Source organism: Chiloscyllium plagiosum, unplaced genomic scaffold, assembly GCF_037043375.1.
Source record: "Chiloscyllium plagiosum isolate Xiang-an unplaced genomic scaffold, Cpla_swu_hap1 HiC_scaffold_40, whole genome shotgun sequence".
NCBI lineage: Eukaryota > Metazoa > Chordata > Chondrichthyes > Orectolobiformes > Hemiscylliidae > Chiloscyllium > Chiloscyllium plagiosum.
In genome coordinates this window covers 46122305-46239637 of record NW_028270178.1, presented here as the reverse complement: position 1 = coordinate 46239637, position 117333 = coordinate 46122305, and the positions used below count along the sequence as shown (strand labels likewise).

General features: G+C 44.9%; 1 protein-coding gene across 1 annotated transcript; it reads left to right on the top strand.

Annotated features, from left to right (window-relative positions):
• The first annotated feature begins 24686 nt into the window (after positions 1-24686).
• On the top strand, positions 24687-109353 carry LOC148138497 (putative G protein-coupled receptor 139). The gene is made up of 2 exons (XM_087981730.1): positions 24687-24908; positions 108446-109353. Exons 1-2 carry the CDS (start codon positions 24776-24778, stop codon positions 109351-109353), a joined length of 1041 nt encoding a protein of 346 aa, XP_087837856.1. The 5' UTR covers positions 24687-24775.
• The last annotated feature ends 7980 nt before the right edge of the window (positions 109354-117333 follow it).

The following is a 117333-nucleotide window of genomic DNA, read 5'->3' as shown; positions in this document are numbered from 1 at the left end:
AAGAAGGAGACCATCTGGGATTTGCGTCTTTGGAACTGGTCCTCCTGGGAGCAGATGCGGCGGAATCGAAGGAATTGGGAGAATGGGATGGCGTTTTTACAGGGGGCAGGATGGGAGGAGGTGTAGTCCAGGTCGCTGTGGGAGTCGGTTGGTTTGTAGTAGATGTCCGTGTTGATTCGGTCGCCTGAGATAGAAATAGAAAGGTCGAGGAACAGGAGGGAGGAATCTGAGACTGTCCAGGTGAATTTGAGGTCGGGGTGGAAGGTGTTGGTGAAGTGGATGAACTGTTCAACCTCCTCGTGGGAGCACGAGGCGGTGCCGATACAGTCATCGATGTAGCGGAGGAAAAGGTGGGGGGTGGGGCCAGTGTAGTTGCGGAAGATGGATTGTTCCACATATCCGTCGGAACCTTTCGTATTCATGTACTTATCTAAATGTCTTTTAAACGATGTAACGACAAGAAAGAAGTATTGATTACCCTACAAATTTCTTTAAACTCTGGGATTTCTCGTTCCTGCAGACTGGAAAGTAGTTATTGTTATCCTAAATATTTAAAACCGGCGTGGGAGGTAAAACAAAAAAGAGTACCTTGATGTTAGGTCTGAGAAAAATATTAGAACCTTATATGAGGGAAATTTTATAACTCGACACTTGGGAAATCATGATGTGACTTGGTACAGTCAACTTAGACTTAGAAACCGGAAAGCATCTTTGAGAAACCTGTGGAGTTTGTGTTAGTTGATGCATCCACAAAAGAGAAAGAGTGGGAGTGGTGTATTTGAATTTGCAGAATACTTGTTACATTATTGCTAACATGTGAGCAAAGGAACTTAGAGCACATTGATAAGTTGCAGACGGGGCGTTATGAATATACCACATGGATCGAGAATTGGCCAGTGGAAGCAATGCTGAGCTGCTTGCACTTTATGGACTGAAGGCACTTACTCATGGGATATCACAAGTTTCAGTGTTTGAACCACAACAATTTGCAAGGCATAGCAATGATTTGGATGTGAGAAGTACACAGCATGCATCTCATTTTGTATTATTAAACAGTACAAGGTTGAGAAGTGTTGTTTTTCAAAAGGACCTGAATGTCCTTGATCATGAGTCACCAAAAATAGCACACCCAAGGCCGGAAGTATTAGCATTTTATATAGTCTGCTGCCCTGCATTGTAATATGATTCAAGTGCATAAGTAAAGCCGTCTTCCCGTATTTGTAGGGCCTTGATGAGAGAGTATTTGGGGCACTGTGAAGAGGTATGACTCCTTTGTAAGGCTCGATCTAATTAACACAGACAAAACTCAAGCAGGTATGAGCAGTCCAGTCCATGACATGATGACTCCATGAGGAGACAGTGATGGAACTGAGTATTTAATATGTCGTGCTAGGATACGAAGAGGGATGATTGCGCTGAAACGTGAGGGTTAGCGACTATCACATATTTCTAAAAGAGACACTTGTTAGGGCGAGAAATAATTAATTTATTAGATTTATTGTCACATTTGCCTACGTACAGTGAAAGCTTTATTTGTGAGCAGTACAGGCAGACGACAGTAAGCAAGGACACACAGATCATAGTGTGAAAAATAAACTTGGACAGAGTAAGGCGTGCAGGTTACAATGCACATGACATTCAAAAAAACATGATCAACATGAACAAGATCATCATTATTTGGAGTTACCGAGTCCATTCATCAGTCTAACAAAGCATACTTTATGTGCCTGAATGATCTATCCCCACATTAATGTGCCCTCGGCATGAGGTCCTACAAGAAAAAATTAGGGAGTTAGGAACCAACTTAACAAAGTAGGACCACAGAAGTATTAATCTCAGGATTGCTACCAGTGTCAAGTGCTAGTCAGCGTAGGAATGATCGAATAATCAGGAAGAATGTGTGGCTTAAGAGATGGTGCAGGAGGAAGGGGTTCCGATTTTTGGGATATTGGGACCGGTTCTGGGGGAGGTGGGACTGTTACAAATTGGACGGTCTACATCTGGTAGACAGTCTATATCTATATTGTGGAGCCAATGTTCGATGGAGTGCATTTGCTAACGCTGTTGGGAAGGGTTTAAACTAATGTGGCAGGGATCGGGAAGCAAATCTGTTTGGTGACCAGAAGGGAGGTAGTAACTAAAGACTAAGTAACTAGATAATGAAGTCAGCATGACTGAGGGGAAGAGGAGGCAGGAAGCGGAGGATGAACACAGAGGGACTTGTAGTTTTAATGCAAGAAGTATAATAGGTAAGGCAGATGAACTTAGGGCTTGGAATAGTACCTGGGAATATAATGTTATTGATGTTACTGACACTTGGTTGAGGGAATGGCGTGATTGGCAACTAAACATCCCAGGACATTAATGCTTCAGGCAGGGTAGAGAGGAAGGTACAGGTGGTGGAGGAGAAGCGTTATTGGTCAAAGAAGGTATCACGGCTGTGCTGAAGGAGTGCACCATGGAAGATTCGAGCAGTGAGACAATATGTGCAGAGCTCAGAAAGAGAAAGGCTGCAGTAACAATGCTGGGATTGTATTACAGGCTTCCCAACACTGATCGAGGTACAAATATGTAGATGGACCACAGAAAGATGTGGGAGCAACAGGATGGTGGTGATAGGAGATTTTAATTTTCCCAACATTGACTGGGATTCACTTAGAGTTAGAGGTCGAGATGGAGCAGAATTTGTATGGAACATCCAGGAGCATTTTCTAGAGCAGTGTAGAAATAGTTCAACTCGGGAAGCGGCCATGCCAGACCTGGTGTTGGGAACTGAGCCCACCCAGGTAGTGGAAGTTACAGTGGGGGATTACTTTGGAAATAATGATCACAATTCCATTAGTTTTATAATAGTCATGAAGAAAGATGAGAGTGGTCCGAAAGGACGAGTGCTAAACAGGTGGAAGGCCAACTATAGCAAAATTCGGCAAGAGCTGGGGAATGAGGATTGGGAACAGATGTTTGAAGGGAAATTCGCATTTTATATGTGGAAGGCTTTTGAAGAGAGGTTAATTAGTGTTCAAGAGAGAAATGTTACTGTGAAGATTATGGATAGAAATGGCAAGGTTAGGAAACCATGGATGACAAGTGATATTGTGAGACTAGCTAAAAGGAAATAGAATGTGTACATAATATCTAAGTGAATGAAGATATAGGAAGCCTTGGATGAATATTGTGAATGTAGGACCAATCTGAAGTGAGAAATTAAGAGGGCGAAAAGGGGTCATGAGATATCCTTAGCCAGCAGGATTATGGAAAACCTTAAAGCTTTTTGGTCATATATAACGAGCAAGAGGGTAGCTCGAGAAAGGGCCCACTCAAGGACAAAGTAGGAAAGACATGCTTGGAGGCAGAGCAATCGGGAGAGATTCTTAATGAGTACTTTGCATCAGTATTCACCAAGGAGAGGGGCTTCGTAAATGTTGAGGTTCGGGATAGATCTTTGATTACTCTTGGTCAAGTCTGCCTAAGGAGGGAGGAAGTGTTGTGATTTCCAAAAGACATCAAGAAGGATAAGTCCCCAGGTCTGGATGGAATCTACCCAACGTTTCTGTGGGAAGCGAGAGAGGAAATAGCTGAGGCTTTAACAGATGTTGTTGCAGCTTTCTTGAACATGGGGGGAGGTCCCTGGGGAATGGGGAATTGCTAACGGTGTCTCCTTGTTTAAGGAATAATCCAGGAAATTACAGACCTGTGAGCCTGACGTCAGTGGTAGGGAAGCTACTGGAGATGATACTGAGGGGTAGGATATATACCCATTTTGGAATAAAATGACTTATCAGTGCTAGGTATCATGGCTTTCTGCAGGTAAGGTAATGGCTTACAAACTTAATAAAACTGTTTGAAGAGGTGACAAAGTTGATTGATGAGGGAAGGGATATAGATGTCATACAGATGGACTTTCGTAAGGTGTTCGATAAATTTCCCCATGGTAAGCTGATGAAGAAGGTAAAGTTGCATGGGTATTCTCGCTAGATGGATAGAGAACTGGCTAGGCAACAGGAGACAGAGTAATCTTACAAGGGAGTTTCTCAAAATGGAGATCTGTGATCTGTGGTGTCCCACAGGGACCCTTGCTGGGACATTGTTTTTTGTGATATGCATAAATGATTTGGAGGAAAGTGTAACTTGTTTCATTAGCAAGTTTGCAGGTGACACTAAGATTAGTGGAGAAGCAGATCGTGAAGGGGACTGTCCGAGAATACAGCAGAATATAGATAGATTGGGGAGATGGGCAGAGAATTGACAGATGGAGTTCAATCTGGACAAATGTGAGGAGATGCATTTTGTATGATCCAATCCAAGAGCGAACTATACAGTAAATAGAAAAGTATTGGGGAAAATTGATGTACAGAGACATCTAGGTCCATTGTTCCCTGAAGGTGGCAAGGCAGATCAGTAGAGTGGTGAAGAAGGTGTATGGCATGGTTTCCTTCATTGGACCGGGTATTGAATATAAGAGTTTGTATGAGACTTTAGTTCAGCCACTTTTGGAATACTGCATACAGTCTGGTCGCCACACTAGCAAAACGATGTCGATCCTTTGGAGACAATGCAGAGGAGGTTAAGCAGGATGTTGCCTGGTATGTAGAGTGCCAGCCATGAAGAGAGATTGAACAAATTAGGATTATTTTCATTAGATAGACGGTGGTTAAGGGGGAACCTGATCTTTGGATGGCGAGGGATATTGAGGATCTGGTAAGGACATTAAAGAAGGCATACATTGGGTTTAAGATATCGGGCTTAAGTCAATCTTTATATGACTACACAAAGTGTAGAAGCACCATTAAGGGGGAATCAGAAGCCCAAAAAGAAGGACATGACATGGATCTCTCAGAAAATGTGAAAGATAATCCCAAGAGGTTCTCTAGCCATATTAAGAGTAGAAGCGTGACTCAGGACAGAATAGGTCCCCTTACTGGTGAGCATGGCTGTCCTTGTGTGGAAACACCAGGAGGTGGGTGGAATTGTTCAATGAATATTTCTCCTCGATGTTTACTCAGGAGCAAATGATGCATACTAAGGAAATAAGGAAAACAAGTGGGAATGTTTTGGCCCACATACATATTACCAGAGTGGAGGTATTTGCTACCTTAAAGCACAATAAGGTGAATAAATCCCCTGGGCAAGAACATGTCCATCCTTGGATGTTAAGGGAGGCTAGGGAAGAAGTTGCAGAGGCCCTTGCACAAATTGTTGCTTCATCGTTTGCCACTGGAGTGGTTCCATTGTTTAAGAAAGGTAGCAAAGACAAGCCAGGGAGCTCCTAGTCAGTGAGCGTAACATCGGTGTTAGGCAAGTTGTTGGAGATGATAATGAGAGGCAAGATGAACCAACGTTTGGAAATTCAAGATCTGATTATAAATCGTCAGCATGGATTTGTGTGCGGGAAATCATGTCTGACAAATCTTTTAAATTGTTTCAAAGAGATAACCGCGAGAATAGATAAGGGTAGGACAATGGATGATCTGTTTATGGACTTTAGTAAGACTATTGACAAGGTCCCATACGTGCAGGGTAGTCAGTGAGTTTAGGTGACATGGGATCCAGAAAGAGCTAGCTAATTGGATTCAAAATTAGCTCGATGGTAAGAAGCAGAGGATGATGGTTGAAGATTGTTTCTCAGACTGGAGGTTTATAACTCATGGTGTCCCACAGGTGCTGAGACCTTTGTTATTTGATAGTTACACAGATGTTCTGAATGTGAATATGCAAGGCATGACGAGGGCCATGAGACATAGGAGCAGAAATTGAAAGATTCAGCCCATCGAGTCTGCTCCACCATTCAATCATGGCTAGTAAGTTTCTTAACCCCATTCTTCTGCTTTCTCGCCATAACCCTTGATCCCCTTGACAATCAAGAACCTGTCCATTTCAGTCTTATATATACTCATTAACCTGGCCTCCACAGCCTTCTGTGGCATTGAATTCCTTTTATTCACCGCTCTCTGGCTGAAGAGGTTTCTCTTTATCTCCGTTCTAAAAGCTGTTCCATTTACTCTAAGGCTATGCCCTCGGGTCCTAGTCTATTCTACCAATGGTAACATCTTCACAACATCTATTCTGTCCAGACTATTCAGTATTCGGTATATTTCAATTAGATCTCCTCTCATCCTTCTAAAATCCATTGAGTAAAGATCCAGAGTCCTCAAAGTTTCCTCATCTGTCCAGCTTTTCATTCGTGGGACCATTCTCGTGAAACCCCTCTGCACACGTTCCAAATCTAGTGCATCTGCTCTGTGATATGGGGCCCAAAACTGCACAACATACTCCAAGCACTCCCAAGAAGGTTACTACATTTATGGATGATACAAAATTAGGAGGTATCGTTGATAGCGATGAACATTATCAGAAATAATAGAGGGATCTTGATCTGATGGGGAAGTGAGCTGAGGATTGGCAACTGCAATTAAATACAGATAAGTCGGAGGTGTAAAACAAAGATAGGGCTAATACAGTAAATGGTTAGGTTCTGAGGAGTGTTGTGGAAAAGAGGGACCTCGGACCACAAGTCCATATTCCACTGGAAGAGGCATCACGGGTAGACAGGGCGATAATGAAGGCATTTAGCATGCTGGCCTTCATCGTTAAAAGCATTGAATATCGGAGTTGGGACATTATGCTACCATTCTGTAAGTCGTTGGTGAGGCCACACTTGGAGTATTGTGTACAGTTCTGGTCAACGTATTAACCTGAAAAGAGTGCAAAGAAGTTTGCCAAGGATGTTGTCAGGACGAATAGGCCAGCGTTATAAGGAGGGGTGGGCCAGGTTCGGATATCATCCCTTGGAATGTAGGAGAATGAGGGGTGTTTTTATGGAGATGCATAATATCATGCGGGCCATAGATAGGATGAATGCGTAGAGTCATTTTCCCAGAGATGAGGGACTGAAAACTACAGGGCATAGTTTTAAGATGAGAGGGGGAAGATTTAAGAAGGACCTGAGGGGCAACTTCATTATGCAGAGAATGTTTTTGAAATGGAATGGGTTGCCAGAAAAGTGGTTGAGGCTGGTACAATAGCAACATGTAAAAATGAATTAATACATTGATGGGAAGGGTTGAGAGCGATATGGTTCAAATGTGGGCAATTGGAATTAGTTGAGTGGGCAGCACAGACCAGTTTGGGCCAAAGAGCCAGTTCCCAATCTCGATCACTCTATGACTCAATGATACTCCATTTAAGTCAGTGACACAGTGACACTCCGGCTTACACCAGCCCACACCACGTCACTGTCAGGGGGGCACTCTGGGCTATGTCAGCTCACACCATGTCACTGTCTGGTGGACACTCCGGGCTACAACAGCCCACACCATGTCACGGTCAAGGGAACACTCTGGGCTATACCATCCCACACCATATTGCTCTCGGGGGACATCGTGGATAGAGCAGCCCACATCATCTCGCCATGCAGTGGCTTCTATCATTTGATTGTCGAAGGTGAAGATGTTATCTACCTGCTTGGTAATGTCCTCTATGAGGTCAGTAATCCCCATCATACGCTTGCCCTTTACTATGGAACAAGCCCGACCCTCTTTGCCGTGCAGGTAGTCGAGGGCATACCGGTTTTGCTGAGGAGATAGACGTAATTCTAAGAGCATGTCCTTACCTCCTGCTAAGTTCAAGCGGTCTCCTTGCCCAACCGGGTTAGACCACAAATAAGATAGTTTAGTTTTGATGCCGAATAATTCCTGCAGATCCTCCTCAGGAAAAGGTACTGAGAAATGTGTAAGCCACAAACTGGGCTTTACTGTTACCCAAAGCCTTACCACCTCTCTAATGCGCGCAGAATATAGGTCAAAGTGAACGTTTAGTTGGGAAACCCCAGCCCCATTCCCAGGTAGTTGGGCAGGGAACAGTCGTTATGAAAACTGCCCCTACAGCGACAGCAGAGGGATTAACTATTTCAATAAGAATAATGAAGACAGTCGCTTTGTCTTGGCTGACAAAAATAATATCCGGGTTTAGTTTAGATGATGGAGGGGGCTTCCCAATATGAAGCAGGCCTGTCTTTGTGACTACCCTGAAAATAAGGGTAGTCCATAGCTCCACAATATGGTCACACTGGGCTCTTAGGGTGAAAGCTGTTCAATAAAAAGTGGTGGGTCTTTCAGTAAGAGATGTGATTATTGTCCCAGACTGGTTCCTTCCATCCCACAATTGAGAAGATGGAGATGTTATTAGGGGTGTTATAGTAAGGTATGTGACATTAAACATCACAAAGAGCCCGAATATCCACAATAACAGAGACACACTCCTCCAGTAGGCAAATGTATGAGATGTGAGGCGCCACAGGGACACAGGGAAGCAGTAGCAGTTGGTACATTGGACCAAAGCACATGGAATAAACATAGTCACCTTCACCTAAGTGCATCCCCATCCTGTGCAGTTGTAACAAATTGGATAGGCTTCCCCGGACTTATTATAGGAATTCCACAGGCTAGCATATGGGGATAAATAATAATCAAAGGAAAGATGATACCCAATAAATGCCTAACAGGTATTCCATACTTCCATAGTTGGGGTTCAGGAGGGGGAAAGTGGTGAAAGAGTCCTTTGTTGTTGTGAGGGCATAACAGACCACTTCATTCTGGCTGAATATTTTATGATACTTTGCAAAAGCAAATTGTTAGTGAAGGACGACATCTGCCCCTTTCTCTTCTGCGACGTGCAGATTTAGACCTCCTTGAGTCGAAGCAACACTGACCAGGAACACCGAAAGGACAACTGAAATCAAACTGGCACAAAACACCTTGACAAGGTAAAGACCACTGAGACTTGTTCTGTAAATGAACTGTCCGATCTTCTTGGTGCAGTTGACCATTGCGGCAGTCATTCTTGGTAACATTCCATGCATCAAAGGAATCAGTTTCTCGGGCACATAAGGACATCTTTTCAGCTTAAAAGGGACAAAGTTTCTGATTGCTCAGGATCACACGGGCAAACAGCCCCATCTTCAGCACTAATGCCGGCGACAACAAGTCCACATAACAGACTAAGTTCGATTTTCATCACAATGGTCGTTTTGACTTAAGGATTAGGGTATGTCAAACAGAAGAAGAATTATGATTCGGAACATGCAGCTTTGGTTGCATTCGTGGTTTGTTTCCAACTGATTCCGGTTCGTCTTCCACTTCCCCATCGTCTCCATCTCCATCATCACCATCACCACAATCTCCACCCCTCCCCCCCACCCCCCGGACCCCAGAAGGGGCTCATCTAATGACCTTGGAATGATGAAGATGAACCCAGGCGGAATGCCCGGCGACCTTTACAGCAGTCAAGCTGGTGTGGAAACCCTGGAAGGGCCCTTGCCATTGAGATTGGTCGGTGATAGGGTGTGGTGCAGGGTTCTGTGTGTTTTCTGTATATATCTGCTTAATGACAGGAGACAGACTGGGATGGTCGAAGGTTGTGTGTATATTTCTGTGTATATGTGCTCAATGGAAGGAGAACAGGGTGGTGGTGGAGGGTTGTGTGTGTGTTTCTGTGTATATCTGTTTAATGGCAGGAGATAGGGTTGTTGTAGAGGAGTGTGTCTGATTCTGTGTATATCTATTTAAGGGCTGGAGACAGGCTGGTGGTAGAGGCTTGTGTGTGTGTGTTTCTGTGTAAATGTGCTTAATGGCACGAGAACAGGGTGGTGTTGGAGGATTGTGTGTCTATTTCTGTATATATCTGTTTGATGGCAGGAGACAGGGTTGTTGTGGAGGTTTGTGCGTGTGTTTCTCTGTATATGTGCTTAATGGCAGGAGACAGGGTGGTGGTGTGTGTGTTCCTGCATATATCTGCTTAATGGCAGGAGGCACGTTGTTCATGGGATGTTGTGCGTGTGTGTGTGTTTCTGTGTATATCTATTTAATGGCCAGAGACAGGGTGGTGGTGGAGGGTTTTGTATGTATGTGCGTTTTTGTGTATACCTGCTTAAGGGCAGTAGGCAGGGTGTTCGTGGAATTTTGTGTGTGTATTTCCGTGTATAACTGTTTGATGACAGGAGACAGGGTGATGAAGGAGGTTTGAGTGAGTATATGTGTGTGTTTCTGTGTGTATGTGCTGAATGGCACGAGACAGTTTGGTGTGTGTATGTTATTGTGTATATCTGTCCAATGGCAGGAGCAGTGTATTCATGGAGTGTTGTGTGTGTGGGTGTTTCTGTGTATATCCTTTTAATGGCAGGAGAAAGGGTGGTGGTGGAGGGTAGATGTCTGTGTGTCTAAGTGCTTACTGGTAGGAGACAGGGTGGTGGTGGAGGGTCGTGTGTGTGTGTTTCTGTGTATATCTGTTAAATAGCAGGAGACAGAGTGTTGGTGGAGGGTTGTCTGTGTGTGGTTTTTTGTGTTTGTCTGTTTAATGTTGGTGTTAGCGTGGTGGTGAAAGCATGTGTATGTTTTTCTGTATGTATCTGCTTAATGGCAGGAGACAGACTGGTGGTGGTGGAGGGTTTTGCGTGTGTGTTTCTGTGTATGTCTGATTAATTGCAGGAAACAGGCTCGCTGTGGAGCGTTCTATATGTATGTGTGTTTCTGTGTATATCTGTTTAAGGACAAGAGACAGGGTGGTGGCAGAAGGTTGTGTGCATGTTTCTGTGTATATCTGTTTTAAAGTCTGGAGACAGTGTGCTGGCGGAGGGTTGTGCGTGTGTGTTTCTGTGTATATCTGATTAACGGTAGAAAACAGGGTGGTGGTCGAGGGATGTGTGTGTTTGTGTATATATCTGCTTAATGGCAGGTGACAGGGTGGTGATGGAGGGTGTAGTGTCTGTGTTTCTGTGCCTATGTGCTTACTGGTAGGAGACAGGATGGTGGTGGAAGGTTGTGCATGCATGTGCGTTTCTGCGTATATCTGTATAAGGTCAGTAGGCAGGATGTTCATAGAACATAGAACATAGATCATTACAGCGCTGTACAGGCCCTTCAGCCCTCGATGTTGCGCCGACCTGTCATACCAATCTGAACCCCATCTAACCTATACTATTCCATGTACATCCATATGCTTGTCCAATGACGATTTAAATGTATTTAAAGTTGGCGAAGCTACTACTGTTACAGGCAAAGCATTCCATACCCTTACTATTCTCTGAGTAAAGAAACTACCTCTGACACCTGTCCTATATCTGTCAACCCTCAATTTAAAGCTATGCCCCCTTGTGCTAGCCGTCACCATACTTGGAAAAAGGGTTTCCCTGTCCATCCTATCTAACCCTCTGATTACCTTATATGTCTCTCTAATTCACCACTCAACCTTCTTTTCTCCAACGAAAACAGCCTCAAGTCCCTCAGACTTTCCTCGGAAGACCCTCCCTCCATACCAGGCAACATCCTAGTAAATCTCCTCTGCACCCTTTCCAAAGCTTCTACATCCTTCTTTTCATGCGGTGACCAGAACTGTACACAATACTCCAAGTGCGGCCGCACCAGAGTTTTGTACAACTGTAGCATAACCTAATGATTCCTGAACTCTGTCCCTATATTTAAAAAAAAGCTAAATCACTGTATGCCTACTTAACAATACAGTCAAGCTGGGTGGCAACTTTCAAGGATCTGTGTACCTGCACACCGAGATCTCTCTGCTCATCTACACTACCAAGAATCGTACCATTACCCCAATACTTTGCATTCCGGTTACTCCGACCAAAGTGAATCACCTGACACTTGTCTGCATTAAACTCCATTTGCCACCTCTCAGCCCAGCTCTGCAGCTTATCTATGCCTCTCTGTAACCTACAACATCTTTCGCCACTATCCACAACTGTACTGACCTTAGTGTCCTCTGCAAATTTACTAGCCCACCCTTCTACTCAATGGTCCAGGTCGTTTATACAACACTGACCCTTGCGGCACACCACGTGTACCTGGACTCCAGGATGAACATTTCCCATCAACCACCACTCTGTTTCCTTTCAGCAAGCCAATTACTGATCCAAACTGCTATAACTTCCACAGTCCCATTCCTCCGCATTTTGTACAATAGCCTACTGTGGGGAACCTTATCAAACGCGTTGCTGAAATCCATATACACCACATCAACCGGTTTACTGTCATCGACCTGTTTGGTCACCTTCTCAAATAACTCAACATGGTTTGTGAGGCACAACCTAACCTTCACAAAACTGTGCGGACGATCCGTAATCAAATTATTATTTTCCAGGTGATTATAAATCCTATCTCTTATAACCTTTTCCAACACTTTACAAACTACTGAAGAAAGGCTCCCTGGTCTACAAATACCAGGGCTGTCTCTACTCCCATTCTTGAACGGGGAACCACATTTGCTATCCTGCAGTCTCCTAGCACTATTCCTGTAGACAATAACGATTTAAAGATCAATGCCAAAGCTCGCAATCTCCTCCTTGGCTTCCCAGAGATTCCTAGGATAAACCTCATCCGGTCCAGGGGACTTATCTACTTTCACACTCTGCAGGATTTCTACCACCTATTCTTTGTGAACCTCAGTCCCACCTAGTCTAGTTGCCTGGATCTCAGTATTCTCCTCGGTAACCCTGTCGTTTTCTAGAGTGAATACTGTCGAAAAATATTCATTTAGTGCTTTCCCTATTTCCTCTGACTTCTCACACAACTTCCCATTAATATCATTGATTGGACCTAATCTTACTCTTGTCATTCTTTTATTCCTTAAATACCTATAGAAAGCCTTAGGGTTTACCCTGATCCTATCCGCCAACAACTTCTCATTTCTTCTCCTGGCTCTTCTGAGCGCTCTCTTTCGGTCTTTTCTGGCGACCTTATAACGATCAAGCGCCCTAACTGAGTCTTCACATCTCATCCTAACATAAGCCTCCCTCTTCCGCTTGACCAGAGATTCCACATTCTTCGTAAACCACGGCTCCCGCGCTCTACAGGGTCCTGCTGCTGACAGGTACATACTTTTCTCGGACACTCAGGAGGTTTTCCTTGAATAAGCTCCACATTCCTAATATGTCCATCCCCTGTAGGTTCCTTCCCCATCCTACGCTTCCGAAATCTTGCCTAATTGCATCGTGACTGCCGTTCCCCAGCTGTAAATTTCGTGGAAGGTTGTATGTGTATTTCCGTGTACAGCTGTTTGATGACAGGAGACAGGGTGGTCACGGAGATTTGACTGAGTGAGTGTGTGTGTGAGTGTGTTTCTGTGCATATGTGGCTTATGGCACGAGACAGTGTGGTGTGTGTGTGTGTTTGTGCATATCTGACCAATGACAGGAGGCAGGGTATTCATGGAGTTTTGCGTGTGTTTGTGTGTGTCGGGGGGGGGGGGGGGGGTCTGCGTATATTTGTTTCACGGCAGGGGACAGGGTGGTGGTGGAGAGTAGGTTGTCTGAGTTTCTGTGTCTATGTGCTTACTCGTAGCAGACGGTGGTGGTGGAGGGTAGTGTCTGTGTTTCCGTGTCTATGTGCCTACTGGTAGGAGACAGGGCGGTGATGGAGGGTTTTTGTGTGTGTGTGTGTGTTTCTGTGCATATCTGTTTAATGCGAGGAGACAGAGTGTTGGTAGGTGGGGTGTCTGTGTGTGTGTTTTAGTTTCTGTGTAAGTCTGTTTAATGGTAGGTGACAGGGTGGTAGTGCAGGGTTGTGTGTGTTTTTCTGTATATATATCTGTTTAATGACAGAAGACAGACTGATGGCGGTGGAGGGTTGTGCGCGTGTGTGTTTCTGTGTATATTCGATTAATTTCAGGAAACAGGGCAGTGGTGGAGGGTTGTGCATGTGTTTCTCTGTATACCTGTTTAATGGCAGGAGGCAGGGTGGTCGTGTAGGGTTGTGTGTGTGTGTGTTTCTGTGTATATCTGTTTAAGGGCTGGAGACAGAGTGGTTGTGGAGGGTTGTACGTGTGTGGTTCTGTGTATATTTGATTAACGGCAGGAAACAGAGTCGTGGTCGAGGGATGCGTGTGTTGGTTTCTGTGTCTATCTGTTTAATGTCAGGAGGCAGCGTGGTTGTGGTGGGTTGTGTGCGTGTGTGTTTCTGTGTCTATCTATTTAAGGGCTAGAGACAGAGTGGTGGTGGAGGGTGCTGTGTGTGTTTATGAGTATAACTGTTTACAGGCAGATGGCAAGTTGGTGGTGGAGGGTTGTTTCTGTGTATTTGTGCTTAGTGGCAGGAGACATGGTAGTGTGTGTGTGTTTCTGTGTATATCTATTCAATGGCAGGAGACAGAGTGGTGTTGGATGGTAGAGTGTATTTGTTTCTGTGACTATGCTTACTGGCAGGAGTCAGGGTGGCGGTGGAGGGTTGTGTATGTATGTGTTTTCTGTGTATATCTGTTTAAGGTCAGTAGGCAGGGTGTTCGTGGAAGGTTGTATGTGTGTTTCTGTGTATATCTGTTTACTGGCAGGAGACAGGGTGGTGCTCGAGGGTGGTGTGTGCGTGTTTCTATGTATACCTGTTTAATTGCAGGAGACAGGGTAGTGGTGGAGGGTAGTATGCATTTGTTTCTGATTATATCTGTTTCATGGCAGGAGACATGGTGGCGGTTGAGGGTTGTGCTTGTGTTTCTGTGTATATCTGCTTAATGGCAGGCAACAAGATGTTGGTCAGGGGGTATTGTGTCTGTGTGTGCATTTCTGTGTCCATCTGTTTAATGGCAGAAAATAATTTGATGGTTAACAGTTGTGTGTTTGTGTATTTCTACGTATATCTGTTTAATGGCAGGAGACAGGGTTGTGGTGGAGGGTTGTGTGTGTGTGTGTTTCTGTGCATGTCTGTTTAATGGCAGGAGACAGGGTGATGGTGTTGAGATGTGTTTGTGTTTCTGTTTATATCTGTTTAATCGCCGGAAAGTATGTGGTGGTGGAGGGTTGTGTGTGTGTTTATATGTATATTTGATTAATGGCAGCAAACAGGGTGGGGGTGGAGGGTTCTGTTTGTGAGTGTATTTCTGTGTATATCTGTTTAGTGGCAGGAGACAGGGTGGTGATGGAGTGTAGAATGCGTGTTTGTGTGTATATCTACTTAATGGCAGGAAATAAGGTGGTGGTGGATGGTTGTGTGTGTGTGTGTTTCTGCATACATCGTTTTAATGGCGGGTGATAGGGTGGAAGTGGAGGGTTGAGTGTGTGTGTGTTTATGTACATAACTGTTGAATTGTAGGAGACAGGGTGGTAGTTGAGGGTTGTGTGTGCGTATTTCTTTATATATCTATTGAATCACAGGAGACAGGGAGGCAGTGGAGGGTTGTGTGTTTGTGTTTCTGTATATATCTATTGAATTGCAGGCGACAGGGTGGTAGTGGAGCGTTGTGTGTGTGTTTCTGTGTACATCTGATCGATGGCAGAAAACAACTTGGTGGTGTAATGTCGTGTGAGTGTGTTTCTGTGTATATTTGTTTAATTGCAGGAGACAGGATGGTAGTGGAAAGTTGTGTCTGTGTCTTTCTGTGTATAATTGATTTATGGAAGCAAACAGGGTGGTGGTGGAGGGTTGTATATATGTTTCTGTAAATATCTGTTTAACTGCATAATAACAGGAAACAAATTGCTGTTGAAGGTGTGTGTGTGTGTGCGCACGCACGTGTGAGTGTGTGTGTTTCTGTGTATATCTGTTTAATGACAGGAGACAGTGTGTGAAGGATTGCCTGGATGTTTCTCTAAATATCCGTTTAATTGCAAGAGACAGCGTGGTTTTGGAGGTTGGTGAGTGTGTGTTTCTGTATATAACTGTGTAATGAATGTAGACAGGATGGTCGTGGAGGGTTGTATGTGTGTTTCTGTGTATATCTGCTTCATGACATGAAACAAATTGGTGGTCAATGGTTGTGTGTGCGCGTGTGTGCGTGTGTGTTTCTGTGCATGTATGTTTAATGGCAGGAGACAGGGTGGTGCTGAAGATATGCGTTTATGTTTCTGTATATATCTGTTTAATTGTAGGAGACAGGGTGGTGGAGGAGGGTGGTGGGTCTGTGCGTTTGTGTGTATTTATGTTTAAATGAAGGAGACAGAGTGGTGTTGGAGGAATGTGTGTGCGTGTTTTTGTGTATATCTGTTTAATGACAGGAGACCGGGTGGTGGTGGAGGGTTGTATATATGTTTCTGTAAATATCTGTTTAACAGCATAATCACAGGAAACAGATTGCTGTTGAAGGTGTGTGTGTGTGTGTGTGTGTGTGTGTGTGTGTGTGTGTGTGTGTGTGTGTGTGTGTGTGTGTGTGTGTGTGTGTGTGTGTGTGTGTGTGTGTGTGTGTGTGTGTGTGTGTGTGTGTGTGTGTGTGTCTGTTTAATGGCAGAAAATAATGTGGTGGTGGAGGGTTGCGTCTGTATTTCTGCGTATGTCTGTTTAATGGCAGGAGACAGGGTGTTGGTATCGAGAAGTGTGTGTTTCTGTTTATATCTGTTTAATCACCGTAGAGTGTGTGATTTGGGAGCTGTGTGCGAGTGTGTGTGTATATATATGATTAATGGCAGCAAACAGGATGGCTCTGTGTGTGTGTGTGTTTCTGTGTCTGTCTGTTTAATGGGAGGAGACAGGGGGATGGTGTCGAGATGCGTGTGCGTTTCTGTTTATACCTGTTTAATTGCAGTAGAGTGTTGATGGTGGACTATTGTGTGTGTGAGTGTGTGTGTGTTTCTGTGTAGATCTGTGTAATGGCAGGAGACAGGGTGGTCGTGAGGGTTGTATGTGTGTGTTTCTGTTTATATCTGTTTAATGGCAGGAGACAGTGTGGTCGTGGATGATTGTGTGTGAGTGTTTCTGTGTATGTCTGTTTAATCACAGGAGACAAGGTGGTCATGGAGTGTTTTGTGTGTGTGTTTATGTTATATTTGTTTCATAGCAGGAGACAGGAAGGTGGTTTCGAGTTTTTTGTGTGCTTGTGTGTATGTCTGTTTATTGACCGTACGGTGTGTGTGTGTGTGTGTGTTTCTGTGTGTATCTGCTTAATAGCGGGAGACAACGTGGTGGTGGAGGGTTGTGTTATATGTTTCAGTGTATATCTGATTACTGGCAGGAAACAGGGTTTTGGTGGAGTGTTGTGTGTGTGTTTCTGTGTATATCTATTTAATTGAAGGAGACAGCGTGATGATGGAGGGTTGTGTGTGTGTGTGTATTTCTGTGTATATATGTTTAATGGCAGGAGACAGGCTGGTGGTCGACGGTTTTGTGTGTGTATTTCTGTGTATATCTACTCATTGGCACGAGAACAGGGTGGTGGTGGAGGGTTGGGTGTGTGTGTTTCTGTGTATATCTGTGTAATGGCGGGAGACAGAGTGTTAGTGGAGGGTTGTCTGTGTGTTTTCTTTTCTCTGTGCCAGTCTGTTTAATGGTAGGTGATAGGGTGGTGATGCAGGGTTGTGTGCGTTTTCTGTATATATATCTGCCTAATGACAGGAAACAGACTGGTGTTCGTGGAGGGTTGTGTGTGTGTTTCTGTGTATATCTGTTTAATGGCAGGAGACAGGGTGGTGGTGGAGGGTTCTGTTATGTGTCTGTGTTTCGGTGTATATCTGTTTAAGGGCAGTAGACAGGGTAGAGGTCGAGGGTTGTGTGCACGTATTTCTGTTTATATCTGCTCAACGGCAGGAGAACAGGATGGTGTTGGAGGGTTGTGTGCGTTTCTGTGTGTAACTGATTAATGACTTGAGACAGGGTGCTGAAGATATGCGTGTATGTTTCTGTCTATATCTGTTTATTTGTAGGAGACAGGGTGGTGGAGGAGGATGGTGTGTGTGTGTTTCTGTGTATACATATTTAATTGCAGGAGAACAGAGTGGTGGTGGAGGAATTCGTGTGTGTGTTGTTGTGTATATCTATTTATGGGTAGGAGACAGGGTGGTCGTGGAGGTTTGTGTGTGTGTGTTTCTGGTAGATCTGTTTAAGGGCTGGAAACAGGGTAGTGGTGGAGGGTTGTGTGTGTGTGTGTATTTCTGTATATCTCTGCTCAATGGCAAGAGAACAAGGTGGTGTTGGAGAATTGCGTGTGTGTTTCTGTGTATATCTGTATAATAGCAGGAGAAAGGCTGGTGGCCGATGGTTGTGTGTGTGTATTTCTGCATATACCTGCTCAATGGCAAGAGGACAAGGTGGTGTTGGAGGTTTGTGCGTAGGCAGGATGTTCGTGGAAGGTTGTATGTGTGTTTCTGTGTATATCTGTTTAATGGCAGGAGACAGGGTGGTGGTCGAGGGTAATGTGTGTGTGCATTTCTGTGTATATCTGCTCAATGGCAAGAGACAGGGTGGTCTTGGAGGGTTGTGTGAGTGTGTCTTTCTGTTAATATCTATTTAAGGGCGGCGACAGATTGGTGGTGGTGTAGCGTCTTGAGTGTGTGTTCCTGAGTATATCTGATTAAAGGCAGGAAACACGGTGATGGTGGAGGGATGTGTGTGTGTGTGTTTCAGTGCATTTTTGTTTAATGACAGGAGACAGGGTGGTGTTGGAGGAATGGGTGTGCGAGTTTCTGTGTATACCTGTTTAATGACAGGATACCGGGTGGTGGTGGAGGGTTGTATATATGTTTCTGTAAATATCTGTTTATTTGCTTAATGACAGGAAACAAATTCCTGTTGAAGGTGTGTGTGTGTGTGTGTGTGTGTGTGTGTGTGTGTGTGTGTGTGTGTGTGTGTGTGTGTGTGTGTGTGTGTGTGTGTGTGTGTGTGTGTGTGTGTGTGTGTGTGTGTGTGTGTGTGTGTGTGTTGGTGGAGGGTTGTGTGTGTGTTTCTGTGTATGTCTGTTTAATGGCAGGAGTCAGGGTGTTGGTGTCGAGATGTGTGTGTTTCTGTTTATATCTGTTTAATCACCGGAGACTGTGTGATTGAGGAGGTGTGAGTGTGTGTGTGTTTATGTGTATATCTGATTCATGGCAGGAGAGACTGGTGATTGAGGATTACTGTATGTACCTGTTTAATGGCAGGAGGCAGGGTGGTGATGGAGGGTTGTGTGCGTATTTCTCTGTGTACTTGTTTAATAGCAGGAGACAGGGTGTTCGTGGATTGTTGTGTGCGTCTGTTTCTGTATACATCTACTTAAGGGCTGGAGACAGGGTGGTGGTGAAGGATAGTGTGTGCGTGTTTCTGTGTCTAACTGCTTAAAGACAGGCGATAGTGTGGTGGAGGAGAGATGTGTGTGTGTTTCTGTCTATAACTGTTTAATGACAGGAGACAGGGTGGTACTGTAAATATGTGTGCGTGTGTTTCTGTATATATCAGTTTAATTGTAGGACACGGTGGTTGAGGAGGCTGGTGTGTGTGTGTTTTGGCGTAAATCAATTTAATGGCAAGGGACAGTGTGGTAGTGGAATGTAGAGTGTCTGTGTTTCTGTGTCTGTGTACTTACTGGCAGGAAACAGGGTGGTAGTGGAGGGTTGTGTATGTATGAGCGTTTCTGTGTATATCTGTTTAAGGGCAGTAGGCAGGGTGTTCGTGGAAGGTTGTACGGTGTTTCTGCGTATATCTGTTTAATGGTAGGAGACAGCGTGGTGATGGATGGTTGTGTGTGTGTTTCTGTGTATGTCTGTTTAATGGAAGGTGACAGCGTGATGGTGGAAGGTTGTGTCTGTGTGTGTTTCTGCATATATTTGTTTAATGGCAGGAGACATGTTGGTGGTGGAGGGAATATGTGCGTGTTTCTGTGTCTATCTGTTTAATTGCAGGAGACAGGTTGGTGATGGAGGGTTGGGTATGTGTGTGCGTGAGTTTCATTGCATATCTGTTTAAAGACAGGGAACAGTGTGGGGATTATGGGTTGTATGTGTTTGTGTTCCTGTCTATATCTGTTTAATGACAGGAGACAGAGTGGTGGTGGTGGGTTGTCTGTATCTTTCTGTAAATTTCTGTTTAATAGCAGGAGACAGCGTGTTGGTAGAGAATGGCGAGTGTGTGTTTCTTTGTATAACTGTCTAATGGCCGGAGACAGGGTGGTGCTGGTGTTTTGTGTGCGTATTTCTTTTGTATCTGCTTAATTGCAGGAGACAGGGTGGTCGTGGAGGGTTGTGTGTGTGAGTTTCTGTGTATATCTGCTTAATGACAGGAAACAAATTAGGTGTCGGGGCTTGTGTGTGTATGTGTGAGTGTGTGTGTATCTCTTTAATCGCAGAAAACAATGTGGTGCTGGAGGGTTGTGTGTGTGTGTGTGCGTGTGTGTGTATGTCTATTTAATGGCAGGGGATAGGGTGATGGTGTCAAGATGTGTGTGTGTTTCTACTTATAACTGCTTAATCGCTGGAGTGTGTGTGTGTGTGTGGGGGGGGGGGTTCTGTGTATATCTGTGTTATGGCAGCAGGCAGTTCATGGAGGCTTGTGTGTGCGTGTTTCTGTGTATATATGTTTAATGGACGGAGACGGAGGTGGTTTAGTTTTGTGTGTGTTTCTGTGTATATATGTTTATTGACAGGTGGTAGGGTGTTAGTGGAGGGTTGTGTGTGTGTGTTTCTGTGTATATCTGCTTAATGGCAGAAAACAATGTGGTGGTGGAGGGTTGTGTTGTGTGTTTCTGTGTATGTCAGTTTAATGGAAGGTGACAGCGTGATGGTGGAGGATTGTGTGTGTGTGTTTCTGCATATATTTGTTTAATGGCAGGAGACAGCGTGATGGTGTAGGGTTGTGTGTGTGTGTTTCTGCATATATCTGCTTAATGGCAGGAGACAGGGTGGTAGTGGAAGGGTGTGTGCTTGTGTTTCTGTCTATATCTGTTTAATAACAGGAGACAGGTATTGGTGCAGGTTGGTGTGTATGTGTTTCTGCATATCCCTGTTTAATGGTGGGAGTCAGGGCAGTGATGGAGGGTTGTGTGTGTGTGTTTCTGTGTATGTCTGTTTCATGGCAGGTAACAAGTTGGGTGTCAAGGGTTGTGTGTGCGTGTGTGTGTGTTTCCGTGTATATCTGTTTAATGGCAGAAAACAATGTGGTGGTGAAGGGTTGTGTGTGTGTGTTTCTGTGTATGTCAGTTTAATGGCAGGAGACGGGGGATGATGTCGAGATGTGTGTGTGTTTCTGTTTATACCTGTTTAATTGCTGGAGAGTGTGTGATGGTGGACCATTTGTGTGTAAGTGTGTTTGTGTGTTTCTGTGAAGATCTGTATTATGGCAGGAGACAGGATGGTCGTAGAGGATTGTATGTGTGTGTTTCTATTTATATCTATTTAATGGCAGGAGACAGTGTGGTCGTGGATGATTGTGTGTGAGTGTTTCTGTGTATGTCTGTTTAATCACAGGAGACAAGGTGGACATGGAGTGTTTTGTGTGTGTGTTTCTGTTATATTTGTTTCATGACAGGTGGTTTAGAGTTTTGTGTGTGTTTCTGTGTATATCTGTTTATTGACCGTAGTTAGGGTGTTAGTGGAGGGTTGTGTGTGTGTGTGTGCGCGCGTGTGTGCCTCTGTGTAAATCTGCTTAGTAGCGGGACACAACGTGGTGGAGGAGGGTTGTGTTGTGTGTTTCATTGTAAATCTGATTATTGGCAGGAAACAGGGTTTTGGTGAGGGCTGTGTGTGTGTGTTTCTGTGTATATCTATTTAATTGAAGGAGACAGCGTGATGATGGAGGGTTGTGTGTGTGTGTTTCTGCATATATCTGTTTAATGGCAGGAGACAGGGTAGTGGTGGAACGTTGTGTGCTTGTGTTTCTGTCTATAACTGTTTAATAACAGGAAACAGGTATTGGTGCAAGTTGGTGTGCATGTGTTTCTGCATATTCCTGTTTAATGGCGGAAGACAGGGCAGAGGTGGAGGGTTGTATGTGTGTTTTTGCATATATCTCTTTAATGGCAGGAGACAGGGTGGTGGTGGAAGGTTGTGTGCTTGTGTTTCTGTCTATAACTGTTTAATAACAGGAGACAGGTATTGGAGCAGGTTTGTGTGTATGTGTTTCTGTGTATCCCTGTTTAATGGGAGAGGCAGGACGGTGGTGGATGGTTGTGTGCATGTGTGTTTTATTTATATATCAGTTGAATTGCAGGGGACAACGTGTTTTTAGAGGGTTGTGTGTGTCCATTGCTGTGTATTTCTGTTTATTGGCAGGAGACAGAGTGCTTGAGGGGGATTGTGTGTGCGTGTTTCTGTATATATCTGATCAATAGCAGGAAACAACTTGGTGGTGTAGGGTTGTGTGTGTGTGTTTCTGTGTACAACTGCTTATTGGCAGGAGACTACGTGGTGGTGGAGGGTGGTCTGTCTGTGCTTCTGTTGTGGTTCTGTTCACCGAGCTGGGAGTTTATGTTGCAGACGTGTCGTCTCCTCTCTAGGTGACATCCTCAGTGCTTGGGAGCCTCCTGTGAAGCCCTTCTGTCATGTTTCCTCCAGCATTTATAGTAGTTTGTCTCTGCAGCTTCCGGTTGTCAGTTCCAGCTGTCCGCTGCAGTGGCCGGTATATTGGGTCCAAATCGATGTGTTTGTTGATAGAAGCTGTGGATGAGTGCCATGCCTTTAGGATTTCCCTGGCTTTTCTCTGTTTGGCTTGTCCTATAATAGTAGTGTTGTTCCAGTCGAACTCATGCTGCTTGCCATCTGCGTGTGTGGCTACTAAGGATAGCTGGTTGTGTCGTTTCGTGGTTAGTTGGTGTTCATGGATACAGATCGTTATCTGTCTCCCTGTTTGTGCTATGTAGTGTTTTGTGCAGTCCTTACATTGACTCCATCAAGTCACATTTCAAAAATCATTTTAATCCACGTGCTCAGACATATAATGAAACATCTCTGCGTGATGTGAACATTTTGGCTCAGAGGTTGGGGCACTACCACCACTCAACATTAGCCCCTAAAGCTGCAACGTGCTTCTCCTGTGTGTTTGTTCAACAGCTTTTTTTGAACATACTGTGACACACCCCACAACAGAATCGAGATCATCTGTTCCAGAGAAAGTGACACTACCACAAGTTCATGGAAGTGAATCGAATCCAGAGCTCTGCCCCAGGGGCAGGGGCGCTATCCACCACACAAGACTTATACCATGCCCAGAATTTTAAGTGTCAGTTTTGAGCTCTATATCGATTTATTACATTCTGATTAACATGACTGAAAAACACAGGCAACAGTTATCATTGTTAAACAAATAAAAGCTATTAGCCTCAACTATTGGATGATGAGTGCACGTGCTCTGCCAAGCAACTTCTTTAATTGCTTGGCTATGATTTCCAGCTTAAATGGCTATTATCTGTAATCTGCAATATTAGGGCAAGAAATCTTGCAGAAACACTCTGCAATGTGAGGGATCTCGAATAGATATCAACACTGAACACCAGAGATGAGGAAAGAGCACAATTTCTGGCCAAAAACACTGGCCACTATTTCCAACCTCTGACATGTGGCTTCCCTCTTCCTGAAATTATTAAGTGATTCAAGGCATCGGTTTACTTTCCAGCCTCTCCTTACCCTCTCCTCCCTCAGCTTGCACAAAGCAAATCAAGCTCTTGGTCTTTGGTGAACTCAAGGCTTGTGATGTAGGCCTTCTGGAGAGGGGAGGGCCTTTTAAACCTGAAGCAGGAGTGTGAGGGGGCAGTAATATCACTCACTGGGCTGAGGTGTGGCAGTTCGAGTTTAACTTGGATAAATGTGAGGTATTGCATTTTGGTAAAATAAAAAGCGGGGGGGGGGGGGATATACAATTATATTACTGCGTTGGTAGTGTTGTAGAAAAGAGGGACCCACCGGTGCCGATTGAATTCACAGAAGTTTGTGGCACTTATAGACAAGCTGTTTAAGGCTACTTCATTGCTCAGACATTTGGGGTTAGAAATTGAGAACTCATGCTGAGATTGTGCAGGACATTTATGAAGCCTCTTCTGCAGGACTGTGTGAAGTTCTGTTATTGGAAGGAGATTATTAAGCTGAAGAGGGTTCAGAAGAGATGTCGCCATGAACACCTCATCTTCTGCCTCGGGATCCGACAAACACACGGCATGAACATTGTACTCACTAATTAGCAAATCTCTCCTCACCGACCCAGATCCCAGATCCAACACTCCGACTCCGATCCGCCCTCTCGTGGGAACCTACCTGTCCATCTTCCTTCTCTCCGATCGACTCTAACTCCCCACCGACCTATCACTATCACCTTCTAGTTTCGCCCACCTATCACCAACCTTTCCCCTAGCCTTATCACCACCACTCATTTATCTCTCAGCCCCTTTACTCCTTCGCAGTTCTGAAGAAGGGCCCTGCCTGAAACGTTTACTCTCTTGCTCCTCGGATGCTGCCTGACCTATTGTGTCTTCTCCACTATCATCCTTTATCTACACTGAATTCTCCAACATCTGGAATCCCCATTGTCTCTTACGTACAATTCTCTGTTAACATATCAATGCTGTCTGTCTGTTATAACCCACACTGCCTTAGGTACATATTCTCTCCAGATCATGGCCTATAAAAGTTCTCTCAATCTCTTACTGATATTGTCATGCCTCAGCAGTAGTTACAGGGTCTATGTTTCCATTTATAAGCAGAGAAAAATGTTGGTGTTACGATATACCTTTGGCATTACTTTCATATCCAATGCAGACTGAATGGTTACATACAATTAATCTACCAGACTCAACATTCGTTCCCTCAGTCACCCTCGCATATCCAATCCAGACTGAGCAAATGTTAATCATTATTTTGAATTTTAATAAAACAATATTGAATTGAAAGGCGCTGGCTACAGATATTTGTTCAGTGGCTGTGATTAATGTCGGTCTCCGTGGATCCTAAATGTGTCACTGGAGGGCTTGCCTCTTTTATTAATTAAGGATTCAGTTCAATGTGTTATCCCATAGTATGAATGGGAGCATCGCCGACAGTACTTACAGGGATCAGCAGCTCCAGAGAGACAGGGAGGAGATATCAGAATCTGAGAACATTAGACTGGAATGATCCAACATGGACAGGAGTTTTTCCAATAGTCTTTACTCGCTTTCCCAACCTGGGGTGTCAATAGTATGGAGGATCTATGATGTACTGATTGTTATTCAAGGTGGTTACTATCCCATCCTCGCTATAGTTGGTGTTCCTGGTAAGTCATTCTAACTGTCTATTAAAGCAGGTTAAACTGAATTATTGTTCATGTTATTAACATTAGGAAAGATGGAAGTCATCGTTTTCAGCTTCAATGAAAAATCCCATTCCTTAGAAATTATAATGAGCAAATTACTACTTTCAAATGACTCATCAATATGCGAGGAGAAACTCTACAACTCCATAATCCTTCTAGCCCTGCACAGATCAATATCTTCACATCCTCCCCACTCGCTAATTCTGTCCAATATCACCATCGTGATATCCCCGTCTCATCGTCAGCCACAGTGCACCTTCTGAGTAAACCATCATTTGAGCCTCTGTTAAATCCGGAATCAACTGTTTCATGCCACTTCTAACCACATGTCCATCACAAAATAATTGCACTTGAAATGTTTTACTTGTTCTCTGCACAGAAACTGTCTGACGGGAAGATAATGCATGGTGCTCAAGTCATTGACTCATGATCTAGAGCCACAGAATAATAATCTGTTAATATGAAGGAAATTGGTAGCATTGAAGTGAAACCATCATCATTAAGTGTACAAAGCTGTGGTGAAAGGGTTAAAATTGTGTCCTAAATGGGGAATATGCTGTCTCCAGAATCCGAATAACCCAATAAATTGCTGCACGTCCTTCTGGGTGTGAGGGACGGCAAAGACCTGAATCTTATTTTTAGCTTTCGCAGTGATTTCCCTTTCCCCCTTGTTCCACACGATTCCTAAGAATTTTACCGTTTGTGAGGGACCCTGGATTTTGGCTGGGTTGATCTCCCACCCATATCCTCGCATATGTTGAACCAGTTGGTCCAGCAATTCCTGAACCTGCTTCTGACTTGTCCCCTGTATCATCATATCGTCAATATAGTGCGAGATCATCACTTCGTCAGGCACTTTAAAGGCAGCCAAGTGTTCTGCAACTATCCGGTGGCAGATAGTAGGGCTATGCAGATATCCTTGGGGCAGTCGTGTGAACGTGAATTGTCTACCCTCCCAAGTGAATGCGAACTGTTCCTGCCTATCTTCGGGAATAGGAATTGTGAAGAAGGCATTAGCCAAATCAATTACTCCGTACCACACCCCTGGATGATGTTGGATTCGTCCTATAATAGTGACGGCATCCGGGACCGCTGCCGTCAAGGCCGGAGTGTGACGGTTTAGTTGCCGATAATCTACCGTCATCCGCCATGACCCATCGGCTTTATGTACGGGCCATAAGGGGTTATTCCACGCCGTGGTGCATGTCCTAAGCACTCCCGCTTCCAAATAATCCTTAATTGTGGCGGATATTTCTTTATGTCCGCCGGGAATCCTATACTGTCTAAGACTTATTACGCGATCGGCGATCGGGATGGGGAAGGGGTCCATCTTAACCTTTCCCACTAACACCGTCCTACAGCGCAAAGCCATTTTCGTGATTCCAAATTCAAACTTCCCTTGTTGGAGGTGAAGTGTTAAACCGGCCAGAATGTCCATTCCCAGGATCCATTCTCTAACCGGTGTAATGATAATTGAATAAGTTTTAATGGGCATTGTACCTATCTTTAGGGGCAATTGTACTGTTCTTCCTTCAATCAGATTACCTCCCAGCCCAACCAGCGTGACTGGGGTTCCTTTAAACTTATGGGGCGTCCCATAGATTAAGGTGGCCTCCGCCCCTGTGTCCACTAGAGCCATAACGGTTTGGACGGATTTGCGCCAATAGATAGTCAATGATACATGAGGTCGAATGTCGTCTGCTGACCATTGGCTCGTTCGTGGGCAAACCCTTGGGGCTTGGCCCGATTCCTATTGTTCCTCCCATTCATCTTCCCCAGACAGCACTGGGTAAAGACGTTTGCCTCGCCCTTCTTTGTTCTTGCCTTTCTTACTAGGTTTCCGGCCATGCCTATCCACTTTATAACACTCTCGGAGGGGAGGCCGTACCTCCTCCTCCTCCTCGTCCTCCGAGGATTCCCACCGCTGGGAAGTGGAAGTTCTACCCCTTCGAGGCTCATTAACAACCGGACCCCGTGTCTGACATTTTTGTGTTAGTAATTCCACTAGGTCTTCCATAGTGGGTCGGGACTCCGTCTCTACCCGGGACACCTTCAGTCCCTTTCGTCTGCATAAGTCTTTTAATTCCGGTGTAGGTAGGCCATCAATCTCCGATGCTGGGACCTGTGCCCGTATCAAAGCTTGCCACAAAGCACGCCGTGAGGGGCCTTGGTTACTTCCTTGATTAGGGTTTACTTTTCCCCCTGCTCGAGCCTCAGGGCGACGCCCCTCCGTGCCCCCCTGAGAAGCACGGGTTGTGGGTCCCCAATCCCCCAAACCACCCATCTCCCTCATCATACTACGGGCATCTCCTAGGGTTTCTCCCCGTCCACTCAACATTATGGTTAATAACAGTGGTTTATAATGGGGGGGGGCAGTCTTCACTAGATGGTCTCTAGTCTGTCTACTAACATTTGTGTTATCTACCTCGTCCAGCACTCCCAGCAACAGGGCATCCCGCACACACAAACGGGTTAGCCTCTGAACCCCTTCCTTAATCGTTGTCCAAGTTCCTTCCAAGGGGGGCCAATCGGACGGGAAGGGATACTGTTCGGCCACTGCCCTGGCATACATCCCAAATAGGGTCCCCATACTGCGATCTATTACCATATCCTTGGCTTGGTTGCGGTACCCCAGGTCTATGGCAGCATCCTTTGCTAATCCACCAAACTTGGGAGCATCCTGATAGTCTACCTGCACTTGTTGCCCCCCTTCCTCGAGGAGCCGAATTAGCCATAGCTCTAACGGCTCCCCAGGATTACGTCGGGTTTTCTGGGTGATAAACAGCACCTCATCGGTAGTGAAGTCTTCCGTTAATTCAGAGAATTCTGCGGGAGGCTGAGCCCGCGGTAATTCATGCATAATTGCCTCCCCTTGTTCATTCCGTATAGGGTTTCCTTTCTCATCTAACATTACCTCCCGTTGCACTGGGAGACGTCTCTGAACCTGCTTTCTCCTAACCACTGGTTTAGCTTGGAGTACGGGTGGGTCCTCTTCGTACTGATCATCTAAATCTCCCCAAATGTTCCCATCCCAATGATCGATATCCCACCGATCCCCGTTATTTAACTGGGCTACAAACGCCCGTACTTGTACCGGGTCCGGGGTTCGAGGGACCTTCCTTTTCTCTTTCCGTTTCTTAGCAGACAAATACATAATAGTTCGTCCTGCTAGTTCAGTTAATGCTGTCAATTCAGCTTTTAACTTCATAATTTCCTGCCTCAACATAGAGGCATCTCCCGAACTGAGTCCCTGCTCATGTTTCAGGAGGGCTAATTCTGCTTCAGCTTTTTGGCGCTTGTCTGACTGTTGTCTACAAGCCGCCGCACAGGCCCACATCCTCCGCTGTACCCCAGGCAATGGGTTCTTCGGCAGGACTGGGATCCTCTCAAGGGTGGACAGCAGCGACCCTGGGGTTCCTACGCCCTCGGCCTCCCAGTCCTCCGGTCGCCCCCCACCATTTCTCAAACAAACTGCCACGCCATGCCACGGCCCATGCCATCCCGGGACGGTCAGGACCTCCACAGCTTGTTCCTCTGGTTTCTTAGCCTTTTTCCAAAACATTGTTCTGTATCAAAATCTTTCCTCAATTGCGATTGATCCTGCCGGCTACGCCAAAATGTTTTAAAAAATTCTCAAGGTCAAGGACCAGGCTCGCAGGAAAGTAGTCTGACACAGAACAAACAGCCAAGAGGCGAGTCTGCTAGAATATAAGTGTTTTATTCCCCGCAGTGTCCCCACAACCAGTCTCGTACTTACAACGGGTCTGGCTTATACTCACTCTACATGTTACCAAAACTGGGAGCCGTCAGTTCTTGTAGAGCGGTTGCCAACAACCCACGCTCGGCGGTTAAACGTAACCCCGGAGCAGACTCACCGAACTGGAGACTTCTCCAGCTGATATACCCTTTTCCAGATATAAACATTCATGTGAACAGCAGAGCAAGGCTAAAAAACACATTCCATTCTGGTTACATACAGATAAGAAGATTCACACGGGAAGGTGTATAACAAGATTCACACGGGACTAAGCGACACCTTCCATTTTCGGTTAGATTCACACATGTATTGGGACACAATTTTAACCCTTTCACCACATTCCACTGCTTGGCCCAATACATGTGTTGCATAATGATTCACACATGTATTGGGACATAATTTTACACCACAAAAGCCCATCGGCTTGCCTCATGTCCTTTACTGAAGGCAATGGGTTATCCTTCCCTGATCAGGTCTCTGTGTGACTGCAAACCCACAGCAATGTGTTTTACTCTTTTCTGTCCTGTGGAACAGCTGAACCAGCCACTCAGTTCAAGCACAGCATAATATGCTGGCCTGACCCATGAGGGAATAACAAAAGAAAAGATAGCTCCCTACTCTGACTGTTTCCCATATTCCTACAGCTCATTTCGATTCAGGTGGGTGACCATTCCTTATTTCAAGTGCATTCTTTCTTCGTCTTTCCCTGAGTGCGATGTTCATTTCCCGTGGCACCTCTATATGTGTTGATGGCCACATATAGATGTCAGAAGCTTTTAAATTCTACGTCAGTCGCAGTGTAGCGAGAAGGAAAGGCTTTTTACTCCATAGGAAAAAAAAGGAGATGTCTCAGTGAGGAAAAGGAATTATTGTGATCAAACTTGAGAGTGTTGTTGAGGCAGTCTTGGGAAATTGTGGACAGATTTTCTTTCCTTTACAAGAAATAATCGCCCTGCCACAGAGATAGTGCACAGGTATTTCACCAGACTAATCCCTGGGATGGTGGTAAAATGAGGAGTGAATGAAGATTTATCTTTAGCGCTATGAGAGAATAAAAGATGATTGCATTGAAACTTAAGGGCAATGGACAGTCTCTCATGATGTTCTAAACAGACATTGATACGGTGATAGAATCCATGGCTTGTTGTTACTCGGGTTACAAGAGCCTCTGAGGACGTTCCCCTCATCCCACCCCCACTCCCTATATCGATACAGGGTGTGTGTGTGTGTGTGTGTGTGTGAGACAGACAGACAGACATTGAATATAGTGCATTTACTGTGTGATCCTACACTAAACATCACGTTATCCAAAATCCTGACAGCAGCCACAATGTCTTCATTCTAAAACAGTTAACTATTCCCATCATCTTCTGACCTCCATGGAGAACATGGGTCTGTCTACTCAGAGATGGAAGATGCCTCTTTGAGACGTGATACAAAACATTTGGCTTCCCTCCTCACTGCCAGCAAACCACGTTAAAGTAGCAGAAGTTCCAACGGCAAGTGACCCACGAGGAACCTCGTACAGCCATCCATGAGTGCAGTCTCTGCTTCATTGGTTTGTTGTATTGGAGCATCAGTGACACTCTCCTGTTCATGTATAACTATCTTGTGGGATTGAATGGCCTCCTCCAGGTCCCATGGAACAGGTTCAAGCGTCTGATTAGACTCTACCTGATCCTGTTTAACAGCTCGATGTACTGACCAGACCCATTCTCTTCCTGTGGAACAAGCAGGACTATTGAATGGGCTGTCGCTCTTCTTGTTCAGTAGTTTCGATGGGTTGAATGGCTTCCACATTTCTGTATGTAACCAGCTTGAGATGTTGAATGAGCTCCTCTTTTAACTGTGTCTGACAGCACTGTTACATGAATGTTACCGACACTTTAACAGCACAAGCCTGAATGCTGTCTGGGTCTTACTGAACACGGACACAGACTGTATCAGGAGATAATGGGAGACAAAATGTTCTGAACATTGTGTAACCCTCAGTGACCATCCCCACTTCCGGTCTTATGATGGGGAAAGACATTGATGACGCAGCTGAAGATGTTTGTGCTGAGGAAGCTACCCTGAGGATCTACTGAAGGGATGTCGTGGGATTGAGATTTTCGGCCCCCAAACAGACATCTTCCTTTGTGCTCGAAAAGACCCCAGCCAGTGGCGAGGGGACACCTGATTCCCATTAAGCTCAAATAAGATGGCGCTTCCGATGACATTCTCAGTCAAATACTGCCTTGATATCAAGGCTATTCACTCTTTGCTGAGCCCCTGTGTTCCCCTCTTGTTCATATCAATAGGTGACGGTGGGGAGTGTTTTCCTCACACAGAGGGTAGTGAATGTCAGGAATTATCTTGTATCGAGAGCTAGGGGAGCGACATCACTGAAAATATTTAAAAAGGTGGTCGATGGATTTTTGATCTGCCAGAGAGCTGAGAGGTTGTGAAGAATTGGACATAAAAGATGAGTTAATATGAACCGAACATTGGCCATGATCGTATACAATGTCTTGATCCTGTTCCTTATTTCTTATATTCTGAAATTACAAAGCTAATGGTTGTAATTTTCCTGCACGTTCTGTTATTGAACGTTCCAATCAGAGAGAACAAAGTACTTTATGAATGATCACTAAATATTCGTCTGGGGGTTGAATTCACAGTGAATCTGGGTCTATACCATGACCAACAAATGAAACACAAGTTACAGAGAGGAGACACTCTGTAAAGAGACCAGAGTTGTCTTTCGAACCCAGCCTGGGTTTTGAAGTAACATTTTCCAACCCACACCAAACTGTGTGACAACCTGGAGGGAATGAATGAGATCCTGTGTTACTTGGACCAAGTGTTTGGAGCAAGATTCCCCCGTCAGCACCAGTGCAGGAGGTTTGCGGAGCTGAATTGAACATAGGAACATTGGACTGAGGAGCAGGGGTGGGTCATTCGACACGTTGTCACTGCTCCACAAGGCACTAAGATCGTAGATGATCTGATTGTGGCTTCAGCAGCACTTTTCTGTCTGTATACCATTTTCCTACATGCACCTGTCTGTCAAATGTTTGAATACAGCACAACTTGAACAAATGCAAACATCCAGGCACCACAAACGTTCGGTAAAGGGAATTCCCACTTGAACAGTCCAATAAGAATTTTTCATTCGTGTTCCGACAAAGGTTGGAGGGTAACTGTGTCATTTTCCAGTCTCACTCCTCCACTGGTTACAACAAATTTTAAATGTAGCTAGTTTAGTGATATTACCAATTGTTTAACACTCAGACAGGGTAATTTTTGAGAAAAATGTGAGATGCAGGGAGTTGAACTCACAAAAAATGGTAAAAAGATAGTGTGTCCCAAATGTTATTCTGCCTTTGAGATTATTATACTCACACAAGCTGTTGGTAATGGGATTTATTTGTGGAACAGTTGGATTTGGCTGAACACCCTTTGCTTCCGGCAGTGGAGAGATTCCAATGAGTCCTCACCAGGAATCCTTCATGAGTGGTGAAGATAACTCAGGGATTTTATGGTCTCACATTTTGCTATTGGGGGGTTGGGGGGACAAAGTAAGAGAGAAAATCAATCAGCTGCTGCTTCTCAGGAAGGGAACATGTTTCTCCCTCTCTGTGTTGAAATGTACAATAATGTCAACTGAACATCAAACTGGGCCATGTGTGCTCTCCTGGAGCATTCTCTGGATCGGATGTTAATGGACGATATGAAGGTGCATCATCGCTGTTGTACACAGCGCCTTTCATTAGAAAAAAAAGTCCCTGCTTTATCCTCTGATGACATGTTTATATGCGTCTGTGTAATTTGTAACTATCGGTCAAAGTCTATATAATACGTGTGTTGATATCAATGCATCTTATTCTTAAATTTATTCTCTAGCTTTAAACTCCTTAACAAGAGGAAACATGCATCCAGCTGAAACACCTTTCAGAAAGTCATGTATGGTTCAAGAAGATTTTTAATCTCAGATAAAAAACAGATAATCCCCCATAATCAAAGACCTACCTTCCAGGAATGAGCGAAGAGAAACATCTATGAAAATCTTCTGAAAGAACTATATCTTTTTTTAAGTTTAGGTGAACCAAACTGCACACAGTGTATCTGATGTGGTCTCAGCAATTCCCCGTTCAAATGCAGTAAAACATTCCTCTTTAAACGTGATAACCTTTGCCAGAAACAGTATCATTCCACTAACCTTCCACTTACCTTCTGCTGCATCTGCAGACTGACTTCATATGATTCATGTCCCAGGAACACAGAAACGGTCTGTATCACAGAGTTCTGCAATCTCTCTCCATTTAAATTGTTCGCCATTGTTTTATCCTTCCTGCCACAATAGACAACTCACCTTATGTTCTTTCTGTTGAAGGTTTGCTCACTAACCTTCCCTGTCTGTATCACATTGCAGACTCAGTATCTCCATTTGACGACATCTTGAACGATCATCTTGGTGATGCGCTAATTGAGCTTCACGCCATTCAGTTCCCTTCCTCAAGATCTTTGATACAGATTATTTGTCATTGATGATCCCGCCGTGATGTCTACAGCACTATAATAGTTATAGTTTTGCAACCTGAAAATAAACATTGATCACTACTATCTATTTCCTGTTACCGATAGCTTCCCCGTTCGTGTGTAGCACTTAAGGTGGGTTGAATGTTTTTTTTCCTGGGCTGTGTAATGTACTCAACGAGCTGAATTACTTCATTCTCTATTCCTGTGTAACTTCTTCGAGGGGCAGAATGGTGTTCTCCCGTCTCATTGGAATGATCCCGCCTGACTGAAAGGGGTGGTCCCCTACCTTGTAACAGTATCGAGGGGTGGATTGAGGGAACAACACAAGGGGTAGGGGCAGCAGTATATCTCTGTGATAACCTCGGGGTGATTGAGAGAACAGCACATGGGGTAGGTGCAGCAGTATATCTCTGTGATAACCTCGGGGTGATTTAGAGAACAGCACATGGGGTAGGGGGAGTAGTACATCTCCGTAACAACCTCGTGGGTGGATTGAGGGCACAGCGCATGTGGTAGGGGCAGCAGTTGGTCATTCAGCTGCACCATTCAGAATGCTCATGGCTGATACGATTGTGTCTGACCATCCGTCTCCTGTCTGTTCCCAATAAACATTGACTCTCCTGTCCAGCAAAGATCAGTCACTAGCTCAGAGTTGAATATCTTCAATAACCAGTCTTCACTGCTCCCTGAGCATGAGGACACCACAGATAGCACAACACTAAAGTGAAATGAACATCCTTATTTCATTGTGGGACCCGTTATTTTAAACCGTGTTAACCTCACACCAAATCACCACTTCTTTTCAGACGTAAGGACACAATAATTAGGAATAAAGATAAAGCATTCTGGACTTCAAACCTGTCCCACATTCCCACTGACACTTCCCAATCAAATATGTATCAAACCCAGCCTCTGCTGCTGTCTCAGAAAGAGAATACCTGATAGCATAACACCACAAGAACATTAAAGCAAGGAGCAGAATGTGGCCATTCGGCCCATCGAGTCAAAAATTCCATTCAATAATGTCTTATATGTACCTCAAACTCATTCTTCTGCCTTCTCCTTAGAATCCTTGATCTCCTTACTAATCCAAAGCATATCGATTTGCGTCTTAATGCCACTAGTTTCTGTTCCTCTGTGACTGCATGTGTTTGTGTGTGCATCTGTGTGTGTGTGTGTATGTGTGTGTGCATATATATGCGTGTGTGTCCATGTGCTTGTTATTCGTGTGCGTGCGTGTCTATGTCTGTCTGTCTGTGTATCAGTCTGTGTGTTTCTTAACTGTGTTTGTGTCTATTCGTATGTGACTGCATATGTCTCTGTGTGTTTCTACATGTGTGTATGCCTATCTCCTTGTAAGTATTGTGCGTGTTCGCATATTGGGATGTTTACCAATACTTCTGTGTATTTCTGTATCTGCGTCTCTGTGCAGTGAGGTATCTGTGTCTTTCTTGGAAGTGAAAGTACTGTCGTTGGAACTGCCAGTGGATTTAAAGTGAGATTTGTCTTTCACTGGACATTGCTCCTTAATCGGTCCGTGGGACATGGATGTTTCAGAATCTCCACACGAGGCGTCCCAGTCCTCTCCGGCTCATACCAGTGTCCTACTCACATGGCGGGGGGAGAGGGTGAGCGAATGGATATCGGGCACTCCACCACCTGCCTTTGCCTTTCTGTCCTATTCCAGGCTCTTCCTCCTGGAATGGGAGAACGGGAGGGTGGGAGGGAGAGTGGGAATGGGTGACCCTGCTGTTAGTGCTGGTGTAGTTGGGGGGAATTGTGAGGTGTCTGGAATGAGTCACTCGACAGTTTTGTATCCATATAGTATTATTAGTGTGGGTGTATTGCGTAGGTGACAGAGAAAGTGACGAAGAAAGTTACTGAATTAAATAGTGAGAGTTGTTGTGCCTGAGACTTATTTGGAGATAGAGCATGAACCTTGTTCGGGGGTCGGTGCTATAACAGATGTAAAGTGAGGGTGAGGGAGCATGAGCCTTGTTCGGGGGGTGTGGGGGTCGGTGCTATAACAGATGTACATTGAGTGTGAGGGAGCATGAGCCTTGTTCGGGGGTTGATGCTATAACATATATACAGTGAGTGTGAGGGAGCATGAACCTTGTTCGGGGGGGGGGGGGGGTGGGGGTCGGTGCTATAACAGATGTACATTAAGTGTGAGGGAGCATGAGCCTTGTTCGGGGGTTGATGCTATAACAGATATACAGTGAGTGTGAGGGAGCATGAACCTTGTTCGGGGGGGGGGGGGGTCGGTGCTATAACAGATGTACATTGAGTGTGAGGGAGCATGAGCCTTGTTCGGGGGTTGATGCTATAACAGATATACAGTGAGTGTGAGGGAGCATGAACCTTGTTCGGGGGGGGGGGGGGGGGTGGAGGTCGGTGCTATAACAGATGTACATGAAGTGTGAGGGAGCATGAGCATTGTTCGGGGGTTGATGCTATAACAGATATACAGTGAGTGTGAGAGAGCATGAGCCTTGTTCGGGGGGGGGGGGGATCGGTGCTATAACAGATGTACATTGAGTGTGAGGGAGCATGAGCCTTGTTCGGGGGGAGGGGGGGGGGTCGGTGCTATAACAGATGTACATTGAGTGTGAGGGAGCATGAGCCTTGTTCGGGGGTTGATGCTAAAACAGATATACAGTGAGTGTGAGGGAGCATGAACCTTGTTCGGGGGGGGGGGGGGGGGGGTCGGTGCTATAACAGATGTACATTGAGTGTGAGGGAGCATGAGCCTTGTTCGGGGGTTGATGCTATAACAGATATACAGTGAGTGTGAGAGAGCATGAACCTTGTTCGGGGGGGGGGGGGGTCGGTGCTATAACAGATGTACATTGAGTGTGAGGGAGCATGAACCTTGTTCGGGGGTCGGTGCTATAACAGATGTAAAGTGAGGGTGAGGGAGCATGAACCTTGTTCGGGGGGGTGGAGGTCGGTGCTATAACAGATGTACATTGAGTGTGAGGGAGCATGAGCCTTGTTCGGGGGTTGATGCTATAACAGATATACAGTGAGTGTGAGGGAGCATGAGCCTTGTTCGGGGGGGGGGGGGGGGTGGAGGTCGGTGCTATAACAGATGTACATTGAGTGTGAGGGAGCATGAGCCTTGTTCGGGGGTTGATGCTATAACAGATATACAGTGAGTGTGAGAGAGCATGAACCTTGTTCGGGGGGGGTGTGGGGGTCGGTGCTATAACAGATGTACATTGAGTGTGAGGGAGCATGAGCCTTGTTCGGGGGTTGATGCTATAACAGATATACAGTGAGTGTGAGGGAGCATGAACCTTGTTCGGTGGGTGGGGCGGGGGGTGGATCGGTGCTATAACAGATATACAATGAGTGTGAGGGAGCATGAACCTTGTTCGGGGGTCGGTGCTATAACAGATGTAAAGTGAGGGTGAGGGAGCATGAGCCTTGTTCGGGGGTCTGTGCTATAACAGATATACAATGAGTGTGAGGGATCATGAACCTTGTTCAGGGGGGTCGGTGCTATAACAGATGTACTTTGAGTGTGAGGGAGCATGAGCCTTGTTCGGGGGTTGATGCTATAACAGATATACAGTGAGTGTGAGAGAGCATGAACCTTGTTCGGTGGGGGGGGGGGTGGGGGGTCGGTACTTTTACAGATGTACAGTGAGTGTGAGCGAGCAGAGAGTATATGGTCACTCTTATCCTGAAAGAGCGGGGAGGAAATTGATACTTATCCTGTATTGCAGGATATTTCTTCAGATCATCTCAGTGTCGAGGTGAGCCCCCATGAATATCTTGTCCAGGTCTATCACTAATAACGACACAGACCTGTCCCTCAGCTTCCACAGGATCAGTTTAGGTAGAGCTTACAGATAGCAAGGAGAAGCAAATATTGGTGTGTTATATATCAAAACCAAAATGCTAGCAGAAAATCTCAGCATCATGTGCTCTGGAAATTAGATATGCACGTATTGTGGATACCGCAGTCTTATTGGATGGTCTCAAGTTGCATCTAAACTGCGTTAACTAAGTGAATGCTCATGTTGTGAAAAATAAATTCCGTAAATGTATATAAGGTTGTAGAATATGTTGTGAAGAGAACTGGAGAGCAGGTTATTTTGTATTTGGTATTGTGTGGTCAGAAGGAAGAATTAATAACCTTGTACTGAAGCAGCTTTTAAGGAATAATAACATTAATAAGTTGCATTTTACACGGCGTCTGCATACAATGTAGAATGCTTGAACTTTCCAGTTTAACATCATGGAAGACTGAAGGTTAGAGGGTCAAGATAGCTCCAGTGAATTGGAAAAGTACAATATAACATTCAGTGGGAAACAAGCAATGGTTGTTAAGAGTCATAAAGTTCGACAGCACGGAGACAGGCCCTTCAGCCCAAACTGGTCCATTCCGACCAAAATGTCCATCCACGCTATCCCCATTGCCTCGTATTCTTCTAATCCTTTCCTGTCCGTGTATTTGGCCAAATGCCTTTTAAAGGTTGTTAATGTATCCGCCTCAATCACTTCCCCTGGCAGCTCATTCCATATGCGAACCAGCCCCTGTGTATAAAAAGATTGTTCCTCAGGTTTCCTTTTATTCTTTCTCCTCTGACCTGACACTGATTCTCTCTTGTTTGTGACTCCCCAACCCGGGGAAAAAAGACTGGGTACATTCACTCTTTCCATGCCTGTCATGATCTTACAGACTTCAATATGATCCTCCCTCAGTCTCATACACACAATACTAAAAAGTTCTAGCTTGTTCAACCTCTCCTTATAACTCAGTCCATTGAGTCCTTTGCAACATCCTTATAAATGTTTTCTGCAATCTTTCCAGTTTAATAACATCCTTCGTGTAGCAAAGTGAACAAAACTGAACATAACGGTACCAATATGGCCTCAGCAGCATCCCGTACAACTGCAATGTAACTCCCTAATTTCGATACTCAGTGATATACACTGATTAAGGCCAGTGAGCCAAAAGCTTTCTTCACTGCATTGTCTACCTGTGAATCAACTTCCAGAGAACCATGCACCTGAATTCCAAGGTCCCTCTATTCCACTACACCCCAACCATTCACTATGAAAGTCCAACCCTGATTTGACTTTTTAAAATACAAAACTTACACTGATCAATATTAAAATCCATTTGACATTTCTCAGCCCACTTCCCCAGCTGATGAAAGTACTGCTGTAATTTCTGAAATTTATGATAACCTTCCTCACTCTCTATGATGCCACCTATTTTAGTGTCGTCTTCAAACTTACAAATCATGCCTGTACATTCTCATCTAAATTATAGTTTATATGTAATATGCAGTGGTCCCGGCATCAACCCCAGATGCATTCCACTAGTCACAGGCCTCCAGTCCGACAAACATTCTGCCATTACCCTCAGCTTCCTACCATCAAGCCAATTTTGTACCTAATTTGCCAGCTCCCCTTCAATTCCATGTGATCTAACCTTCCAGAGCAGCGCACTATGTGGAACCTTACTGAAGGCCTTCCTGCAATCCATATGGACGATGTATACCGCCCTTCCCTCCTCAACGTTGCTGGTCACTTCATCACAGAACTCCAACACATTTACGATTCAAGATCTCCCATGCACAAAGCCGTGCTGAATTTGATGAAGGGATTTTGCCCGAAACATCGGTTTTCCTGCTCCTCGGATGGTGCCTGACCTGCTCTGCTTTTCCAGCACCATTCTAATCTGACTTCGAATTACACCCTGTCTTTCCAAATGCAGGTATATCCAATCTCTCCGAAACTTCTCAAGGAACCTACCCGCTAGATTTGAGTTTTACTGATCTTTAGTTCCCAGGTTTATCTTTGTAGCCTTTCTTGAATATGGGCTCAGCATATGCTACCCTCCAGTCGTCCAGGACTTCACGTGTTGGCCAGCAATGATGGAAAAGAACCAACCAGGGCTCCCGCAATTTCTTCTCTGTCCTCCGTTACTCCTGCAATGCTCTTGAATGTATCTGGTCAGGACCAGGGGTTCTTAGAAATACTGCAAAGTCTGAAAAATACGTCTATTTATTTCAGTTATAAACACGAAAGAGTGAGAAAGTGACTCAATGATGTTTAACATAACAAATTAGAAAATATATTAATCATAGGAAGTGGCTTCAGAAGAATTCCAGCTATTGTGGAAACCTGAGAATTCTCAGAAATGGACGATCCAGAAAAGGAGGGCCATGAAACTGATAAGGAAATCAAAAAGGAACAGACATGCTAACAAACAGGAACACAAAGACTGCATCAGTCTACCATCTATATTTCAAAGGAAACAAAATAAAAGCAAGGTCAAATATGGAAATTTGTAATCGGGAGAGGAGAGGTCATTGTGGAGAACAGGGCAATGGCCAAGAAAACACCCAGTTACGTTGCATCTGTCTTCATGGAGGAAGATCCAGAAAATCCCCCAGTAATACCAAGTGATCATATCGGCCTTCTGGAGCTAAAGACATAAAGTCAATTCATATCAGTAACAAGGTAGTGCTTGAACATGGAGCTGGATTGAGCATTACTAAGTCTGACGAAACAGATGATATCAAAATGTCAGAAATAAATCACCAATAGAAGTATTAATTGCATAGTCGATGACTGTGTTTTAGTTTCCTGCACATTCTGCAGAGACCGGAAACTATTGGGGATAAACGTGATCCAAGCTCTATCGATGAATGGAAGGGATCCAAACAGCTACAAAGGGAATAAAATACATAGTGTGGAGAACTGCAGATCAATTAACTTGACATCTGGAGGGAAACTTAGAATCTATTGCACAGGTTGACATTTTTGATATTTAAAAATTAACAGCAACAATTGAGAGAATCAGCATGCATTTCTGACAGAGAAATCATACTTGATAAACTTCGGAATTGTTTGAAGTTGTTTCTTACAGCATAGTTAATGGGGAACCAGTAGAAGTGGATTATATTGGATTTTCGGAAGGGTTTCTATAAGATCTCAGTGAGTTCGTAAATGCAATGAATGTGAACGGTATTTGGAAGAATATATGTAAGTGGAAACTTAAAGTGTGGTTCACCTTCATTTAAGAGAGTCAGAACATTGATGTATAGACATGTTGAAGCAGTTTCACTGCGTGTTGGTGGGAATGTACCTGGAGTATTGTGTATAGGTTTGGTGACCAAATCTCAGAAAGAATATACTGACCACAGAGGAAGTGCAATGGACATTCTCCAGATTAATCCCTCAGATGGTGAGATTGCCTGATGAGGAAACTCGGCCTGTGTTCTCTGGAGATTCAAAGAATGAGAGATGGGTCACAGTGAAATTTAGAAAATTCAGAAAACATCTGACAAGTTGGAAATTAACAGGACGCTTCCCTCGCTGTCTATTCCACAGTCAAGGCAAATAATGACAGGATCTGGGACAGGCCAGATAAGACTGCAATAAGGAGGAAATTCATCAGTTGGAGGGGGCTGACTAACACAGGGGCATGGAAACCTACTGGTAGGCAAGATTCGGGAGAATCTCTAGATATTCTACAAGTGTCTCCAGCTCAACAGCATAACCAGGGAACAGGTAGGACGCATTATTGACTTGCCAAGTTGCATCCAAATCAACTTTAGTGGTAGGAGACAGAGGGTGGTGGTAGAAGGCTGTTTGTGTGATTGGAGGCTAGTGTCCAGTGGTGTACCACAGGGATCAGTGCTGTGTCTCTTATTATTTCTGATTCGGAGATGTTGGTGTTGGACTGGGGTGGACAAAGCTAAAAATTGTATAACACCAGGTTATAGTCCAAAAGGTTTATTCAGTGGCACTAGCTTTCGAAGTGCTTCATTTCAGCGCACAACCACCTGATGAAGAAGCAGCGTTTCGAAAGCTCGTGCCTCCGAATAAACCTGTTGGACTATAAGGTGATGTTTTCTGATTTTTAACCTTATCATAAAGGATGCAGCTGTGAATATGGACGAGGGGTGGGGGGTGCCATATGTTAGTTTGTGATTGATACGAAGATTGGCCGGGTGGTTGACAGTGAAGATGAAGGCCTTATGTTTCAGGAAGATACAGACGGAATAATCAGATGGTCACATCAATACAGAGAAAATGGTCAGATGGGCGGATCAATGGCAGATGGAATGTAACCATGATAAATATGTGGTGATGCACTTTGCAAGAAGGAACCAGGCAGGGGAAGACTCAATGAATGACAGCACACTAGGAAGCTCAGAGGGTGCTTCTCCACACATCCCTGAATGTGACTGCACAGGTTATTGCACAACTTGGGAACGCATAGGGGAGCGTAAACATAGCCTTTATACATCGAAGTATAGATTATAAGAGCTATGCGGAACTTTGATTACGCCAAGATGGAATACTGTGTATAATTATGGGAGCCACGTTACAGGAAGGATGTGATTGTACTGGAGGGAGTGCAGAGGAGATTCACCAGCATGTTCCCTGGGATGGAGTAATATCAGCTATGGAGAGAGGTTAGATAAGCTCGGGTTGTTTACCTTCGAGCAGAGAAGGCTGAGGGGGATGTGAATCAGAAGGATAAGATTACGAGGGACATGGACAGGTTGGATAGACCGCAGCTGTTCCTTTTAGTCAAAGGCCACATTTTTAAAGTGAAGGGTTTGAGGTTTAGTGAGGATTTGAGGACTGTTTTTCACCCAGAGTTTGTGGGGTCTGGAATGCACTGCTTGAGAGTGGAGTTGTCATGGTAACCTCAAAATCTTTAGAAAATACATGGTTGTGCAGTTGAAATGCCATAAGACTTCGGAAAGTGGGCCGAATGTAGACCATACTGAATTTCTGATGGAACAGAGACTGTGCTTCTGTTATTGAATGGATGTGGGAGGTCAATCATTGAGTAGCTTAAGATAAGAATTGATGGGTTTCTGAAGAATATCTTACCAAAGAATGTAAGAGGGAACTTGTAATATTTTCTGAAAATATGTCAATGGCAAAATTAAGAGAAAAAGTTGCAGCTTTCTTACAGTCTGCTACCAGAGAATTGACGACAGTGAAATAGCAGAACTATGGAATAAATTATGCCTTCACAGAAGATAAAAAAAAAACAAAAAAAATCTTCCTAGAAATAATAGAGAACTTTCGTCTGGTGAGAAAAAGGGAATAGCAACTAAATTAGCAACAAAACAGTTTAGAGAAAGTATCGGACTGACATTAATGGGCATAGACAAAGTCAACAGCGATTTATGAAATGAGAATCATATTTGAGAAAGTGGCTTTTAACAAAATTATGAGAAGGTATCAATGCAATACGATTGGAATCACAGAAAGATTTTTTTTTATAAAGCCCCAAGCCTATTGTGCAAATTCGAATCCTGTGGGACTCGGCTAATATATGGTCATGGTTTTAGAATGGGAGAGCTGGCAGGAAACAGTGAGTAAAAATAAAACCATGTTTTTTTTTAATGGGACACTTCGAGGATATAACAAGGATATATCGAGATTGGACATCTAGCTATTCCCAATACACATCATATCTTTGGTTGAGGGGCTCATATGCTATATTCCCCAGTCTGCTGACAGTACTAAACGATGTCAGCTTGTGAGTGGATGAGGAGGATGTATAAAAGACTCCACGGTGATTCAGACATGTGGAGAGACTGGGAAAATACGTGGTAGATTGAGAGCAATGGGAGAGGTGAGATGTTGTGCACTTTGATGGGAACAATAGAACGGCAGCCTATCATTTGCAAAGGGAATGTTTGAAAAATGTTGATATATAAATGAACTTAAGCTGCATTATCATTTTATTTCTGCGCAGCCCTCCATGTCCATGTAAGGCAGTGAGTTCTGAATCCAGAAGTCAATACTAGGAATAGCATTGGCACGCTAACCAGTGTATATAGACCCAAGAAGTGGGGAGCTGTAACATTGAAAACGATCTGTATGTCCCTGTACACCAATCAATGAAAGTAACATTGTAGGAGCAGAAAGCAGGTAGGCAGATAAATGGCGAATTCATATTCATTTCAGGGAGATTTGAATACAGGAGTAGGGGGGTTTACTGCAGCTGTATAGGGCCTTAGTGGGGCCCCATCTCTTTGTGCAATATTCTTTGCAGTTTTTGTGTCCTTGCCTAGTAAAGGGCATCGAGGGAAAGCAGTGGAGGGTGACCAAACTGATCTCTGGGATGACAGGCTTGTTGAGGGACCAGCGATTTGGGGTGACTGGGCCTGTATTTCATGGGGTTTAGGAAAATGAGTGGAGCTATCATTAGACAATAGACAATAGGAGCAGGAGTAGGCCATTCTGCCTTTCGAGCCTGCACTACCATTCATTATGATCATGGCCGAACATCCTTAATCAGTATCCTATTTCTGCCTTATCTCCAGAACCCTTGATTCCACTATCCTTGAGAGCTCTATCCAACTCTTTCTTAAATGAATCCAGAGACTGGGCCTCCACTGCTCTCTGGGGTAGAGCATTCCACACAGTCACCACTCTCTGGGTGAAGACGTTTCTCCTCATTTCTGTCCTAAATGGTCTACCCGGTATTTTTAAGCTGTGTCCTCTGGTTCGGAACTCACCCATCAGTGGAAATATGTTTCCTGCCTCCAGAATGTCCAATCCTTTAATAATCTTATATGTCTCAATCAGATCCCCTCTCAGTCTTCTCAACTCAAGGGCATACAAGCCCAGTCGCTCCAGTCTTTCAGTGGAAGGTAATCCCGCCATTCCAGGAATTGACCTCGTGAATCTACGCTGCACTCCCTCAATAGCCAGAATGACTTTGCTCAAATTTGAAGACCAGAACTGCACACAATACTCCAGGTGTGGTCTCATCAGGACCCTGTACAGCTGCAGAAGAGCCTCTTTGCTTCTATACCAAATCCCTCTTGTTATGGGGGCCACCATGCTATTAACTTTCTTCACTACCTGCTGTACCTGCATGCTTGGCTTCATTGACTGGTGTACAAGAACACCCAGATCTCTCTGTACTGCCCCTTTACCTAAATTGATTCCATTTAGGTAGTAATCTGCCTTCCTGCTCTTGCCACCAAAGTGGATAACCATACATTTTTCCACATTAAACTGCATCTGCCATGCATCTGACCACTCACCTAACCTGTCCAGGTCAGCCTGGAATCTCCTAACATCGTCCTCACATATCACCCTGCTACCCGGCTTAGTATCATCAGCAAATATGCTACTGTCATTACTCATACCATCTTCTATTTCATTGATATATATTGAAAAAGGCTGCAGTCCCAGCACTGATCCCTGCAGTACCCCACTGGTCACTGCCTGCCATTCTGAAATGGAGCCGTTTATCACTATGCTTTGTTTCCTGTCAGCCAACCAACGTTCAATTCAAGTTAGTACTTTGCCCCCAATACCATGCGCCCTAATTTTGCTCACCAACCTCCTTTGTGGGACTTTATCAAAAGCTTTCTGAAAGTCCAGGTACTCTACATCTACTGGACCTCGCTCGTCTATCTTCAGAGTTACAGCCTCAAACAATTCCAGAAAATTAGATTTCCCCTTCATAATTCCATGCTATCCTGTTACTACTATCCAGATGTGTCGTTGTTTCGTCCTTTATAATTGACTCCAACATCTTTCCCACCACTGAGGTCAGACTAACTGGTCTATAATTTCCTGTTTTCTCTTTCCCACCTTTCTTAAAAAGTGGTACAACATTAGCCACCCTCCAATCCGCAGGAACTCATCCCAAATCTATGAAATTCTGGAAAATAATTACCAACACATCCACGATTTCTCGAGCCGCCTCCTTCAGTACCCTGGGATGTAGACCATCAGGCCCCGGGGACTTATCAACCTTCAGACCTAGCAGTCTCTCCAACACCAATTCCTGGCAAATATAAATTCCCTGAAGTTCAGGGTTATCAGCCACTGTTACCTCAGGAAGATTGCTTGTGTCTTCCCCAGTGAATAGAGATCTGAAGTACCAATTGAATTCTTCTGCCATTTCTTTGTTCCCTGTAATATATTCCCCTGTTTCTATCTTCAAGGGCCCAATTTTAGTCTTAACCATTTTTTTGCCTTTCCCATACGTAAAAAAGCTTTTACTACCTTCCTTTATATTTTTGGCCAGGTTACCGTCGTACCTTTTTTTTTCTCTGCGTATTTCCTTCTAAGCAATCCTCTGCTGTTCTTTAAAAGCTTCTAGTCCTCCGTTTTCCCATTTATTTTTGCTGCGTTATACTTTTTCTCTCTTAACTTTCTATGTTTCTTAACTTCCCTCGTCAGCCACAGCCACCCATGCTTCCTCCTAGGATCTTTCTTCCTTTTTGGAATGAACTGATCCTACATCTTCTGCATTATACACAGAAATTTCCACCATTGCTACTCCACTGTCATCCTTGGTAAGGAATTGCGCATTGAACTTTGGCCAGCTCCTCCATCATAGCTCCATAGTTCCCTTTATTCAACTGAAATATTGTGACTTCCGATTGTATCCTCTCTCTTTCAAATTGCAGATTGAAGCTTATTGTATTATGGTCATTACTTCCTATGGCTCCTTTACTTCGAGGTCCCTGATCAATTCTAGCTCGTTGCACAATACCAGATCCAGAATTGACTTCTCCCTGGTCAGCTCCAGCACCAGCTGTTCTAAGAATCCATCTCTGAGGCACTCCACAAAGTCTCTTTCTTGAGGTCCAATACAATCCTGATTCTCCCAGTCTACCTGCATGTTGAAGTCCCCCATCACAACTGTAGTAACATCTTTGCGACAGGCCAATTTCAGCTCCTGAATTCAACTTACATCCGACATCCAGACTACTGTTTGGGGCCTGTAGATAATTCCCAAGAGGGTCTTTTTATCCTTCGAATTTCTCAGCTCTATCCACACTGACTCTACATCCCCTGATTCTAGGTCCCCCCGCGCAAGGGACTGAATATCATCCCTTACCAACAAGGCTACCTCACCCGCTCTGCCCGTCAGTCTGTTCTTACGTTCGCACGTGTAGCCTTGAATATTCATTTCCCAGGCCCTGTCCACTTGAAGCCACATCTCAGTTATCCCAACAATATCCTATCTGCCACTTTCCAAAAGAGCCTCAAGCTCATCCATCTTATTTCTAATGCTTCGTGCATTCATATATACTATTTTTAATTTGTTACTATCCTCACCCTTTCCAAAAACTCCTATTTCACTCAACCTTACAGCATGAACCTTTTTTGAGTTTTCTGCGTCATTTATACAGCTGTCTTTCTTGACTTCCCTTTTTCTAACTTTCCCTTCAATTTCCTTCTCAAACATCCAGTTTGTCCCCTCCCCCCAGCTACTTAGTTTAAATGCAGCTGTGTTGCAGTAGCAAACCTGCCTGCGAGAATGCTGGTCCTCCAACTATTAAGGTGCAAACCGTCTCTCTTGTATAATTTATGCTTCCCACAAAACATACCCCAGTGATCCAAGAATTTACATCCTTGCTTCCTGTGCCAGTTCCCCAGCCACACGTTCAAATCTATTATCACCCTGTTTCTGGCCTCACCAGCCCGAGGAAATATATCAAACTCTGACAGTGTGAGACAGATTGGAAGCAGGGATGATAGTTCACTTTCAAGAAAACAGTCAAATCGTATTTAATACACAAGCGTTATCAAAGAACCGCATGTATATTGAATAGAGAAGCAAACTTGATGGGCCGAAAGCACTACATCAGTTCTCGTCTTATAATTCACAATGTTTAAACATATTTTGGGATATGAACATTGTATGGGGAAAACTGCATTGAGGAGATGTTCGGCCCGGAACTAGCATGATGAAAGCTCAACGTATTGAATGACCTCCTCCTTTCCCGATGTTTGTGTGCAGTCTGTGGGAAAGCTCTGTAAATGTTGTCACAAGCTCTCAGATGTTAGGAAGGAGGCCTCTGCAGGATCGATATGACTGTGTTTCCCGTTCCCTTTTCTGATAACGAGGCTGGTGCCAGGTATGCTGTCCGGTTTTATCCTATCAGACCTCAGAGCAGTTTGATATGATTGAGTGTCTTACTTGGCCGATTCAGAGATCATTGAAGAGTTGATCACATGTCTGTGCGTCTGGAGTCACTTTTCGGCCAGACGAGGAAAGCACGGGAGATTCACTTCCTGAAAGTACATTGGGGAAGGAGATCAATGTTTAAAATCAACATTGGACACAAGATCACTATTACTGACACCAGATTTTCGGACTCGATATTTTATTAATTATTTTTAACTTCCACCAGTTGCCAGAGCATTATCCTGGCCTGGAATCGTAATCCAATGATACTTCAACAACAATATAATCTCCACATGGGGACCTACCTGAACCCACACTGACCTGATTATTTCAGTGCTACTTGACAGGTCTGTCAAAAATAATTCTCACCAATTTGACTGTCGTGTTGGGAGTTCTAGGTGATAATTGGTCAGATTGTAATTATTCTCCTCTTCGGGGACTGGATATAGCTGAGTAATTTTCCACACTGGCAGGAAGATGTCAGAGTTGGAGCTGGAATGAAACAGCTATCCCAGGGACGCGGCTTGTTGTGCAGTACAAGTCTTAAGTCCCATTGCAGGAATGGTTTCAGGGCCCATTTTCTTTATCGTATCTACTCTGTCCAGCTGTTATTTCATGTCACGTACAGCAAATCGAATTGCTTGAAGACTGGCATCTGTGAGTCTGGGGGCATCATGATGAGTATGAGTTGGATCATCCAGTTAGCACCTCTTGCTGAGGGTAGTGCAGACACCATATCCTTGACTTTTCTTTCACTGATTTAGAGTTGTTCTGATATTTAGGATGAGGACATTTGTGGCGTTCTCTGCTCCAGTAAATTGTTTAATAATCCATCGACATTTATGATTGGATTTAGCAGGACGACAGAGCTTAGATCTGATCTGTTAGTCTTGGGATAATTTCCCCTTATCCACCAGAAGTTATTTCTGCTGTTTGGAATGCAACCAGTCATGTGTGTTTTGTCAACAGGTTTAGGTGCACGTGATTCCGACCTTGGCATCAGCCCTGCATTCAGTGACCTAACCTGATTTCTGATGCGGTAACACTTCCACTTCCATATTCTCATTCTACTGAGGGCATCTCCCTGATGTCACGCCTCCAATTTGTTACTTTATCTCAATCCATTTAAGGTAATAATCTGAATCGTTTCTTTTCCACAATGTCAACTTCGGCATTTGAAGTGAATGTGTTTCCCTCTGTTTTTCTCCCTGACGTGATTAAACGCTCTGTAGTGTCAGTGATGTCAGTCTTATGCAGTTTCAGAATCTAGGAACTTGTGCACCATGCACTATCGTTCATTCCCCAGTGTACGGCGCTCCAGGTTGGACGGGATGTTTGAGCATCATTGACATCCTTCTTTGGAAATTGTCCAAAAACAGAAATTTCTGAAGAAATTACTGAAAATGTTGCTGCATCTTCTGGAATGAATGCAGAGTTAAACTTTCAGGTCCAGTGACCCTTTACAAAGCTCCCAGTTTCTCCTGCAATTTTTGTATTTTTATTTCCAGGATCCATAGTTATTTGTTTTAGTGAAAATTTGTTCTGTGCCTATTCGTTTCTGGAGAAACTCACCAGGTCTGTCAGCATCTGCACAGACAGAGAAACAGCGTTAGCATTTGAAGCCCAGTGTGATACTTCTTCAGAACTGAAAAGGATTGGAACCTGGGATTTTTAAACCCTTGTCAGAGGTGGGGGATGGGTGACAGGGAAAAGAGGGTGTGGCAAAGATCAACGGGCTTTTTGCACTCGTGAACGAGTGGATGATGTAAAATGTGTTTAAATTAAGGTGTGAATATGGGAAAGGGGTTCTCTCTATTGAGTGCAAGATAAAGAAGACATAACCACACAAGGTCATAGAGAGGCCAGGAGGGAGAATGTTGACCATGTGGCATTATATAGATCTGGCCATAGATACGTTTTCACTGTCAAGATCATCGCCCCCTTTAGACAAAGGAATCCAGGTGTTTGACTTCTTATTAGCACTAGTAAGCATTTCATGCTGCCTTAGTATTGTAATATGGAGAAAAACAAATCACCATATGAAGTTTGGGTTGAGTATTGTTTACCTGTCATGTTTAATATTGTTTCAAATTTGCAATGCTTACCTTTAAATGCTTGTTCTTGAAATTAGTATCAGATGGAGTGTCGGAGGTTGGGTGGTGACATTGTAAAAGTTTCTAAAATCATGAGAGATATGGATAGGGTGAATAGCCAAGATCATTTCAACGGCATGGGGGAGTTCAGCCATAGAAGGTATAGGTTTAAGGTGAAAGAGGAAAGAGTTACAAGGAACGAAGGGGCAACTTTTTTACACAGAGAGTGGTGTGGTTATGGAATGAGATATCAGAGGAAGAGTGGCAGATGCCAGTACAGCTACAACGTTTAAAACTCATTTGGTCAAACATATGAATGGGAAACAGTTAGAAGCATATGGGCCAAATGAAAGCAAATGGGACGAGCTTAATTTGAAAATCCTGGCCTGCATGGATATTTAGAAAAGCTTCACGCAGAGTCAGTGTGTGTTTGTGAAAGGAAAACAATAATTTGCCCTGCAAAAATTATGCAAAGTATTTCTGGAGATGCCTGAGAATGTAACAAGCTGATTTGGTACAGGAGATCTGGTAGACACCAGGCTTTCCAGATATTTTCCACAAGGTATTACAAAATAAAAGTTCTTACACAAGACAGAAGTTCGTAGCATGATGGATAATGTACTAACATGGGATGACGATTGGTGAGCACATAGAAATCGGAGAGTCTGGATTAATGAATCTTCATGATAAAGTTGTATCTGCTAGAGTACGACAGCTATGAGTCCGATGGCATCAGTTATTTACAATCTATACTGACAGCCTGAAGGAGGGATGTGAGTGCAACATACATCCGAGTTTATGGATGACATTGAGAACCAAAAGACAGGCTGTTATTTAATGGAGAGGACTTCTAGAAATCGAGCAGCACAAAGGCTTTGGAGTCTTCCTGTGTATGAAACATAAAGTCAGCATGCTAATGCAGCAAGTAACCCTGTTGGTACATTAGGCGGTTTCCTGGGATGAAAGGGTTGAGTTATTTAGAATCTCTAAAATGTTGAGGCGATAATTCATTGGGCTTTAAATGAATGAGGAGTGATACTGCTGAAACCCACAAAACACAGAAGGGGTTGGAGAAGGTAGATGTTTCTGGAAGGCCTGCTTTGTTAGGCTCCGCATCACAACACGGGCAAAGTGCTTGCCTAACCCACTCCATCCCAGCCATTTACTTAAAATGCTTAGTTTTGGAAAGATTCGAGAGTTGGAGTTGTAGTAGTCTACGATTGTGCAGTTTTTAAGCTCTATGAGACTTTGTTTATTAATGATCAGTAATTCGAGTTCTTCATCTCTCGAGTTCAAATGTTGTTACAGTATGTTCTGGGTAATGATGTGCTTAAATGGTGTACCTGGAACATTAAGGGGAGACATTGGCCAGAGAAGAGGAAAAAATTACTTTCTAGTCTTAAAAGGAGAGGGTGGATGTTGTCCTGTTGCAGGAGATGCACCTTGATGACAAGGAACATTTGACATGACAGCAGGTCGGGTTTGATCGGGTTTATTTCTCCTCTTTTAATACTACAAGTAGGGGAGAAGCCATAATGGATAAAAGGAATCTTCCATTTAACCTAGTTTGTATTTGACACTCACGGGAGGCTCGTAATCTCCAAACCCTTGAACTATGGTAAATAATACAGTATTTTGAATGTTTATTGCCCGCACGCACCGCGGGCGCTCTCTCCTAAAATCCTGGTAGATGCATTTTCCAAATTCAGTTATCTTGCATCGTGGCACATTATTGTAGAAGTTTCAACTGTCTTATGGACCCCACCGTGGACAGAATGTCCTAAGGTGCTCCAATACCCTCGTTATAATTTAAGCAATTAGTGGATATGGATGCAGAACGAGAGCTGGTGGATATCTGGTGGCAGATCCACATCACAAGTAGGGATTTTATTTTCTTCTTTAACCCACGGAGGTGCCACAAGAGGGTTGATATCTTCTCCATTCCTGCAACAATCTTAGATTCGGTGGCATCCTGCACAATTGGGAATATTACCATTTCTGACCATGAAGCAGTATTCTTTTTGATTAAGATTAAGGGCAATATAACAGATTCGAGACACGAGCGAATGTATCACTTTCTTCTTAAGACTAGTTGGTTAATTGAGTATTTAGATTAGATTACTTACAATGTAGAAACAGGCCCTTCGGCCCAATAAGTCCACACCAACCCGCCAAAGAGCAACCCACCCAGACCCATTCGCTGACACTTACCCATTCACCTAACACTACAGGCAATTTAGCATGGCCAATTCACCTAACCTGCACATGTTGGACTGTGGGGGGAAACCGGAGCACCCGGAGAAAACCCACGCAGACACAGGGAGAATGTGTAAACTCCACACAGACTGTTACCTAAGGCAGGAATTGAACCCGGGACTCTGGCGCTGTGAGGCAGCAGGGCTAGCCACTGTGCCACCGTGCCGCCCACTGCAATGAATTCAGATCTTTCTTAGCCATTAATTCAGATTAAACCAGCAAACCATCCATTCTCTGGGAAATTGCTAAGGCTTATGCTGAGGGAATAATTAATCCTTTGGATGTAGCAGAAGGGGGAGCAGGAACGCTAGTTTGAGGCACAGCTGAGGGCAGCCGATAGGGCATACTGTGATAGACCCTCAGTGGCTAAGCTGCAGAGGATTACAACGCTTCGGTCTACGGTGAATTCCACGCTCACACACACAGTCAAGAAGGAACTTACTTTTGCAAAACAAAGGCTGTTTGAGCATGGTGATAAGCCGGGCAGTTATTTATTCTATCTTGCCAGGAAAACAATCGCCCCTCTTAAGCCATTACCTCATTTAGGGAAGATACTGGGATCCTTATCTTCAATTCCAAAAAGATTAATGCCTCCTGTCCGAGATTTTTCTCCGAATTATTTCAGACTGAACATTGTGAGGATAGATGGATTAAGATGGAGTTATTTTTCAAGAACCTGGGTCTTCCAGGAGTAACCCCTGAATAAGTGTTGTGTCTTAATGCACCACGTCAGCACAGGAGGGTGTGAAGCAGCTTCAGAATGTAAAGGTACACGTTCCTGACGGATTTCTGAGTGAATTTTATAAATAATTTATAAACCTATCGTCAGGGCTGATGTTTAACATGTTCCGTCACTCATACAGTCACGAACCCCTCCCTCCATCCTTAAGAGAGGCTCATATCTCTCTGATGCTGACGAAAGGAAGACCTTGGAGGATTGTGCTTCTTACACGCCAATCTCACTTTTAAATGTTGGTTTCAAAATCTTGTCTGAGATCCGTGCATTCAGGCTGGAATCTTTGCTGCCTTCCGTTACCAAAGAGGACCAAACTTGCTTTATAAAGGGCCGTAGATCTTCCTACAATGTTAAGAATTTACTCAATATGATCCCAAAGTGTCAACAACAATCTGTCCATGGATTATCGATCTCTTTAGATGAGAGAAGGCATTTGATTGGGTTGAGTGGCCGAATCTCTTCTGTACATTAGAACGGTTTGGTATATGCAAAGTTTTTATCAAGTGGGTGAGGGTCCTTTACCGCGATCCTCTGCCTGCAGTTCTCACTAATGTTGTGCCACACAGTAATATTAATATTTCTCCAGGCAGCCGACAAGGCTGACACCTTTCACCATTTTTGTTTACGTTGGTGATTGAGCCACTGGCGGAGGCCATCCGTAGGGATGCCAACACATCTGCCCCAGAATTGGGATAGTAGTCATGAAAGATTACATTGTATGCATATAAGGGTCTTATGTTTTTGACAAATCCCGCAATTTCGGTAATTCATGTGATGCAATGCATTAATTCGCTTGTTGCCTTTCCGGGCGATAAGATTAATTTTACAAAGTTGGAGGCCATGCCTATGGGAGGTCTTAGAGAAATACCTGATACTGAGGCCAAATCCTAGTTTCCTTTTAAATGGTCACGGGGGTGGTTTCCCTCTTTCAATATATTCATTACATCTGTCTTTGATCATTTATTTAACGTGAACTATGTCCATTTGTTTGACAAAATTAAACAAAACCTTCAAAGATGGGAGGCATTTCCAATATCCTGGCTCAGTCAGATAGCTGTTATTAAAATGAATGTCCTTCCTCATTTCCTACACCCAGTTCAAATGCTTTCTATGATGTTTCCCAGACAGATATTTCGGAAACATAATGGCTGGTTTAGCTCTTTTATTTGGCACCATAAGCGATTCTTTATCTCGCTAACAAAATTGCAACTGCCCCACGGATTGTGAGGAGTAGATCTCCCCGATTAAAAACAATCAATTAAGTTTTTTGTCATCGTATGTTAGTGCCTGGGCCGCTGAGATCTCGGCATCAATATGGATAGACATTGAGCCCTCTTAGACAAAGTGAACCCTTATTAGTCTGTTATTCTTAGATAAAATGACAACATTTATGGAATATTGTCATAAAATAATGATTATCAATACTGTTAAAACTTAAAGGACAATGCGTCAGATCGAGACAACACAGCCAAAACCATGTTTCTTACCCTAAAATTGGTATACCGGGGATAATGGATTCCAGGTTTAAACTGTGGGCAGCGAGGGGGATACCTTGTTTGGGTGATTTAGAATTAGTAGTATCCCTTTAGTGTGGAAACAGGTAGGTCCTTGGGCCCAGCAAGTCCACTTAGATCCTCTGAAGATTAACTCACCCACACCCGTTCCCCTACCATCTTATATTTACCCTGATTAATGCCCCAACGTACAGATCCTGGAACACTTTGAGCGATTGAGCAATGGCCAATTCATCTAACATGCACATGTTTGTGACTGTGGGAGGAAACCTCCGCAGTCACAGTTGAGAATGTACTATCTCCGCACAGCCAGTCACCCAAGGCTGGAACCAACCCTGTGACCCTGGTGCGATGAGTCAGCAGTGCAAACCACCGAGCCACCACGTCTTTCTTGAAGGAGAAACAATGATACCGTGTGATAAAATAACTCGTAAGTATGGACTACCTCGGAGAGATTTCATTTTTTTTCCTGATTAGAGATTTGATTAAAAAACACAATTTTATAAGACACTTACAGATCCAATACAGAGAAGCAGGTGATTATTGTAAAGAATACACTCTCTGTCAGTACCCTTTACCATTTCTTGGAGAGTGTCCCCGCAGACAAGACTGTGCAGCTTCGTGACGTCTGTGCGAGAGAGTTGGGGATTTAGATTTGTTCAGAGACATGCGAGGATATTTGTGAAAATGCTTGAAGGATTTTGATCTGTAATAGGACCTATTCCATGCAGTTGAAAATTCTTCACAGGGTTTCTCTCAAAATTCAAAGTGGGATTATCTTCAGCGTATCCTAAATGCAGAATGACTACAGGCACTCTTACGCATTGCATGTGGTACTGCTGCAGGCCTCGTATATATTGGAGCACTGAGTTAGATGTGCTACAGTGGGTCTTGGGGACTGAATTGGAGATGGACCCGGTTTCTCTTTTACTGGGCCTACCCAGAGTATCTTACAGAGATGCACATGGGAAAAAAAATATATCTTTACTTCCTGGGCTAGGGAAAATATTTTGTCGTGTTGTATGTCTGAAAACTCCCCGGTCTGTTGGGACTTTGTAAGCTCATCATGGAGAATATCCCTTTGGACTTTCACACCAACATGGTGCAACAAAAAACAGAGATCAATGTAAGTCATAGGGTCATAGAGTCATAGAGATGTACAGCATGGAAACAGACCCTTCAGTCCAACCTGTCCATGCCGGCCAGATATCCCAAACTAATCTAGTCCCACCTGCCAGCACCCGACCCATATTCCTCCAAACGCTTCTTATTCATTCACCCATCCAAATGCCTCTTAAATGTTGCACTTGTATCAGCCTCCCCGACATCACCTGGCAGTTCATTCCATACACGTACCATTCTCTGTGTAAAATAGTTGCCCCGTAGTTCTCTATTATATTTTTCCCCTCTCACCCTAAACCTATACCTTCTCGTTCTGACTCCACGACCCCAGGGAAAAGACTTTACCTATTTACCCTATCCATGCCCCAGTCTGTTCAGCCTCTCTCTATAGCTCAAATCCTTCAATGCTGGCAACATCCTTGAATTTTTTTCTGAACCCTTTCAAGTTTCACAACATCTTTCCGATAGGCAGGAGACCAGAATTGTACGCAACATTCCAACACTGGCCTAACTAGTGTCCTGTACAGCCGCAACATGATCTTACAACTCCTGTACTCTATACTCTGACCAATAAAGGAAACGCCTTCATCACTATCCTATCTACCTGCAACTCCCCTTTCAAGGAGCTATGAATCTGCACTCCAAGGTCTCTTTGTTCAGCAACACTCCCTGCGACCTTATCATTAAGTGTATAAGTCCTGCTAAGACTTTCTTTCGCAAAATGCAGCACCTCGCATTTATCTGAATTAAACTCCATCTGCCACTCCTCAACCCATTGGCCATTTGGTCAATCTGAGGTGACCCTCTTCGCTCTCCACTACACCTCCAATTTTGGTGTCATCTGCAAACTTACTAATTGTACCTCTTATGCTTACATCCAAATCATTTATGTCAATGACAAAAAGTAGTGAATCCAGCACCAATCATTGTGGCACTGCACTTGTCACAGGCCTCCAGTCTGAAAAACAACCCTCCACCACCACCCTCTGTCTTCTATCTTTGAGCCAGTTCTGTATCCAAATGGCTAGTTCTCCATGTATTCCATGAGATCGAACCATGCCATTCAGTCTCCCATGGGGAACCTCATCAAAACCCTTATTGAAGTCCATATAGATCACATTTACCCCTCTGCCCTCATCAATCCTCTTTGTTACTTCCTCAAAAAACGAAATCAAGTTTGTGAGACATGATTTCTCACGCACAAAGCCATGTTGACTATCCCAAATCAGTCCTTGCCTTTCCAAATACATGCACATCCTGTCCCTCACGATTCCCTCCAACAACTTTCCCATCACCAACGTCAGGCCCACTGGTCTATAGTTCCCTGGCTTGTACTTAACAACCTTCTTATACAATGGCACAGCGTTTGCCAACCTCCAGTCTTCCGGCAGCCTCACCTGTGATTATCCATATTACAAATATCTCAGCAAGAGGCCCAGCAATCACTTCTCTAGCTTCCCACAGAGTTCTAGGATACACCTGATCAGGTACTGATGATTTATCCACCTTTATCCGTTTCAAGACATCCAGCACTTCCTCCTCTGTAATATGGACAGTTTGCAAGGTGTCACCATCTATTTCCCTACATTTTATATCTTCCATATCATTTTCCACAGTAAATACTGATGCACAATACTCTTTTCGTATCTCCCCATACTTTCTGTGCTAGGAAAAATATTCTGTTGTTTTGGATGTCTGATAAACCTCCGGGTCTATTGGTGGTTGTAAGGTCGTCATGGAGAATATCCCTTTGGAATTTTTCACCAGTATGGTGCACCGAAAAGCATAGATTTATATAAGGTATGGCAACCCTTTTGGATTACCGCGATACAGGCTTATCTGCCACTCTAAAAAGGGCTTTTATATAGTCATGACGATATTGTCTAATGAACCACATATTAGGAATTATGAACGCATGAATGTGTATCAGTTAATGCTCTCGAAGAACGAGAGCTATCACTTTGTTATGCTGAACCATATTATTTATTTATTATTTATTGTTTATTTTTGTTTTTCTTCTGTCCGTTTCGAGACCAACATATTTTGTATATACATGCACATGGGTGTAATTTTGTTCAGTTATTTGAGTTGTTTTGTTATTGGTTTAATGTAATAATAAAAATATTTTTTTCAATAAAAAATATTGCTGAAAAATTAAAATGCTAACATTGATAGATTAGAGTCCCAAATAACTCGCATTAGCGAGACCACTCATGGTGGTTTACGTTGAAGTTCACCACACGGGTGATGGGGTGAGGTTCAGAGAGCATCCCCTTCATGGTAACCTCTGTCAGTGTGGGGAATTGAACCTGCGTTAGTGGCCTCCCTCTGCACCACAAACCAACCATCCAATCAACTTAGTGGGAGACGGTACAGCTGCTACACACAGAATCAGCCGCAGAAAAAGGGCAAGAGAAATTTTAATGACAAGGAAAAAGGTGTATTTGAGACAAAAATGTTCTCTGCTCGAAATTGTATTTTATAATGAGACAAGTGTTTGGAAGCTGTCTTTGGCTGAATACAATAAGGTGAGATAAGTGAAATAACCAGGATGACTAATTGTGATTGGATAGCGATAACCATAAAATAAGTGCATGTTTTTGAATGGTCTGTGGAAAGCATGCTGATTGTTGCATGAATTTATAAATCAGATGAAATATATTGTTAGGAGAATCTGTCCCCATGGGAAATGCCTTCGGAACACATGCTAGAAGAAACCCGGGGTATGAAGTGTCTGAGAATCGTCTGCTCGGTAACAGGAACCTGGGGGTTGAATGACTAGAAGTTCCTGTAACATGGAGCTGAGAAAACCATCAGATCACCCCCAAACGTATTGAATGTTGGAACATACTTGAAGTACTGAATGGCCTCATGATGGATTTTAATTGTGTGTGATTTTAAAAACGTACATGTCTACTCCATCCTCTTTCGTGTTACACACTGGGGCACAGCCGTTTTCCTGAAACTGGGAATAAGTTGGAATAATACCTAGAATATTCCATAATTGGCATTCCCCAGAATATCCTATAATTATGTGGGGGGCATTAGAAAGGCAAGAGAGAAAGAGAGGGAAGGTGCTGCATGCAGTAGTGAGAGTGGTGAACCATGAGCCTTGTTCGGGGTCGGTGCTATAACAGATATACAGTGAGTGTGAGGGAGAAGAGAGAATACAGTGACCCTTATCCCTTCAGAGTGGGGAAGGTTATTGATGCTTGTCAGATACGGTAAACAGTCAATGTCTTTTCCCAGGATAGACGAGTCCAAAATTGGAAGACAATGGTTTAAGGTGAGAGGAGAAAGATTTAAAAAGGGACATGAGGGAGAACATTTTCACACAGAGACTGCTGTGTGTATGGATTGAACAGACAAAAGAGATGGTGGAGGCAGGTACAGTTACACCATTTAAAAAGCATTTGGATGGATATATGCATGGGAAGTGTGTAGAGGGAGATGGGCCAATTGCTGGCAAGGAGGACGAGATTAATTTAGGATATTTGGCGGTATGGATGAGCAGACCGAACGATCTGTTTCCTTGCTGTACATCTCTAAGAGTCTATTGACTCTTTCGTGTATAACACTGGAACAGGAGGAGGCTATTCAGCATCTGAATTCTGCCCGTTGGCTTGTTTGCTCAATTACAGAGAGTCAAATACAAAAATACATCATTCAGATTTTGATGGTGTTTTACAGAAACAGGGGAAAGGTCTTTAGTCAAGAAAAAGCTGTAAAGAATGTGAAGAGGCCATTCAGAACCCTCACCTCCATTCCACAGGAGCAGCAGTTGAGCACAGAGCTATTGGAACCTGTTACTCTGGAGCAGGAGAAGGGCATGTATTTTCACAAACTTGGGATCAGGAGGCAGTCATTCAACTGCTTGAAACTGGGGCACAGGGAAAGGAGACAGTCACTCAACTGTTCGAGACTGGGACACAGGAACAGGAGCCAGTTATTCAACTGCTCAAAACTGGGGCACAGGGAATTCTGCAGGCTACTGAGGCCTGAGGATCCTGTTACGCAGGAACAGGAGGAGGTGACTCACTCACTCCTCACCAGTATGGGAAACTGGGAGAGAAGGGGAGTTTGCTTGGAATAAACAGAAATATATGAATAAGTTGCATTAGTAGTCCATTCAATCCTACCCCACCATTCACTAAGACCACGGCTGATCTGATGGTGATTCCCTCATTCCATTTTACGGAGATTGTCCTCTCTGCAGCCTCTGTTACATTTTTTTGGTCATGTTGCCGACACAGATGCTGTAACAACAGTCACCATGACTCATCCAGAGGGCTGGGTCTAACCAGATGAGTCAGGATTTGAAGAGTCCAATCAGAAGAATTAAAACACAAAATAAAGGCATAGCCAGATGTTTAGTTCTCTCACATTCGCAATCCAACTCACATAACCAGCCCATCCCTTACATATTCAGGATGGAGCATTGTGTAGATCCGGCTAGTGCCTGCTGAATGCAACCCAGCTACGTGCAGAGTGAAACTCTGTGCAGCCCACACCAATGCTTGATCTATAATCCTGGGCTAAATGTCCAGCGTGGGGAGCTGTGCAGTCCGCACTGGTTCATTCATATATAAACCCAGGCTGTTGCATTTTTCGGTAACACTGTGTTCGATCGCAGCCCAATGTGGGGAAACTTGCAACCAATGTTGGAATTGACAGGATGTGCAGCGCCCATCCATTGACAGCTCCATTTCTCCAATGTGTCTTGACAAGGGGTGCTGCAAATATGCAAGTCACTGCGAGGAAGAGATGTAAATGGAAACAATTTAAATACCAATAGTTCTGATTAAGGTGCATATCACTCTAGTATTTGAAGATGAAATAACTGAGATAATATCCAATGAGATTTTGTAAATTATGCAAACAAGTAAGAGGGGGTGGTAATGTTATAGCTGTTGCATTATAAGCCTTCAAATAATCAATGGGAATTAGATGAACAAATATGCAGGTAGACTGGCGAGACTTGCAGGAGCAATAGGGTTATCATAATAGGTGATTTTAATTATCCTAACATAGACGGGGACTTCCAGAGTTTTAAGAACTTAGATGGAACGTAATTTGTTAAGTGTGTTCAGGAAAGCTTCCACAAGCAGCATGTAGCGGGTCCTACACGGGAAGGGACAAACTCGACCTCCTGTTGGGAAATAGGGCAGGATAGGTGACGGAGGTAAAGTGGGTGACCATTTTGGGAAAGGTGACTAGAGCTGTATTAATTTTAAAATAGTTATGGTTGGGACGAAATTGGCCCACAGATTCAAGTTCTAAACTGGGGCAAGCCGCATTTTGTTGGAATTAGACAGGAGATTGCAGGGCTTGATTGGAGTAGTTTGTTTCCAGGTAAAAGGATCCCGGGCAAGTGGTAGGGCTTCAAAAGTGAGATAGCTCAAGTTCAAGGTCTGCATGTTCCTGTAAGGGGGAAGGGAAAATGAGGCTGGAAGAGAAAACCCTGGATCACAAGAAATATTGAGGCTCTGACCAGAAAAAAAGGAGGCGTCACTCAAGTACAGGCAGCTGGGACCAAGGGAATCTCTGGAGGTGCACACGGGACACAGGAGTTTACTGAAGAAGGAAATCAGCAGGGTTAAAGTGGGGTATGAGATAGCCTTAGCTGAGCAGATTAGGGTGAATCCAAATTCAGTATAGTAAAGAAAAAGAACAACTAGAGAGAGAATACGATGCCTTAAAATCCAAAATGGGCACGCACGTGTAAAACTTCAAGAGATGGGTGAGGTCCTCAGTTCCCCCTCTGTGTTTATCATGAAGAAAGAAATGAAGACCTGTGACTTTTGGGAGGTTAGTTGTGATATCTTGGTACTGTCCATATCACAGTAGAGGTGCTGTTTGACATATTAGAATGCACAAAGTCAGATAAATCTCTTGGTCCTGACCAGATATATGTAAGAACACGGCACGAGGCGAGAGAAGATAGTTCAGGGGTAAGGTCCCGGAAGACTGAGCAGTAGCAAATGTAGTGCCCTTATTCAGAAGGGCTGCAAAGAAAAGCCTGGGAAATACAGACCAGTAAACTTCACATCTGTTTCTGGAAACCACTTGAGAAGGTTGGGAGATATAAGATATGCATGTATTTGGGAAGACAGAGTTTGACTTGGAGCAGTCAGCATAGCTTTGTGCATGGCAGATCATGCCTGACAAATTTTGATAGACTATATTGAAGAAGTGACGAGGAATGTTGACGAGGGCAGGGTTCTGGACGTAGTCTATATGGATTTCAGTAAGGCCTTTGATAAGGTTCCACATGGTAGGCCGCACTGAAAGATTAGATTACATGGACCCCAATGTAAACTGCAACACCTGCAACATTCTTTTAAATCTCTTCTGCATCATTTCAAGTTTGACAACGCCTTTCCGACAGCAGGGAGACAAGAATGAAAGGCAATATTACAAAAGTGGCCAAACCAATATCCTGTACAGATTTTGTCATGCAAACGTTTCGACTCAAAGCACGCTCCAATAAATGGAAGATCACCAAGTGCCTTCTTCACTGCGCTATCTACCTGTGACAGCACTTTCAAGGAACGGAGAACCTGCACCACTAGGCTAGCTTTGCTGCCTCACAGGGCAGCGACCTGGGTTTAATTCCATCCTTGAATGACTGGCTGTGTGGAGTTTGTACATTCTCCCCGTGTCTGCATGAGTTTCCTGCGGGTGCTATGTTTTACTCTGACAGTATAAGGATATACAGGTAAGGGTAGATTGGCCATGCTAAATAGCGCACCATATCCAGGGATGTGTAGGGGAGGTGGATTAGCCATGGGAAATGCAGGCTCAGACGGATAGGGCATGTGTTTGTCCAGTGGGATATTGTTTAAAGGGTCGGTGTGGCCAAGATGGGCCGAAAAGCCTGTTTCCTAACTGTAGGGATTCGATAATTTATATGGAGTTCTTCATTGGCAGCTTTCAACAGGGCACTACCGATATGTCTTGACTTGATTTGTCTTCCCAAAATGCAACACCTCACACGGAACTAAAATATACTCTATCTGCCTCTCCTCGGTTTACCTAAACCAGCTCCCGTTATAGTCTGAGAGATCATTCTTCACTGTCGACGATGCCACCAAATTTGTTATTATCTACACACTTACTGACCATACTTCATATACTCAAATGCAAATGATTTGTATAAGTCACAAAATGCAGTGGACCCATTATTGATCTTTGCAGCACGCCACTGGTCACAGGTCTCCAAGTTTAATGAAGAAATGTCCACTGTCACGCCCTGTCTCCAATATTCATGAAAATGTTGGATCCAAATGCCGAGCTCTCCCTGGATCCCAGGCAGTCTAACCTTGTTAACCAGTCTACCATGTAGAACATATTGGTTTTCTTACTGAATTTCATAAAGACAACATCCACTGTCCTGCCATCGTCAATCATCTTCATCACTTCCTCAAAAAATTACACCAATCAGTGAGATGTGATCTCCAATGTACAAAGCCCTCTTCAGTCCTTGTCTTTTTAAATGCATGTAGATCCTTTCCGACAAAATCCCCTCCAACAATTTAGTCACCATTGACGTCAGGCTCACCGATCTATCGTTACCTGTTGTTTTCCTTATTTTCTTAAATAATGACACTATGTTAGCAGTCCTCCTGTCTTTTGACACCTCACCTGTGGAAATCAATGATACAAAGATATCAGCAAAATTCTGACCAATCTCTTTCCTAGCTTCCCACAAACATTTGGGATACAACTGATCAGGTCCCATTGATTTGTTCACCTTTATGTGTTTTAAAATGTCAAGCACCTTCTTGTAATATAGACACTTTTCAATGTATCACTATATATTTATTCATTCTCTCGCTCTTGTAACCTCCGCCACAGTAAATACTGAGGAGAAATGCTTGTTTAGTATCCCTCCAATCTGCTGTGGTTCCACACATAGGTAGCCTTACTGATCTTGAAGGGACCCTGTTCTCTCCCTCGTTAATCTTTTGCCATTAAAGGAATTGTAGAATTTCTTCAATGCCCCGTTAACCCTATTTTTAAAGCCATCTCATGTCCACATTTTTCTGGCCCGATTTCCGCATTGACTATGCACTTACTTCCCTCATACTCCTCTCGGGATTTACTTTATCTCAGCTCTGTTTACCTGACATATGCCTCCTTCCTTACCTTGATCAAAGCATCAATATATCTAGCAGTCTAGAACTCCCTGCACCCACGAGCCTTGCCCCTCTCACCAATATGAACACGTTGGCTCTGGAATCTCTGAAAACAGGTTTTGATGGCCTTGCATTTTCCAACCATCCCTTTACCTGTGAATAGGGTATTCCATTTAGCGTTGCACAGGGCTCGCCATCCCTTTCAAAGTTGGCCTTGTTCAAAGTTAGAACTTTAATGTTTACATCAGGTCTTTCCTATTCCACAACTAATTTAAAATTAATATTTATGCGTAACAGAAAGTTAAAGAAACACTTTCTGCCCCTTTGTAACAGGCTCGAGAGGCTGAATGGGCTCCTCGTGGCCCTATGTAATAGACTGGAAAGGCTGAATGGCCTCCTCCTGTCCTTGTTCCTGAAGAAGGGCTTATGCCCGAAACGTCGATTCTCCTGTTCCTTGGATGCTGCCTTACCTGCTGTGCTTTTCCAACAACACATTTTCAGCTCTGATCTCCAGCATCTGCAGTCCTCACTTTCTCCTTGTGTAACAGACCCGAGACATTAAATGAGACAGCAACCTGTGGATTATGAGCAGCCTTTAAACTGTATCTGATGGAGGTCCATCCCTTTTCCGTTACAGAAAGACAACCAACATAATATACTCCCGGTCCCCTCTCAGTAACACCTCATATAGCTGCAGCGATACAGCTCTTTGTTTTGAATGATTCTGTTGGCAAAATGTGCTGAAAAATGTGTTGCTGGAAAAGCGCAGTAGGTCAGGCAGTATCCAAGGAGCAGGAGAATCGATGTTTCGTGCTTTTCCACAAAAATGTATTACTGGAAAAGCACGGAACGTCGATTCTCCTGCTCCTTGGATGCTGCCTGACCTGCTGCGCTTTTCCAGCAACACATTTTTTAGCTCTGATCTCCAGTATCAGCAGTCCACACTTTCTCCTTGTTGTGAAAATGTGCCAATATTTTAGGTTTCCACCTTTTCAAGCAGCAACAGCCGAATATGGGCTGAATGGCCTTCTCTTATCCCTCTGTAAGAGGCCCATAGGGACAGAATTGTTTCGGCGTGTTGCTGAGCAGCAATCTCAATGCTCTGTCTCAAGGTTATGAAAGGATTTGGTAGCAGGGCACTTAAAACCAGGAGTAGCCTCACACTGGTCAATAAGGAATCTAGAAACTTGCCCACCTGACTTTTCTTTATGCAACCTATCTGCTATTTTATAACTGCCTGTTTCATAAAGAGAGTGTAACATATATAGAAGCCTGCAGTGTTCTGTTAATACTCTCATATCCAAGTTTAAAATAATATTTAAAGATTTATGGTCCATCCCTCAGCAACCCTCATCCATTCCATCCAAATCCAGTAAATGTTCTGTTCTGTAGTTATATGAAAAGTGATATGTGGAACTGGTTAATTGAGCCTGTTTGCTCAGTCATGATTTGGAGACGCCGGTGTTGGACTGGGATGTACAAAGTTAAAAATCACAAACACCAGGTTATAGTCCAACAGTTTTAATTGGAAGCACACTAGCTTTCGGAGCGCCGCTCGTTCATCAGGTGATAGTGGAGGACACACTTCTAAGGCACAGAATTTATAGCAAAAATTTACAGTGTGATGTAACTGAAATTACACATTGAAAAATACCTTGATTGTCTATTGAGTCTTTCATCTGTTCGAATACCATGATAGTTTCACTTCTTTCATGTGTAAATCACAAAATATTTTTTAAAATAAATGTTGCATTCTTACGTTAGCCGTAAAAGTGAGTATTGGCTAGACAATATGTTGAAGGTATTCTCCCCCTGTGTTCTCTGTCTATGCCATGATGTTTAAATTGATTCTAATCTTAAAAGTGAGATAACAGAGTTTTACATGAATCCATGCAGTTTTTGAGCTCAGAGATTTACATGAATTCATGCAGTTTTTGAGCAAATTACTATGTAACTCTGCAAGTACAAAATCATCCCACAAAATATATGTGTGTGATGTGGATCTTTGTCGGTTTGTGTGTGTGTGTGTATCTGTGTCTGTCTGGGTTGGCGGGCTGTGAGCGTGAGAGAAAATGTATATGTGTGTGGAGTGATGTAAAGTGTCTTAAGTCTGTGAGGGGGTGCATTTGTGAGTGTGGGAGTTTGTGTGCGTGTCTGGGGTGGGGAGTTTTGAGTATCAGTGAGAGAAAGTGCATATGTGTGTCCAAGTATGTAGAGTGGTCTAGGTCTCTGAGAGGATGCCGTGGAAGTGTGGGATCGTGTGTGTCTGTAAGGGTGTGCGTGCGTGTCTGTGTGCGTGTCTGTGTACATGTGTGTCCGTATGTATGTGTGTGTATAGGAGTGCCTGTGTGTGTGCATAGTGCAATGATGGTCACCTGTAATGTGACATGAACCCAAGGTCCCAGTTGCGGTCCTCCCTATGTTTATCGAAATTAGCCATCGGCCTCTGCTTGGCCGCTGTTCGCTGCTGCCTGTCCTGAAGTCCGCCTTGGAGGGTGGTCACCAGAAGGTCCGAGGTTGAAGGTCCTGGGCCACTGAAGTGTTCCCCAACTGGGAGGGAACACTCCTGTCTGTTGATTGTTGTGCTGTGCCCATTCATCCATTGTTGTAGCTTTTGCTCGGTTTCCCAGTGTTTGTTCATTGACTGTGATTAATGCCAATCTCCATGAATTCTAATATTTCCAGTGGATGGTTTCCATCTTTAAATGATAAATGGGCGCCGTTGAATGTGTTATCCCATAACATGAGCGGGACCATCACCGACAGCATTGACAGGGATCAGCAGATTTGGAGAGAGGGGGAGGAGAGATCAGAATCTGAGAACATTAGACTGGAATGTTCCAAAAATATATCAGAATCTGGGAACATTTGACTGGCATGTTCCAAAAATAGACAGGAGTTTATCCAATTATGTTTGGTATCTTTCTGCATTTTATTGGTGGTCATTATCATTGCGGATCTATTACACTCTTCTCAATATTCAATAAAAATATTCAATATTTTTATTATCCTTTCCTGGCTATCGTCGGTGTTCCTGGTAAGTGTTACTGTCCAGATTTTTTCTATACACCAGTATGACTGTATTACTGTTCTTTCATATAATCTATACTTCTTGTCACTATTATTTTCCTGTTGAAACTCTCGATCCATATATTCACTCTACAGACCACTACTAACTATATCAATGAACGTGTTCAATTACTGTCTCCCTCTCTGCTCTGGCAGTGTTACTCACGGGTCTCTATATTGACATTCTCAGTTCCAGCAGAGAACTACAATTTATCGTATCATTGCCTTTGTCATTTAAATATTCACAGCATGGAGGTCACACTCTACTGTTCTGGTTACAAACTCCACTTCCTTCCACTGTTTCCCTCCCATCCCTGGCTAATAACTGCGGCTGAAGCAGACAAGTCACGACTGTGGGAGATCCCTTTGACCATGAGCTGATTCCTGACACCATTCCCTGACCATTTCTAACTTGAAATACTCACCACTTCAGAATATATCTCAGAGGTTTATTGCATCTGCTGTTTGAACCTTGAGCTATGAAGTACAGTCTTAATGAAGCCAATAATCTGCTGCTGACACTCCCGGCTTCAAACCTGCCGAAGCAAATCTGATTCGAATTCACACCAAACCCCCATCCATCTGTCATTCATGTGCACGCCGATGTATATTGCTGTTGTGTCTGGCAATGACTTTATTTTAATATTCTCAAACACTTTTTCTCATCTGTCCATGAAACTTCCCTCGTTCTCTCTGTTGATTAACAAAAAGCCTGCCATTTGTTCGTATTTAAAAGTTTCCTCCATGTGCGTTCCTTCTCAAACAATGAGTTTCGCATTCAACCACGCCAATCGTGCACACACACGCACTCTCCCTCAGTTTCTAATGAACACACACACACAGCAAATCTTCCCATTTTAGGCAGTAATCTAATGCGAGTATGGTTAGCATATGATAGTAACGTTTGCAATACTCTCCATGCTGGGCAGATAATGCAGTTTACTGAGCAACACACTAGCATGGTCTGCACAGCTCTCCACGCTGGGCTGTCATCTTGTCCCAGTTTATGTTGTTTGTGGTGTTCTGTCAAGCAGATTCAGAATTTGATATAACAAACCATTTCAGCTGATCTGACAATGCCTTTATTCAATGTTCTCATTCTTGTAAATTTTCTCTCGAAGATCTCACTTCTCCAGTTAGTCCCATTGCTCTGCCTTTTTCCTCATACTTCCACAACATCTATTCAGTTAATTAACTGTCTGTTTCTGTCTTTAATGTGAATCTTTCTGTCCCTCTGTATCTTTCCCTGGCCTTTGCTTTTGGCTCCCTAGTGTATCGAGTGCAATCATTGTGAAGCTGAGAAACAGTGACATGGTGTGTGTCAGGCTGATGTTCACTTCCCGGTATGTCCCATGTGATGGTCCATGGACAGGGGTGTTTCAGAAGTTATGAGTCACATCCTTGTAACTTGGTCTGTACCTGAATTTGTCCCTCTCAGGTGACCTTGCGATCAGTAACACGAGGAAGCCCCTCGAGTAAAGGACCAGGCATCTAAATTGTGTGACAATGTTGTCACTTAATAAAAAGATTAATTTCTCTTTTTTTCATATAAGAGATCTTAAAGGCCAAACTGCCTGCTGAGAACGGCTCAAGTAAACAACTTGCGACGCTTTTAGGCTTTTTAATAAATAGTAGAAACAACGGCCTAGTAACTGATCCATAGCTGCTACTCTCTCTGAAACCTGACTTGATGCTGTTTCCTCCTGGATTGGAGAACTGTATACAAGAATGTATGTCTGAATGTACCTTTTTGCCAACGGGTGTGTTTCGGTGATGTTAGCATATTGGAACAGTTCATTTGCAGAAGGTACTGTATCCATTATTCGGTTAAGGTTTCCAATAGTTAAATTATTCTAAATTCCTCGTCATTTTGAATGGATTTTCATTAGAGTGTTTAAATAAATTGTGTTTTGCTTAATGGTGAGTGGTTTGACTCGTAACATCACATCTGGAACACCCACTTCACATCTACCTTTAAAATAAGAAAGGTTTGGCATCCAAGCTACCTTCTTAAAATAGATTGAGGCAGTCCAGTTGGTTTATAGCAAACTGGGGACTCTTGCAAGTTCTAAATCAAAAATACCAAATTGGGTTTAGAATTACAATCCCTACAGTGTGCGAACAGACCATTCGACCCAACAAGTCCACACCGACCCTCCGAGGAGTAACCTTCCCAGACCCATTCCTTTACCCTATTATTACACATTTACCCCGACTAAGGCACCCAACCCACACATTCCTGAAAACTAAGAACAATTTAGCATCGTCAATTTACCTGACATGCACATCTTTGGATTGTGGGAGGAAACCAGAGAATCCAGAATAAGGTCATGCAGACACTGGAGATTATGCACTGGGAGACTATTGCGTTCAAAGGTCGTGTTTAGTAGCTGTCAGTGTCTTTTGTTCCGGATGCTGACTTCGGTTGGTTTAAAAAGTGTCTTGTATATAAAGATTCTTTCAGTCATTAAGAGTTCTCTGGGTGTGGAAGAAGTGAAGTTGGGGGTTTTACAAAAGGTAATGAAGGCAAAGCTGTAGGAATTGACAGACAAGCTGGAGTTGGGGTTGCGTTTGACTGTGAGAAAATGAGAGATAATTACAGCTATAGCTTGGCAATTACATTTGGTAGAATTACCATCAGACTCTTTGGAAACGGCTGGAATTCAACTTCAATGAGGCACTTTGAACATGAGAAGGAATTGAAACAGTTTGAATTATGATGAAAAGTCGAAATAAAAGAAAAGGAAATGAAGAAGGAAGAGAGAAAAGGAGAAAAGAAAAGCAGAGAGTTTCAACTTCAAAACTTAGCAATTAGAGAGGAAAGTTGACATAGAGGGCGGAGATGGCAGGATGAGGAGGATACTGAGGTTGAGCAACCCTATTGTAACCAATGGCCTAATGGGGTTCTGTTTAAATGCATCCAGGCATTCTCGACATTTGATGAGAAGGATGGGAAGCCTTTTCAATTTCATTTGAGAAAGTGGCTAAAAAAATGCAGTGACCAGTGATCATGTGGATTTAGTTGATCGAAACAAAGCTGATAGGTATTTGCATCCGTATCGGAGGAGATATCTGGCCAGTATGGGGTGGTGAAGAAAGCCACCTGAAGTGCATATGAGCTTGGGCCAGAAGCCGACAGACAGTGTTTCAGGGATCTAAAAAATGGCCCCTGGTTAAACGCACATTGAGTTTGAAAGGATCAAACAAAGACATTTTGAAAGGTGGGTCTTGAGCTTGTTTTTGGCGTTACAACATTTCAGTATATAAATTGCGAATAACATACCTGAGACAAATCTTTATCACTAATCGTGACCCCCTTAAGGTTTTTGGAGAAATTTAGGGAGAAAAATACCACTCTGTTTCAATTGAGCTTATTATTGCTGTCATTCAGTTTGAAATTGCACAGGTGACAGGGCGAGAAAATCTAAGTTTTGATACGTTGTGGAGACTTGGATGAAGAAATACAAAGGCATCCTGTGGCAGGAATAAAATGACTGAAATCGAAACTAGTTGTGAACATTTGTATGCTCACAGTCTATGTAATGTATATGCATTACAGTCTACTAATAGAGGGAGATTAGGAGGTATAAAATGAATCCGCTGTTATATATTGATGAATTATTGTATTAAAGATGGATTGTGCAAATATTACCACTGTAAAAAGGCTATTTTCTCTTGATTTTGTTTTGAAGAGAGATTTTATAGGCAGAGGTGCAGAACTGCAGTCTGAAAACAGTTTAAGTAAATAACTGAGATTTTAGGTTTCATTAAAACAGTGGGAACAATGGAAGGGCAGTGGCCAGCTCTCCCAGACAAGGTTTCGTTTTTTTTTTATTTCAGCTGCAGCATTAAGGAGCTGCTGGGGATCCCAAAAGGGTTGGAAGTTTCAATACATGAGACCTCGCTGCTTTTCTCTGAGATCTCTGTTGATGTTGTTTCCCCCTGGATTGGAAAACTGCTGTAAGGATTATATTTGAATGTATCTTTGTGCCAAGCGGCGTATACCAAGAAGGTACGGTAGTTAATGTTTGTGTAAGTGTTCCAACATATAAACTATTCCAAAATGCTATTTTCTTTGATTGTATTTTAACTAAAGCATTTGAATAGATTATATTTTGCTCAATGCCGAGTGGTTTGACCAGTCACAATATATCTGTGAGGCACACTTCACATCTATATTCAAAATAAGGAAAGGTTTGGGTCTAAACGGCCTTCTTAAAATATTTATCGGGGATCTGACTGGTCCACAACATTTGTACCGAGGGGTTTCTGACTGACTCCTTTAATTGAAAATTTAGTATTTGGGCAGGGGATGGTTTGCTGGAGGTTGTGCTGTAAGCTGCCTCAGACATTCAGGGAGACCTGAGGATTTGGTGACCCAACTCTGGATGGAGCATGGGGACTGTAGTTACAACATCAAAGCCTGCAACGTGAACAACAAATGGAGCAGAGGCTGCAGAGAGGGGGAGCTCTGAAACCACGGAGTGTGTGTGTGTGTGGGGAGTGGGATCTGCTGTATCCACCCCGGGTTTCCCAGGAACAGCTTCTCAAGCTCCACTTGACCCAGGAGCAGAGTGTGAGGAGCCCTGACTGAACCAGGAGCTGGTCATAGAATGGCGTCACCTCCTTCAACACGACCTGCAGCTTCACAGCAGGGGGAGGATGGTGCTGCCAGTGTCTGTGAGGGTCACCGTTTCATTCAGCTTCTATGATCCAGAACTTTCCAGGCAGGACTAGGTGACATATCCATCATTTCCCAGTATCTCAACATCAATATCACCATTCGGTAATGGAGGATTTATATGATGGATGAGGTAAATACATTGTTTCTCCCTCAGCAGGGAGCTGCCGGGTGTATCCAGTATAGTGGGATTCCGAATGGTGTATATGGCATCTGCAGGGTATCCATGTCAATGGGGAGAGGTAGAGGAACTGAAGGAGCTCTCTCTCTCTCTCTATCAATGTTACAGTGTGTCCATGCACAGTACATCGTGTTGGTGAATGCCCACTGTCCTGGCAGCAGTCACGGCCTTTTCGTTCAGTATCATTAAGTCCTGTAATCCCTCTCCATTTCAGAAACATATTGCTTTCCATTATTCCTGTAAATGAAATGACAGGTTATATCATGTTAAATTCCACCTGCCAAACTATTATCTATTGCCTTTATCTCTCTGTATCTATTTGCAGACTTTCCACCTCTCTTGCTAATCTTATCCCTTGCTTAACATCACCAAACTCAGCATCAGTATATCTGTTCCATCCTCCTGATCATTAATATAGTTTGTAAATAGTTGAGAACCCAGCGCTGGTCACTGTGTGACCTTACTGGTTACTTTCTGACTAACTGATTGAGACTGATGTATCCTGAGTGCCTGTTTCCTGTATGAGACCCAGTCCTCCCCCATTCCTGGGCAACACAGTCAAAGGGTTGAATGAGAACACGGAGCATCTGTGAGGTATCCAACCCTTCGATGGTGCTGATGTCAACACGGCCTCTGTTCCACTTTCCTGCTATCTCTCCCTCCTAAATCTGTAGTCTCTTGTTGTAGATTGCGCCACATGAAAAAAATCCACTCCACATCTAGCCTTTCCATTACTTTTCGCATTTTACAGACCTCAATGAGATCTCCTTTCATTCTTATAAACTCGAGTATATAGGCCTAAACTGCTCAATTTCTCTTCATAAGACAAACACTTCAAATATGGAATCAATCTAATGAAGCTCTTCTGAATTGCCTCGAATGGAAATACCTCATTCTGCAGGACATCCAAATTGTACTCCAGATGCAGCCTCACTAATGCCTTTTATTGCGACACCAACACTCCCTACCTTTCTACTCTATCATTTTATAAATAAACCCTGAAATTATGCTTCCATTTCTCATTACTTGCAGTACCTGCTGGCATGTTTTCTGTGATATGCAAGCAGACACTCAGATCCCTCTGCACCTAAACACTTTGAACATTCTCCCAATTCAGATAATAATTTGTCTTTCTATTATACTGGCCAACTTGAATAGCCCCATATTTATTCTCTTTTATTTTCCTTGCCAAATGTTGGCCCATTCATCCAACCTATCCATATAATTTTAAGTCTCTTGCATCATCTAACCGAAGTAATTTCGTACCAATGTTAGTGAAAATGTGGCACCGCATTTTCTATCCCATCAACCGAGTACAGTACCACCATCGATCGCAAATGTATGAGGCATGAGTAATGAAATCAATGGCACCTCACAAATTGCAGTTGCCAAAAGAAAATGACATATTAATTCCATCTGACTCCATTTTGTTGGTAAACCAATCCTCCATCCAAGCTAATAAATTACTCCTAAACCCATGTTGTCTGATCTTACCACTTACTCTTTGGAGAAGCGACATATCCGATGCCTTCAGGAAGACCAGATATGTTTCATCTGCTGGATTCAAACGATCCACCTTGTTTGTGACATCTTCAAATAACTCAAGCAAACAATTCAAACACGATTTAGCCTTCGTAAAACCATGTTGACTCTGATGAATTGTGGTTTGAGTTTGCAAATGTGCTGAACAATGGACTCTAACAATTTGACTTAAATTACAATAGTTTATTGTAGCACTTTAGTCCCTAATGCATACCATTGTTATAAGTTCTTCACTTTCGAAACCCTTTGCGTTTTCTTTGAATTCCTGTTTAATGGGCAAACGTGTTTAAGAGATCTGCTCCAAATGCCGTGTAAGAGAATGACCTCCTCCTGTCGATGTTTTAGACGATTTGGAGATTATGGAATCTTCCTGTTGCTGTCTAACATTTTGAGGAGCTGATGGGTCTTCTCATATTTCTCCATAACAGGTGGATATACTGAACGGTCTCCTCATGTATCCCAAAGATGGGACCGAGGGATTGATTGGTCTTCTCTTGTTCCCATACAACAACCACGTGTCTAAATTACCGCTTCCTTTTTCGTGAAAGAAGTCTCAGATAGCTTTTATCCTGATCCAAATCCCTTGCAATAGGCTCGGTGGGTCTGAATGGCCTCCTGTTATCCCAGTGTAACAATCTCCAGTCAATGTGTGACCTCTTCCAGTTCCTATGTAACATATTTGAGGAGGCTGAATGGACTGATCCTGTTGCTATTTAACAGGATACTGGTGCAGAGCTGAAAATGTGTTGCTGGAAAAGCGCAGCAGGTCAAGCAGCATCCAGGGAACAGGAGAATCCTGAAGAAGGGCGTATGCCCGAAACGCATACATTTTCAACGCAACACATTTTCAGCTCTGATCTCCAGCATCTGCAGACCTCACTTTCTCTTCAAGGATACTGGTGCAGCATGGCCTACTGTTATAAGCTCGAATGGCTGATTGGCCTCCTTCTGTAAATGTATATCAGGCTCCAGGGGCTGAACAACCTCGTCCTATTCCAGGGTAAAAGGTCTGAATATCCTTCTGTTGTTCCTGTGTAACAGGCTGGAGAACGGAATGGATTCCTCCACTGTCTGTGTAATTCACTTCACTTGTTGACTCCTTCTGTCATCTATGTTCAAATAAGATCATCCTTAATTTTTGTAAACTCCAATGGCTACTGGGTCAACCTGGTCATCCTTTCTTTATAAGCTAGCACCTTGCAGGAATCAGTTGAGGGAATCATCTCTGAGCTGCTTCCAATATAACAACATCCTTTCTTCATTGAAGAGATTAAATCTGTACACACTACTCCAGATGTGATCTCACTAAGACCCTGGACAGCAGCAGCAATACTTGACCAGCCTGCTGAAAGGTTCCCACCCAGCTTAGAGCTGTCTCAGCTCCTGGGGGAATACAGAGCATTGTTGGAAGATCATTGTCCTTCACTAAAATCAGCATAACGGGAGATCTGTAGAAATTAAAGTTTGAGAAGATCATAAATGATGTGGCGAGATGATCTCTACCATTAATCTCCCCAGAGCCCACGTCGCTCAGATTCCACAGAATCTAGTAAGGTGGAGCGCAAAAACAGCAAGGAGGAGCAAACATTGTTGGGAGTGACATATCAAAGTGAAAGCTGCAGTACAAATGCTGGACATGTTATAAAACAGGAAATGAGATATTCACATTTGTGGGTACTGCAGTAATAATGTACTGCTTACATTATATCTAAACTGTGTTAACCCAATTGAATGCTAATGCTGGGAAAAATGGATTTCATGACCACGTGTGAGATGGTTTACATTAACATTATGTCGAGCACTGAGCTCGAGATCAGGTTATTTAGGAATTGGTGTTGAGTGATCAGAAGAGCGAATTGAAACTTGTGCTGGAAAGGACCTTTTGGGAACAGTGACCACAATGTATTGTTTTTCTTTTATGCTGTTTGAGTACACGACAATTTTTGTTTTATTTGAAGTAACCGTTATAAATCTGAGTCATGCAAGCCATGAAAGTGTGAGGAGAAAGTGGGGACTGCAGATGCGGAGATCAGAGTCGAAAAATGTGGTGCTGGAAAAACACAGTCAGGAAGCATACTAAGGGCAGATAAATCGATGTTTCTGGCATAAGCCGTTCATCAGGAATGAAGCTTATGGGCCAAGAGGGCTGAGAGGTAAATGGGAAGGGTGTGCAGCAGGAGGGAGGTAGCTGGGATTGCGATAGGTAGATGAAAGTGGGATTGAAAGTGATAGGTGACGAAGGGAGACAGAATGCCTCATCTACTGCATCCATTTAACCTAATGTGGTCTTCTCTACATTGGCGAGGCAGGAGGTCAACTTGTAGATCATTTCAGAGAACATCTCTGGGACAGCGACATTGAACAATTCCATCGCCTTGTGGCTGAGCACTTTAACTACCCTTCGCACTCTGCCAAGGACATGACGGCCCTAAGCCTGATCCATCACCAAACACGAGCCACCAGAAGCCTGAAGGAAGAAAGCCTCCTCTTCTGCCTTGGGACGCTCCAACCACAGTGGATCATAGTGGATTTCCCCATTGCCCCATTTCCCTAATCCCACCTTACGTCGCTCCAACCTTCCAAGTCAGCACCGCACTTTTGAATTTTCCTACATGTTCACCTTCCTTCCTATCAATCTGATCCACCCTCCCCTCGACTTGCACTTTCAAACCCACCTTCATCTACCTATTAGATGAAAGGAGGCAGCTTAAAAAAATGCCAAGTGTTGCAGTAAGCCAATGGATTCAGAGAAATGTAGGATCCAGCAAAGGATGATCAAGAAACTGAGAAGAAAATCAAAAAGAGAAAAAGCGTGCAAACAAAAGAAACACATAAAGACTGTAAAAAATTGTATAAAAATGTATGAAAAAAATAAAAACAAGGTCAAATTTGGAACAGTTGGTGCGCGTTCAGGATAATTTATTGCAGAGAACAGAGAAATCGCAGGGAAAAGAAGCAGTTTCTTTGTGTCTATCTTCATGGAAGAATGTCCAGAAAATCTTCCAGAAATACCAAGTAACCATGGGACTTTGTCAATAAAGTCTAAGATCATTGTTATCAATGTTGGGGTTATCTTTGAAAAGAAAGCTGGTTTGAGTATTTATAAATCTGACAGACTAGATGTACTTCATACAAGAATTTCAGAGGAAGCAGCAATAGACATGTTGAGTGCATCGCGGGTTTTCACTTTATTTTCCGACTCATTCCCGAAAGGCATTTAGCCAATCTGGATAAGGCAAAGGTTATAAATATTATCCAACAGTTTTAGAAAGGTTGGATTTGGAGAGTGGTGAACTACAGACCAGTTATCTTGTCATCCGAGATATTTAGAAGGCAATAACATAACTGGGGAGTGGGAGAATGTACCGATGAAAGGAAAACCAGAAGTGGCAAACGTTTTTTTTTTTTGGAATGGTTTGAAGATGATTCTTGTGGACATAGGCAATGAAGAACCAATGGATAACGTGAAGTTGGATATTCATGAGCTTTTTTTTTTCAAATAACTCACACAGTAAGCTCATAAGAAAAGTTAAAGCGAGAGGTATTAGGAAGAATATATGCAAATGGGAAAGTAAAAATTAGGCTTACATTCATGTGAATGTAATTGGAATATAGAGGATGTTGTGCACCAGTTGCATCGAGTGTTCATGAGACTACACTTAGAGTATTGTGTACCGTTCGGAGTCCCAATCTAAGAAAGAATATATTGACTACAGAGGAACTGCAAAAGGTATTATCCAGATTAATCCCTAAAATGGCAAGATTGTCTGATGTGGAAAATCAGCCTGTGATCTCGAGTTTCAAAACATGAGAGGTGATTGCAGTAAAACTTAGAAACATAGAGCGGACTGAATAACAGAAGGACATGGAGAAGTACAAGTAGGCGAAATCAGGAAGAATTCCACGAATTTCTACACGGACAAGTCGAACAGTATAAAGAACAGAGAAAGCTGAGAGGTCCATGATTCAGACGGATAAAATTATAAGCGACACGGACAAGGTGGATAGACAGCAGCTGTTCCTTTTAGTCAGAGGGTCAAGAACAAAAGAGCACACTTTTAAAGTGAAACGTTTGAGGTTCAGAGAGGATTTAAACTTTTTTTTCACCTGGAGGTTATTGTGTTCTGGGATTACTTCCTGAGAGGGGAATTATCACGGGTAACCTCACAATCATTAAAAAGTACTTGGACAAGCACTTGGAATTGTCATAACATTCCAGGCTATGGCCCTGCTGTTGGGAAGTGGGACTAATATAGATCGTGCTGTACTTCTTTTGGCACAGAGGTTATGCTCCTGTGAGTGTTTGATGTGGATGTTCAATTATTGAGCAGTTTGTGGCAGGAATTGATGAATTTCTGAAGAGTATATTCGCAAGGGTTATAAGAGTGAACCGTAATAACTTGATAAATTATATCAATGTGAAAAATATGAGTAACAAGTGCAGTTGCCTTACAGTTTGAAACCAGAGAATATAGAATGGGGAACACGGAAATGGCAGAACTATGAAGCCACTACTTCAGTTTTGTCTTCACAGAACTTTCAAACAATACAAGGAAAACCAAGTCTGGTGTAGGAAAATGATAGAGTACATAGCACAGAGAACATAGTAAGTAAATGGTTTCGGAGAAATTATTGGGGTTGAAAGTAATGGTCATAGACAACACTAACATAGATTTATGAAATGGGAATTATGTTTGCGAAACAGACTGGGAGACAAATGAATGAGAATTAATGGATGTCAAATATTTTGATTTTTAGAAAAGTTTTGGTAAAGCTCAAAGCCCAGTTTGCAAAATCAAATCTGAGTGGATTGTGGCTAATATATGGATATGTTTCTAGAATGGGAGAGCTGGCAGAAAACAGTGAATAGAAATAAACATACTCATCAAACAACAGCCTGACATTGTCTGTAAGGTATGATTCTGTAAGGTATAAGTCCTTCCACATCTAGTCAAGAAACTTTGGAAACAATTAAACAATTCACTGGAGAAAGAGATTCCACAAATAACCCCTTCCTCCATGATGGAAGAGCCCATCAAATCAGTGTATAAGGTAAGGCTGATTCATTCGCAACAATCTTCAGTCAGAAGTGCTGAGTGGGTGATCCATTTCAGCCTATGTCCTAGATTCCCCGGATATCTCCTGTCTCATCAGCAGGACGGACACAGCAGAAGTGGCGGCACATTGAGATACAGTAGGAAGGGAAATGCTCTTGAATCCGCATCTCATGAAGTCTCATGGCATGCGTTTACACATGGGAAAGGAAACCTCCTGCTGATTACATTGTACCAGCCACTCTCAACTGATGAATCAGTACTCCTCCATGCTGACCAACAATTGGAGGAAGCACTGAGGGTAGCACGGACGCAAGATGAAATCTGAGTGGGGGATTTCAATGCCCACCTCCAAGAGTATCTCAGCTACAGCATTACTGATCGAACTGACCGGGTCCTAAAGGACATAACTGCTAGACTGGTATTGCGGCAGATGGTGAAGGAACCAACAAGAGGAAAATGCATACTGACCACAGCCTTACTAATCTGCCAGTTGCAGAAGTATCTGTCCATGACAGTATCGGTAAGAGTGACCACCGCATAGTCATTGTGGAGACAAAGTCACACTTGCACATTGAGAATAACCTCGACCATTGTGGGTGGTACTATCACGGTGCTAAATAGGACAGACTTCGAACAGATCTAGCAGCTCAAGTCTGGGTGTCCATAAGGTGCTGTGGTCCATCTATAGGAGCAGAATTGTACACCCACACAACCTCATGGCCTGGTATATCCCCCTCACAACAATTACTATCAATCCAGAGGATCAACCTTGGTTCAACGGAGTGTGCAGGATGGCAGGAGCAGCACTGGACATACCTGCAAATGTGGTGTCAGCCTGGTGAAGCCACCAAACAGGACAACGTGTGTGCCAAACAGCATAAGCAGTCAGTGATAGACAGAGCTAAGTCATCCCACAAGCAAAGGATCAGATCTAAGCTCTGCAGTCCTTCCACATCCAGTCGAGAAACATTGGGGACAATTAAACAATTACACAATTCACTGGAGAAAGAGATTCCACAAATAACCCCTTCCTCCATGATGGAAGAGCCCAGCACTTCAGTGTATAAGATAAGGCTGATGCATTCGCAACAATCTTCATTCAGAAGTGCTAAGTGGATGATCCATTTCAGCCTCCTCCAGTGGTCCTCAGCGATTCAGTTACCAGTCATCAACCACCTCGATTCAGTCCACGTCATATCCAGAAATGGTTGGAGATACTGGATACTCCAAAGAGTCCATACTCTGACAACATTCTGGCAATAGCACTGAAAACTTGTGTTCCATAACTTGCCACTACCCAAGCCAAACTGTTTCAAGACAGTTACAACAATGGCTTTCCCCGATTATGTGGAAAATTACCCCAAGCATCTCCTGTTTATAAAAAGCAAATATATGTCCAAGTCAGGATGGTGAATGGCTTGGAGGGGAACCTAAAGATGATGGTATTCCCACTCTGTCAGTCTACTCTCGATCATCAGGAAAGTGGTGGAAGGACTCAGTGCTTATCAGCAGCAACACTTGCTCAGCAATACCCTGGTCAATGACGCCCAGTTTGGGCTCCACCAGCGCCACTCAGATCCTGATCTCATTACCGTGGTTTAAACATGGACAAAAGAGCTGAATTCCAGAAGTGGGGTGAGAGTGACAGTCCTTTAAAACGATGCTGTCTTCTAACAAGTATGGCATCAAGGGGCCTTAGCAAAACTGCAATCAATGGGTATCAGGGGTAAACTCCCCGCTGGTTAGAATCATACCTGACACGTAGGAAGATGGTCATGGTTGATAAAGGTCAGTCAACTCAGCTCCAAGTCTGTAGGAGTCCCTCAAGCAGTGGCCCCAAACTTCTTCAGGGCTGCTTCATCAATGACCTTCCCTCCATTTTAAGGTCAGAAGTGGGGATTTTCGCCGTTGATTGTACAAAATTCTGCAACATTTGTGGCTCCTCAGATACTGAAGCAGTCCATGTTCAAATGCGACAAGATCTGGACAGTATCCAGGCTAACAAGTGGCAAGGAATATTCAGGCCACACAAATGACAGACCGTGACCATCACCAGTTAAAATACAATCTAACCTTCCCCTTTGCATTCAATGGTGTTACAATCAGTGAATCGCCCAGTATCAAAGTCCTGGTGGGTTATCATTGCTGAGAAACTCACTGGTCTCGCCACATAAACACAGTAACTACAAGAGCAGGTCAGAAGCTAGGAATACTGCGGCGAGTAACTCACATCCTGACTTCCAAACGTCTGTCCATCATCTACAATGCATTAGTTAGAAGTGTAATAGGAGACTCCCAATTTGCCTAGATGAGTGCAGCCTCAACAACACTCAAGAAGCTTTATACCATCCATGACAAAGCAACCAGTTTGACTGTCCCTATATCCACAATGCTCCACCATCAACGCTCAGCAGCAGCAGCAGTGTTTTACTATCTATATGCTGCAATGAAATGATTCACCAAAGATCCTCAGAGAAAATCTTCCCAACTCACGACCATGTCTATCTAGAAGGACAAGGGCTGCAGATGTATGGAAATACCATCATCTTTAGGTTCCCCTCCAAGCCATTCACTATCCTGATTTGTAAATATATCAACGCTCTTTCACAGTCGCTGGGTCAGAATCCTGGAATTGCCTCCATAATGGCATTGGAGGTCAACCACAGCAGGTGGACTGCAGCGTTCAACAAGGCAGCTCACCACCACTTTCTCAAGGGCATCTAGGGTCAGGCAATAAATGCTGGCCCAGCCAGTGACACCCAGATTCACGAAATTAATAAATAGAAATGAACAGAGGAAGGTTGCTGAGGTGTCGCAGGGATCGGTGCTTGGGACCCAGCTTTTCACAATGCCCTTTTAACATTGGGTTGCTGGAATCAGATACAATATATCCCAGCCTGCTGACAGCACTAACGGATGTGGGATTGTGAGTGGGTGAGGAGGATGTAAAAAAAAAGCACCGAGAAGACTAAGACAAGTGGAGTGAATGGGCAAATACCTGACAGATGGAGAACAACGTGGATTGAGGTGATGGTGTGCCCTTTGGTGGGAAACGATAAATTGGCTGCCTACCATTTGAAAAGGATTGGTGGAAACATGTTGATCTACAAAGGGGCGTATGCTCCTTTTTGTTGTTTCCTTCTGCATAAACATCTGAGCTTCCTGCAGCGCAGTGAGTTCTGCAACCAGAAGTCAATACTGGGCATGGCATTGGCACGCTGCCCAGTTTACATAGACCCGCCAATTGGGTAGCTGTAACATTGAAAAAGATCTGGATATCCTTGTACACCGGTCACCGAAAGCAATATTGCAGAAACAGAAAGCAGTGAGGAAGATAATTGGTGTGTTGATCTTCATTTCAGGGGAAGTGAGTCCAGGAGAAAGCGTGTCTTACTGCAGCTGTGCAGACCTTTGGAGAGATCCCATCTTGAACATTGTACAGTATTGTGTGCAGGTTTGGTCTCCTTACCTTATAAAGGACAAAGCTTTCATTGAGGGAGAGCAGTGAAGGATGACCAGACTGGTCTCTGGGATGACAGGCTTGTTTTGGGAGCAGACTTTCGGAGACTGGGCCAGTATTCCATTGAGTTTAGGAAAATGGGTGGAGATCTCCGTGAAATATACAAAACTCTGACAGGGTGAGACAGATTGAAAGCAGAGATGATAATCCCCCTGGCTGGGACATTTAAAACAAAGGGCCACAGTATTAGGTACAAGCAGCTCACTCTGCATTGAGATGAGAATTAATGTCTGCTCTCACTGACTGGGGAACCTGGGGAATTCGCTCGCACCTGGAAACCAAGACACTGATTATAAATAAGGATTTAGAGATAGTAAAGGGATGGTGCGAGAGCAGGAGAGCTGTGTGGAAATGACGGCCAACCATCATTATATTGAATTGGTGAGCAAACTCGATGGACCAAACATACTACTGCACCGCCTATTTTATAGATTCCCAAGGTTACCCACATTAACGGATATGCATATCGTGTGCACTGAGAAGATTTTTTTTCATGAACTAGAATGGGGGAGGCTCAATGTGTTGTATGATCCAATCCTTTCCCACTGTTTCTGTGCAGTCTGTGTGAAAGCTCTGTAAATGTTGTCACAAGCTCTCAGATGTTAGGAAGGAGGTTTATGCGGGGTCGACAGGACTGTGTTCCCATTCCCTTTACCGACACTGATGCCGAGGCCGGGTGTTCTGTCCGGTTTCATCCTTTCAGACCTCAGAGTAGTTAGATACAAATGAGTGCCTTGATTGGCCGTTTCAGAGACATTTGAAATGTTTGTCACATGTCAGGGTCTTTGGAGTCACTTTTAGGCCAGCTCATGAAATCACCGGAGATTCACTTCCTAAAAGTACATTGGAGAAGGAAATTCTGTTTCCAATCCAAATTGGCTTCAAGGTCACTGTTACTGACACCAGATTTTAGATCTCGATATTTTATTAATTGTTTTTAACTTGCACCCACTGCCAGAGCATTCGCCTGGTCTAGATTAGTCATCCAGTGACATTTCCACAACACTATCTCCACATGGGGACCTGTCGGAAACTACACTGCGCAAGGTATTTCTGTGCTGCTTGACATCTCTGTCAAAAAGAACTCCCACCAATTTGACTGTCGTGATGGGACTGAGGGGGTGATAATTGGTCAAGTTGTAATTATTCGCCTCTTAGGGGGCTGGACATAGCTGAGTAATTATCCACATTGCCAGGGAGATGTTAGAGTTGGAGTTGGACTGAAACGGCTTCCCCAGGGACACGGCTTGTTGTGAAGCACAAGGCTTCAGTCCTGTTGCAGGAATAGGGTCAGGACCCATTGCCTTTGTCGTATCTATTGCGTTCAGCTGTTTCTTCATGTCACGTGCAGCGAATCAAATTGGTTGAAGACTGGCATCTGTGATTTTGTGGGCATCATGATGAGGGTGAGGTGTATCATCGACTCAACACCTCTAGCAGAGGATGGTGCAGATAAAACATCCTTCTCTTTTTCACTGATGTGCAGGTATGTTTCATTATTTCGGATGAGGATGTTTGTGGAACCCTCTCCTCCAGTCATTTGTTTAATCGTCCACCACCATTTATGACTGAATGTGGCAGGACTGCAGGGCTTCGTTCAGATCTGTTGGTCAAGTCCGGTAGCGTTAATGAGTTAGCATCAGGTTAAGGTTCATGTGATTCTGACTCTGATATGTTCACCCACATTCGTCACTGAGCCATAGATGGTGTTGATGGTAATGACAGACTGAGGTGTCATCCTGGCAAAAAGTTACAGGTTGTGGTTGAATGCTGTTCTGCTTCTCCTGCTGCTGTGGTCTACAGCACTACATGAATACGCAGTTTCGAGCTGCAATATCTGCAATGCAATTCTGCTGTCTGTTCCCCAATTCTCACTGAGACCCATTCACCCATCCGCCTTGCATTCAGTGACCTAACCTGGTTTCTGATGTGGAAATGCTTCCATTTTCAAACTCTCATTCTGCTGAGGGTCTGTCTCCCTGGGTCTTGCTTCCAATCTGAAACATTCCGCAAAAACATTTAACTGATCTTAATTCAAATGTTTAATTCACCTGAATCTTTTTCCTTGAGAAATACCATCTTCTGTGTTTAAAGTGAATGTGTTTCCTCTGTTTCTCTCCCTGACGATGATTAAGAGCTCTGTAGTGTCAGTGATGCCTTATGTAGTTTCAGAGCCAAAGAATCCTCTGGATTCCCAATCATCTTCACCACATGTCTGTTTTCTCTTTTGGTTTGATGCCTTGTAAATCATGGTTGCCTTGTTCTCGCATGAGTATGTTTCATCTTCTTGGGGTTGCATTTTTGGTATTATCTTCGGAATTATCCCCACAAACTTCTGATATTGCTGCTCCATGGTCTTTCCTGCTCAGCTCCCCTTTCAATTAACTCTGGCCAGCTCCTCCCGCATGTCTTTGTAGTTACATTGCTTAATTATAACCACATCACATCTTGATGAAAGCATTGCATATAAACTGAAAGAAGGCGTTTTGAGAGATGGGCAACGAAGAATGACTGGTGGATTTCTTAACTAGATACAAAAGGAGAATGAGAGAGAGAGAGGATATAGAAATGGAGATGTGGAAAATGAGAAAACTACATTATCGAAAGAAGTAGATATACTTTCATCACCATTTTGGCAATTCCTTTGTGCTGTGGTCCTTTGTACAGTGCACGTACAACAGAGCAATATGTTCAAATGCTGGGTCTGATGCCATAACTTTCCTCTCCAACAATATGACAGACACTAGCTTTGGAAAGAACCCAGCAGGCCAACATATTTAATTCCTGGTAGAAAGGGGATTAACTGAAATAAACTGGGAAACCAGAAACAAGAATTTATAACACACATCCTGATAAGAATGAGAGACTAGAGTTGGGAATCCCAGAAAAGGGGGAACGTTGAGAGAAAGGGAAGGTATCACTTCAGATGAGGATCAAATAATGTTTTAATGCTTTATAAATTTTATACATCGTGTCTATCATTTTTCGTTAACTGTGTCTCCGTTGTTCATTCAGAATGTGTTGTACACATATGAACAATCTTCCTTATCTGAACACACACTGATTAAACAGTGTATAAAAAAACATTTTTCTCCCTTTCAGACTGTCCTGTTGTCGTGCTAGCAGGATATATGAACACCAACTGGCTACCAAAAGACATGACCCACTCTCACTAGTTTCCATACATACAGAAAAAGAAGGACACCACGTTGACTGTGACAACACACACTTCCTAGGACAAAGCCACGCACGAAAGTTCTTAGAAGAATGACATTCTAGCCAGACGTAGATCAATAAACATATCAATTTAGATCCTATCTACTCTCCCTTGAACAAAAAACTGGAAATGACATCACGCAACTTAAGAAACCAAGACCTAGAAATAGAAAGATACGATAAACCACCAGTGCGTCACCAGAGACACTCACTGATGATGTTACCCAGTCATGGTGACGAAACATCTGAAAACAAACCTTCAAGCTCAGCGAGTTAACATACATACTTATTAATTGTTATTTTACTCTGAATCGTGGAATTTGCGACTACTTTGTCACTCATGTTTTAAGAGATAACGAGGTGAGCTGAGCTTTTCTGGGTGTGTGGTTTTAATTAACAGAGTGGTTCAACATCGACATCATAACAGTTTGAGGGCTTGTCGTATGGGATTTAGACAGACTTGAACAGATTTTGGGTACAAAAGGTCCCAGCAGATTTCCATCACTTGGCAGTTAGTGACCTAGATCTTCAAGTAAAACAGGTGAGAAAATTCATTTAATTTTGTTTACTTGTGGTTTGTTAATTTAAAAGAAATGGCTTTTAATATTAATAAAATGGTTCTGAGGTTTGAAGATGGTACCCAAATTTGCCAAGAAAGTGTAGAAAGACAAAGGAAGGGCATACTTTTAGAATTAACATGTAGATTTGAATTGGGTTTTACCAGAGACAAAAGGAAAGCTGTCACCATAATGGTCAAGCACTTGGTGTATCAGAGAAGCAGGTAACTGCAGTCGAGTTCGAAAAAACTTAAATTGCAAATATGACAACTGCAGTTAGAAGATAAAGAGAGAGACTGAAAGAGAGAGAAGATAGAGAAAGAGAAAGAGAGGAAAAAGGAAGAGAGGGAGAATTTGAAATTCAGACGTTTGGAATTAGATAAGAAAGTTAAATTAGCAGGATGAAGATAAGCGAGAATGTAGGAATGTATACAACTATGTTAATACATTGCCATATTTCGGTGCGAAAAATGGCAAAACCGTTTTATTTCATTTGCGAAATTGGCTCGGCAGATGGCATGTCCAGTGAACCTGTGGGTAATGCTAATTCAGACTAAGCTGGTGGGTACAGCTTGAGAGGTATGTGCAGTGCTGTCACATGAGGGAGCAAGAGATTATGTAAATGTTAAGTGCTTATGAATTGGTACTAGAAGAATATAGACAGCGGTTCAGAAATATAGAGACGGAACCAGGTCAGATTTATATTGAGTTTGAAAGAATTAAACACAGTCATTTTGATAGATAGGTGCAGGCCTTAAAAATGGATAAGACCTGTGAGGCTCGAAGGGAGATTATTCTGCCGGAGACTCACTTCCAGAGATGGTAAGATTTCATGTGAATGAACAGGAAGTTCAAGAAGTGAGAAGGGCAGCAGAAATGGCAGGTAAATATGCATTGGTGCATGAGATGAAATTTAGCTTCTGGGAGGATTTTCATCCTGTGTGGGATAGAAATTGGGAGAAGGGGAGATCCTACACTACAAAACATAGAGTAAAGCACACTGGCAATAGTTTACCACCGGTGGAAAAGAAGCCCAAGGGGGTTGAAAGGTGGTGAAAGGCCTCAGGTGTTCTCACTATGACGGAGCGGAACACATAAAATTACAGTGCTGATGGTTTAAGAAGGGCACTGGGAAAAGGTGTTTTCACTGCAGTAAGCTTGGACACGTAGTGCTAGGCATTGAAGGAAGGCATTTTGGGAAAAGATGTGGTAAAAGAGTTTAAGCCAGTGGTATTAGTGAACCAGGTAAAGGAGACCCCAAGTAGAACCGAGGAGTTGCAGGAGGGTGCACAGCCTAGACAGGGGCTGATCCCGATGAAGAATTCGCCTCTGTAGATAAAGCTTACTAAAAAAAATGGGGCTTGGGGGGAGGACAAGAAGTTATAATTTTGCAAGATGCGGGATCTGTTCAGTTTCTAATACTTGAGAAGTGAGGAGCCGGAAAGGCACAACAGATCAGGCAGCATCCGAAGAGCAGGACAATCGACGTATCAGGCATAAACCCATCGTCAGGAATGTGGCGAGGGAACAAGGGGGCTGACAGATAAATACGAGGGTAGAAGCTGGACTGGCAGGAGGGTCACTGGGAGGGCGATGGGAAGATGCAGGTGGGAGTATAAGTGAAATGTCAGAGGGGAGCGTGGAGTGGATAGGTGGGAAGGAAGATGGACAGTTAGGGAAGTTCAAGAGGGCAGTGCTAATTTGAATGGTTGGATCTGGGATGAGGTTGGGGGAGGGGCACTTTGGAAATTGGTGAAGTCAACGTTGATGCTGTATAGTTTGACGGTTTCAGCTGTCCTACCAACTATCCACTTCACCCTCCCCTCTGACCTATCACCATCAGATCCCGCCTACATCTACCTATCGCCTTCCAAGCTACCTTCCACCCACCTCCACCTCCACCATCCTATTTAATTCTCAGCCCCTTCCACCTCCCTTACCTCACGCTTTCCAGATGAAGGACTTATGCCTGGAACGAGTCTTTGACAAGGAGTTTGAGTGAAGTGATTATGCCACAGTTGAAGAGGATGAAGACATGACTGCCAAGTTCAGTCTGCTACGTGCTTGATGTGGGAGGTCAACGACTCTGGTCTGTCTGGCTCATTTAAGTGTGGAAAGATGTGTTCACGTTCACTGACAGAGCATATTGCAGCACTGATGAAAGATCTCGAGGACCTTAGGCTGACACGAGAGAACGAGATCTTTCTGGACAAGACCTTCAGCGAGATTATTACACCGACCATACCAGAAAACAGCAGAAGAGAGCAGACGATGAGGAAGGCGGAGAGGAGACCCCGGGGTGCAAGAGACCCTGGGGGAAGTACCTGTCGGGAACAAGTTGAATCTTTTGGAAACAGTAGAGACAGATGACACTGCCAGTCCGTGAGGCGGCCATGTCTGTCAATCAAAAGTTGGCGTGGAGGCACAGCGGAAGAGTCGGACATCACACAGAGCTGTGGTAAGAGGGGAACTGACCAGGATTTTTGTGACAGCAGACGGGACTTAAGGATGGCTTGTTGCCTTCCTGGTGCCAGGGTTAAAGACATCACAGACAGAGTGCAGGAAATCCTCAAGGACGAAGATGAAGAGCCAGAGGTGGTGGTACATGTCGGCACAAATGATGTTGGGAAGAAGAGGAGGAACATACCACAGCGGGACTTCGGAGAACTCGGAAGAAGGCTGAAAAGCAGGACATCCAGGGTGGTTATCTTCGGTTTGCTTCCAGTTCCTCGGGCTGGAGATGCCAGAAACAGGGAGATAATGGATTTGAACGTGTGGCTGGGAAATTGGTGCAGGAAGCAAGGATTTAAATTCTTGGATCATTGGGGTATGTTTTGTGGTAAGCAGAAATTATACAAGAGAGACGGTTTGCACCTTAATAGGTGAGGGACCAGCATTCTGGCAGGCAGGTTTGCTACTGCAACACAGCGATGTTTAAACTAAGTAGCGGGGGAGGGGACAAACTGGATGTTTAAGAAGGAAATTGATGGGAAAATTAGAACAAGGGAAGTCAAGAAAGATAATTGTATCAATGAGGCAGAAAACTCAAAAAGGGATCATGCTGGAAGGTTGAGTGACATACGAGTTGATGGGAAGGATGAGGGCAGTAACAAATTAAAAATACTATACATAAATGCACGAAGCATTAGAAATAAGATTAATGAGCTTGAGGCTCTTTTGGAAATTGGCAAATGCGATATTGTGGGGATAACTGAGACATGGCTTCAAGTGGACAGGGCCTGGGAAATGAATATTCAAGGTTACACGTGATATCGTAAGGACAGACTGACGGGTAGAGGGCTCGGGTGGCCATGTTGATAAGGGATGATATTCAGTCCCTTGCGTGGGGGGACTTAGATTCAGGGGATATAGAGTCAATGCGGATAGAGCTGAGAAATTCTAAGGATAAAAAGATCCTCTTGGGAGTTATCTACAGGCCTCCAAACAGTAGTCTGGATGTCGGATGTAAGTTGAATCAGGAGCCGAAATTGGCCGGTCGCAAAGATGTTACTACAGTTGTAATGGGGGATTTCAACATGCAGGTAGACTGCGAGAATCAGGATGGTATTGGACCTCAAGAAAGAGACTTTGTGCTTCCGAGATGGATACTTAGATAAGCTGTGCTGGAGCCTACCAGGGAGAAGGCAATTTTGGATCTGGTATTGTGCAACGAACCAGAATTGATCAGGGACCTCGAAGTGAAGGAGCCATTGGGTAGTAGTGACCATAATACAATTAGCTTTAATCTGCAATTTGAGAGGGAGAGGGTACAATCGGAATTGACAATATTTCTATTGAATGAAGGGAAATATGGAGCTATGAGGGAGGAGCTGGCCAAAGTTCAATGGTTTAATACCTTAGCAGGGATGACAGTGGAGGAACAATGGCGGATATTTCTGTGTATAATGCAGAAGATGCTGGATCAGTTCATTCCAAAAAGGAAGAAAGATCCTAGGACGAAGCATGGGTGACCGTGGCTGACGAGGGAAGTTAAGAAACATATAAAGTTAAAAGAGAAAAAGTATAACATAGCAAAGATAAATGGGAAAACGGAGGACTGGGAAGCTTTTAAAGAACAACAGAGGATTACTAAGAAGGAAATACGCAGAGAAAAAATGAGGTCGAAGGAAAACTGGCCAAAAATATAAAGGAGGTTAGTAAAAGCTTTTTCAGGTATGTGAAAGGGAAAAAAAATGTTCAGACTAAAATTGGGCCCTTGAAGAGAGAAACAGGGGGATATATTACAGGGAACAAAGAAATGGCAGAAGAATTGAATTGGTACTTCAGATCTGTGTTCATTGGGGAAGACACAAGCAATCTCCCTGAGGTAACAGCGGCTGAAGGACCTGAACTTACGTGAATTTATATTTGCCAGAAATTGGTGTTGGAGAGACTGTTATGTCTGAAGTTTGATAAGTCCCCGGGGCCTGATGGTCTACATGCCAGGGTACTGAAGGAGGTGGCTCGAGAAATCGTGGATGCGCTGGTGATTATTTTTCAGAGTTCGATAGATTCGGGGTCGGTTCCTGCGGATTGGAGGGTGGCTAATATTGTACCACTTTTTAAGAAAGGTGGGAGAGAGAAAACAGGAAATTATAGACAAGTTCGTCTATACACAGAATCTTTACACAGCGAGTCGTGAGTTCATGGAATGCCCTGCCAGTAGCAGTGGTGGACTCTCCCTCTTTATGGGCATTTAAACGGGCATTGGATCGGCATATGGAGGATAGTGGGCTAGTGTAGGTTAGGTGGGCTTGGATCGGCGCAACATCGAGGGCCAAAGGGCCTGTACTGCGCTGTATTTGTCTATGTTCTATGTTCTATGAAATGTGAGGAGGATGTTAGGAGGTTGCAGCGTGACCTGGACAGGTTAGTTGTGTGGTCAGATGCATGGCAAATGCAGTTTAATGTGGATAAATGTATGGTTATGCACTTTGGTGGCAAGAACAGGAAGGCAGATTGCTACCTAAATGGAATCAATTTAGGTAAAGGGGCAGTACAAAGAGATCTGGGTGTTCTTGTACACCAGTCAATGAAGGTGAGCATGCAGGTACAGCAGGTAGTGAAGAAGGCTAATAGCATGCTGGCCTTCATAACAAGGGGGATTGAGTATAGAAGCACAGAGGTTTTTCTGCAGCTGTACAGGGCCCTGGTGAGACCACACTTGGAGTACTGTGTGCAGTTCTGGTCTCCAAATTTGAGGAAAGACATTCTGCTATTGAGGGAGTGCAGCATAATTTCTCGAGGTCAATTCCTGGAATGGCAGGACTATCTTACGCTGAAAGACTGTAGCAATTGGGCTTGTATACCCTTGAGTTTAGAAGACTGAAAGGGGATCTGATTGAGACATATAAGATTATTAAAGGATTGGACACTCTGGAGGCAGAAAACATGTTTCCGCTGATGGGCGAGTGCCGTACCAGAGGACACAGCTTAAAAATACGGGGTAGACCATTTAGGACAGAGATGAGGGGAAACTTCTTCACCCAGAGAGTGGTGGCTGTGTGGAATGCTCTGCCCCAGAGGGCAGTGGAGGACCAGTCCCTGGATTCATTTAAGAAAGTGTTGGATACAGAACTCAAAGATAGTGGAATCAAGGGTTATGGAGATAAGGCAGGAACAGGATACTGATTAAGGATGATCAGCCATGATTATATTGAATGGTGGCGCAGACTTGAAGGGCAGAATGGTCTACTCCTGCATCTATTGTCTATTGTCTATAATGTCAACTTTCCTGCCCCTCGGATGCTGCCGACCTGCTGTGCTTTTCCAGTCCCTCACTTTTCAACTCTGATCTCCAGCATGTGTAGTCCTCACTTTCCCTCTGCCTCCAATAGTAAGAGATGGAAGTATTTTCACTCTTTCTGACATGTTACTCAACAGCATGATAATTTGTGGAATGGGGTCAGAAATTAAGCATTCCCTTGTGTAACACCAGGTTGGAGTGCCACATCAAGGTTGCGGAAGTAACAGTGAGATTGAATGATAGAGGGTCAGTTCCAGTAATACAGTTTGTTCTTGGGAATGATTTAGCAGGATCCAAGGTGGGAAAGGCAGCCCTTGTGGTGGGGAAGACAACGTAAGGCCAGGGAACAGGGGAATTACAATAAAAATACCCAGGGATTTTTCCAGACTTTGTAGTAACAAGGTCCCACTGTCGTAAGTTACAGCAGGAAGGAAAACTGAAAGAAAAAGCCAAAGGAGTTGATGCACGGAAGACTCAGGCTAAAGCATTTCTAGTGGCTGGAATGAACAAGGACGTGGTTAATTTTTGTTGTACATGTCATACATTCCAAATGGTAGGTAAGTCACAGGCAGTATTAAAACCAGCACCATTGTTGTCAATTCGTGTATTCGAAGAACTTTTCACGTGAGTTATGATTAATTGTGGAGCTCCCCTTTCCAAATTAAAGTGGAAACTAATATCTGCTGATCATAATGGATGTGTCCACCAGATTTCCAGAAGCAATTCCATATGGGGTATTAAGGCAAAAAGGGAGGTAGAGGAGTTAGTAGCTTTCTTTACTCACTGTGGGCTACGCAGTGTGATTCAGTCAGACCAAGGGTCTCATTTTACCGCGCAGCTGTTTAAGGGCGTCATGGATAGCTTCTGCATACAGCAGTTTAAATCAAGTGCGTTCCATCCCGAATCCCAAGGAGCCTTGGAAAGTTGGCATCAGATGCTGAAGACAATATTAACAGTGTACTGTCAGAATTACCCGAATGATTGGAATAAAGGTGTCACATTATATTGTTTGCCATTAGAGATGCCCCAAATAAATCTACTCACTTTACTTCCTTTGAGTTAATATTCGTTTATGAAGTGAGAGGTCCTTTGAAATTTATTAAATATAAATTGACAGGACCGAAGTCGGAGATCTCACACTTGGAAATATATATCTGACGTGAGGGAGAAATTAGATGGAGTAGGTGAGTTAGCTAAACAGTACCTGAAGAGGACACAGCATGGAATGAAGCAGGTGGCAGATAAAAACTCTGAAATATTGATGATTTCCCATGAGGATGACGTGTTAGCATTGCCACCAGTGGTAGGAAATCCCTTTAAAGCCAAATTTAGTGTCCCCTTTCAAATTAAAAAAAAATGAGTCAGTTCAGCTATCTGGTAAAGATACCAGATATGACAAAAAAAGTTAGAGTACGTCATGTGAATGAATAATGCACCACCACATTTAAGACTCAGGAACAGAGTTGCGGCCAGATGAACAAATTGTGCAGTTTATCTGTATGATGTGGTGATCTTTAGCAAGTGATTTAAAGCTCACATGTTACAGTTGGCAGAGCATGTTGAACGATTACAAGAAACAAACTTGGTAATAAACTTAAAGAAAACAGAATTCGCGAAGGCAGAGGTGACGTTCTTGGGACATTACATTGGACATGGAAGGTTGCCCCCATGGAACACAAAGACGAAGGGTTTTGAGGAATTTCCACGACCATCCTCGAAGAAAGAGGTGCTTCGATTTTTGGAACTGAGTGGATTCTATCGGAAGTTTGTTGCAAACTTCAGCAGTGTATTGGCACTACTAATGGATTTATTAAAGAAGAACACAGTATTGTGGTGGACAGAACAATGCCAGGAGGCATTTGAGAATTTTAAAGCAGGATTAATCACCGCACCAGTTTTAGCTGAACCAAATATTCTGAAACCCTTTGAAAATTGTGTTTGATGCTCGGGATGGTCGAAGATGGATTGATACAGAAAAATGATGATGTAATTGAATGACCAATTGGCTACTTGCCGAAAAAACTCAATATCCACCAGAAAGAAAAATACAACATCTCCATTATTGAAAAAGAATGATTAAGTTTAGCACTGGACTGACAACATTTTAATGTTTATATGACAAAGGAATTGTCGGAGATGGTTGTGCAGAACGACATACCTCTCGCATTTTTTGGAATATTTAAAGACCAGATTATGAGACTATTTCATTTGAGTCTTATCTTACCGACTTTAACTTTACAAAATGTACATGCTGTGAGTCCTAAAATGTGATAGCAGATGCGTTATCGCGGATTTAAAGAAAAAAATTTAGATAAAATCTGACTTATTGCAGTGTTATATATATGTGTGCAGAATTAATATGTATGGTATAGCTTAGATTAATACGTTTGTAATTCATAATAATGGGATTAAGAATTAGAGGAAAAGAAATGAAACCATCTTTTCATTCTGCCATTTCATGTTTTTTTTTGAAGTGGGGCGGTGTTATGAAGCCGAAAGCATGTCCGGTCATTTTAAGACAGAACGGGTTTTTTCTGAATAGAAAGTACAGCCACAGATGCCAGCTAAAAGTCACACTCTTCCACATGTATCAATTAGCTGGGAAATGGAAACCTGAGTTTTGGTTGCTGTTTTGACAATAATTCAAAGACAACCAAAGAGTTTAAATAGTGCTCAGGATACCAGAACCCAACAGAATGTGAATATTATTGTTTGGACACCTGGAAAGCAATCAAATTATGAGAATTATTGTCTCATGAGAAGTAAATAAACCCAGCATTTTGAACACTAGTGGGAGAGCCACTGCCATCTAACAGCAGTGTAACTGCTGTAGAGCAGGCGTGCTAACTGGCCATCTCAAACACTCTCTTTCAAAGACACATGTTCATGTCAAACCTACTTAAGTAAAAAAAAATGATCCAGGAGATCAGCAGCTGAAAGAGTGAACACAGCGGGGAAGATAGAGAATGTGTGGTCTTGAGATTGTAATGTTTTCATATGTGGGTTGTTGGAATAGCATATTTTTACAGAGTCGGAGTCAGATAGTAAGTAGCTAAGACAAGAGGGGCTTGGAATCGTGAATAGTTGTTGTTTAGTGTTCACTATTAAAGTTAAGAAATTAACTTGCTAATTTTTGTTTAAATAGTTGAATTTAGGAGATCTGTGCCACTCATATTTTAACAGATTATGAGGTGAGGCGAGCTTTTCTGGGGCTTTGGTTTTAATTAACAGAAGGGTTTGACTCCACTTTGTAAATGTCCATCCGCGCTAAACCCATTGCCCTGCAGTTGGCCCATATACTTCCAGTCCTTTCCGATCCACATATTTATCCAAATGCTTTTGAAATGCTGTTAATGTGCCCCCTCAGCCACATCTACTGGCAGCTCATCCACGTACCAGCCCTCTGTGTAAAGAAGTGGCCCCTCAGGTTCCCTTTTACTCCTTCCCCTTTAACCTTAAACTGATCCCCTCTCGTCCTCAATTTTCTAAACCTTGTAAAAGACTGAGAACCTATCCATATCCCTCATGATCTTCTACAGCTCTATAAGGTTCCCCCCTCAGTCTCCTCCACTCTAAAGAAAAGGTCCTAGTTTGTCCAACCTCTCCCTATAACTCAGACCGTTGCGTCCTGCCAACGTCCTTGTAAATTTCTTCTGCACTTTTTCTAATTTCATAACATCCTCCCTATAACAAAGGTGACAAAACTGAACGCAATACTCCAAGTGCGGCCTTACCAAAGTCCTGTGTAACTGCAACATAAGGTCCCAACTTCTATACTCAATGTCTTGCCTGATGAAGGCCAGTGTCGCAAATGCCCTTTTCCTTGCCCTGTCGACCTGTGACTCCACTCTCAGGGAATCATGCACCTGAACGCCAAGGTCTCTCTGCACCCTACACCCCTTAAGGCTCTCCCATGCACCATGGAACTCCTATCTTGATTTGAGAATCCAAAATGCAAGACCTCACACTTCTATATTTACTTCCATTTGCCATTTCTCGGCCCACTTGCCCACTTGATTAAGGGCCTGTTACAATTTCTGATACTCTTTCTCACTAATCACAATACCACTTATTTTAGTGTCATCTGCGAACTTACTAATCATGCTTTGTACAGTCTCAACCAAATCATAGATAACAAACAGCTATGTACCCAGCCTCCGGTCTGACAAGCATCCTTCCACTAAATCCTCTGCTTCCTACCAACAAGCCAACAGTGTATCTAATTGGCCAAATCCCCCAACATTCTACGTGATGGAACCTTCCAGATCAGCCTGCCATGTGGAACCTTATCAAAGGTCTGACTGAAATCCGTAGAGACTACGTTTACCGCTCTGCCCTCATCAAACTTCTTGGTCACTTCACCAAAGGACTCGAAGAAAGTTGGGAAGCATGATCTCCTACTCACAAGTCTATGCTGAATGCTCCGAATCAAACCCTGTGTAAGTAATGGGTGCATTCAATGGTGTGCTGTCCTTCATTGTAAGATGCTTCGAGTACATAAGTAAAGCCATCTTCCTGCTGTTGCAGAGCTTTGCTGAGAGAGCATTTGCGGCACTCTGTACAGATTTGATCACCTTTGTAAGGAATTATCTCCTTTCCACAGACACCGATGATGGTAACATGAGAATAAAGTGAAGAAGCTGAGTGTTTAATCTGTAGAGCTGTGAGAGACGAAGAAATGGTGATACTGAATCACGAGGAGTGGCAGCGATCATTTATTTCCAAAAGAGACATTGACAGGGAGAGAAATTCCATACTTTAACCAGGATTGATTGGTTTGATTTATTGCCAAGTGTACCTCAGTACAGGGAAACACTTTATGTATGAGCAGTGGAGGCAGATCATAGTCAGCATGGCCAGACAGATCATCGGGTGGAAATAGATTTGGACAGAGTAAGGCATACAGGTTACACTGCACAGGACGTGCACTAGACAAGATCAACATGAACAAGATCAGCATTATTTGAACTTAGAGAGTCCATTCATCAGTCTAATGTGATTTTCCTAATAGTTTATATGCCTTTACTAACCCTCCCACGTTATTGTGCAGTCGGCGTGTGAACCCATACTGAACGTCAGGTTGCTCAGTATCCACAACAGCAGCCACAATACCTTCCATCTGAAACAGGTTGCCATTCCCACCCACTTCCGCCCTACATAGAGAACACCAGGCTGGCTTCTCGGAGATGAAAAATGCCTTATTGAGACTTCACACAAGATATATGGTTTCTCTGCTCACCGCAAGAGAACCATGTTAAAGTCCTATAAGCAATGGAGCCAAGAGGGACAAAGTGGAGTAGTCTGTCTGTGCAGCCTCTCTCCACTTGTTCATCATGTTAGAGCATCAATTTGGAGACAGTGAGGACTGCCGATGCTGGAGATCAGAGTAGAGAGGTGGATTGCTGGAAAAACACAGCAGGTCAGGCAGCGTCCGAGAACCAGGAGAATCGACGTTTCGGGCATAAGATATTCATCAGGAATCAGCATAAATTACCTCATTCTGCCCCCGTGTAAGTGCATTATGGTGGGAATGGCCTCCTACTGTCCCTGTGTAAGTGGCTCAAGAGACTGACTAGCTACTTCCTCGTCCGATTGGACAGGGCCAAGTGCCTGACTGGGTTCCTGTTTGACAGCTCGATGTGCTGACAAGTGTGACAATGCTGCAGCTTTAAGAGGTTATTTTGTCCTTGTTTAATTTAAGAGAGAGATTCAACGATTGTTACCAAGCTGGCTAGTTAAGACCACTCGAGTAAACAGCGAGGGACGCCTTGGGTTTGTTATAATGCAGCCTGAATGGGTGTGGCCAGCTATCGCAGGTTAGGATCACTGGGTTTTGGTTTCTTGGCAACATCAGAAACTATTGGGGTCTCCACAGAGTTGGAAGCTTCAGTGGATGTCTCCTGGTTGCTACTCTCTCTGAATTTTCTCTTGCTGCTGTTTTTAATTCCTGGATTGGAGAGATGTTTGTGACATTCTGTGTCTGAATATTTCTTTTTGCCAAGGGCTGTGTTTATGGGAGTTTCCAATATTGTAATAGTTCATTAGTAATAGCTCCTAGATCTATTATTCTGTTAAGCTGTCCTATATAATTACGTTATTCTAAATTCCTCTTTCTTTGGTTTTGTTTCATCTTTCGTGTTTAAGTAAATAGTGTTTGGCTTACCACCGAGTAGTTTGACCAGTCACATTGCATCTGAAACAGAAACTTTCCCTTCCCTTCCTGAGTAATAGGCTGGAGGCACTGAATGGGCTATCCCTGTTCTTCTCCAATAGTGTCAATGGGCTGAATGGCTTCCTCATATTCCTGTGAAACCGGCGTTAGGTGCTGAATGAACTCTTGTTCTACTGTGGCAATGTGCTGTTACATGAATGCTACTCACACTTTATCAGCACAAGTCTCAATGGAGTCTGGGTCTTGCGGCAAATGGACACAGACCAGTTCAGGAGCTGAGGGGGGACAAAATGTTCCAAACATTGTGGAATCTTCAGCGACCATCCCCACTTCTGATCTTATGGTGGGGAGGGTGGGTCGGGGAGACATTGATGAAGCAGCTGAAGATGTTTGTGAAGAGGAAGCTACCCTAAGGAGCTCCCACAGAGGTGACCCAGAACTGAGATGATGAAAACCTTCCTTTGTGCCATGTTTGACACCAAACACTGGACAGTTTACTTTGATTCCCATTAAGTCCAGCTCCTTGGTGTAAACAGAAGTCAACCACTGCCTTGACATCAGGGCCAGTCATTTTTATCTGAACCTTTGTGTCAACCTATTTTGTTCATATCAATAAGACATGATATAGGAGCAGCAAGTGTTTTCTTCAAACAGGTGGGATTGAATGTCAGGATTTCTCTTCTCACGAGTGTTGGGGAGCAAGATGACTGAAAGTATTTGAAGAGGAGGTAGATAGATGTTGACCTGTCAGAGAGATGAGGTTGATGAATAAATGGGTATGAAAAAGGATTTGAGACCAAGAGCAGATCAGTCATGATCTTAGTGAAGGGCAAGGCAGGCTTGGGGAGTGAACGACCTTCCCCTGATTCTGATGTTCTCCCATTCTGTTATTTGAAAGTTAGTGGGTGTTATTTTCATGAAAGTTCTTTTCTTGAATGTTTCAGTCAGGGGGACCAGAGGTTTTTGTGAGCCATTGCTTGGTGAGGTATGTGGGCTGTATTCACAGTGAATCTGGGTCTACAAAATGACCAACAAATGAAGCACAAGTTGCAGAGAGGGGGAGCTCTGCAAAGAGAGATGAGGGGCCTCTTTCATATCCAGCCTGGATTTTCCAATTACATTTCCCAAATCACCTCAAACCGTGTGGGACAGTCTTGGAGGGCTGAATGGTCTCCTTTGTTTATGTGCACCAGGTTATAGGAATAAGTAGCCTCCAACTGCTCCTGTCTAGCATGTTTGAGCGGCTGAATTGAACACAGGAACATGGGACGAAGGAGCAGGAATGGGTCATTAGACACTTTGAGCCTTCTCCCCCAGGCATTAAGATTGTGGCTGATCAAGTTGGGGTCTCAGCCCCACTTTCCTATCTGTGTCCCATTATGCATGACTCACTTCTCTGTCAAATATTTACCTAACGCAGCTTTCAATCAATATGAGCATAAGGCACAATAAACTTCCAGTGAAGAGAATTCCGACTTGAAAGGTCCTTTCAGAATTTTTTGTCATCCCTCTTATAGCATCAGAGAGTCATGCAGAACGGAAACAGACCCGTTAGTCCAATCTGTTCACTCCGATCAGATATCAAATCAGATCCAGTCCCATTTGCCAGCATTTGGCCAATATTCCTCCTCTCAGATACTTTTAAATGAGCGACTGTAACCGCCTTCACTACTTCCTCTGACAGCACTTTCTATGCACACACCACTCTCTGTGTGAAACATTTATCTTCAGGTCCATTCTAAATCATTCGCCCTCCTGCCTTCAGCCTAAGCCCTCTTGTTCTGGACTCCCCTATCCTGGGGAGCAGAACGTGGCTGTTCAGAATATCCATGCCCCTGCTGGTTTTATAAAACTCTATATTGTCACCCCTCAACCTCTGACACTCCAGGGGGAAACACTTCAACCTAATCACCCTCTCCCTAAAGCTAAAACCTCCAGTCCTGGAACATCTGTGTAAATCTTTTCTGCAGAAACCCGAGTTGTATGCAGTATTGTTAAAGTGGCCTCACCAACATCCTGTACAGATACAACATACCACCACAACTCCTGTACTCAATGCTCTGACTGATTAAGGCAAATGTGCCAAATGTGTTCTGCACCACACTGTCGACCTGCGACTCCACTTTCAAGGAACAAAATACCTGCATTGCTCGGTCCCTTTATTTCACAGCATGCTTCAGGACCTTATCATTAAGTGTATAATTTCTGCCCTGATTTGCCTTCACACAATACAAAACCTCGTATTTATCTAAATTAAACTTCATCTGTCACTCCCATCTAATTGTGGTCTCGTTGTACTCTGAGATAATCTACTACACCACCTTTCTGGTGTCATCTGTGAACTTACTAACTCTGGCCCCAATATTCACATCCATATCCTTTATATAATTAATGAAATGCAGTGAACTCAGTACTGATTCTTGCAGCACACTGCTGCTCACAAGCCTCCAGTCTGAACACTACCACTTTTCCTTCAGGCCAAATGTGACTAGCTTCCTCTGTATCCCACGTGACTAAAACTTACTAATCTGTCTACCAATCAGAATGAAATACTAGCTATGAAGAGAGGCTGAGTAGATTAGGTTTATTTTCCCTAGAAAAAAGGAGATTGAGGGGGTCCTGGTTGAGGTTTGCAAAATCACGAAGTGTATAGACAGGGTGGTTAGAGACAAGCTTTTTCCCAGGGTGAAGGATTCAATAACGAGAGGTCGTGCTTTCAAAGTGAGAGGTGGAAGGTTTAAGGGGGATACACGCGGTAAGTACTTCACGTAGAAGGTGGTGGGCGTTTGGAACGCTTTTCCAGCAGATGTGGTGGAGGCAGGCACGGTAGATTAATTTAAGATGCCTCTGGACAGATGCATGAGTAGGTGGGGAGCAGAGGGATACAGATACTTAGGAATTGACCGACAGATTTAGACAGTACATTTGGATCGGCTCAGGCTTGGAGGGCGAAGGGCCTGTTCCTGGGCTGTACATTTTCTTTGGTCTTTGTTCTTTAAATGAACACCTTGCTGAGGTCCATACAGACAATGTCTACCAAACTGCCTTCATCAATCTTCTTTGTCACCTCTTCAAAAAACTCAACCAAATTAATGAGACATGATTTCCCATGCAGAAAGCTACGTTGTCTACTTCAATCAACCCTTGCCTTCCCAAATGTATGTAAATCGTGTCCCTCAGAATCCCCTCCAGCAACTTACCCACAACTGACATCAAGCTCACCGGTCTATAGTTCCACGGCTTTTTGGGTCACTGTTTCCTTTTCTCGTCCCACTCCTCCACTGCTCACAACAAATGTTAAATGTAACCAGGTTGGTGAGATGGCCGATGATATTGGTCTCAGATTGGGTCAGGGTCAGTTTTAGGAACAAGTCAGGCTAGTTTCTTTAATCTGCTAAAACAACACGTTTAGGATCCGGAGCAATGTTACTCAAAACTGTGATGGAAAGATGAATGGCAAACTGTTTGGGTATTGCAAATATACAATCAATATTTGCCTTTCTAAAAACACTGACACACACACACACACACACACACACACACACACACACACACACACACACACACACACACACACACACACACACACACACACACACACACACACACACACACACACACACACACACACACACACAATCTCTGCAATTTTAACTTTAATGAACTTGGGTCCAAATATTATTGGAACTCATGACAAAGGAAAAATTGTGAGATTGTCCAAAATGTTATTCTGCTTCTGAAGATATTGTACTCATACAAGCTGCTAGCAATGGGATTTCATCCTGGGAGAGTTTGGATTTGGCTGAATTCCCTTTGCTTTCGGCATTGAGTAGATTCCAGTGAATTCTGGTTAGGGATCATCCAAAGGGTAGCACGGTGGTTACCGCTGCTGCCTCACAGCACCAGGGACTTGGGGTCGATTCCAGCCTTGGGTTACTGTCTGTGTGGAGTTTGCACATTCTCCCCTTGTCTGTGTGAGCTTCTAATGGGTGATCCAGTTTCCTACCACAAACTGTGTAGGTTCGGTATATTGGTCATGCTAAATTGTCCATAGTGTTCATGGATTTCTAGGTTATTTGCAATAGTCAGGGGTAAATATAGGGAAATGGGTTGGGAAGGTTGGTATGGACTTGTTGGGTCGAAGGGCATGTTTCTACACTGCACGGATTCCATAAAAATAAGAATGGTAACGATGACTGTAGAGGTTTTTTGTTAGCTCGCACACATTGCTGTGATGAGGAACAATGAAGGAGAGAGAGTGCAATAGGCCGTTCCTTTTCAGGCATTTACATTTTCTCCCTCTCTGAATTGAATCACACGGTAATGTCATCCTCTCCCAAACTGGACCATGTGAGGTCTCCTTGTACATTGTCCAAACTATGTCTCCATCACATTCTCTGTTCCATGTCGGTGCATCATTGCTGCTGTCATACACAGAGCCATACACTTCGCAGAAAATGGTCTCGGTCAATTTGAAATATGTTTATATGTCCCTGCGTCAGTAAAAAGATAAAAATGTTTAATTTATTCAGAATACCTGTGTTAAACTGAATGCATTTTTTAAACAAATACAGAAATTGGTAGAAAAGCTCGCCAGGTCTCTCAGTACCCAGATGCTGTAGGTGTACCAGCCTCCATCACTTCCTTTGGCAGCTCATTCCATACGCACACCACCCTCTGTGTGAAATGGTGCCCTCTACGCCTCCTCAAAACCTTTCCCGTCTCACTTTCCACCAATGGCCTCTAGTTGTGGACGCCCCTAACCTGGGGAAAAACCCCTGACTACTCACCTTATCCATGACCATTTTGATTTTATAAACCTTTTCTGCTGCGAAATGTGACCCCAATCAACACGAATGGCTGTACTTTCAGTCATCCTGGGCCTAAATTCTGAAATGCAATACTGACACCTCTTCCTTTTCCATCAGGTCACAATTCTAAATCCATTTTAATCAGTTTGTTCAGATGTATCCTGAGACACTTCTATGGCCTTTGCGCCTGGACCTTTGTGCCCGGAGATAGGGATACTAGCATCACTCAGCAATACCCATAAAGCTGTAACAGTATTATCCTGTGTGTTTGTTCATCAGACTGTCCTGACATGCTGGGACATACCTCTGCAACAGGCAGGACTTGAATCCAGGCCTTCTAGCCCAGAGCTAGGAATACTACCATACAAGTTCAGGAATTGGAATCAAATCCAGAGCTCTGGCTCAGAGACAGGGACACTACCCACCACACTACCATCCCCAGATTTTGGGTCATATTTTAGTGCACATTTTCAGCTTGGTGTGGATTTATTATAATCAAGTTACCATTACTGAATTAGAACAACACTTTGTATTATTAAACAAATGCAAGATATTTGTCTCAACTGTAAGATATTGAGTGTACGTGCTGTGCCATCGAAATTAACTATAAATATCTTTAATTGCTATTATCTGTAGTCTGCAATATTAAGGAAAGAAATCCTGCAGCCATACTCTGCCCAATGAAGGGTCTCAAATAGATATTTATTACTGAACACCAGAGATGAAGGAAGACCTTAATTTCTGACCCCAAAACACCGATCACTCTTACCCAACTCTCATGTGCGACTCCCCATTTCCTAAAACCATGAAATAACACCAGACCGCTGATTACTGCCCAGCCTCTCCTCCCCACTGACTGTGTCTGCAATCTGTCCCTCCTCCCCCTAATCATACAAGGCAACCCAAGCTCAGGGTCTTTGTGGAAATCCAGGCCGGAGTGTGTTGGCATCCTGGAGACGGATGGGCGTTTTAAAATTGAAGGGGGAGGGGGAGGTGACAGTAATATCACTCACTGGGCTGAGGGGCGGCTGATGGAGTTTAATTTGGATTAATGCGAGGTATTGGGTTTGGTAAATCAAACAACAGCAGGACCTATACAATTAAAAGTAGAGCCTTTGACAGTGCTGTAGTACAGAAACCTAGGCCGTCGGGTATAATTCTTTAAAATTTGCATCTCATAGATAGTGTGGTTAAGAAGGTGTTTAACACACATGTCTTCATAGGACAGACCTTTGAGTATCGGAATTGGGATGTCATGTTGTGGTTGTACAGGACATTGGTGAGATCTCTTCTGGAATACTGTGTCCAGTCTGGTCACCCTGCTCATTCCATAGGCACACCACCCTCTGGGTAAAAACGCTGCCCCTTAGGTCACTTTTAAATGCTTCCCCTCTCACCTTAAGCCTATGTCCTCTAGTTTTGCACTCCCCATACCCTTAGAAAATAACTTGACTATTCACTTTGATATTACTGACGTTGATATTATTAAACTGGAGAGGGTTCAGAAGAGATTAACCCTGATGTTGCTGGGAAAGGAGGGAGTGAGCGAATAGGAAAGGCTGGATCGGCTGGGACTTTTTGCACTGAAGAATATGAAATTAAGCAGTAACTTTACAGAGGTTTATAAAATAATGCGGGTTACAGAGAAGCTGAAGGGCTGATGTCTTTTCTCTAGAGCTGGGGATTCAAAACTGAGGGATTGTTAAGGTGCGAGGAAAAAAGATTTACGAAAGACATGAGAGATAATTATGTTACAGAAGCTGGCTTATGTTTGGAATGAACTTCCTGAGGAAGTGGTGAAAGCAGGGACAGTTGCAACGTTTAAAGGACATTTAGATCAGTACATGGATAAGACATCAGTTTGGATGGTGCTGTGAGCAGCTGCCCTCGCCCTCCCCATCTCTGAATGAATCCCTGCTGATTTTCATCCTCTGCCAATGCCTGTGCAGTGGCGTGTGGAGGCCAGCAGAGGGTGGCATTGCATCACTTTAAGCCCCACAGAGACTGCCAGACCTGCCCCACACAGAGACACACAGATACACACAAGGGAATGGTGAGGACACCGCGTGAAGCTCATCTGGTAACTTAAATGTAACATAAAGAAATGCTTAATTCGCCTTGTAAACTGTTAAAATATGATGGACAGATCTGCCAAATTCCACTGTTGAAATAAAAACATCAATTTATTTTTTCACTCTGAAAGTGAACATTTTACATCAACTATGCACAAATCTGGGACCCTTTTTCTTTTAACTGCTTATTACCCAACTCCAGCTCGATAGCAATATACTGTGTCTGGGTCTGCATTCCTCTCATACCACAGGAGCTTGTACGCTCTCAGTTCAGAACAGCATTCCATCTCTCTTAAAGGTACAGTACCTACTTTCAACTTCATCACATTATACCCGGATGAATATCGAGAAGTGGGACCTATCCGGATTTCTTTTGCTCTGTGGTTTGTCAATATTTCATTTGCTCCGTCTGGTGTGTGTCAGGACTTTTGTTGCTCCATTGACAGCATGTCATTATTCTACTTTGTCCATCGGAATATATCAGTATTTCACTTGCTCACACTCGTGTATGTGGGGCAGGATTTCAGTTGTTTCATGGGGACTGTGACGCTATAACAATCTCAATGTTTGGAGATGGCACCAAACTTGGAAGAAGTCTGAAGTCTATGGAGGAGAGTGTGGAACTCTAACAGGACAATCACACGTTGATATAGTGTTCGGGATTATGGCAGATGGGGATCAGTGCAGAGCAGTGTGAGATCATACACTTTGGTAGGAAAGACAATGAACGGCAGTTTAAACCAGGCTGTGACATTATAAGGGGGCTGCAGGAACAGAGAGCGCTGCGTGTATATGAGCACAGATTGTTGAAGATGTCAGGACAAGTGGGGAGGGCAGGAACTATCACAGATTAGTTTCAGTATCTGAGCTGTTTACAGGGGGAGGTGTAGGATGGAGCCTCCGTGCTCCCTTCCTGGGACGTGGTGGTGACGATGTGATGTGAGCCCACCCTCCTGCCCACCGAGACCGGGGAATTCCATGTGTACCAGCTCGACACAAAAGGGAGATGGCATCAGGGCCACGGCTTCTAAGTTGTGCCGGGGGGGAAACGGAGCTGCCAGTGGGTTTAAAGTGAGAATTGCCCTTCACTGAACATTGCTCCTTACTCGGTCGGTGGGATGTGGATGTTTCAGAATCTCCACACGAGGTGTACTGGTCCTCTCCGGCTCATACCAGGGTCCTCCACACATGGCGAAGGGAGCGGGTGAGGTAATGGATATCGGGCACCCCACCACCCGGATAGGCCCTTCCTGTCCTATTCCAGGCTGTTTCTCCTGAAATGGGAGAAGTGGGGGGAGGGAGTGAGGGTGGGAGTGGGTGTCCTGCTGTTAGTGTTAGTGTAGGTGGGGAGGGAGTCATGGTGAAGTGTCCGGAGGGAGTCAGTCCACAGTGTTGTATCCATGCAGTGTTATTAGTGTGGGGGTGAAGTGGAGGGAGGGGGAGAGAGAGGGAGAGAGAGAGACAGAGAGACAGAAAGACAGAGACAGAGAGAGAAGGTGCAGCATGCGGCAGTGAGAGTGGTGGACCATGAGCCTTGTTCGGGGGTCGGTGCTGTAACAGATTTACAGTGACTGTGAGGGAGCAAAGAGAATACGGTGACCCTTATCCTGACAGAGCTGGGAAGGTTAAAGATGCTTGTCCTGTATTGCTGGACATTTCTTCATACTGCAGATACTGCACTGAGCTGGGTGGTGAGCTCAGACCATGCTCGGTGGGTCTGGTGGTGTCGCTGCCTCTGGGAAGAGAATGGTCCCCCTCTGTACTAGCCCATCCACCAGGACCTCCGTGCCCCTGTCGACAAACCGTGGTGTAATTGTTGACAAACTGTGGTGTAATCTGCCATGCTCGGGGTAAACTGTGCAGGGTAGCTCCAAACAGAGAAAGCTCAATCGTTGCCCATTGGGCTTTTAAAGATGACATCAGTGTCAGGGATCACGGAATATCCAGGGGCATCTGGTGCTGGTGTTTACCTCCAGCCATGAAGGACTCCATTTACAAAGTTGTAGAACAAATGCTCATCCAAAACTCCCCATCATCTGACCTCACACCAATATCACTTTTACCCATCTTTCCTAGGAAGACAGGCTCCTGTTACAGGATGTTATCGAAGTGTCTACTTTTCAGCATTCTGAAACCTGGGAACACAACCTTCCATAACACTGTCTCTCAGTCTCCCCCTCTCTGTCTATTTCCCAAACCCCTCCCATGTGGTGAGATTTAAAGTGATTCGCCCGCCATCTCTCTCTGGCAGTGATGTTCACACCCAGAACACCCCCTTGTCAGGGCAACAATGGAGAGATGGAGCTGTAAATGGATAGGAGCTGCACATCCTGTCACTTCCAGCCCGGGCTGCAAGTTTCCCCACGCTGGACAGGGATCTAACACAGTGTTACTGAGCAATGCACTGGGGTGGTGTACACAGTCCTACATGCTGGGAGGGTAACTGCTCCTGGGTTATAGATCAATGCACTGGGATGGTGTACACAGTCCTACATGCTGGGAGGGTAACTGCTCCTGGGTTATAGATCAATGCACTGGGATGGTGTACACAGTCCTACATGCTGGGAGGGTAACTGCTCCTGGGTTATAGATCAATGCACTGGGATGGTGTACACAGTCCTACATGCTGGGAGGGTAACTGCTCCTGGGTTGCAGATCACTGCACTGGGGTGGTGTACACTGTCCTACATGCTGGAGGGTAACTGCTCCTGGTTTACAGATCAATGCACTGGGATGGTGTACACAGTCCTACATGCTGGGAGGGTAACTGCTCCTGGGTTGCAGATCACTGCACTGGGGTGGTGTACACTGTCCTACATGCTGGGAGGGTAACTGCTCCTGGGTTATAGATCAATGCACTGGGATGGTGTACATAGTCCTACATGCTGGGAGGGTAACTGCTCCTGGTTTACAGATCAATGCACTGGGATGGTGTACACAGTCCTACATGTTGGGAGGGTAACTGCTCCTGGGTTATAGATCAATGCACTGGGATGGTGTACATAGTCCTACATGCTGGGAGGGTAACTGCTCCTGGGTTTCAGATCAATGCACTGGGTGATGTACACAGTCTTACATGCTGGGAGTGTAAGTGCTCCTGGGTTGCAGATCAATGCACTCGAGTGGTGTACACAGTCCTACATGCTGCGAGGGTAACTGCTCCTGGGTTACAGATCAATGCACTGGGGTAAGGTACACAGTCATACATGCTGCAAGGGTAACTGGTCCTGGTTTACAGATCAATGCACTGGGGTTGAGTACAACATCCTACATGCTGGGAGGGTAACTGCTTCTGGGTCACAGATCAATGAACTGGGATGGTGTACACAGTCCTACTCACTTGGAGGGTAACTGCTCCTGGGATGCAGATTAATTCACGGGTGATCACTGCACAGATCGCTGTGCTGGTCAGTCATTCTGGTTGAGGTTTATAGATAATGCAATGATGTGGTCTGTGCAGCTCCCCATGCTGGATGGATATTTGTTTCAGGTTCACACATGAGTGCCCTATTGTGGTCAGCACAGCTCCCAGTGCTGGACAGATATCTAGTCCGGGTTTATAGATCAATGCACTGCTGTAGTCTGCAGTACTCCACTCTGGACAGATCGCTGGATTGCATTGACCAGTGTAATGGATGAATCTGGACAGATTGCTGGGTTGTACTGAGCAGTACACTGGCCTGGTCGACACAGTGTTCCACGATGAACAGCTATCTCCTCTGGGTCGATAGTTTCTGGACTGGTTCTGTGCGTTGGATTGAGAATGTGGTATATCTAACCCTTTAAGCTGATCTGACAATGCCTTTAATGCCCATTCCTGTGATTGGACCCTCTGTCTCTCACCCCATTAATGTTACAGTGTGCCCAGGCACAGTGCATCATGTTGGTGGGGTGGGTAGGGGGAAAGGTGATGGACAGGTCAAAGAGTTCCCCGGCATGTTCTGTCCCCGACATTCCATAACTGACATTCCCCGGAACGTTCTGTCCCCGACATTCTGTAACTGACATTCCCCGGAGCGTTCTGTCCCCAACATTCTATAACTGACATTCCCCGGAACGTTCTGTCCCCAACATTCTATAACTGACATTCCCCGGAACGCTCAGTCCCTGACATTCTATAACTGACATTCCCCGGAACGTTCTGTCCCCAACATTCTATAACTGACATTCCCCGGAACGTTCTGTCCCTGACATTCTATAACTGACATTCCCCGGAACGTTCTGTCCCTGACATTGTTTGTGAAAGGCCGGACGACAGTGAATTGAACAAATGATAAGATCCCGAGGGAAGAGATCCCGTTCCAGGGAGAAGGAGACAATGTTCCGAAGGCCCCTCAGGCAGTTAAAGGGGTGAATACATTTTCCCTGCGTTTATATTTCTCCACGTCACAGGATCGACCACAATTTAGACCAAAACACAGGAATTCCCAAACTCCGTTTGTCTTCAGGAAACTGGGAGAGAATCCTTCAGGACAGCAACGTTTCCACCCTCCGTATTAGGAACTAGGAAGGAGTGACCTGTGTCTGCTCTCGAGTGATCGAGTGTGTGGGAATGTTCTAGAAACCATCTGTCCTTATGGATGTGTCTCTGTGTGTTTGGGGAGGGAAGGTTTCTTGTGGTTTATGTCACATTTTTGTCAGTAATTCCGACCTTCCCATTTATTTTTCCAGCTCCTATTATTTTAATAAATCCCTGAATATAGGGACACATTTGAAAATCTGACTGGGTCCCCGATCAAACGGGTCCCTTTGCCTCCAGGCTGATGGATAATGGGTTTGTTTTCCTTCATCACAGTTAACGCAGTGACCATCTACGTCCTGCTTTATAAAGATTGTGGATTGTCTCCATGTGTCAGACGTTACCTGGGGGCCATGGCAGCGGCGGATCTCCTGGTCATTATCCTCGACCTGATACTGAGGCACATTCCCATTGTTTATGAGGAACAGTTTTATTTCCTGTACTCCATCCCCGTGTGTAATATCCACGCCGTCCTGCTTTATGCAGCCACTGACTGCTCTGTCTGGTTCACCGTCACATTCACCTTTGATCGGTTTGTGGCCATTTGTTGCCAGAAGCTGAAAAGTAAATATTGCAGTGAGAAAACAGCGGCTGTGGTTCTGGGAGCAGTGACTGTGCTGAGCTGTTTAAAGGACATTTTCTGGTATTTTATGCTCTCGGCTCGGTATTGGCTGGAGAACGCCCCCTGGTTTTGTGATGTAACAGTCGCTGTTCTAGTCTCCAGTGTCTGGGTCACAATCGAGTTCCTCCACCACATTCTAACCCCGTGTGTCCCATTTCTCCTGATCCTGCTGCTCAATGTTCTCACCGTCAGACACATTGTAGTGACCAGCAGAGCCCGCAGGAGACTCCGCGCTCACACCAATGGGGACGCTCAGTCTGACACTGAAATGAGAAACCGTAAAAAATCCATCATTTTACTGTTTGTGATCTCGGCCAATTTCATCCTGTTATGGTCAATGTTAATGCTGTATTCTATATGGGCCCGGATGTATGATTTTGGGTATGAGTCTGTGTATCTCGAATGGTTTGTGCAGGAATTGGGCTTCATGCTGCAGCTCCTCAGTTGCTGCACAAACACCGCGATTTATGCCGTGACCCAGACTAAGTTCAGGCAGCAGCTGAAGAATGTGCTGAAATATCCCTTCACCCAAATCCATCCATCCATCAAATTCCCTCATTAATCAATCCATCCGGGATTTTCTCATTTCAGTTCAGTGTTTCAGCGATGGAGTAGCCTGTCGCTATGGTAACAGACTGAGGGTAGCGCTGGTTTGTCCATCCTTATCCCACAGGGGGGTTACAGGGAAACATTTCAATGTTTCTCACAACTCAGGGGCCAGTGAGAAAAGGCACCATCCCACTGACTGTCTCCATCACTTCCATTTGTAACCAATAAAAATGTTGATTAAAGCGTGCCGAGCAGCAGAGTGACCGATGTTGGTGTGTGTCTTTCTGTTGGAGAAGCTGAGCTGGAGAGAGACAGACTCAGCCCCAAGTCCTGGTCCTCAGGGAAGGGGAAGGCACCGCGCCCTGAGCTCAGGAGCTGGGTTCAACTCCCTCTGACTCCCCCACTCCAAACTGGACCCCCCATTTCCTCTCCCCCACTCTCTCCACCTGCCTCCACTCTTTCCTCTCCCCCCTCCCCTGCACTCTCTCTCTCCTGCCGTCTCTGCCTCCCTCCGGCGATTCCGTCTCTACACCATTTTCCCCCCTCCTCCCATCTCCTACATCTCTCTGTCATCTCACAACCAACCCTCCAATCACATGCAGCTACAGCACCAACCACTACCCCCTCCTCCCCAGTCTCTGGATCAGAGGGAGAGGGACGCGTCAGGGAGACAGACTGCGTCAGAGAGGGAGGGAGGGGCAGGAGGGAGATATATTTATTCAGAGAGAAACAGAGGAGGTGGGGAGAAAGAGAGAACGAGGTAGGTGGATCGAGAGTGAGAGAGTGAAGGAGCAGAGAGAGAGAGAGGCAAGGGAGAGACAGAGAAATAGGGGAGGACTTAACGAGAGAGGGGTCAGAGAGAACGGGAGAGACAGGTTCAGATAGAACGGGAGAGAGAGGGGGACAGAGGACAGAGAGGGAGGTGACAGAGAGAGGAGGGTATGAGAGGGGGACACAGAGAGAGGGGGCACGGAGAGCGTGTGGGGACAGAGAGAATTACTAGATTAGATTAGATTCCTTACAGTGTGGAAACAGGCCCTTCGGCCCAACAAGTCCACACTGACCCGCCGAAGCGCAACACACCCATATCCCTACATTTACCCCTTACCTAACACTACGGGCAATTTAGCATGGCCAATACCCCTGACCTGCACATCTTTGGACTGTGGGAGCAAACCGGAGCACCCGGAGGAAACCCACGCAAAAACGGGGAGAACATGCAAACTCCACATAGTCAGTCGCTTGAGGCAGTAATTGAACCGAGGTCTCTAGCGCTGTGAGGCAGCAGTGCTAACCACTGTGTCACCGTGCCGCCGAATGGGGCAGAGAGAGGGAGGACAGAGAGAGAGGGGACAGAGAGAGAGAGTGACAGAGAGAGAGGGGGGACAGAGAGAGGGGGGGGGGACAGAGAGAGGGGTGGAGAGAGAGTGGCGGGACAGAGAGGGGGGACAGACAGGAACACAGAGCGGGGAGAGGGGGGAAAGACGCAGTGGGGACAGAAAAAGGGGGGTATAGAGAGGGGGGCAGAGAGAGGTGTAAAGGGGGGACAGAGAGAGAGGGACTGAGAGGGGGAAAGGGGGTAACAGAGAGAGGGGATGGGAGACAGAGAGAGGGGGACAGAGAGAGAGAGGACAGAGAGAAGGGGGACAGAGAGAGGGGGACAGAGAGAGAGGGTACGTGGGACATAGAGAGGGGGATAGAGAGAGAGAGAGGACAGAGAGAGAGGGAACAGAGAGAGAGGGGACAGAGAGAGGGGGACAGAGAGAGAGGGTACGTGGGACAGAGAGAGGGGGATAGAGAGAGGGAGGGGACAGAGAGAGAAGGACAGAGAGGGGGACAGAGAGAGAGGGGACAGAGAGAGGGAGTCAGAGAGGGGGACAGAGATGGGGGTAGAGAGAGAGGGGCAGATAAAGAGGGGCAGATAGAGAGGGGCAGATAGAGAGGGAGGGGGACAGAGAGCGGAGGACAGAGAGAGGGGGACAGAGAGAGGGGGACAGAGAGTGGGGGACAGAGAGAGGGGGACAGAAAGAGGGGGTATGAAGAGAGCGGGGGAAAGAAAGAGGAGGAAAAACAGAGGGGGACAGAGGGGACGGACAGAGAGAGTGGGGACAGAGAGAGGGTGGGACAGAGAGAGGGGCGGACAGAGAGGGGGGACAGAGAGGGGGAACAGAGAGGGGGGCGGTATGAGGGAGGGGACAGAGAGAGAGGGGGGACAAGAGAGTGGCGGGAGAGAGGTGGGGAGAGATGGGGAGAGAGGGGGGTAAAGAGAGGGGAGAGAGAGGTTGGACAGAGAGAGGGGGATAGTGAGTGGGGGGACAGAGAGAGGGGGACAGAGAGAGAGGGGTGGACAGAGAGATGGAGACAGAGGGAGAGGAGGGTACGGGGGGGTGAAGACAGAGGGGTGAAAGGGAGAGAGGGGTACAGAGAGAGAGGGACAGAGAAAGGGGGACAGAGAGGGGGGAAAACGAGGGGGGCAGAGGTACGGGGGATTGAGAGAGGGGGGCAGTGAGAGAGGGACAGAGAGGGGGACACAGAGAGAGAGAGAGAGGACAGAGAGAGGGAAACAGAGAGAGGAGGACAGGGGGTCAGGCGGGACAGAGAGAGAGGGGACAGACAGAGGGGAACGGTGAGAGAGGGGGGACAGAGAGAGGGGAATGGTGAGAGAGGGGGCACAGAGAGAGGGGGAACACAGAGAGGGGAACGGAGAGAGAGAGGGCAGAGAGAGGGAAATGGAGAGAGAGGGGGACAGAGAGAGGTGGCATACAGAGGGGAACGGTGAGAGAGGGGGACAGAGAGGGGGACAGAGAGAGGGGAGCGGAGAGAGAGGGGGGACAGAGAGAGGGGGACAGAGAGAGGGGGACAGAGAGAGGGGAACAGAGAGAGGGGGGTACAGAGAGAGGGGAACAGAGAGGTGGGGGACAGAGAGAGGGGACAGAGAGAGGGGGATACAGAGAGGGGGGAACAGAGGGGGGCTGAGAGAGGGGGGCAGAGAGAGCGGGACAGAGAGAGGGGGACAGCGAGGGGGGTGTCAGAGAGGGAGAGAAAGAGAGATGGGGTGACAGAGTGAGGGGAACAGGGGGAGCAGAGAGAGTGGTACAGAGGGGGCAGACTGAGAGCGGGGGACAGAGAGAAGGAGGGGCAGATAGAGAGGGGGACAGAGAAAGATGGGGATAGAGAGGGGAGAGAGACGGGGGGCAGAGAGAGAGGGGACAGAGAGAGGGGGGACTGAGAGAGGAGGGAACAGCGGGAGAGGGGGTCAGCGAGAGGGGGGCAGAGGGGGAAGAGAGAGAGGGTGACAGAGAGATAGGAGGACAGAGAGAGAGAGGGGACAGAGAGGGGGACAGAGAGAGGGGACAGAGAGAGAGGGGGACAGAGGAAGAGGGGGGACAGTGAGGGCGGACAGAGAGAGAGGGAGGACAGAGAGAGGTGGTATAGAGAGAAAGGGACAGAGAGGAGGGACACAGAGGGTGGGACAGAGAGAGGGGGACAGAGAGGGGGGCAGAGAGAGGGCGACAGAGAGAGGGGGGACAGAGGGGGGTACAGTGGGAAGGAGGGGCAGAGAGAGAGGGGACAGTGAGAGAGGGGAGACAGAGAGACGGGGGCGCAGTAGAGGGGGAACAGGGGGACAGAGATTGGGGGACAGAGAGGGGGGAATGAGAGAGGGGGACAGAGTGGGCGGACTGAGAGCGGGGTGACAGAAGGAGGGGCAGAGAGAGAGGGGGACCGAGAGAGGGGGACCGAGAGAGGCAGACAGAGAGCGGGAGAGACGGGTGTGGGGGCAAGAGAGAGTGGGGTTCACAGAGAGAGGACGTCAGAGGGGGCAGAGAGAGGTGTATACAGAAAGGTGGACAGAGAGAGAGGGAGGGACAGAGAGATTGGGACAGAGAGAGATGGGGGCAGAGAGTGGGGGACAGAGAGTGTGGGGACAGAGAGGGGGGACAGAGAGAGGGCGCGGAGAGCGGGGGGCCAAGGGGAGGAGAGAAAGGGGACAGAGAGAGGAGGGAACAGAGGGAGAGGGGGTCAGTAGGGGCAGAGGGGGAAGAGAGAGGGGTGACAGAGAGTGGTGGTACAGAGAGAGGTGGTACAGAGAGAGTGGGACAGAGAGAGGGGGATAGAGAGAGGGGGATAGAGAGAGGGGGGACAGAGAGGGGGGAACGGAGAGAGAGAAGGTCAGAGAGGGGGAGGACAGAGAGAGGGGAACGGAGAGAGGGGGACAGAGAGGGGGTATAGAGAAGGGGGGACAGAGAGAGGGCAACGGAGAGAGGGGGCACAGATAGAGGGGAATGGACAGAGAGGGGAGACAGAGAGAGGGGATAGACAGAGAGGGGTGGACAGAAAGAGGGGACAGAGAGAGGGTGGAAAGAAAGAAGGGGGGGCAGAGGGGGCGGACAGAGAGAGTGGGGACAGAGAGATGGAGGGACAGAGAAAGAAGGGGACAGAGAGAGGGGGACAGAGGGAGAGGAAGGGACAGAGTGAGAAGGTGACAGAGAGAGTGGGGACAGAGAGGAGGGTGACAGAGCAGGGGGTACAGAGAGGGGGGACAGCGAGAGAGGGGGACAGAGATAGGGGACAGAGAGAGAGTGGGGACAGAAAGAGGGGAGTGGACAGAGAGAGGGGACAGAGTGGGAGGAAGGTACAGAGAGAGGGGTGGACAGAAAGAATGGGTACAGAGAGGAGGGTGACAGAGAGAGTGGGGACAGACAGAGGGGAACAGAGCGGGGGGACAGAGAGAGAGGGCGACAGAGAAAGGGGGACAGAGAGAGGAGGGAACAGAGGGAGAGGGGGTCAGAGAGGGGGCAGAGGGGGAAGAGAGAGGGGTGACAGAGAGAGAGGGGGACAGAGAGAGATGAGAAAGTGAGAGAGTGGGGACAGAGAGGTGGGGACAGAGGGAGAGGAGGGTACAGAGAGAGGGGTGGACAGAAAGAGGGGTACAGAGAGAGGGTGGAAAGAAAGAGGGGGGAAGAGAGAGGGGGGACAGAGCGGGCGGACAGTTAGAGTGGAGACAGAGAGAGAGGGGGACTGAGAGAGGAGGGAACTGAGGGAAAGGGGGTCAGTGAGAGGGGCAGAGGGGAAAGAGAGAGGGGTGACAGAGAGAGAGGAGGACAGAGAGAGGGGGACAGAGAGGGGGACAGAGAGAGAGGGGGACAGAGGAAGAGGGGGACAGAGAGAGGGGACAGAGAGAGGGGGCAGAGGAAGAGGGGAGAGAGAGAGGTGGACAGAGAGAGAGGGAGGACAGAGAGAGGTGGTACACAGAGAGGGGGCATAGAGAGAGGGGGAACAGAGGGGGGTACAGGGGGAATGAGGGACAGAGGGAGGGGGACATAGAGAGTGGGGACAGTGAGAGGAGACAGAGAGATGGGGGCGTAGTAGAGGGCGGACAGGGGGAGGGAGAGGGGGCACAGAGAAGGGGAATGAGAGAGGGTGACAGATGGGGCGTACTGAGAGCGGGGGGACAGAGAGAAGGAGGGGCAGAGAGAGAGGGTGAACGAGAGAGGGCGACAGAGAGCAGGAGAGACTTTGGGGGGGAGGCAGAGAGAGTGGGGGTCACACAGAGAGGGGAGGCAGAGGGGGCAGAGAGAGGTGTACAGAGAGAGGGGTCAGAGAGAGAGTGGGGACAGAGAGAGATGTGGGGACAGACGGAGAGGGGGTCAGAGAGAGAGGGGGACAGAGAGAGAGAGAGAGGACAGAGAGAGAGGGGGACAGAGAGAGAGGGGGCAGAGAGAGGGGTACAGAGCGGGGGGATAGAGAATGGGGTGACAGAGAAAGAAGGACAGAGAGAGGAGGGACAGAGGGAGAGGGGATCAGAGGGGGGGGGGGGTTGCAGAGGGGGAAGAGAGAACGGTGACAGAGAGAGAGGGGGACAGAGAGAGAGGGAGACAGAAAGAGAAGGGGACAGAGAGAGGGTGACAGAGCGAGAGTGGGGACAGAGAGAGGGGGTGCCAGAGAGAGGGGAGAAAGAGAGAGATGGGGGATAGAGAGACGGGGTGGATAGAGACATGGGGACAGAGGGAGAGGAGGGTACAGAGAGAGGGGTGGACAGAAAGAGGGGGACAGAGTGAGGGTGGAAAGAAAGAGGGGGAAAGAGAGGGGGACAGAGCGGGCGGACAGAGAGAGTGGTGACAGAAAGATGGAGGGACAGAGAAAGAGAGGGACATAGAGAGGGGGACAGAGAGAAGGGGGACAGAGTGGGGGCGGTCAGAGAGAGAGGGGGTCAAAGAGAGAGGGGGATAGAGAGAGAGGGGGACAGAGAGAGGGGGAGAGAGAGGGCGCGGTCAGAGAGAGGGGTCAGAGAGGGGTGGACAGAGAGAACGGGACAAGAGAATTGGGAAGAGAGAGGATGGAGTGATAGGGGAGAGAGAGGGGGTAGAGAGAGGGAGACAGAGAGAGGGGTACAGAGAGAGGAGTGGACAGAAAGATGGGGACAGAGGGAGAGGGAGGGACAGAGTGAGCAGGTGACAGAGAGAGTGTGGACAGAGAGGAGGGTGAGAGAGCAGGGGCTACAGAGAGGGGGGGGCAGAGAGAGAGGGGGACAGAGATAGGGGACAGAGAGAGAGTGGGGACAGAGAGAGGGGGTGGACAGAGAGGGGTGACAGAGAGAGAGGAGGACAGAGAGAGAGGGAACAGAGAGGAGGGTGACAGAGCAAGGGCTACAGAGAGGGGGGACAGAGAGAGAGTGGAGACAGAGATAGGGGACACAGAGAGAGGTGACAGGGAGAGAGGGAGACAGAGAGAGGGGGGACAGTGAGCGGGGGACAGAGGGGGGACAGAGAGAGGGGGATAGAGAGGAGGGGGATAGAGAGGGGGGGACAGACAGAGGGGAACGGAGAGAGAGGGGGGACAGAGTGAGGGGAAGGGAGAGAGAGGGGGGACAGAGAGAGGGGGACAGAGAGAGGGGGGACAGAGAGGTGAACAGAGCGAGAGGGGCACAGAGAGAGGGGGGACAGAGAGAGGGGGGAAAGAGGGGGGACAGAGAGAGGTGGATAGAGAGGAGGGGGACAGAGATGGGGGATGGGGGGACAGAGAGAGGGGAAGCGAGAGAGAGGGGACAGAGAGAGGGGGACAGAGAGAGGGAGGACAGAGAGAGGTGAACGGAGAGAGAGGGGCACAGAGAGAGGGGGGCAGAGAGCGTGGTACAGAGAGAGGGGGACAGAGAGAGGGGGACAGAGAGAGGGGGGACAAAGAGAGGGGGACAGAGAGACGGGGGACAGAGAGAGGTGAACGGAGAGAGAGGAGTAGAGAGAGAGGGGAACAGAGAGAGAGGGCGGTCAGAGAGAGAAGGGGAGCAAGAGAATGGGGGGACAGAAGGAGGGAAGGGATGGGGAGAGAGAGGGGGTAAAAAGAGGGAAAAAAGAGAGAGGGTGGACAGAGAGGGGCCAGTGAGTGGGGGTACAGAGAGAGGGGGCAGAGAGAGAGGGGGGCAGAGCGGAGGGAGGGACAGAGAGGAGGGGGACAGAGAGGAGGGGGACAGAGAGAGGGGAAGGGAGAGATTTGGGGCCAGAGAGAGGGGCACAGAGAGGAGGGACAGAGAGGGGGGGGGGCAGAGAGAGGGGCGACAGAGAGGGGGGCATTGAGAGAGGGGTGACAGAGGGAGGGAGAGAAAGAGGGGAACGGAGAGAGAGGGGGACAGAGAGTGGGTGATAGAGAGGAGGGGGACAGAGAGGAGGACAGAGAGAGGGCAACGGAGACAGACGGGGCATTGAGAGAGGGGTACAGCGAGATGAATGGACAGAGAGGGGGAGAGACAGTGGGAGACAGAGAGAGGGGCGGTCAGAGAGATGGGGCAGAGAGAGACGGGGGCAAGAGAGTGGGGGGAGAGTGGGAGCGGAGAGATGGGTTGAGAGAGAGGATGGACAGAGAGGGGGACAGTGAATGGGGGGACAGAGAGAGGGGCAGAGAGAGCGGTCAGAGAGAGAGGGGGGACAGAGAGGAGGGGGGACAGAGAAAGGGGAACAGAGAGAGAGGGGGCCAGAGAGAGGGGGACAGAGAGGGGGGA

Excerpts from the sequence above, each read along its gene's own strand:
- LOC148138497 (XM_087981730.1), top strand. The coding sequence starts at position 24,776 with ATGGACAGGAGTTTTTCCAATAGTCTTTACTCGCTTTCCCAACCTGGG. Across the intron at positions 24,909-108,445 it reads CGCTATAGTTGGTGTTCCTG|TTAACGCAGTGACCATCTAC; the intron begins GTAAGTCATTCT and ends CCTTCATCACAG.